Below are 131,598 nucleotides of genomic sequence, written 5' to 3' on the forward strand. Positions count from 1 at the left end.
CTACTGAAATGTGCTTTATAACTATAACTGCCATGAAAACATGTTAGATTTCTTTAAGTAAAAATTCCTGGCTGCTCTTTAATTATTAATCTCTAATTAGGCGTTGACTTTAGATTTCACCTTATATAGGGACAACAGAAATTTACAGCTGTTGTTTGAGAGAGATCAATTTGATGATCCGCTAACCGTTGGTCTATAATTGGGTATTACCTGTTGACCAACCTACACACATAATAATAATATTAATAATAATAATATTAATAATAAAATGTGGCCTGTAACCATGTTCCCCACCTCGTTATAATCGGCTCTGGGGGCAATGCTATGTTTGGAAATTTTTCCTTAAAATGTTGCACTCTTAGTGGGCCTTTAACAAAAATCTTTTTACCATTTGCCACTAATTTATTAACAGTAGGAAATTGCAAACGTATTCCTTCAGCCACTCTGTTTAAACCGTGGGCAATGCAAGTAGAGTGAATTAAATTGGGGTACAATATTTTTAGATTATTCCCTGCTTTCAACATATAACGAGCTGCATCCGAGATCATCAATAAAATTTTATTCGCCGGATCGGCATTTGGCAAAAATAGTGACGTAAGACTGTCATTTACAAATCTGGTAATCGTATTGCCATTTGTTTTATCTAACATTTTCAAACTTACTACATTCCCTCGACTAGGGAAATTTTCATTTAAGATTCCAACAATTAAACTTGCCACGTATCTTCCACAACCATCGGTTGTTTCATCGACAGCGAACCATAAATAATTATTTCCAATGCGATGTTTAATTTCGTTGTAAACTTGCTGAAACCCTGGGCCTACATAATTTTTTCGGAGAGTACTTTCAACCGGAATATGTCGATTGCAGTGTTTTTCAAGGAATTCTTGAAGAGGACCGTTCTCCAATTTTTTTAAAGGTATATTGGACTGGATCATCATTTTACATAAATCGAAATTAAACTGAAACTGCTCATCTTTTGTGGAAGTAACTAGATGCAACAGATTCATGTATGGTCTGCCGTTTAATTTTAGAAACTTCAAACATTATCTTCCTTTCTACATGAAGAATCGTTCTGACATGTTGGGTCACGTTATATGTTTTATCATTTTGAATCCAAAACAACGTACATATACAGGATTAACAAAGGAAAATAGATAAAAAAAAATTAGTGGGCTTACGGTTTTCACACAAGCTCTGCAGAATATTTTGTTGTTTTCTAATTTTAATTCTGGAAAATCCCTTATCCATTCATCCGGCGTCGATTTTACTTTCGGCATTCTTTTAAAATATTATAGTAATATTACCAAAAAGAACTCAACATGTAACAAGGGAGAACCACGCATAACACTGTACTACGACAGATGCGATAGACTGATGGTTGTGAAATAAACGGTTCATTTACTTAAAAGTTTCCATTAGAAAAATTTTAAGGTAGGTAGTTGGGTACAATAATCCTTTTTTCTAGAAAATCTTCAACGGTCTTGCCGCAAAATGCCGAAAGAGAACATCTGGTTAAAAGCTTCTATGGAGTATTTTTCCAATCCTATAATAAAATTTTATTACCCAAACGACCGGAACCTATTCACAGAAAGGGTTTTGAGTAAGTGTACTTCAATGGTCAAGTCCAGGTAAAATGCATACGCTACAATACGGCTAACTAACAAGTATTTGTCATCCCGACAAGGCCAGCATTTGAACAAAATATGTATTAAAAGTCATATTCGTCGAAAAAAGCATTAAATAAGCATATAAGTTTTAATATGTATAAAATTAAAAAAAAAGCAAATAAGCATAAAAAAATGTGTCAAATGACTCCAAATTGTATCATAGTTACAGATATAAAAAAATTTTGAAGTGCTTACATTTTTCACAACAAGCGTTAAACCTAGAAATCCGCTCTCTAGTCATAAAACATTTACTGTTAAATGTATGATCCAGTAATAATATTTTTAAAATTTATATGGTTATAAATATATGGTATATACGTTTTTCTTTTTAAGATGAAACTATTAGAACTGAGCCTTTTCTACCACACTTGATCAAACTAAACCAATCTAAGCAGATTACCCCTGAAGAAATTTTAGAAGAAACGTGTTTTATGATGATAGCAGCAAGCGAAACCACAGCACTCACAGTCAACGCGGTTTTAACGATTTTAGCGGTCTATCCAGACATTCAAGTAAATTATACCACAACTGTAAAACCACGATAAAATTGTTTTTTCAGGAAAAAGTTTACCAGGAACTCGTTTCAGTTCTGCCACACATGGAAAAAGATCCAACTTCAGAAGATTTTAGTCGTCTGGATTATCTAGATCGTGTGATAAAAGAAGCCATGAGATTATCTCCTGCAGTTCCTATTATTTTGCGATATGTTGACGAAGACATTAATTGCGGTAATATAATTTGAAACGTGGATCATAAAAACTAGGTTTCTTGTTTCCAGATCCTTATGTTTTCCCTGCCGGGTCGAACATGTACATTCCTATAGCACTGTTGCACAAGGATCCGGTTGTGTGGCCTGAGCCGGAAAAATTTGATCCAGATCGGTTTCTCCCTGATGAAATTGCAAAAAGGCATCGTTGTTCCTACATTCCTTTTAGTTTTGGTACCAGAAACTGTATAGGTATGGATTTATTGGCATTAGGAGGTTTTTTATCTTTGTCTAATTAGGTTTCAAATATGGGATGATGTCAGTAACAACAATGCTTGCGACGATCCTGAGACGATTCAAGGTAAAAAGTCCTGATATGAAATCGTTGAAGGATATCGAGTGGGAGTATTTCGTCGTCCTGAAGCCAAAATATAGTCGTTTCGTTTTCGAAAAACGGGTATTTTGATTTCATGTAGTTTTAATTCAAGAAATAAGTTCTTGTTTCAATAGTTGGTTAATATAATAAAATTTAGAATTTTCGTCTGAATTTATTTCATTGTACATGGATTCGCATCTAGACTCTATTACCACTGGTTAGCCTTAAAAAAGGTCTAGGTAAAAAATCGATCTACGCATTTTGATTAGAAGTACACGTTTATATTTCCAAAATTTTACTGAGACCTTCCTTCACCTGCTTTTCTCAGCTCTCTTTTTTCCCTATAACTTAGTACTTTCGTATCTAGAACGTCCCTAGTCACCCTTTCTTTGTTTATTCAGAGTATGTATCGCATCCATCTAACTCTGATATTTTACTGGATAATTTAGGCTACCCATGCACAAACGAATGAAGTTTGGTTGTAATAAGTTAAATCAAAAAATAAATTGCAAAAGAAAAAAAAATGGAGAAACTTAATAACAAACGAAATAAACATGATATGAACATGAAACAAGACAACATCCAAATAACCAAAAATTAAAACAAAATTTTAGGTCGTTAAAAATAAATAAAAGGAGACATTTTTAGGTCCCAAAATTGACGAATTGGGTTATAAAAATCTTAGTTTAGGTCAAAAACCTCGAGGAAAAAATATTTGCTCACCGAAAAAGCATACATCAAAAAAATATATATTTAAAAAAAAACTTTAAACAAAACTTTATAGTAACAAATATTTTGTGTAACAAAGAAAAAAATGATTACATAAATAAACGATCTATAGTTACGTCCACTAATTCTAAGTTATCGCAAAAAAATGGTGATCAAATTAAAGCAAGTCGCATTTAACAAAAAATAAAATTGATTGTAAATTTGCACCTTTGATCGCTTAAAACAATTTTAAGTTTTGAAAACGTGCGTTCCACATCACAAGAAACGAGAGAAAATCAATTGTACACGCTAGAGGAAATCAAAGGAAATCACAGGAAATCAAAAAGGCAATCAGAGGAAATCAAAGAAAATCGCAGGAAATCACAGGAAATGAAAGAAAATCAAAGGAAATCAAAAGGAAATCAAGAGGAAATCAACGAGAAATCAAGAGGAAATCAATGAAAAATTAACGAGAAATCAACAAGAAAACAAAGGAAATCCAAAATCATCATAGCAAATCCAGTTAAACTAGATATTTTCTAGAACTAATAAACGTAACATGTACGACATAATATGTCATAGCATTCATCATAAGAAAGAAAATATCAATTTAATCTTAAAAGTGGAGATTAAATAACCTTTTAAGGGCATAATTATAGAAAATTCCAGTATAATATCATCAACTGACAGTATGATATTTCAGCTTGACAAATATTAAAGTTGTAGTTAATGAAGTGCAGTTCCGATGAGAAATGATACATTATATTGCTTTATACCTACAAACCAAATTTATAATTTCACCCCAAATTAGTTTTTAAAAATTGAGTTTGTGATATGAGGTACCAAATTCATTAAGTTCAGGTTGTGCAAAAATCTTACTGATGATGTGTTCTTGCCTTAGAAGTTTAGCTCTCAAACTTGTGAGAGTATGTTTAGAAGCCTTAGATCAATGACCTCAACTTTTAGCACAATTGTTAATTTTAGTATAAGAGATATGTTGCATCGAAGTGACAGATTGCAAACTATAAACAACATTAAAAACGATTTGGACAAAAAATTCTTTTTCCTAGAGAAATCAGGAAAAAAAGTTCAATCATGAAGAGAGATTTTGTGAAAAATGATGACTTAGAAAACATTTCAGATAAAGATATACAAAGCACCATAGAATCAGCTTTACGGGATTGTTTGCGTGACACTGAAGATTTAGGAATGAAAGTGATAGATTTCAACTATGTATTTTTGTCTCCGTGTAAAGGCAATGAATGCAATGACGAAGTTGAAGACGAAATGTTTAGTGAAGAACAGTGCGATCACATTGAAAATTACAACAATTCTCAAATAGCCATGAAACGTAACTGTTTTCAAAGTTTGGAAAACGATCCATTTGACCAAGATGAAGATTTACTGAATGATCTTTGCACAATTTCGTACGAATCGAAGAAATTTGACAGAGACATACACCTTAGAAGTTTTGATAGTGACGATATTTTTGTTGAGAAAGGTGATCTAGTCAGAATACGCTTAGATAATACAACGAAAGTTATAAAAAAGTCTTCACTTTGCTGGCTGTTAGACAATGAAAAGGATCGCGTCAGTGTGGATCGTTTCAAAAGATTTATTCAAAATAAGAAATGTAATAGTAGTAGAGTTAACTCAGAAACAGATACCTGCCTTCAACATAAAGATGCATCTCAAATTCAAAAACCAGTCCAAATTGGAAAACAAAAAAGACGCTATAATATATCAAGTGACTCATCTGATTTAGACAACCCAAGTAGTATCGAATATGATGACAGCACGGACACCGATAGTTTGAATTCTTCCAATGATTCTGATGATTTGAATCCTCGTTTGAATCTCAAGGCTGAAAATAGTAAGACTGATCGTTCTAAACCAGACTTAAATATAGACGATTATATTATAGTACAATTAACAACTCAAAAACAAAACAAAAAATGTTACATTGGTAAAGTGTTATCACTTAACCCTATTTTTTGAGATTTTTTGAAAAGGAATCCAAAAATTCCGGATGCTTTTATGTTTCCGGACATTAAAGATCAGGGGGTGATCCAAGAAAATGAATATATAATGAAACTACCTCCACCTCAGGTACTCAGAAGAGGCAGTTTAGTTGTTCAAAAAAAAAATTATTGAAAAAATATTTGATTTAATTCTAGTTTTTTTTTTTAAGTGATGTAGTTAAAATTTGTGATAATGTAACCTCAACCTGGGTCGAGATTTGTACAAGTATATATCGTAGAGAATACTAAAGTAAGAAACTGTGCAAAATTCTAGGTGTCCATGAACACTTTTAAAGGGGAAAATTACCTCTGAAAATTTATCAAGTGGGGTTATCCACTCCTTTATTGTGCAAAAAAAAATTCTTACGTTATAAATTTCGCATTTCAAAAGTTTTTTTCTAATATGCTTCATTTGAAAGTTGTGAACAAAAAATTAAAAGTGTTATCATCTGTATTTATGGGTAGCTAGAATTTAGCACAGTTTTTTACTTCAACATCATCTACAATAGTTATATACATAAATCTCGACCCAGGTTATGGGGTAAGTATTTTTTAAGAAGTTGTTTTATTTTGTGATATTTTGTTATGATCCAACAGAAATGCTTTACTTTTATGTTTAGAGTTACCGTTTTTTTAACAATTAATAAAATAAATGAAACTACTTGTTTTTTCTGTTTATGCTACCATAATAAATGAATAAACCCAATTTTTAAAAAGTAATGACATAAGTTATTATTATAAGTTTGATTTAGTAGGTCAAACTTTGACATGCACGACACAGAGATGAACCTAATAGAATGATTTTGGACTATTTGGTATTCATTAATTACCTCTGGCCTTATGTATTTTTATTTTCGTAAAGTCAAAAGCAAAATTTCATAATATAATTTATTAAAAAATTAATAATAATATATAATATAAATTATTAAATCTTTGAGTGATTTAAACGAACTAATTTGTACACACCAGACATTTTTAATTTCAAAATTAAAATAGACCATAAGGTTTTCTGACTGAATGTACAAAAAATCTAGAATATTGCATATGTCCACTTTTAGAACAAACATTTGACCCAAGAAAGTATAAAATTCGAACGTATACTTATTCTATTGATTTAGACATCTAAAACCTCGACTTCAGAGTAGCATTCTTTTTGTAAGTAAAATCAGATTTTTTTTCTTAAACATTTCAGTTTGTTGCTTAGCAGCACAATACATTTTATTTATTTAGTTTTTTCGTCTAAAGGGAAAGCACTTCAGCTTACCTAGTCACCGTACGTTAATAAACACTTGGTAAAAAAAGGTTTAAATTCAACATCATTATCGGCAAAACAAAAAAGTTAAGTTAAAAAAAAGTTAACAATCGCCCTGTAGTACATTATGTAAATAAATTTTGAGGAAATCAAAAGGGAATCATAGGAAATCAAGAGGAAATCACAGGAAATCATAGGAAATCAAGAGGAAATCACAGGAAATCAAAGGAAATCACAGGAAATCAAAGTAAATCACAGTAAATCAAAGGAAATCAGAGGAAATCAAAAGGAATCGGGGGAAATCAACAGGAAATCCTTGTCAAAAGGAAATCAATTGTACACTTGATGGTCGGCGGTTTACCCCTCGGTTATTGCCAATAGAATTTCTAATTTGTTTAATTACCTGTAAATTATAAAATTTATGTTAAAAAGTTTTTAAATAAAAATTCTAGTGCTCACCATATCGTAATCTTTTGGTAAATAATTTTTTCTCAGAGTGCGTTCTGAGTGTAAATGCCTTCCTGTATATTTATGCATAAAATTTTTAAACTAACACAACTAACTTTATTCCATGGAATATTTAATACATAAATCGGTGCAACATCATTGTCGCAACTAATATTTTAATAGAGTCTGTTTACTGGATTTATTCTCTTTCTTTTTATGTGTTATTCAAAGTGTGATTTTTTTTCGCACTTAAACTAGGAAACAAAAATGTGAACATAATTCAAGCTTCAGTATTTTAAATGTTTACTTGCAACTTTTCCACACACTTCGCAGAATAACTCATTGTCTTTGGTTGAAGAAGGAAATTGAAAATTAGTGTCCAAATTATTCCCTAACCATAATTTGATTTTATCTTTCATGGATGATTTTATCTTAGGCATTTTGAGGATTCTTTACTGTATGCACAAAAATCAAAACCGGCCCCAGCACACTCACTAACACGCAAAAACACTCACTATCACTAACAATAAACTTCCAAAAAAAATGCTTTTCAGAGATTCACCTCCTTCCGGCTATAATCTAATTGAAATGCAGGCCAGCGTTGTCAGTTGGGATTGGCGTTTTTTTTACGTTTTCACATCCTAGATTAGTTTCCATTTCCACTCCAGAAAAGTGCATATTTGTTTATTTATATAAGTCGGTATATGTATATATGGAGTACAATAAACTTATCATTCAAAAAAAGCGATTTTTCAAGTTCAAGTAAAATTCCACCTGTAACATACAAAAACAATTAACGATAGGGATACCTACTTTAAAATTATTTAAGTTTGAAGACAGTCTTGAAACAGGTTCGCAACAATGATGAAACTAAACACACGAATGCACTTATGTACGCATGTCTTGCAGAAATTGATCAAACTTTGACTTATTGACAAAATCCAGAAATCCTTTAGTACCAAAGTACAATCGTCCACCTTAAACATAAGTCGTGTCTATTCCCGTTTTATAATGGTAGTCTGGTTTTCCATTTCTTGCGTAAGTTTTATCATTATTTTGATTGTTTGGAAGAAACGATGGATGATATATCACTCTTGGAACATTCCTGGACCATTCACAGTACCCTTATTGGGGAGCCCTTCGGCATTATTACTAACAAAAGATAGTGAGTAATAAAATTCCGTGTCCCTTTTTCACTTTGTGAAATATAACTGCAAAATTATTTTTCAGATTGTTTCGAACTGGGTTATAGGTATCTGTATACCTACAGACCTATTTTGAAAACCTGGGCAGGCTCACAATTATACATAACGACCGCGAGACCAGCAGACGCAGAAAAAATATTGACGAATTTTCTGAACAAGTCACCTTTCCTAGAGAATTTTAACGATGCGATGAAAGACACTCTGCTGACATCAAAAGGTAATAATTTTTTTTATATACTTAGAGTCAAATTATTAAATTGGTAGTCAACGTCTGGAAACAACAACGAAAAATGATGAATCCCTGTTTTAATTTGAAGATTTTAAATTCGTTTCATGACACATTTGTCAAGTATTCAAGGGAAATGGTGGACTTCTTGAACGACACAGAGGGGAGCGAACAAACTAATGTCGTTTCAGTGATATGGGAAAAGACATTTGATTCCGCTATAGGTAAAACAATATTGTTAACATTTCAGTTATTAATTTTGTGTCATTGTAATTGTTCCCGACAATTATTTTAACAGAAACCTTAACGAATGTGAGACCACATACGATCAAAGGAAGATACGATGCCATTAGAGCTTTCGAGAAGTAAGTCTCTGTTTCTGGTGAACCGTTTCCATAAATTTTGATTTCAGAATTGAAGAGATACTTGTGTGTAGATTCAATAAGTTTTGGCTTCTCATCGATTTTTTTTGGAAACTATCCAACTTATATAAGGAGCATCAAGCGGCTTGTCAAACTTTTCGCTCGGTTATCGAAACCGTACGTTTAATAGTAATCTCGCAAAAATTAAAAATTCTATCTTTACGTTTGCAGATAATAGCAGAAGATTACCAATCAAATTATACGGAAGAGACAAATGGTATGCGTTTAAACACATAAACTCTATCTCTTTAACTTTTTTAAAATAGATAATACTTTTTCAGACGACGATATGCGAAGTAAACGCTTTCTGCCGCACTTGATGAATTCAAAACAAAGCAAGCAGATCACCGATAGACAAATTCTGGAAGAAATGGGTTTAATGACAATGGCAGCAAGTGAAACGACAGCGGTCACAATCACTACGATTTTAGTGGTTTTAGGGATTTATCCAGACATTCAGGTAATTTACCCAAAAATAATAAAACCGCGATAAATTTGTCCTTTCAGGAAAAAGTTTACCAGGAACTCGTCTCTATTCTGCCAACCACCGAAAATGACCCAACTCTGGAGGAGATCAATCGTCTGGATTATCTCGATCGCGTGATAAAAGAAATAATGCGATTGATTCCAACAGTTCCATCACTTTTCCGACACATTGATGAAGACATTAAATGCGGTAATTAAGGTTAAAATGTGGATCCAAGAAATACATTTTTTTGGTTCCAGATCCTTACGTTTTCCCCGCCGGCTCTAACGTCGTCGTTCCGATTGTGCTTCTACACAGAGATCCGGATGTGTGGCCTGATCCGGAAAAATTTGATCCGGATCGGTTTCTCCCCGATGAAGTTGCAAAAAGACATCGTTGCTCCTACATTCCTTTCAGTTTTGGTACCAGAAACTGCATAGGTCTGTATTTGTCCGTAATGGTGTTTTTTCTTATCTTTGTCATAGGTCTAAAATATGGAATGATGTCAGTAAAAGTAATGGTTGCCATGATTGTGAGAAGCTTCAAAGTACGAGCTATTGGTGTCAAATCGTGGAAGAACATCCAGTGCGAGATGTTGGTCGTACTGAAGCCAAAAAATGCTCGTTTAGTTTTTGAAAAAAGATTTTGATTGTATTTGTTTCTTTCCAAGTAGTGGGTTTATATAATTAGTGGATTGGTGGTTATTTATTCTTATAAAAATATGTAGATAGTAAAAATGATTTATTTAACACAATATAGAAAAATTACTTTCCCAAGATATCTGGAAAAACCTCCTCTAATTAACTCCTAAAAGCTTTCCGGGTTGTTCCATTGTTGTTACTTTCTAGGCTACGATATAGGTCATTTTTGAAATTCTGTTGCGACGTTGTCACGTTATTCTGTTGAATTTTTTTCCAATGGAAATGTACACTTTTACGAAAAAAAAAAAAAGTTTGCCTACTATTGAAACTCACTATTTAACTACTACATATCTTTATTATTCTTCTCTCTTACACCGCTTGGTTGCCTACTCACTTACTGCTTACTTACTAACTTCTTACTCCCTACTTAATACATTTCTTATTAGTCTTATTACATACATTATTGCTTACATCTACATTAATCCCTACTCTAATCATTCACTCTCTCTTTCAGACATTACTTATTGATTACTCCACTACACCTTCCGGGATTTCTTAAAAAAAAATTGTTTGTAAATAGACACTTTTTTTTTATATGTTCGTATTACATGTAATTTTACTACTAGGTTAATAGTTACAAGATTCTGTTTCAACACATGTTATATGCATCAGTAAGAAACAATACACTCGTAAACAATTATCTAGGTTAAGATATCTAATGTCAATGTCATAAAAGAATTACTTATTCTAATTATAATACCGCTTAGTTCTGTTTTTATGTACAACTAACTTCTTATTGTCCTTTAACACTTCAACATTGGGCGATAGGTCTTTTGTCACTTTAAAAGGTCCTTCAAAAATTACACTAAATTTATTACTTGTTTCTTTTTTGATTAAAATTAAATCGTCTTTCTCATATTTTGCAGACCTAACATTCTTATCATACACCTGTTTCCTTTTAATTTTATTTGTAATTAAATTATTCCTAGCATCTAAATGAGCTTGTTGTAACCTAAACTTCAATTCTAATGGATAACTATTAAAATTTACAAAGGATCTACGCATGTAGTTAAATGCGTTGGAAGACTACATATCTTACCAAATACTAATTCAAAAGGCGTGTACTGAGTTTCAGTATGAAAAGTTGTATTATAACTGAAACACCAATAAGGTATCCAAAAACTCCAGTTTGTTGCCTGATTATTACACATGGTTCTTAAATATGCATCTAAAACTTTATGTGAATTTTCCAAAGCGCCTATACTCTCATGATGATATGCTGTTGAATGAATTTTATCAATTTTTAGCAAACTGCAAACTTCATTCATTGTACTTGAAATAAATTCAGTTCCTTGATCAATGGCTATTATTTTAGGAACTCCATATCTTAAAATAAAATTTTCGACAAATGCTTTAGCGATAGTTATAGTTTCTTTGTTTTCTAAGGGATAAGCTTCTACATATTTTGTTAGTTCACATTGTAAGGTTAAAATATATGAAAAATTACTTACGTCTCTTTCGATTGGACCTACAATATCTAGATATATTTTTTCAAATGCAGTGCTTGCTGTTGTCGTTACTACCATAGGTTCCTTTATACTGTTACTATATTTCTGTCTTTGGCAACTATCACAATGTTTAACAAAATTACTAATATCCTCTGTCATGCCTTTCCAAAAGTAATATTTTTTAATATCATTTGTCATGCGCTTTACACCCGCATGTCCGCTAGTTGAAAGTAAATGAAAGTCATTTAAAATAACTTTTTTCATATCATCGTCTGTGATTCTTTTAGGATTATTTACAACACATATTCTTGGAAAATCTTTATTATTATTTAATCCTACGGCTTTCTTATATTCATTAATCATCCTAGCTAGCTTTTTGACTTCATGCATATTACTTTCATTTTTAAGAACGATTAATTCTTGCACATTTATTTCCTTGCATAGAATTTCTAAATCTTTCAACAATTCGTCTCGCGCTATCATTGATAAAGAATTTAGATTCATATACAAAGCTGACAAGGAAGGGTTGTACAGAAAATTTTTATTTTTGGACATTGTATGTTCCAATTTAAGCTTTTTGTTTATCTCTGATTCGTTAGTTATTACAAGTTCTACACTGTCTGCTGGCTTTTTAAGAATCTCTACTACACTCGGATGGCCAGTCCTTATATTATCTAAATTCTCTTGCGCCTTGTTTGATTGTAGTTCATTTTGCATCGTTTTCTGGTTTGCTCTAGTCATAACATTAAGTATCTTTTCATTCATGCTTTTTAACTCATCTGATGTAATATTGTTAATAAAAACACGTGACAACGCATCTGCAGCTACATTATCACATCATTTTACACACTCTACTGTAAAATCATATTCCTCTAAACACAACCTAAATTTTGTGAGTCTACTTGATGGATTTGTCATATTGAATAAATAAATTAATGGTCGGTGATCTGTTAAAATTTTGAAATGTTTACCATATAAGTAAGGTCGGAAATGTTTTACTGCCCATACAATGGCGAGTAATTCTTTTTCAATAGTAGAATATCGTACTTCAGCTTTATTTAAACTTCTGCTTGCATAAGCAACTGGTTTTCTATTTTTATTCGATAACACTGCTCCTACTGCAAACCCACTTGCATCCGTTTGAACAATAAATTCATTATTTTCAGAAAAATTTGGATATTGAAGCACGGGTGGTTGTATTAACGATTCTTTCAAAGTTCGAAATGATTCTTCACATTCTTTTGTCGAGTTAAAGTTAACATTTTTCCTACTTAAAATATTTAACGGTATGGCAATTCCAGCAAAGTTTGGTATATATTTCCTATAGTAATTTGCGAAAGCTACTAATCTTTTGACTTCATCGGAATTTTTCGGAACGGGTTACTCTTTTAGCACTTGAATTTTGTTTGGATCGGTTAAAATACCTTCAGAAGTTATGATGTGTCCCAAATATAATATTTCTTTCTTTAAAAATTCGCATTTGTTAGTTGAGCTTTAAATTTACTTTTCGGAGCCTCTCAAAAACTTTAATTAAATTAGAATTGTGATCGTTCAAATTTCTTCCAAAAACTATTAAATCGTCTAAATATACGAAACAACTTTCATAATTTGGGGCTGGCATTGCAACTGTCATTGTACGTGAAAACGAACTAGGACTTGTTTTTAAGCCCATTGGAAGCCTCTTCATCTGAAATTGTCCTTGACTCGTTGTAAATGCTGTGAAGGGTCTACTATCCTTATCTAGTTTTACTCGATAATATCCTTGACTAAGATCTAAATGAGAAAAATATACTGCACCTGAAAGTGAGTCAAAAATATCTGTTATGTTGGGAAGTGGAAATTTATCATCCTGAATTTTCTGATTTAAAGGACGATAGGCGACCACTAATCTCCATTTCTTTTGATTACTTACGCCTACCTTTTTAGGTACTAGGAGAATAGGTGATGACCATTCGCTTTTCGTAGGTTCAATAATATTATTATCACACATTTGACGTATCTACGTGTCAACTTCGGTTTTTTGCGCATGTGGTATTCTATAAGGCTTAACATAAACTGGTTTTATATTTTCTTTCAAAGTTATTGATTGTTCATAAATATTTGTTGTTGACAATTTATCATTTGGTAAATGGAAAATATCTGCATATTTAGCACAAATGTTCATGATAGAATCTCGCTCTTCTTTGTTTAATTTATCAGCATTGATAGTATCTGAAACTTCTTTAACTCTATCGACTGAATTTTGTGTTAAATCAAATTTGCAATACTTATAATCACTTAATTTGTGAGTTTCAGGAATCCATGTTTTTAATCGAATTTCCTCTTCGTTAGTATTTAAAATTTTTACCGGTATTTCTGAGTTTCGAGGTCTCGGTACAACTCCTGCTAAAATCACAATCTTTATTAGTTGTTATTGGTAAATACTGAATTGTTTCGCAACGTGGTGGAATTACTAAAATATTGTGATTCTGGTCTGATTCCAAAGGTACTGTTACTGTACTCTGGCAATTTGACAATGTCATTGTATTTTCCGCGTAATTAATATTTCCTTTGTGTTTTTTAATAAAATTTCTACCAAGAATTCCATCATTTACACAATTCAAATTTTTAAAAACGTAAAATTTTTGTTGAAAAATGTTTCCCTTTATATCTACAGTTAAATATGCAAATCCTTCTGAAAAAATGTTACCTCCTATTCCTCTAATTTTTATTTTATCTTGTTGAATTATAGTGCCATGAGGTAAACAATGTAACTTTATCGCTGACAAACTATAGCTCCAGTATCTACTAAGAACCTTAATTTGTTTTCTTTGACATTAACTTTTATGCAATCTACTCCTGAATATGCATTGATTTGATTAATTTGCTTGGGCACGAAAAAACTGTTCCCGCATATTTTCTTCTACGGTATGATTCACCTGATTACGGAAATTTGAATGTCGACTGTTTGTAGTGCGATTATTTAAATTTTGATTATTTGTATTTCGCCTATTTGGAATCTGATTGTATGTATTTCGACCTCTATATTGATTGTTTCTGAAATGATTACCGCGATTGTTGTTAAAATATCGAGCATTGTTATAATATCCAAAATTTTGTGTTCGGTTTGGACTATTGACGTTAAAGTTACTGTTTGGAATATTATTATGGAACCCCCTGAAATTCCTTTCAAATTCACCACGACTCCTATCCTGATAAAATTTTGATCCTCTGAACCTGTGAATCATTTTCATGCCTTCGAGTAGCATTTTCATCAATGGCAGATCTAATACAGTCTTTTAAACTGGTAAAATTTCGAGCTGTTTGAAATCTCGTAACCCATCTGAAAATTGTTTGATGGCAATTCTTTCGTTCACGAGCTTTAGTACCTTAAATTTATCAATATTATCATCATCTCCATTAGCTTGGGATATTGTTAAATTTACAAAGAGATCTTCAATTTCCTTACCGAAATCGTCTATTGATTTATTACCTTGAATTGTGCGCATTAATTTTGTTTGTAGGGCCGTATCGGATTTCCTAGTTAGAAGATGTATTTTCATGTCTGTAACTAGCGCTTGTACTGAGTTATAAGTACGATTCAGCCTAATTTTTGCGCTTGGAGACAAACGAGTTTTTAAAACAAAATTGATTAAATTTGTTTTATTATTTGTATCCAACATGGTATCGTATAATTCAATGGCATCTAAAAGTTGCAAAGTGACACCTTCTTTACCATTCATTATTGGCAACAGATTGCAAGCTACTTTGAGATCGAAAGCCATTTTGAGAAAATCGGTGCTTTTTTCTTTCACAAAACTTAAAATTTCGTGGTATACCTTATTAACGGCAGCTACGGATTTTTTAAACTGCTCAACTTCTTCCTCAGTATACAAATTCAAATCTTTATCAAAGTGCGTTATAACTGTTTGTAATTGTAAATATACTATTTTGGCTTCCTCTACTTTTCTAACCAAACATTCACCCTTATTGCGCCGGTCACTCCCAATTTTAACTAAATATGTCCTAATACTTTTCAATTCGTCATAAATTTCCTGTACTGCTTAAAATTACATTAGAAATCAAACTTGAAACAAATAGCTGACTCTTAACATTGATCATCCGGGAAATGACTCCTCATTTCTATTGCAAATATAAAATTCAGCAAAATACAATATACCCACTTCGCTTACGGTGGCTTTTCCTGTATCGTGTACATTAATCCCTACTCTAATCATTCACTCTCTCTTTCACACATTACTTATTAATTACTCCACTACAGGGGCATACTTATCAAAACCCGTCACCAATTTTGAATTTCAAAAATACCCTATTAATTAGATACGATTTGATTAAATGATGAATGAATCTTCAGTAATTAATCATTTTATACCTAAAATTTTTGTTTTTGTGAAGGTTTGCTTGTCATAGTTTTAAGGTATGAAATTGAAGACTTACCATTGAAAATGGCAAATTTTAACTCATAGGGTTCATTATAAAAATATAATTTCTCTAAGTTAAATTTGATGGTTTTTCGAAGCTGTATCTTATCGACTGTAATTTAGGGGAGAGGGAAGTTCCCTGGTAATAACTTTCTACCATTTTTTTTTAAATTTCGTTCAAAGTACCAACTGTCTGTTCAAAATTAACAGATGTCTTTACTAGATTAAGAGCCAACAATCTAAAGCTACAACCCAGCAAGTGTCAGTTTCTGCGAAAAGAAATTACTTATTTAGGTCACGTCATTTCCGAAAATGGAATTGGACCAGATCCATCAAAAATAAAAGTTATTGACGGTTATCCAGTGCCTCAAAATGTTAAACAATTAAAATCCTTTTAGGATTGGCTTCATATTATAGAGGATTTATAGAAAACTTTTCTCTAATTGCAAAACCTTTGAATAATCTATTAAAACAAAACGCTAAATTTGAATGGTCATCACTTTGCGACGAAGCTTTTGAAATTTTGAAGTCAAAATTATCATCTCCACCAGTACTCCAGTATCCGGATTTCAACAAAGAACTTGTCTTAACCACTGATGCTAGTCAACACGCGATCGGATCTATTCTTTCTCAGGAGCATTCGGGCAAAGATCTGCTAGTTTCTTATGCAAGCAGAACACTAAACAGAGCAGAGCAATGATACTCTACTATAGAAAGAGAATTACTGAGTATCGTTTGGTCTGTAAAGCATTTTAGGCCGTATCTGTATGGTCGAAGATTTAAAATCATTACCGATCATAAATCTCTAGTGCACTTGTTTTCTGTCAAAAATCCGTCGTCAAGACTAATGCGATTCAGACTCGATTTGGAAGAATATGATTATGTAGTGTCTTATAAACCCGGTAAACAAAATTCTAACGCTTATTGTCTTTCTAGAATATATAATATTAACAAGCGTGCGTCCAACAGTGAAAATACACCATTCCAAAAATACCTCAAAACAATTGAAACAAATATTATTGACAATCCCAAGGTCACGGATGTTCAAGTCAATGCAGATAAAATCAGTGATTCCCATATTATTTATTGAACAGGCAAAGATCTTTTAGAAGATGATCTAAATTATCATGACAAACAAACCCTATTGGCAAAGAATCCTCATCTCTACGACACTCTTCATCAAAAAGCTGGTAATTCTTATCACTTTTATTTAGTTGTCAAGTCAACTAAATTTCATAAACCGGAATATGAAGATTTATTTTATGCTTTTGAAAATTTGTTATCATTTTGTTTAGAAAATGATATTCATAATTTGTCAATTTCCAGTACTCATCTTAAAGGCCAGCATGTTAAAATTGATGTTCTCAGAATAATGCTAAAATACATATTTTTTGATACTAATACACAAATTAACATCTGTCCTATATAAAATTCTTAAGTCAATGGGTTATAAACACAGGGAAGTAAATGGTCGCAAAATTCTATGTGAACAAAAACATGTCGTTGTAGCCAAAATTGATTACGTAGGAACTGATGATTGAGAACTAAAGATGAGCTGCTAAATGCGGCATGCGACAATAGTCGTATGTAGAACCCCCATTCATATAAAATATGAATTCCTTCATCAAACATGATAATATGTATGTATTTTTTCCTATCGAGACGCTTCAAGGTACAAACTCCTGATATGAAATCGTTGAAGGACATCGAGTGGAAATATCTCATCGTCCTAACGCCAAAATGTAGTCGTTTCTTTTTCGAAAAAAGAACATTTTGTACTCAAGTATTTTTCTGGTAAGAGACTTCACTAATAGGAGGTTCAACATATTGACTTTTTTATTACATAGGTACAATAAACTTATCATTTGAAGGAACCGATTTTTCAGTTTCAAGTAAAATTCCACGTGTAACATACAAAAACAATTAACGATAGGCATACTTTGAAATTACTTAAGTTTAAAGACTTAATCTTTAAACAGATTCGCAACAATGGTGGAACTAAACACACGAATGCACTTAATGTATGCATGTCTTGCAAAAATTTTTCAAACCTTTACTCATTGACAAAATCCAGAGATAGTTTAGTACCAAAGTGCAATCGTCCACCTTAAATATAAGTCGCACTATTTTAAAACTCTCGTGTGTTTTTTCGTTTCACAATGGTAGTCTGGATTTTCATTACTTGCGTGATTTTCATCATTTTCGTCGTTTGGTAGAAACGATGGATGATATATCACTCCTGGAATATTCCCGGACCATTCGTAGTACCCCTATTAGGAAGTCCGTTCGTATTATTACTAACAAAAGATAGTGCGTAATAAAATTCCGTGTTCTTTTTCACTTTGTGAAATATAACTGGAAAATGATTTTTCAGATTGTTTCGAACTGGGTTATAAGTATCTGTATTGCTACAAACCTGTTGCAAAAACTTGGGCAGGCTCGCAATTGTACATAGCGACCGCGAGACCAGCAGACGTAGAAAAAATATTGACCAATTTTCTAAACAAATCACCTTTCCTAGAGAATTTTAACGATGCAATGAAAGACACTCTGCTGACCACAAAAGGTAGTAATTTTTTTTAATACGTAGTGGTAAATTATGAAATTCGCAGTCAGCGCCTGGAAAGAACAACGAAAAATGATGAATCCCTGTTTTAATTTGAAGATTATAAATTCGTTTCATGATACATTTGCCAAATATTCAAGGAAAATGGTGAATTTCTTGGATGCTACAGAAGGCAGCGAACAAACTAATCTCCTTTCAGTGATATGGGAAAGCACATATGATTCCGCCATAGGTAAAAAATATATGTGTGTATGTTTATTATGCACATTTGAATTATTTTTGTATCACTGTAATTGTTCTCGACAATTATTTTAACAGAAAACTTAACGAATGTGAGACCACATATGATCAAAGGAAGATACGACGCCATTAAAGCTCTCGAGAAGTAAGTCTCTGTTTCTGGTGAACAGTTTCCATAAATTTTGATTTCAGAATCAAAGAGATACTTGTGTATAGATTCTATAAACCTTGGCTTCTCATAGGTTTTATATGGAAATTATCCAACTTGTATAAGGAGCATCAAGCGGCTTGTCAAACTTTTCGCTCAGTTGTCGAAACCGTACGTCTAATAGAAATCTCGCAAAAATAAAAATTCTATATTTGTCTTTGCAGATAGTAGCAGAAGAATACCAATTAAGCTATACGGAAAAGACAAATGGTATGCGTTTAAACTGATAAACTCTATCTCTCTAACTTTTTTTTTAAAAAATAATACTTTTTCAGACGACGATATGCGAAGTAAACGTTTTCTACCGCACTTGATTAAATCAAAACAAAACAAACAGATCACCGATGGACAAATTCTGGAAGAAATGGGTTTAATGACATTCGTAGCAAGTGAAACGACAGCGGTCACAATCACTACGATTTTAGTGGTTTTAGGGATTTATCCAGACATTCAGGTAAATTCCCCAAAAATAATAATACCACGATAAATTTGTCCTTTCAGGAAAAAGTTTACCAGGAACTCGTCTCTATTCTGCCAACCACTAACAATGACCCAACTCTGGAGGAGATCAATCGTCTGGAATATCTCGATCGCGTGACAAAAGGAAGTATGCGATTGATTCCAGCCGTTCCAGCACTATTCCGATACATTAATGAAGACATTAAATGCGGTAATTAAGGTTAAAATGTGGATCCAAGAAATCCATTTTTTTGGTTCCAGATCCTTACGTTTTTCCCGCCGGGTCTAACGTCGTCGTTCCGACAGTGCTTCTACACAGAGATCCGGATGTGTGGCCTGACCCGGAAAAATTTGATCCGGATCGGTTTCTCCCCGACGAAGTTGCAAAAAGACATCGTTGCTCCTACATTCCTTTCAGTTTTGGTACCAGAAACTGTATAGGTCTGTATTTGTCCGTAATGGTGTTTTTTCTAATCTTTGTCTTAGGTCTAAAATATGGAATGATGTCAGTGAAATTAATGGTCGCCATGATTGTGAGAAGCTTGAAAGTACGGGCTATTGGTGCCAAATCGTGGAAGGACATCCAGTGCGAGATGTTGGTCATACTGAAGCCAAAAAATGCTCGTTTAGTTTTTGAAAAAAGATTTTGATTGTTTTTGTTTCTTTCGAGGTGGTGGGTTTATATAATTAGTGGATTCGTGGTCATCTTTTTATTCTAATAAAAATATGTAGTTTGTAAAAATGATTTATTTAACACAGTATGGAAAAATTACTTTCCCAAGATATCTGGAAAAACCTCCTCCAATTAACTCCTAAAAGCTTTCCGGATTGTTCCATTGTTGTTACTTTCTAGGTTACGATATAGGTCATTTTTGAAATTATGTTGCAACGTTGTCACGTTATTCTGTTGAATTTTTTTCCAATGGAAATGTACACTTTTACGAAAAAAAAAAATTTTTTTTTTCATTTTTGGGGTGTAGTGCTCTGGCAGGATCGCCATGTAGTGCGCTCTTGGGGTAGGCAGCTTAGCCAGTTTACGCACTATTGAAACTCACTATTTAACTACTACATATCTTTATTATTCTTCTCTCTTACACCGCTTGGTTGCCTACTCACTTACTGCTTACTTAATAACTTCTTACTCCCTACTTAATACATTTCTTATTAGTCTTATTACATACATTATTGCTTACATCTACATTAATCCCCACTCTAATCATTCACTCTCTCTTTCACACATTACTTGTTGATTACTCCACTACACCTTCCGGGATTTCTTAAAAAAAATTGTTTGTAAATATGTTTTTATATGTTCGTATTACATGTAATTTTACTACTAGGTTAATAGTTACAAGATTCTGTTTCAACACATGTTATTTGCATCAGCAAGAAATAATACACTCGTAAACAATTATGTAGGTTAAGATATCATTGTACGTTCCAATTTAAGCTTTTTGTTTATTTCTGATTCGTTAGTTATTACAAGTTCTACACTGTCTGCTGGCTTTTTAAGAATCTCTACAACACTCGGATGGCCAGTCCTTATATTATCTAAATTCTCTTCCGCCTTGTTTGATTGTAGTTCATTTTGCATCGTTTTCTGTTTTGCTCTAGTCATAACATTAAGTATTTTTTCATTCATGCTTTTTAACTCATCTGATGTAATATTGTTAATAAAAAGACGTGACAACGCATCTGCAGCTACATTATCACATCCTTTTACATACTCTACTGTAAAATCATATTCCTCTAAACACAACCTAAATTTTGTGAGTCTACTTGATGGATTTGTCATATTGAATAAATAAATTAATGGTCGGTGATCTGTTAAAATTTTGAAATGTTTACCATATAAGTAAGGTCGGAAATGTTTTACTGCCCATACAATGGCGAGTAATTCTTTTTCAATAGTAGAATATCGTACTTCAGCTTTATTTAAACTTCTTCTTGCATAAGCAACTGGTTTTCTATTTTTATTCGATAACACTGCTCCTACTGCAAACCCACTTGCATCCGTTTGAACAATAAATTCATTATTTTCAGAAAAATTTGGATATTGAAGCACGGGTGGTTGTATTAACGATTCTTTCAAAGTTCGAAATGATTCTTCACATTCTTTTGTCGAGTTAAAGTTAACATTTTTCCTACTTAAAATATTTAACGGTATGGCAATTCCAGCAAAGTTTGGTATATATTTCCTATAGTAATTTGCGAAAGCTACTAATCTTTTGACTTCATCGGAATTTTTCGGAACGGGTTACTCTTTTAGCACTTGAATTTTGTTTGGATCGGTTAAAATACCTTCAGAAGTTATGATGTGTCCCAAATATAATATTTCTTTCTTTAAAAATTCGCATTTGTTAGTTGAGCTTTAAATTTACTTTTCGGAGCCTCTCAAAAACTTTAATTAAATTAGAATTGTGATCGTTCAAATTTCTTCCAAAAACTATTAAATCGTCTAAATATACGAAACAACTTTCATAATTTGGGGCTGGCATTGCAACTGTCATTGTACGTGAAAACGAACTAGGACTTGTTTTTAAGCCCATTGGAAGCCTCTTCATCTGAAATTGTCCTTGACTCGTTGTAAATGCTGTGAAGGGTCTACTATCCTTATCTAGTTTTACTCGATAATATCCTTGACTAAGATCTAAATGAGAAAAATATACTGCACCTGAAAGTGAGTCAAAAATATCTGTTATGTTGGGAAGTGGAAATTTATCATCCTGAATTTTCTGATTTAAAGGACGATAGGCGACCACTAATCTCCATTTCTTTTGATTACTTACGCCTACCTTTTTAGGTACTAGGAGAATAGGTGATGACCATTCGCTTTTCGTAGGTTCAATAATATTATTATCACACATTTGACGTATCTACGTGTCAACTTCGGTTTTTTGCGCATGTGGTATTCTATAAGGCTTAACATAAACTGGTTTTATATTTTCTTTCAAAGTTATTGATTGTTCATAAATATTTGTTGTTGACAATTTATCATTTGGTAAATGGAAAATATCTGCATATTTAGCACAAATGTTCATGATAGAATCTCGCTCTTCTTTGTTTAATTTATCAGCATTGATAGTATCTAAAACTTCTTTAACTCTATCGACTGAATTTTGTGTTAAATCAAATTTGCAATACTTATAATCACTTAATTTGTGAGTTTCAGGAATCCATGTTTTTAATCGAATTTCCTCTTCGTTAGTATTTAAAATTTTTACCGGTATTTCTGAGTTTCGAGGTCTCGGTACAACTCCTGCTAAAATCACAATCTTCATTAGTTGTTATTGGTAAATACTGAATTGTTTCGCAGCGTGGTGGAATTACTAAAATATTGTGATTCTGGTCTGATTCCAAAGGTACTGTTACTGTGCTGTGGCAATTTGGCAATGTCATTGTATTTTCCGCGTAATTAATATTTCCTTTGTGTTTTTTAATAAAATTTCTACCAAGAATTCCATCATTTACACAATTCAAAACCCGTCACCAATTTTGAATTTCAAAAATACCCCATTAATTAGATACGATTTGATTAAATGATGAATGCACCTTCAGTAATTAATCATTTTATACCTAAAATTTTTGTTTTTGTGAAGGTTTGCTTGTCATAGTTTTAAGGTATGAAATTGAAGACTTACCATTGAAAATGGCAAATTTTAACTCATAGGGTTCATCATAAAAATATAATTTCTCTAAGTTAAATTTGATGGTTTTTCGAAGCTGTATTTTATCGACTGTAATTTAGGGGCGAGGGAAGTTCCCTGGTTATAACTTTCTACCATTTTTTTTTAATTTCGTTCAAAGTACCAACTGCCGTATTTTAAGTCGATATTCCTATCCTTTTAATAATAATCCGATTTTATGGTCTTAGAAAAAACCAAAAATCTCTTGTTCTTGTGTGATGTGTGCAAAACCAGCTGTGAAATTGTAGGAAAGTCTCACTTAGGTAATTTATCTACGAATCTTAAATCTATTGATGACAAAGTGGCAGAAGTCAATACAGCGTATGAAAAACAGTTCAGTGATATGCAAGCCCATTTTGAAGATTTTAAAAGGGAACTAACATCATCCTTCCAGTCACAGTTTAATTAGTTAAAAGTTTCACTTGCGGAAAAATCCATAAAAAACTATGAGACCGTTACTTATGCCAGTGTTGCTAAAGATCAGTTGCAAAGTGTAGCCATTTATGATCTTTATATAGTAAAGTAGGCTTTGATATTTTTTTTAAGTTAGATAAACTGATTTGATGATTTAATTTTTTGTCTGTCAGTTTAGTCTGATTGACATTTGCTTTGAGCTGGATAGCCACTTTTCTACTTCATTTATTAGATCAGAATTTTTAGACGCAATTTTTTAATCGAGCAAACAAATGTTTTAATTTTGTCAGCATAGATAATTTGTGACAGATTCACAGATCATTGCGACATTATTTAAAAAGAAAATGCTTAAAATAGTTTTACTGCTACAAAAAGATGTTTTTTGCAGTTTCGAAAAGACTTGTGTAACATTACCTCTATCCATTTCAAGTGCTGGTTCAGCAAAACTTTTAATTAATACAGGTTCGGATATCAGTCTTCTAAAAATAGATCATGTTGACGATGATGCCTTAGTTTGCACTGATAATAAAATTGCGTTAAAAGGAATAATTCCAAAGGTGATTTCTTCTATTGGCGTTTCGATAGGTAAAATTCAAATTCAGAACACATTAATTCAGCATCCATTTCATTTGGTACGTGACGATTTTCCCATTTCAGTTCACGGAATTATAGGTAGAGATTTTTTCCTTCAATATGGTGCTATTGTAGACTATAAACAAAATAACCTCTTTTTTGAAGTAGGTCCAGCTAAAACACAACTCTCCTTATCATGTCCCAATGAAGTTGCTATTCCCGTGCGTTCGGAGTGCACTGTTAATTTTCCTGTTACTTTTAATGTTTCAATGCTATGTCTACAGAAAGAGATCAAACCAGGTCTTTTGGTAAGAAATACCATAGTTCAACCTCAAAATGGAATTTGCAAAATAAGCGTTATAAATTCATCCGAAAATTCTATGACTTTAGCGCCGAATGACGTCTCTTTTGAGAAATTGGAAAATTATCACGTCATCAGTTTTGTTAACATTAACAGTGCAAATAGGTTAAAACTACTTCACAATGAATTAGACACCGAGCACATGAATCAGGAAGAAAAACATTCTATTCTGCAAATTTGTCGTGAATTTAACGATTTTTTTTTAAGGTGATCAGTTAACTCATACCGAAGTGGAAAAACAAATTACGAAAATGTTAAATGACGACATAATAGGGCACAGTAAATCTCCATATAACTCTCCAATTTTGTTAGTCCCTAAAAAACCTGATCAGAATGGTAATAAACGATGGCGATTAGTAGTTGATTTTCGAAAATTAAATGACGTCACCGAGTTTGATGCTTATCCGTTACCAAACATTACGGAAATCTTAGATCAGCTAGGCAACGCCAAATATTTTTCAGTTATAGGTTTGGCGCAAGGATTTTATCAAATTAAAATTTCAGAGGAAAGTAGACCTCTGACAGCATTCTCTTTTCAAGTTAAAAAGGCTACCGATGGGGCTTAAGGGTTCCCCTACAACGTTCCAAAGGTTAATGAATAATGTTCTAGTTGGGCTCCAAGGGCTCAAATGTTTCGTTAACCACGACGATATTGTTATTCATGGGAATTCTCTCAAAGATCACAATTCAAAATTAACAGATGTCTTTACTAGATTAAGGGCCAACAATCTAAAGCTGCAACCCAGCAAGTGTCAGTTTCTGCGAAAAGAAATTACTTATTTAGGTCACGTCATTTCCGAAAATGGAATTGGACCAGATCCATCAAAAATAAAAGTTATTGACGGTTATCCAGTGCCTCAAAATGTTAAACAATTAAAATCCTTTTAGGATTGGCTTCATATTATAGAGGATTTATAGAAAACTTTTCTCTAATTGCAAAACCTTTGAATAATCTATTAAAATAAAACGCTAAATTTGAATGGTCATCACTTTGCGACGAAGCTTTTGAAATTTTGAAGTCAAAATTATCATCTCCACCAGTACTCCAGTATCCGGATTTCAACAAAGAATTTGTCTTAAGCACTGATGCTAGTCAACACGCGATCGGATCTATTCTTTCTCAGGAGCATTCGGGCAAAGATCTGCCAGTTTCTTATGCAAGCAGAACACTAAACAGAGCAGAGCAATGCTATTCTACCATATAAAGAGAATTACTGAGTATCGTTTGGTCTGTAAAGCATTTTAGGCCGTATCTGTAAGGTCGAAGATTTAAAATCATTACCGATCATAAACCTCTAGTGTACTTGTTTTCTGTCAAAAATCCGTCGTCAAGACTAATGCGATTCAGACTCGATTTGGAAGAATATGATTATGTAGTGTCTTATAAACCCGGTAAACAAAACTCTAACGCTGATTGTCTTTCTAGAATATATAATATTAACAAGCGTGCGTCCAACAGTGAAAATACACCATTCCAAAAGTACCTCAAAACAATTGAAACAAATATTATTAACAATTCCAAGGTCACGGATGTTCAAGTCAATGCAGATAAAATCAGTGATTCCCATATTATTTATTGAACAGGCAAAGATCTTTTAGAAGATGATCTAAATTATCATGACAAACAAACCCTATTGGCAAAGAATCCCCATCTCTACGACACTCGTCATCAAAAAGCTGGTAATTCTTATCACTTTTATTTAGTTGTCAAGTCAACTAAATTTCATAAACCGGAATATGAAGATTTATTTTATGCTTTTGAAAATTTGTTATCATTTTGTGTTTAGATAATGATATTCATAATTTGTCAATTTCCAGTACTCATCTTAAAGGCCAGCATGTTAAAATTGATGTTCTCAGGATAATGCTAAAATACATATTTTTTGATCTAATATACAAATTAACATCTGTCCTATATAAAATTCTTAAGTCAATGGGTTATAAACACAGGGAAGTAAATGGTGGCAAAATTCTATGTGAACAAAAACATGTCGTTGTAGCCAAAATTGATTACGTAGGAACTGATGATTGCGAACTAGAGATGAGTTGCTAAATGCGGCATGCGACAATAGTCGTATGTAGAACCCCCATTCATATAAAATATGAATTCCTTCATCAAACATGATAATATGTATGTATTTTTTCCTAACGAGACGCTTCAAGGTACAAACTCCTGATATGAAATCGTTGAAGGACATCGAGTGGAAATATCTCATCGTCCTAACGCCAAAATATAGTCGTTTCTTTTACGAAAAAAGAACATTTTGTACTCAAGTATTTTTCTGGTAAGAAACTTCACTAATAGGAGGTTCAACATACTGACTTTTTTATTACATAGGCACAATAAACTTATCATTTGAAGGAACCGATTTTTCAGTTTCAAGTAAAATTCCACGTGTAACATACAAAAACAATTAACGATAGGCATACTTTGAAATTACTTAAGTTTAAAGACTTAATCTTTAAACAGATTCGCAACAATGGTGGAACTAAACACACGAATGCACTTAATGTATGCATGTCTTGCAGAAATTTTTCAAACCTTTACTTATTGACAAAATCCAGAGATAGTTTAGTACCAAAGTGCAATCGTCCACCTTAAATATAAGTCGCACTATTTTAAAACTCTCGTGTGTTTTCTCCTTTCACAATGGTAGTCTGGATTTTCATTACTTGCTTGATTTTCATCATTTTCGTCGTTTGGAAGAAACGATGGATGATATATCACTCCTGGAATATTCCCGGACCATTCGTAGTACCCCTATTAGCAAGTCCGTTCGTATTATTACTAACAAAAGATAGTGCGTAATAAAATTCCGCGTTCTTTTTCACTTTGTGAAATATAACTGAAAAATGATTTTTCAGATTGTTTCGAACTGGGTTATAAGTATCTGTATTCCTACAAACCTGTTGCAAAAACTTGGGCAGGCTCGCAATTGTACATAGCGACCGCGAGACCAGCAGACGTAGAAAAAATATTGACCAATTTTCTAAACAAATCACCTTTCCTAGAGAATTTTAACGATGCAATGAAAGACACTCTGCTGACATCAAAAGGTAGTAATTTTTTTTTAATACGTAGTGGTAAATTATGAAATTCGCAGTCAGCGCCTGGAAAGAACAACGAAAAATGATGAATCCCTGTTTTAATTTGAAGATTATAAATTCGTTTCATGATACATTTGCCAAATATTCAAGGAAAATGGTGAACTTCTTGGATGCTACAGAAGGCAGCGAACAAACTAATCTCCTTTCAGTGATATGGAAAAGCACATATGATTCCGCTATAGGTAAAAAATATATGTGTGCATGTTTATTATGCACATTTGAGTTATTTTTGTATCACTGTAATTGTTCTCGACAATTATTTTAACAGAAAACTTAACGAATGTGAGACCACATATGATCAAAGGAAGATACGACGCCATTAAAGCTCTCGAGAAGTAAGTCTCTGTTTCTGGTGAACAGTTTCCATAAATTTTGATTTCAGAATCGAAGAGATACTTGTGTATAGATTCTATAAACCTTGGCTTCTCATAGGTTTTATATGGAAATTATCCAACTTGTATAAGGAGCATCAAGCGGCTTGTCAAACTTTTCGCTCAGTTGTCGAAACCGTACGTCTAATAGTAATCTCGCAAAAATAAAAATTCTATATTTGTCTTTGCAGATAGTAGCAGAAGAAAACCAATCAAGCTATACGGAAAAGACAAATGGTATGCATTCAAACTGATAAACTCCATCTCTCTAACTTTTTTTTTAATAAATAATACTTTTTCAGACGACGCTATGCGAAGTAAACGGTTTCTACCGCACTTGATTAAATCAAAACAAAACAAACAGATCACCGATGGACAAATTCTGGAAGAAATGGGTTTAATGACATTCGTAGCTAGTGAAACGACAGCGGTCACAATCACTACGATTTTAGTGGTTTTAGGGATTTATCCAGACATTCAGGTAAATTTCCCAAAAATAATAATACCACGATAAATTTGTTCTTTCAGGAAAAAGTTTACCAGGAACTCGTCTCTATTCTGCCAACCACCGAAAATGACCCAACTCTGGAGGAGATCAATCGTCTGGAATATCTCGAGCGCGTGATAAAAGAAAGTATGCGATTGATTCCAGCCGTTCCAGCACTATTCCGATACATTAATGAAGACATTAAATGCGGTAATTAAGGTTAAAATGTGGATCCAAGAAATCCATTTTTTTGGTTCCAGATCCTTACGTTTTTCCCGCCGGGTCTAACGTCGTCGTTCCGACAGTGCTTCTACACAGAGATCCGGATGTGTGGCCTGACCCGGAAAAATTTGATCCGGATCGGTTTCTCCCCGATGAAGTTGCAAAAAGACATCGTTGCTCCTACATTCCTTTCAGTTTTGGTACCAGAAACTGTATAGGTCTGTATTTGTCCGTAATGGTGTTTTTTCTAATCTTTGTCTTAGGTCTAAAATATGGAATGATGTCAGTGAAATTAATGGTCGCCATGATTGTGAGAAGCTTGAAAGTACGATCTATTGGTGCCAAATCGTGGAAGGACATCCAGTGCGAGATGTTGGTCATACTGAAGCCAAAAAATGCTCGTTTAGTTTTTGAAAAAAGATTTTGATTGTTTTTGTTTCTTTCGAGGTGGTGGGTTTATATAATTAGTGGATTGGTGGTTATCTTTTTATTCTTATAAAAATATGTAGTTAGTAAAAATGATTTATTTAACACAATATAGAAAAATTACTTTCCCAAGATTTCTGGAAAAACGTCCTCCAATTAACTCCTAAAAGCTTTCCGGATTGTTCCATGGTTGTTATTTGAAATTCCGTTGGGACGTTATCACGTTATTCTGTTGCATTTTTTTAGCAATGAAAGTGTACACTTTTACGAAAAAATATGTCTTTGTTTTTTTTTCATTTTTGGAGCATACTTATTAAAACCCGTCACCAATTTGTGGTGGGTTTAATAAATGTGCAGACCAGCACATGAGTGCAGATGAACAGGGCGGTACGGTATCGATCAATTAGTTGGCTGACTGTCTTTTAGTGAGTCCTTGTTTTATAAATCGGCATGAAGGAGCCTTTGCACATGTCAAAATCTCAAGCAGCTACTTATTGTTTATTCAAAGGTACGACCTTGGTCGGTGTTCGAACACGTGTACCTACATGACTCAGATTTAAAACGGTTTCGCCGTTCTTTAGTTAACAAGTCATCATGTTCTTGTGTTATCAAAACAAAACATATTTTTTCACGTATAGTTTCACTGGTATATAAAAACCTAGAAAAATTGAGGGATTAATTGTATTGCTCTAGAACCACCGTGGGTGTCTTCAATTTTTTGTCATGGTAACCTGGATTTTCATTTCCGAAATATAGCCATTTATATTTTGAAAAGAGAAGTTTTAATTAGTGTTTTGGTGGTTATAATTTATAACTTTTTATATAGGGTATTTTTGAAACATAAGTTCATAAAAAAAAACTTGGTGACTGGTCTTGATGAATAAAGAGTGCATTTTAGGCTAAAAAAGGGCCAAAATAGGAAACAAAAACGTTACAATAACAATAATAATAAGGTATTTATTTAGTTAAAACTACAATTTGTACATAGGAGCTTAATGCTATTTAAGCAACTATATTATACATAAAGTGAACACAAGAAGGCAATAATAAGGCATGAATGTATCCTAAATATAAAGTAAAGAAACAAAGAATTGTATTGTAAATTATTACTAAAAATATGAATTAGTTTAAACAAAGTTAATAGCTATTAATTTCCTCGAAGGATTTGTTGTATAGTACCTAATTCCATTACCTGACGCTTGAAATTTTTTAAAGTTGGTTGTCTTTTTATACTTTCTGGTAACGTATTATATAGTCTAATGCCCTTGTAAAACCATGAATTTATTGAAGACTGTTTGATTTTTGACATTAGATACAAATTTCCTTTTTGTCTGGTATTATAACTATGTTTTGAATTCATATTTTGAATTTTTTTGTTCAAATACTCAGTTCCCATATTATTAATTAATTTATGTACTAAAATTAAGGTCTGCAGCTTAATGATATCAGATACATCCAACCACTCCAAGACTCTCCTCAGATCAGATATTCTTGTATATCTACTGCATTTCTCTATTTTGCATTTTCTGCAAGCTTTCCAAGTCCGTTTGGCATAGGAGATACAAAATGGTCGGGCAATACATAAAATGTGGTAATACAAATGTTTTGTGGACTGTTAAGGCATTAAACATCGACAGTTCATGGGCCTGTCTAATTTGCAGACCACAGTTTATCTTGCAGACTGGGGCTTAAAAATACTCCAATCAAGTCAAAATTTGACATTCGCTAGGTTCTCAATACGAGGATTATCGATACAAAATTTCAGCCTATTCGAAAAAACCCTTAAAAATCACCCCCAAAACAACCTTGCAGACTGGGGATTAAAAATGCTCCAATCAAGCCAAAACTCGAAATTTCCTAATTTCTCAATACGAAGATTGTTGATACAAAATTTCAGCCTATTCGAAAAAACCCTTAAAAATCACCCCCAAAGCAACCTTGCAGACTGGGGATTAAAAATGCTCCAATCAAGCCAAAACTCGATATTTCCTAATTTCTCAATACGAAGATTGTTGATACAAAATTTCAGCCTATTCGAAAAAACGCTCAAAAATCACCCCCAAAACAACCTTGCAGACTGGGGATTAAAAATGCTTCAATCAAGTCAAAATTCTATATTCGCTAGTTTATCAATATGGGAATTAACGATACGAAATCTCAGCCTATTTGAAGAAACCCTCAAGAATCACCCCCAAAACAACCTTGCAGACTGGAGATTAAAAATACTCCAATCAAGTCAAAACTCGACATTTGCTTATTTCTCAATACGAAGATTGTTGATGCAAAAATTTCAACCCGTTTGGAGAAACCGTTGAAAGCTACCCCCAAAACAACCTTGAAGACTGAGCCTTAAAAATATTATTACCAAATCGAAACTTGGTGTTGAGTTTTTATCTATACAAGAAGTGATAATGCAAAAAAAAGCAGTCTTTTTTAAGCTGCAAGTACCCCAAAGCAATCTTTCATACGGGAGCTTAAAAATACTTCAATTGAGTCGAAAATTACCACTTGCTGAGTTCTTTACACAAAAAATTATCATGTCAAATTTTAGTCACCTTGAAGCAACTTATAAAAATAATTGATAGTTGACATTCATTTAAAGTACAAGTAGCAGAAAAATTTCAGACACATATAAAGAAACAGTACATTATGTCTAAAGTAGGTGCGCACCATAGAGCTAGAATGAGAGGAGGGCAAATTGATTGAAAAAATGCCTGGTACCGTGCTTTCTACTAGAGCCATAAATGATTCTTCCAGGTCCTCCGAGAAACTGGTTGTTCCAGTGGCGTGCTCGAAAGCGTTTGCGGGATACTAGGCATAAAACAAAAATAATTTCATAAGAAAGCATATAAAAGCAGCAGCAGCAAATTTACTTGAATTTTTGAATTGGTTAAGATTCGTTGCTACGGTCGTTGTGTTATCTCCACCTTTGCGCAAACCGAGCTAATTCCTACAATAATTAATCGCCTAATGATCTTAATATGCATTGTTAATTATGAAAAATATTGTTTTGTTACCTTCTATAACTGTATTTTAATGTATATACACTGACCGGCAAAAAACCTGCCACGCTGTAAAATTTCGCAAAACCAAACTTTAGAAAGTGTTAATTTAACTAGTGGTCGATATTTTATTAAAGAACCATTCACTGTTGACACATGATGTATAAATTAGCAACAAAAAAGAAGACAACGCAGAATTAAATTTAATTTAACAAAATAACAGAAACAGAGCGACAATTTGGGAGACGTCTGTAAGAGTTAACGGCATTATTTTCGCTTGAAAACGTTTATTAACTGCCAAACTTATAATCAAATGATGAAAAACACTGTTTACAACAACAGCCTCCTTTATTATTTTAATTAAGAAAATATCCTAATTGGTCTGTTTCTGTTATTTTATTAAATTAAATAAATTTTGGGTTTATTTGTCTTCTTTTTTTTGTTAATTTGTACATCATGTGTCAACAGTTTATAAATAAGGTATGTAGTGCCATTGGATAGATTAAAATCATGTATATTTTCAAATTCTATATTTTTTTTCTTGAATTTTCATATCTATATCGTTATTTCCATCTAAGAATTTAATTTATCAATACAACTAAAATTTCCCTAAATACATGCACTCAACTAGATTAGTCTTAACTGTAGTCGTCTTTACTTTTTAAGAGTTTTGAGAAAAATTTACATATACTCGTACTCTTATCTTTTTTTTAACTTAAAATGCAATCGAATCAAATTATATTTGCAACAGCGTAACCAAACAAACTTTCTTATTTCCCATTTTATACAATTTATGTCATAGATTTATGTCAATTAACGCTTAAACAATGTCATACAAAATAGAGTTGCAAAGAACCATATACCAGTTAGGTACCCAAGTATCTAAAAATGAAATTGTGAATATATTTTGGACCAAATATATTACACGCGCAACTATATACAGAACAATTAAAGACTGCGAGATAGCAAAATCACAATAAGTTTAGAAAGATTAAGAAGAAAGACAAGAGCCTGGAACATCAACAAGAAGATTGGCTCGATTGTTTAGAGTTCCTATATAACAGTTTCTAGAGAAATAGGCAAAAACAACTTAAAATACAGCAAAAGAGCTAAATGTTCAAAACATACAGCATCGCAGTTAGAGAGAATTCTTAGATGTTGCCGGCTATTGAGAATTCATCATTTTCTGGACAATCGTGTGGTTGTACTGGGCGATGAAAAATATTTTACGTTTGCCCATTCAGAGATGGAAGGTAACGATGGATTTTATACAAACAATTTAGAAGAAATTACAAGTAAAATTTAAGTCGAGGGCAAAGTTTGAAGATAAAATTTTGGTTTGATGGGCTATATCTCCGGCCGCCGTTTCAGCACAATTCAACAATATATGGGAACACCATAATAACGACGATGTAATATTTTGGCCAAATTTAGCAAGTTGCCATTATACTAGAATGTCCAGGGATTGGTTAGAAAGCAATAATATAAGTTTTGTACCTAAGAAAAGGTAATCCCCCCATAGTGCCCCCAGTGCGAACAATCGAAAACAAAATTTGGGGAATACTAAGTAGAAAGGTTTACAACAACGGCTGGGAAGCCAATTTAGAAGAACAATTAAGAAGAACAATTTACCAGACAGTTAGAGAAATTGACGTGGACACCATCCAAAGGCTGTAAGATCTACATATGAAGACAATTTTGCGTCGTATTGAATATAACGAATTTTTATCTGTTTTCCCATTAATAATAATTAATTAAGAAATTAGCATATTTCTGGGTTCTTTTTGAAATTCAAATAAAATTAAGTTTGAGCTTCCTATTATTAATTTAAACTTTCTCTCAAAACGTTTTTTTTTCGTCAGGTTTCTCGGAAATTAAAAATGTCTCTAATTTTCTTTGAAATATCTTTAAGATTTTGTTTCGTCTGAATTTTAAATTTTCTCTTCTGGACACCACTAACTTTGTATTTTTTGACTGATGATGAAAGTTTAATTATATCTCAAAGAACTCAAAACCAGCATATAGTATGTACTGAATGAACCAAGTTAACAGCAAAAATGACGTGTAAAAACGCACAAAAAATGAGAGATTGGACGAAAAAATGCCGAACTTATGCATTCTTACATAGTAGCAACAATTATCTAACAGCGATAAACATGAACTCAAATCATCACAATTCACGTATCTGTAACAAATACTCCTATATGTATTCGTAATTTATATATTTTTTTAATTTATATAAATAAATTAATTAATAATTAGCAATAAAATAATTAAAAAATTTATTAATGTCAAATTTTAACTTGATTAGAGTATTTTTAAGCCCTAGTCTGCAAGGTTGTTTTAGGGGTAGTTTTTAACGGTTTCTCCGAACAGGTTGAAATTTTGTATTAACAATCTTCGTATTGAAAAATAAGCAAATATCGAGTTTTAACTAGATTGGAGCATTTTTAACCCCCAGTCTGGAAGGTTGTTTTAGGGGTGATTTTTGAGGGTTTCTCCGAATGGACTGAAATTTGCATCAATAATCCTCGTATTAAAAAACTAGGGATTGTCAAAATTTAACTTGATCAGAGTATTTTTAAGCCCCAGTCTGCAAGGTTGTTTTGGGGGTAGTTTTTAACGGTTTCTCCGATCGGGTTGAAATTTTGTGTCAATAATCTTCGTATTGAGAAATAAGCAAATATCGAGTTTTGATTTGATTGGAGCATTTTTAACCCCCAGTTTGCAAGATAAACTGTGGTCTGCAAATTAGAAACCCCTACAGTTCATTCCTGATTCGTCCTAAAAACCGAATTTTTTGACAATTGTTTAACAACGTATCTCTGAATTGCAACTCATCGTCTATTTGTATTCCTAAATATTTAATTAACTTAACACGATTTACATTTTGGTTTCCTATTTTTACATGTTGCGGATAATCTGTATAATTTTTGTTGCTTAGGATCATATATTTTGTTTTATCGATATTTAACTTGAGTCTATTATAATTCAACCAATCCATTAACACTAACATTTCCTCATTTATTAATGTATCTAATATTTTATTTAAATCTTCGCCTGACAGGAGGACTAAGGTATCATCTGCAAATAGATGGATAGTGCATTTGTCTACAGCGTTTATGACGTCATTAATGTACAAAACGAATAATATTGGACTTCCTTGTGGGACCCCATATCTTATACCTACTGATTCAGAAAGAATATTATCACATGCCGGTTCTAACATTATCGTTTTTCTAGTAGGACTACACAGAGATCTGGAAAATTTGATCCAGGTCGGTTTCTCTCTGATGAAGTTGCAAAAAGACATCGTTGTTCGTACATTCCTTTCAGCTTAGGTAGCAGAAACTGTATAGGTCTGTAAGTGTCAACGGTCGTATTTTTATAAATTTTTCTCCCAGGTTTTAGATTTGCAATGATGCTGGTAAAAGTAATGGTTGCGACGATTCTGAGGAACTTCAAAGTACGAACTGTCAGAATGAAATCATGGACAGACATCCATTGGGACTATTTGGTTATGCTGAAGGCTAACAATACTCGTTTACGTTTCGAAAAGTGAAAATTTTGACCGTATGCATTATCTCCAAAATGTTTGTAATGTATCAGTAGGTTTGTAAGCATGGTATAATATTAAAATAAAAACACGAACAAGGTTGTTGTCCTTCGATTAGATTAAATATGTGATTAATTTTTTAAACTTTGACGTCAATATGCAATAAAGAATTCATTATCTTCTTTAATTGATTTAGTAAAAGTAACCGGTATAATTAATTGTTGTTAGATGGTTGTTAGAAGAACATAGACCACGATTATGCAACGCCGATTAATGTTTGAGGAGAAGCAAGCAGATTGCGTGACATCAAAATTAGAACATTTTTCTGATTTATCTGGACACAGTTTTACACTGTTCATATAAATGCTTTTTTTTGTTAACTAAGAAAAGAGAGGGTGAGTGAACGGGGCTAGTACCTGCTAAAATAAGAAAAAAATTAGCACAGTTTTCTTAAATATTCGGCATATAGAGTATATGGTACATATTCAGTAAGCAGAGACGGATCTATAGGGATACTTGTGATGCTGGAGCATCGGACCCCCGAAGGTAAGGGGTCCCCTTCGGCTTAAATCTAAAAAAAAATAAATTCTGTTTCTAATTTGGTTCTTACAAAAATACAATTTCGTCTTCGACTGACTGCTTGCAAATCTGGTCACTTCCGTCCTTTCCGTTAATTTATGGCAGCCACCTAGATCTGGGACACCATAAATAGTTCTCGGTGCAGATGGGTGCAGTGTTTTACAAAATGTTTTGTTTTCACTCCCTCATTCTTTTGTGTTAAAAATTAAAAATTCCATAATTCAGTTTGCGTCGAAATATATATTATCATTTTTGGAATCAACAGTGTTTAAGGTATTTAGATAATTATTTTCGTTTTGTTGAATATTAATAATACAACTTATTCATTAGGTATTTGATTAAATAAAATGTCTGAGCGCAAATATCTCAGTGGAAGCCAAAAGAGGAACCTTAAGCTTCAACATGAACAGGAACTAGCAAAATGTCGAAAAGTCACAAGTTTTTTTACACCTCAAATAACTCAACTGGTGAACATGAAGTTACTTTGAAAAGTGAATATTTACTCTGAGTCTATCAGAAATTATAAGGGACAGAACAGACAATCTACACACAAATATTTTCTGAAACGTTTAAAAATTAACGAGATCTTGGTTGTCCTATTCGAAAAGCAAAGGATGTGTTTTCTGTTTAGTGTGCAAATTATTCTCCAGAACACAAACATCTTTAATGAGTGGTTATTCAGATTGGGTAAACATAGTTCGTACTTTGGACAGTCATGAAGAATCTCAGGGTCACAAAAAGGCGCTGTTAACTTGGTTATCGCGCAAAGAAAACAAAAACGTTGTTGACAGGCATCTTCAGGAAAAAATAAAAAATGATTGTGAATATTATTACAATGTCCTAATGCGAGTTGTGGCAGTTATTAAATTTTTAAGTGAAAGAGGATTGTCGTTTAGAAGACCTGATGTAAAATGGGGTTCATCACATAATGGAAATTTTACGGGACTTATGGAACTTATTGCCGAATTTGATCCTTTTTTGAAACAACGGTTTATGAAGAGATAATCGACATAATGGCAACTCAAGTAAGAAAAAAAATTATTGAGGACGTAAACGATGCAGATACAAAATATTTTTCAATTATTGTGGATTATACTCTAGATTTGTCACAGGCCTTGCACTAATAACATCTTTAGAAATATTTATCAAATCTCTTAGAGAAAAATCTAATGAGAAATTAATTAACCATGAATTGCGAGCGAAGGGGTTTAGCAGTAAAGTGGAAAAAAATTATAGTAATGCGAAAAATAGGATGAAAATTTATAAATATTCGGACGGCACAACAGGGACCAGAGAAATTTCTCGTGGAAGTTCTTAATCGATTGTTGGACACTTTAATAACCGAACTCACCTGAAGAAAAGATGTATATAATGAATTAGAGAAGAAATTCAAATTCTTAACGGACCCTACGAACAAACATGTAGCACATATTGACGAAGACAGCGTTGACTGTGTTTTACAGTGTTGCAATGAGGACATCGAATTAGGATTGAAGAATGAATGTTTACAATTTAAGGGATATTTAAAAATTTCTGCTGACTAAGCTCAGAAACGTACTGTAACATGTTCAGAAATACTCGACTGCATTTTTAAAAAAAAACCTCATTGACATTTTCCCGAATCTGTACACAGTAGTTAAGATTTCTTGAGACTGCCAGTGACCAGTTGTGAAGCTGAAAGAGCTTTTTCTAAATTGGATTTTATTAAAAGTAAATATAGAACGACAATGAAAAACGAAAGACTAAGTTCTTTGTCGATTCTTGCAATTGAATATGACACCACAAGGTCAATTAAGTATGACAGCGCCATACGAACGTATGCTGACATCAAGTGCAGAAAGAAAATTGTTATATAATTTGTTTGTTTGTTTATTATATTTTATTTTTGTATTTTTTGTTATTGTTTTTTTATATTAAAGTATTGGAAATATGTAAATTAAATGCTTGTTACAAACTTCTATTCATAAATGGGGCCCCAATTAAATAATGGCATCAGACCCCCAACAGTCTAGATCCGCCTCTGTCAGTAAGAGATACACAACTGTTCCGGTTCGAAGTTTGTTTAAAATTTTGTTTTGATTTTGTTTGTTATCCCGCGGATTGCTGACAAGTGTATTTTGGTCACTTTCCACTAGAGGCGCCATAGTACCGAGCAAAAAGGCCCGGTACTTGGGGTTGGCGCTGTTATCGAACAGAGTTATCGAGAAACCCTCAGAGAGGTAACATCGCTAAGGTGGGCGTTAAGTGAACGCAGTTGCCATCTTGTGTGACGTCAATCGCGAATTGTTGTCGCGAAACTTAGACACGTGGTTCCTTTGTGCATGCGGTCTACAAACCCTCAACCCAGGAGGCTGAACAAAAACAAGGTAGGTGACCTTTTGATGCGTTTGTCAGCTTCGATCCAAATTTTAATATTATTTTTTTTGGAATTGTAAAATCGCCGCGAAAAAAGGTGTTTTCAAAGCCTTTACGTCCAACATATGGTCCTTCGAGCCGGATCCAGGGTAATTACGAGAGATTTGTAGATTCCAGCACAAATTTGTTGTAGTTTTGCTAAGCGTGATTAGCACGCATTTTCATTTGATTTTCAAATTATCGAAATACTTAAATTCGAGCGTACATCATGGCTACCGTCGCCGCACTAAGTAATGGACGCGCTAGTTTGATCAAACGCGTGGAGGCTTTAGTGAATCTATCGCAACAAGCCAGAGTCCATGAAACTGTACGAGGAGAGTTTTTTATTCGAGCCGCGGACTTAAACCACATTGTTGCCCAGTTTGAGCAGCGACAGTTGCAGATTGTCGAATTATGCACCACCCCTGAGCAACTAGACGAACAATACGAGGTACAATCAAGATTTGACGATATGCAGTATTCGATTAAATCGGTTGCAGCGGAATTAAATCGCGAGGCCGCGCAGTCATCCGCACCTAGGGGCAATTTAACATCAAACAACGTCAAATTGCCCAAAATTCAAATTCCGACGTTTGACGGTCAGATCAAAAACTGGCCCACATTTTATGATTTGTTTCGGTCGCTTATCCACAATAACCCAAATCTTAGCGCAATTGAAAAATTTCAATATTTGTCGACGTCATTGTCTCGCGAGGCGTCTACCGTCATCAAGAATTTGCCGATTTCGGCGGCAAATTATGCTATCGCATTCGATGCACTGGTGGCGCGTTATAACAATGAGCGCGTATTATTGACAAATTATTGGCAAGCGATCTATAGTGCACCCAAAGTGAATGGAGATTCGCCGAGTTTGTTGCGAAATTTGTTAAACGTGTTCTCTGAAAATTTGGCCGCGTTGAAGCAGTACGATGAAGTCGATTTGTGGGACTTCACGTTATTAAATTTAATGTTGCAAAAACTGGACACCACGTGGAAACAGAAATTTGAGTTGAGTATTGTAGGAAATTCCGTACCTGCTTACAATGACCTCCAAGAATTTTTGCTTAAACATTGTACCGCGTTGGAAACTTCCGTTATGACAATGGGTCATAATTCCGCATCCGCCCTTCGTAAACCCACAGCTGCATCTTCCGTACTTGCCAAGCGTCCCGTGACGTCATCGTTTGTCACGCGATCACCAATCAGCAAGGAACAATGTCTTAATTGTTCGGATGAGCACCCATTAACGAAATGCGATGCTTTCTTAGAAATGGAACCACGGGATAGACATACTTTCGCGCGTAAGAAAAATCTGTGTTACAATTGTTTGTCGAGGGTGCATTCGGTTAGCAAATGCCCATCTAAATTAAACTGCCGGGTTTGTAATTGTAGGCATCACACATTATTACATTTTGTCCCCAAACCTAGTGCAGAGTCGGGAGAGGCGTCAGGGGTTGTGGAAAACCCATCTACCGACGACGGTGTCAAAGTTATGACTAACGCGATTCCGACCCGTAGTTTCATTCTGCTGGCGACCGCGCGAATAATTGTGGTGGATTCGCGAGGTAAATACCGTGCATTTAGGGCGCTTTTGGACACTGCCAGCGAGGCCACCTTTGTCACAGAGCGCTGTGCAAAGGTTTTAGGGCTTCCTCAAACTAACGCGGTGGTACCTATTCAAGGCTTAAATCAAATGTCGACAAGCAGTACGTCGGGTGTATTAAAATGCGAAGTGAGGTCGCATTTAGTGCGTAATTTCTCGTTGAAGGCCGAGATGGTAGTTGTGCCTCAAATTTGCGGTGACGTCCCCACAATGGCAGTGTCTCAAGATCAGTTGAGACAATTTCGTCACCTACGCAATTTGGAATTGGCTGACCCGGAATTCGGTACACCACAGCAGGTAGACGTTTTGTTAGGTGCTGATGTTTACGGACAAATCGTCACATCCGGTTTCAAGAAAGGTAGGCTCGAGGAACCGTCCGCGTTAAATACTGTTTTCGGTTGGGTACTGATTGGGGGTATTAAACGTGATAAGCAGAAAACCGTGGTCAGGTCGTTTTGTACGTCCATAGATAACTCGTTAGACGCGGCGTTAAAACGCTTTTGGCAGCTTGAGCAAGTGCCACAACGCATTATGGCGGCCCCGCAGGACGTTTTGTGCGAAGAAAAATTCACGTCGACGATTTCACGCGACATCAAGGGGAGATATGTTGTTCAATTGCCTTTCGCAGACACGTCGCCGTCTTTAGGTCGCTCGTTTGATTCGGCGATGCGCCGTTTCCTCGCCCTGGAGGCGCGCCTCTTTCGAGACAAGTTAGCTCGGCAATCATACCACGAATTTATGAAGGATTACATCGATCAGGGTCACATGACGGTTATTCCCCAGATTCAAGTAAACAAAAACGCGGGTTTCTATATACCTCACCATGGTATAGCGCGGACGGATCCGGATAATGCAAAATTTCGCGTCGTGTTCGATGCGTCGGCCAAATCGTCGAACGGAAATTCGTTGAACGACGTCTTACTCGTGGGTCCTAAGTTACAGGCGGACATTGGCGCCCTTTTGATGGTATTTAGAACACACAATATAGTTTTTACGGCCGATATTAGACAAATGTATCGGCAAATTGCAGTGGCGGAATCTCAACGGTTATACCAAAAAATTCTATGGCGTTTTTCGCCGGAACAACCGATCAACGAATATTATTTAAATACCGTAACATACGGGGTGTGCTCCAGCCCCTATCTAGCAATCCGAACTTTGGCCCAACTCGTAAAGGACGAAGGGCACGCGTTTCCACTCGGAGCGCAGGTACTTAAGTCATGTATTTATGTAGATGATGTGGTAGCGGGCGCATCATCTATCGAGGATGCACGCGAGACGCAAGAACAATTAATCAAATTATTGAATAAGGGAGGCTTTGAGCTACGCAAGTGGGCGAGCAATAGTCAAGGTCTTGTGAACTCAGTTCCCACAAGCCACCAACGGCCATACCAATTTCCATTAGAGAGCCCCGGAATGATTAAACTATTAGGGCTTCAGTGGTGCCCACAGGCAGACATATTTTCATATAGCATTAATCCCAATAATCGTCCGTGTACCAAACGCAACATTCTATCCGAAATTGCGCGAATCTATGATCCGCTAGGTTTTCTCGCACCCCTTACGTTAATGGCTAAACAATTAATTCAGACACTGTGGAGTATCGGCATCGGTTGGGACGATGCACCGCCGGCTGAAATTGTCAATTTATGGAATTCCTTTCAGGCTCAAGTTCCGGAATTGGGTAAGGTCTCAATACCGCGTCAATGTGCTGATGATGGGGCCCTTACTTCGGAACTTCATGGTTTCGCGGACGCGTCGGAGCGGGGTTTCGGGGCCGTGGTTTACTTACGCCAATCCCGCCCAACAGGAGAAATTCGGGTCTCTCTAATCGCCGGAAAATCCCGCGTCGCTCCTTTGAAGACGGTTTCACTTCCACGTCTGGAGCTATGCGCTGCGGTACTAGCCGCCGACTTATTATCATTCGTCCGTGAAACTCTCAAGGGTGTTTTAAACATACACAGGGTGTATGCGTGGTCGGATTCTAAAGTTGCGTTAACGTGGATTAGGTCGCCGCCCTATCGTTGGGCCACTTTTGTCGCGAATCGGGTCGCGCACATCCAAGATCAGTTGGAACCGTCGGCATGGAATCATGTGAGCGGGCGTGATAACCCGGCCGACTGCGCATCGAGGGGATTACTCCCCCAGGAGCTTGTTACACATCCGCTATGGTGGGCGGGTCCCACATGGTTGGCAGGTACTGAGTGGCCGCCACAAATAGACTTAGAAGTTCCTACCGGTACGGAACTTGAAGCTCGGCAAAGGGTTCTCATCAGTCGCGTGATCGAAGAATGGCCGATGATCCTATTAAACCGATTCTCGTCACTTCGAAAAATTGAGGGAATCATCGCGTACTGTTTGCGTTTTGTTCAAAATTTAAGAATTCCAAAGGAGGAAAGAGAGTCGGGACCGTTACACAGGAGGGAATTGCATGGTGCCTTGTTAGTACTTGTGCGAATGGTGCAAAGTAAAGTATTTGCCAGTGAAATTCGTTCATTGAAAAAGAATGGCACATGTTCAAAACCATTCCGCAAACTGTCCCCCTTCCTCGACGACGGTTTGATTCGCGTCGGCGGAAGATTGCAACAATCGGAATTGCCCTATGAAGCTAAGCACCCCTTGTTATTGCCGCGATCGCACCGTCTCACCGAACTAATCATAGAGGCCGCTCATCGGGAACACTTACATGTCGGATTCCGGACATTACAGTATTTGTTATTGCGGGAATTTTGGATTCTGTCAAGCCGACGCGCCATCGAACATACCCTTCGACGATGTAACAGATGCTTTCGCGTAAATCCAAAGCCAATAACGCCGTTTATGGGTGAACTACCGAGGCCGCGAGTAACGCAAGCAAAGGTTTTCACACACTGTGGAGTGGACTTTGCTGGCCCTTTCTCCATTACAATGGGACGGCGTCGGGGTGCGGCGCGATTGAAGGCCTACGTCTGCGTTTTTGTCTGTTTTGCGGTAAAGGCCATCCACCTGGAATTGGTGTCTAATTTGACTTCGGAAGGGTTTTTGGGTGCATTACGTCGTTTAGTGGCGCGTAGAGGACAATGTACTGACATATATAGCGATTGCGGTACAAATTTCGTTGGCGCCAATAATCTGCTTCAGAAATATATGCAAGCAGCGGCCGGTAGCTGCGGCATCAAATGGCATTTTAACCCCCCGTCGGCCCCCCATATGGGAGGATTATGGGAGGCGGGCGTTAAATCGTTCAAATCGCATCTTAAGCGCGTTGTAGGCGAGCAACTCCTAACCTTCGAAGAATTTAGTACCGTATTGGCGCAAATTGAAGCCGTGTTGAATTCGCGACCCCTGTGTCCCGTCTCCGCAGATAACCCCGAAGATTTGTCGGTTCTAACACCCGGGCATTTTTTAACCTCAGGACCGTTAGTGGCCGTTCCCGATGAACCGTTGGAGGCAATGCGGTTAAATCGGTTAAGTAGATGGCAGCTCGTGCAACGGTTGCACCAGGATTTTTGGCATAGGTGGCAACAGGGTTATCTCCATACATTGCAGCAACGAAATAAATGGAACACGTCGAATAACCTACCGTCGGTAGATACGCTGGTCGTAATCAAGGGTGATTCGGTGGCCCCGTTGCAGTGGCAACTTGGCCGAATTGTCGCGTTGCACCCGGGAAAAGACGGCATAGTGCGAGTTGCACAAGTACGTACCACTAGCGGCCTGATCACACGTCCTCTAGTGAAGCTGTGCCCGCTTCCTCGTCAATAGTTTGCATTCATATTGTATTTAGTTTTAGTCATTAGTTTTTAGATTGTCAATTAACCTTATATTGTGCTGGAACCTACGTTAAAAAAAAAAAAAAAAAAAAATTGTTTAATTTTCTTTTGGTGGGCGGAATGTTCCGGTTCGAAGTTTGTTTAAAATTTTGTTTTGATTTTGTTTGTTATCCCGCGGATTGCTGACAAGTGTATTTTGGTCACTTTCCACTAGAGGCGCCATAGTACCGAGCAAAAAGGCCCGGTACTTGGGGTTGGCGCTGTTATCGAACAGAGTTATCGAGAAACCCTCAGAGAGGTAACATCGCTAAGGTGGGCGTTAAGTGAACGCAGTTGCCATCTTGTGTGACGTCAATCGCGAATTGTTGTCGCGAAACTTAGACACGTGGTTCCTTTGTGCATGCGGTCTACAAACCCTCAACCCAGGAGGCTGAACAAAAACAAGGTAGGTGACCTTTTGATGCGTTTGTCAGCTTCGATCCAAATTTTAATATTATTTTTTTTGGAATTGTAAAATCGCCGCGAAAAAAGGTGTTTTCAAAGCCTTTACGTCCAACAACAACAAATCTCTTTTTAAAACGATTTCTTTCGTTCAATTATTTTTTTTTTGTTATTGTTTACCATCCCTACAGATAAACTAGTTATTAGAGTGGTATGTTATTAGGGCTAAATTAGACCGTTAAAAGTGCATAATTAAATAGTTAAAAATGAATTGACAGTTCTAGATGTGCATTTTTGATCTGGCGGGCGTAAACTACAATTGAAAATATCAAATTTATTTCGATAATTATTGTAAATTCTGCACATAGTTGTAATGGGCGATAACACATGTACATTCGTTCTAGAAATTTCAGTATAAAAACATAAACGGTTTCTAATGTTTGACCGGGGAACTAGAAAGTGCAACTTTGGAACTAAAGCATTAGAATCTAGGACAAACAAAGTTTCTCTCTTCTTTTCCAAGCTTTGAATGGAAGAGAACCAAAAGTTCATTTTGAAGAAAACCTCTACAAGGGTAATAGCCAAATGATTTGAAATGGAGGAATTTAAAAAATTTCCTTTGAAACTTTTCTAATTTGAGACAATGGATATCATATATGGGAACCAAATAACACAGCCATACCCTAGTTTTGATCTAATAAACGAAGTGTTTAAAGTAAGGAGAGTACTATTAAGTTGAAAGATTTTGCAATTACGAATGATAAACTCTAACGCCCTAATTGATGAAAATATCTCATCAATAGAGAGCGGATTTCTAGGTTTAATGCTTTTTGTGAAAATGTAAGCACTTCAAAACTTTTTTATATCTGCAACTTGATACAATTTGGAGTCATTTGACAATTTTTTTTTAATGCTTATTTGTTTTTTTTTTTCAATTTTATGCATATTAAAACTTATATGCTTATTTAATGCTTTTTTCGACGAATATGAGTTTTAATGCATATTTTGTTCAAATGCCGGCCTTGTCGGAATGACAAATACTTGTTAGTTAGCCGTATCGTATCGTATGCATTTTACCTGGACTTGACCATTGAAGTATACTTACTCAAGACCCTTTCTGTGAATAGGTTCCGGTCGTTTGGGTAATAAATTTTTTTTTATAGGATTGGAAAAATACTCCATAGATTTTTTGACTTTAAATCCTTACTTCCGTTGATAATGGATTATAGCTTTTAACCAGATGTTCTTTTTCGGCATTTTGCGGCAAGACCGTTGAAGACTTTCTAGAAAAAAGGATTATTGTACCCAACTACCTACCTTAAAATTTTTCTAATGGAAACTTTTAAGTAAATGAACCGTTTATTTCACAACCATCAGTCTATCGCATCTGTCGTAGTACAGTGTTATACGTGGTTCTCCCTTGTTACATGTTGAGTTCTTTTTGGTAATATTACTAATATTTTAAAAGAACTCCGAAAGTAAAATCGACGCCGGATGAGTGGATTAGGAATTTTCCAGAATTAAAATTAGAAAACAACAAAATATTCTGCAGAACTTGTGTGAAAACCGTAAGCCCACTAATTTTTTTTATCTATTTTCCTTTGTTAATCCTGTATATGTACGTTGTTTTAAATTCAAAGTGATAAAAAATATAACATGACGCAACATGTCAGAACCACTCTTCATATAGAAAGGAAGAAAATGTTTGAAGTTTCTAAAATTAAACAGCAGACCATACATGAATCTGTTGCATCTACTTCCACAAAAGATCAGCAGTTTCAGTTTAATTTCGATTTATGTAAAATGATGATCGAGTCCAATATACGTTTAAAAAAATTGGAGAAAGGCCCTCTTCAAGAATTCCTTGAAAAACACTGCAATCGACATATTCCGGTTGAAAGTACTCTCCGAAAAAATTATGTAGGCTCAGTGTTTCAGCAAGTTTACAACGAAATTAAACATCGCATTGGAGATAATTATTTATGGTTCGCTGTCGATGAAACAACCGATAGTTGTGGAAGATACGTGGCAAGTTTAATTGTTGGAATCTTAAATGAAAATTTCCCTAGTCGAGGGTATGTAGTAAGTTTGAAAATGTTAGATAAAACAAATGGCAATACGATTACCAGATTTGTAAATGACAGTCTTACGTAACTATTTTTGCCAATAAAATTTTGTTGATGATCTCGGATGCAGCTCGTTATATGTTGAAAGCAGGGAATAATCTAAAAATATTGTACCCCAATTTAATTCACTCTACTTGGATTGCCCACGGTTTAAACAGAGTGGCTGAAGGAATACGTTTGCAGTTTCCTACTGTTAATAAATTAGTGGCAAATGGTAAAAAGATTTTTGTTAAAGCCCCACTAAGAGTGCAACATTTTAAGGAAAAATTTCCAAACATACCATTGCCCCCAGAGCCGATTATAACGAGGTGGGGAACATGGTTACAGGCCACATTTTATTATGACAAATATATCAAAGAATTTGAGGAAGTAGTTACGTAGTTTAGCGAAGATTCCTCTCAATCGATTAAAGATTGCATAAATATTTTGGAAAACAAAGATTTGCGACAAGATCTAGCTTTTCTAAGAAGCAATTATCAATTCGTATGTGAGGTAATAGAAAAGTTAGAAAAACCCAACATGTTGTTGGTAGATGTCATAAACTTAGTGAAAGAATTTAAACAACAAGCAAACGCAGTAAGGGGTGATATTGGTACTAGAGTATCTCAAAAACTTGACGAAGTGTTAAATAAAAATGCAGGTTTCGGTGTTCTTTCCGACGTTGCTCGTGTTTTACAAGACCAGAAGGTGGAAAATTTGGAGTTAGATTCAACATTAGTTGCAAAACTCAAATTTGCGCCAACAACGAGTGTGGATGTTGAACGCACATTCTCCAATTTTAAACACATTTTAAATGTCGATTCATTTATTAAAAAATTTACGGATATTCCAATTAAAAATAAAAGCTCATGAAAGGTACAGACCTTGTTTCGAATAAAAAAACACCTGTATGTTGTGCAAAATTCCTTGAAGAATCAACAGGTTTTTGTTGTCGATATGAGCAAATAATATTGGGTATAATCAAGTTATTATCGTCAAGCAACAATCAATCCTTAACTGTAAAAAATAAACTAGTTAGAATTTAGACTACAAAAGGAAGAAACGATGATTGTTGTATCACGCTTGGAAAATTCCTGGACCATTCTCAGTGCCACTCGTCGGAAGTGCGTTCCTGTTATCTGCAACAAAAGATAGTAAGTAGTAAATATTTATTATTTTATTTTAAAAAAGTGTAACAAAATTATATTGCAGATTTTTTTTGAACTGGCTTGTAAAAATCTGGATTCGTACAGACCGGTTGCCAAAGCATGGGCAGGCTCACAGTTGTACATAGGAATCACAAGACTGACAGATGTAGAAAAAATATTGACAAGTTGTTTAACCAAGTCACCTTTTTTAACGATATAATGAAAGACACACTGCTGACTTCAAAAGCAGGATGTCTTTCATTATATCGTTAAAATTGTCGTAGAAAGGTGACTTGTTTAGACAACTTGTCAATATTTTTTCTACATCTGCCGGTTTTGTGATGGCTATGTACAACTGTGAGCCTGCCCATATTTTTGTAACGGGTCTATAGGAGTCCAGAGTTCGATACAAAAGTTAAAAAAAATCTGCAAAATAATTGTGTTACACTTTGTCAAAAAAATTAATGAATATTTATTACTTACTGTTTTTTGTTGCAGATAACAGTCACGTAGTTCCCACCAAGGGAACTGAGAATAGTCCAGGAATTTTCCAAGCGTGATACGACAACCATCGTTTCCTCCAGAGAACCGAAGTGATGGTAAAAATCACACAAAGAATGAAAATCCAGACTATCATAGCATAAGGTGTGAGCACACGAATTTTAAAACAATGCGCTTTATATTTAAGAGGTAAACTGTTTTCAAAATTGACCTTTTGCACTAAAGTTTATTTGTAAAAGTCAAGGATAGCTTGAAAATAAAAAGTTGATAACTGCATATAATCAACTCTATACTTGCATCATCGACAGAAACCTGTTGCCAAATTAAAGTTTCAAGAATATCCACACAATATCTACATATATCGGTATACCTATAGAAGTTATCTTTTTTATTCGATGTAATCCCTCTAGCTTTCATCAACTGCTGTTTTTAAATGGAACACCCCTGCGTCAATTTTTAATAAATAAACTGTTTATATTTTTTACCACAAAAAATCAGCAGCGTCATTCCATATCTTAGACTTAAAAAATAGTGTTACGAAGGTCGGTGAATAAAATCGACGTGAGTAAATCTCAACAACTCATTTCTTAATAACTCGAATTACACGACTGATTATTACACAGCGATTACGTACAAAGTAATTCCGGCGCAACTTTACTGTACTCTCGTGGACTCGATTGATTGAATAATACTCGTTCCCGAATGTGGCCTCTGTTTAAACTCATACTTAATACACTAGCAGAACGTCTTAAATTAACAATATTTAAACAGTAATAATCCAATGATTTTGTGTGAATTTTTAAATGTTTTTACTGACAATTTTTGGGTTTTTTCGTTACATAGTGCCTTTTATATGTCAACAATTCAACTTCATAAACAGCTTGAAAAATAATATTATTTTTTTTAACCGGGCCATATTTTAACAAAGTACAATTGGATTTCTAGTCAAAGATTGATTCATTTTGTTTTCTCATACACCGTAAGGTTTTCTTGTCTCTGAACATAGGATAATTAATGTTAAGTTGGTTGCATATCTGCTTGTAATGGATTGACTTGGACTTTTAAAAACTGAACATAAATTTTAATCGAGCTTTAGGATATTATGTCATTGACATTTGGCACTACTGTCTTCATGTTAAAGTATAGTAAAAAGTGCAAGTTTAAAGAACAGAAAATTTACGTTATTGACCTTTTTAAAACAATTTCATCAAAAATTTTACTGTAAATGTCATCGTTGACATCGTTGAATCCTCAATTATTACGAATCTTATGTGATCTTATATTCAGTCCAAATCAATCTATTGGAGGATGAACCCAACATACATGAAATATCCTGTATTCAGAGAAAAAAAAACTTCACGGTATAAGACAATGTCTTCTTTTTTTATGTAGTCAGGAATACCTGTAATTCTAATCCTTGGACCAATTGTCTTGACTTCACGAATATCATATTGGTCAGACAAGTTATTCATGGTGATTTGCTTAAAGTTGCTAGAACTGTCAGATTGCAGGAGCACACCAACATCTCTTAGATTTTTTACTTTCACGACATTGATGTCCGTAAGAGGATTAACATTTTTAAAACGTCTGATTTAGTTTTAGCAATGGACTAAAAGAACAAACGATTCATTTATTAAAAAATTTACGGGTATTTCAATTAAAAATAAAAGCCCATGAAAGTTACAGACCTTGTTTCGAGTAAAAAACACCTGTATGTTTGTGGTAAATTCCTTGAAGAAGCAACAGGTTTTTGATGCCAATATGAGCAAATAATATTAGGAATAATCAAGTTATTAACGTGAAGCAAGAATCAATAATTGACTGTAAAAATAAACTAGTTAGAATTTAGACTACAAAAACATTTGCCTCTTAAATGTAAAGCGCATTATTTTAAAACTCTCGTGTGGTCACTCCTTTCGCTATGCTAGTCTGGATTTTCACTCTTTGTGTGATTTTTATCATCACTTCGACTCTTTGGAAGAAACGATGGTTGTTGTATCACGCTTGGAAAATTCCTGGACCATTCTCAGTGCCACTCGTCGGAAGTGCGTTCCTGTTATCTGCAACAAAAGATAGTAAGTAAAAAATATTTATTAATTTATTTTGAGAAAGTGTAACAAAATTATATTGCAGATTTTTTTGAACTAGTTTGTCGATATCTGGATTCATACGGACCAGTTGCCAAAGCATGGGCAGGCTCACAGTTATACATAGGTACCACGAAACCGGAAGATGTAGAAAAAATATTGACAAGTTCTCTAAACAAGTCACCTTTCTACGACAATTTTAACGATGGAATGAAAGACAGTCTGCTGACATCAAAAAGTACCAAGTTTTTTTTTACGCACAGTGACAAATTATAAAATTCGCAGTCAGTATCTGGAAAGAACATCGAAAAATGATCAATCCCTCTTTTAATATGAAGATTTTAAATTCGTTTCATGATATATTTGTCAAGCATTCAAGCGAGATGGTGCAGTTTTTGGTTGACAATGAAGGTAGAGAGCAAACGGATCTCCTTGAAGTCATTTGGAACAAAACCCTGGATGTTGCTTTAGGTAAAAAACTTTCATTTTTAAACGTGACGAAAATATTATTCTGGTTAAAAGTGAATTATTGTCGACTATTATTTTAACAGAAACTTTAACAAGTGTAAAGCCGTCTGCAATTAAGGAACGACGATGTGTTATTGAAGTCACTGTGAAGCAAGTATTCCTTTATATTTAACCGTTTTTATTGTTTTGATTTTAGATTCGAGGAAATACTTATACAGAGATTTCATACATTTTGGCTTCTCATCGATTTCTTTTGGAAATTGTCTAACTTACACAAAGAGCATAAAATGGTTTGTCAAACTGGTCGCGGACTTGCCGAAAACGTACGTTTTATTGCGTCGCAAAATTTTAACTTTCTCTGTCTTTGCAGTTAATGGCAGAAGAATACAAATCATATGAATCCAAAGGTAGAAATGGTATGTCTATAAAAATCAAGTCGTTTACTATTCGATGGGCACTTCACTTAAAATTTCTTCCTATACCTACATATAAAATTTAGTGGTCATAAAAGCAGGTAGATTGCTAATGGTCTTTTTTTCAGATGACGCAATTCAAAGTAACCGATTTCTACCTAATTTGACTAAATTAAGTCAAACGAAGCAGATCACCCGTGAAGAAATTTTGGAAGAAACGATTTTTATGATGATGGCGGCAAGCGAAACGTCAGCAATCACAATAAACACGATTTTAACGATTTTAGGAATCTACACAGACATTCAGGTAAATTACGTAAAAATAATACTATCACAATAAAATTGTTCTTTTAGGAAAGACTTTACGACGAACTCGTCCTAGTTCTGCCAAATAACGAGAACAGTCCAACTCGGGAACAGATCAATAGTCTAGATTATTTAGAACGCGTTGTTAAAGAAGCTTTGAGACTAGTACCCACAGCTCCTTTCATTGTGCGGTATGCTGACGAAGACATTAAATGCGGTAATATAATTTAGAAGATGAATCCAAAAAATCCAGTTATCGTGTTTCCAGATCCTTATGTTTTCCCTGCCGGTTCTAACCTCGCCGTTCCTGTAGTGCTACTACACAGAGATCCGGACGTGTGGCCTGATCCAGAAAAATTTGATCCGGATCGGTTTCTTCCTGATGAAGTTGCAAAAAGACATCGTTGTTCGTACATTCCTTTCAGTTTTGGTGCCAGAAACTGTATAGGTCTGTAGATTTCAACAGTCGTATTTTTTTTCATTTTTGTCTAAGGTTTCAAATTTGGAATGATGCTGGTAAAAATAATGGTTGCGACGATTCTGAGGAACTTCAAAGTACGAACTGTCGGTATGAAATCATGGAAGGACATCCAGTGGAAATATATGGTTATGCTGAAGGCTAAAAACAGTCGCTTACGTTTCGAAAAAAGAAAATTTTGACTATACGCATTTTTCCAAAATGTATGTAATGTATGGGTAGGTTTGTAAGTATATTAGAACATAGACACGAATGGTTGTTGTCCTTTGAAGTTATATGATTAATTTAATATTATATTTAACAATAAAGAATTCATAGTCTTTTTTACTTGTTTTAGTAGTGACCGGTAAAATTTTTTGCCGCTAAATAGTTGTTAGAATAACCTAGACCCCGTTAAATGCTTGAAAAATGCAAACAGATTACGTGACAACATCAAAATTACAATATTTTCTCAATTATCTGGACACAGCTTTACTCTGTTCATATAATGGTTATTTACATACGAGTCAGGAAAATGTTGCATTACTGCGTTATTTTTTTTTATGTCCTTTTACTTCCCGAGCGTAAGCATTTTGTCGACCTATCATGACCCCTAGAGGTCTCCCGTTTCCGCTGTCTGTCTGTCTGTACGTCTGTCCGTCTATCTGTCCGTCTGTCTGCCGTCCTGGATTTTTATTAGACAGATAATCTCCAATAGTACTGGGCCAATTGTTTTAAAATTTTGTGTTTATACGTATTAGGTATTAGGTATATCATGTAGATGGTAAAACGTTAACCAAAATTTGTCTAATTATCGCCACCACTAATGTGATGGCGTCACTTCAAAATTGTACATAGTAAATGAGTTTTAAATTGTATCAAATAACATGGTCTTACACATGTAGTTTATGAGTCCGAATTGACATTTTACCCGAAACGTCCAGATTTTTGGAAAAAAAAAATCAAAATTAGGAAACAACATTTTGATATTTAATTTGAAATCTGCAAAACTGAATGCTTTGTGAACTAGTGGGCTTATTTAATTAGTCGTCTGTATTTGATCGACTTTATTTTCTGGCGACATCGTTACCTCAAAGACAAATATCGTTGCCACATACTTAATTTTAAAAGAAGTTCATAAGAATGATTCAAGTAAATAAATGTTTGCATAACTTTGATTTTTCTTGAGTATTAATGACAACAAAAATCCAAACAGTTTCGTACAAGAATAATTCTTGCACCATAAATACAACCCGCATTATTTTAAAACACTCAGTTTTTCGATTTTTTATTTCGCCTATTTTTCAATTCTTCAAGATTTTGATATTTTAATTTTTTTATTTTTGAAAGTTTCGATTTTTCGACTTCACTTTTTTACTTTTCGATTTCTTAATTTTTTTCAAATTTTTAATGTCTCAGATTTTGGATGTTTCAGTTTCGAGATTTTTCAGTATTTTCACTCTTCAGTTTTTCTTTCATTTTTCAATTTTACGATTTTTAAATATTTCGACAGTTTCGATTTTCCTGTTCTTCAATTCTTCAATTTTTTCAGGTTTTTGATTTCTCAGTTTTTCAATTTTTTTTAAGGTTTTGATTTTTCAACTTCACTTTTTTAATTTTTCCATTATTTAATTTCTCAGTTTCTGGATATTTCAGTTTAGGGATTTTTCAGTTTTTCTTTCATTTTCCAATTTTTCGAAATTTCAGTTTTGGGATTTTTCAGTTTATTTATTGTTCAATTTTTCAATTTTAAAATTTCTCAGTTTTTCAATTTCACGATTTAAAATTTTTCGATTTCTCAATTTTTCGATTTCTCAATTTTTCGATGTTTCAATTTTAAGTTATTCCAACTTTTCTCCTCCTCCATTAAACGATTTTTAAATATTTCGATTTTTCAATTTCTTTAATTTGACTTTTATAAACTCTTGGTGCCTCGAATTTCATTTCTTCAATTCTTCAATTTTTCAATTTTTTGAGTTTTTGATTTTTCCATTTTTTTTTTTTATTTTTGGAAGTTTCTATTTTTCGACTTCACTTTTTTGACTTTTTGATGCCTCAATTATTCAATTGCTGAATTTCTCAGATTTTGGATATTTTGGTTTTGATATATTTTTTTATTTCCATTCTTCTATTTTTCTTCCATTTTTCATTTTTTCTAAATCTCAGTTTTCAAGTTTTCAAAATATTTATTCATCAATTTTTTGATTTTTCAATTTTACGATTTTTTTAAGATTTCAGTTTTTCGTCCCCATTTTTTGATTTTTCTATTTTTCCATTTCTCAGTTCGTTAGATTCTCAGTTTTTAGATATTTTAGTTTTGGGATTATCCAGTTTTTCCAGTCTTGTTTTTCTTACATTTTTCAGTTCTTCGAAATTTCAGTTTTGTGATTTTTCAGATTATTTATTCGATTTCGCGATTGCCCAATTTTACAATTTCTCGATTTTTAATTTTCCGACGTTTCTGTTTTACGTTTTTTCAATTTTTGTCCTTTTCAATTTTACTATTTTCAAATATTTCGATTTTCGATTTTTCAAATTTTGACATCTAAATTATCAATTTTTCGATTTTTCAATTAATTTTTCGCATTCCTTTACTTTCGGCTTTCTTCAATGTTTCGACTTTTTTTTTAAGATTTTGATTTTTCGACTTCATCCTTTTGATTTTTCCATATCTCAGTTTTCAATATTTTTAGATTTTCAGTTTTTGAATGTTTCAATTTTCGGATTTTTCAGTTTTCCTTTCATTGTACAGTTTCTCGATTTATCAGTTCTTCAGTTTATAACTCTTCGACTTTTTATTTTGATCTATTTCGGTTTTTCAGTTTTTCCATTTTCTGTTTTTTTATTTTCTGCTTTCTCGATTTTGGATCTTTCAATTTCTCAGTGTTTCCATTTTTCAATTTTTCCAATTATTCAATTTTTTGATTTCTCGATTTATCGAGATTTGGATGTTTCGATGTTTTGATTGTCAATTTCTGCAGTTACCGATTTTTCAATTTTTAACTTTTTTTGATTTTTCGATTTTGGCCTATTTCGGCTTCTCAATTTTTTGACTTCTCGATTTCTCGAACTTTTGATTTTTCGATTTCTCGGTTTTTCGATTTTTCAATTTTTCAGGTTTTCGACTTTTTAAATTTTCGAGTAATTTACATTTTCATTTTTTTCACAGTATTAATATGTAATGTAACGAAAAAAAAAACGAAAATTGTCAGTAACATTTAAAAATTCACACAAAACCATTGGATTATACGGTTTCAAAATTATTAATTTAAGACGTTTTGCTGGTGTATTCGAGAAAAACCTCGATCGCAGAAGTATGAGTTTAAATGGAGGCCACCTTCGGGATCGAGGATTATTCAATCAATCGAGTCCATGAGAGTACAGTCAAGTTGCGCCGGAATTACTTTGTACGTAATCGCTGTATAATATAATCAGTCGTGGAATTCGAGTTATATATTATGAAATAAGTTGTTGAGTTTTACCCACGTCGATTTTATTCACCGACCAACGTAACACTATTTTTTAAGTCTAAAATATGGAATGATGCTGGTGATTTTTTTTTTGGTAAAAAATTTACACGGTTTATTTATTAAAAATTGACGCAGGGGTGTTCCATTTGAAAATAGAACTTGACGAAAGTTAGAAAGATTACAACCAATAAAAATGATAACCTGTATGTAAAGATATTTATAGATATTGTGTGAATATTCTTGAAATTTTAATTTGGCAACAGGTTTCTGTCGATGATGCAAGTATGGAGATGGTTGTATGCAGTTTTCAAGTTTTTATTTCAAGCTATTATTGACTTTTACAAGTACACTTTAGTGCAAGAGTCCAATTTTAAAAACAGTTTACCTCTTAAATGTAAAGCGAATTGTTTTAAAATTCGTGTCCTCACACCTAATGCTATGGCAATCTGGATTTTCATTCTTTGTGTGATTTTTAGCATCACTTGGGTTCTCTGGAAGAAACGATGGTTGTTGTATCACGCTTGGAAAATTCCTGGACCATTCTCAGTTCCCTTGGTGGGAACTACGTTCCTGTTATCTGCAACAAAAGACATTAAGTAATAAATATTTATTAATTTGTTTTGAGAAAGTGTAACATAATTATTTTGCAGATTTTTTTGAACTAGTTTGTCGAAATCTGGACTCCTATAGACCCGTTACAAAAATCTGGGCAGGCTCACAGTTGTACATAGCCATCACAAAACCGGCAGATGTAGAAAAAATATTGACAAGTCACCTTTCTACGAGAATTTTAATGATGGAATGAAAGACACTCTGTTGACATCAAAAGGTACAAGGTTTTTTTTACGCACAGTGACAAATTATAAAATTCGTAGACAGTATCTGGAAAGAACATCGAAAAATGATCAATCCCTCTTTTAATTTAAAGATTTTAAATTCGTTTTTAAAATTGGACTCTTGCACTAAAGTTTATTTGTAAAAGTCAAGGATAGCTTGAAATAAAAAGTTGATAACTGCATATAATCAACTCTTTACTTACATCATCGACAGAAACCTGTTGCCAAATTAAAATTTCAAGAATATTCACGCAATATCTATATATATCGGTATATACAGGTTATCTTTTTTATTCGATGTAATCGCTCTAACTTTCATGAACTTCTATTTTCAAATGGAACACCCCTGCGTCAATTTTTAATAAATAAACCGTTTATATTGTTTACCACAAAAAATCAGCAGCGTCATTCCAGACTTAAAAAAATAGTGTTACGTTGGTCGGTGAATAAAATCGACGTGAGTAAAACTCAACAACTCATTTCTTAATAACTCGAATTACACGACTGATTATTACACAGCGATTACGTACAAAGTAATTCCGGCGCAACTTTACTGTACCCTCGTGGACTCGATTGATTGAATAATCCTCGTTCCCGAATGTGGCCTCTGTTTAAACCCATACTTATGCGATCGAATTCTTCCTCGAATACACTAGCACAACGTCTTAAATTAACAATATTTAAACAGTAATAATCCAATGATTTTGTGTGAATTTTTAAATGTTTTTACTGACAATTTTTGGGTTTTTTTCGTTACATAGTGCCTTTTATATGTCAACAATTCAACTTCATAAACAGCTTGAAAAATGATATTATTTTTTTTAACCGGGCCATATTTTAACAAAGTACAATTGGATTTCTAGTGAAAGATTGATTCATTTTGTTTTCTCATACACCGTAAGGTTTTCTTGTCTCTGAACATAGGATAATTAATGTTAAGTTGGTTCCATATCTGCTTGTAATGGATTGACTTGGACTTTTAAAAACTGAACATAAATTTTAATCGAGCTTTAGGATATTATGTCATTGACATTTGGCACAACCGTCTTCATGTTAAAGTATAATAAAAAGTGCAAGTTTAAAGAACAGAAAATTTACGTTATTGATCTTTTTAAAACAATTTCATCAAAAATTTTACTATAAATGTCATCGTTGACATCGTTGAATCCTCAATTATTACGAATCTTATGTGATCTTATATTCAGTCCAAATCAATCTATTGGAGGATGAACCCAACATACATGAAATATCCTGTATTCAGAGAAAAAAAACTTCACGGTATAAGACAATGTCTTCTTTTTTTATGTAGTCAGGAATACCTGTAATTCTAATCCTTGGACCAATTGTCTTGACTTCACGAATATCATATTGGTCAGACAAGTTATTCATGGTGATTTGCTTAAAGTTGCTAGAACTGTCAGATTGCAGGAGCACACCACCACCTCTTAGATTTTTTACTTTCGCGATATTGATGTCCGTAAGAGGATTAACATTTTTAAAACGTCTGATTTAGTTTTAGCAATGGAATAAAAGAACAAACGATTCATTTATTAAAAAATTTACGGGTATTTCAATTAAAAATAAAAGCCCATAAAAGTTACAGACCTTGTTTCGAGTAAAAAAGCACCTGTATGTTTGTGGTAAATTCCTTGAAGAAGCAACAGGTTTTTGATGCTAATATGAGCAAACAATATTAGGAATAATCAAGTTATTAACGTGAAGCAAGAATCAATAATTGACTGTAAAAATAAACTAGTTAGAATTTATACTACAAAAACATTTGCCTCTTAAATGTAAAGCGCATTATTTTAAAACTCTCGTGTGGTCACTCCTTTCGCTATGCTAGTCTGGATTTTCACTCTTTGTGTGATTTTTATCATCACTTCGACTCTTTGGAAGAAACGATGGTTGTTGTATCACGCTTGGAAAACTCCTGGACCATTCTCAGTGCCACTCGTCGGAAGTGTGGTCCTGTTATCTGCAACAAAAGATAGTAAGTAATAAAGATTTATTAATTTATTATAAGAAAGTGTAACAAAATTATATTGCAGATTTTTTTGAATTGGTTTGTAGAAATCTGGATTCGTACAGACCGGTTACAAAAGCGTGGGCAGGCTCACAGTTGTACATAGTTACCACGAGACCGGCAGATGTAGAAAAAATTTTGACAAATTGTCTAAACAAGTCACCTTTTTACGATAATTTTAACGATGCAATGAAAGACACTCTGCTGACATCAAAAGGTACCAAGTTTTTTTTTTACGCACAGTAACAAATTATAAAATTCGCAGTCAGTATCTGGAAAGAACATCGAAAAATGATCAATCCCTCTTTTAATATGAAGATTTTAAATTCGTTTCACGATACATTTGTCAAGTATTCAAGCGAAATGGTGCAGTTTTTGTTTGACACGGAAGGTAGAGAACAAACGGATCTCCAAGAAGTCATTTGGGAAAAAACCCTGGATGTTGCTTTAGGTAAAAAACTTTCATTTTTAAACGTGACGAAAATATTGTTATTGTTAAAAGCGAATTATTGTCGACTATTTTTTTAACAGCAACCTTAACAAGTGTCAAGCGGTCTGCAATTAAGGAACGACGACGTGTTATTGAAGTCACTGTGAAGTAAGTATTTCTTTATATTTAACCGTTTTTATTGTTTTGACTTTAGATTCGAAAAAATACTTGTAGAGAGATTTCATACATTGTGGCTTCTCATCGATTTCTTTTGGAAATTGTCTAACTTACATAAGGAGCATAAAATGGTTTGTCAAATTGGTCACGAACATGCCGAGAACGTACGTTTTATTATGTCACAAAATTTTAACTTTTTCTGTCTTTGCAGTTAATAGCAGAAGAATACAAATCTTATGAATCCAAAGGTAGAAATGGTATGTCCATAAAACTCAAGTCGTTTACTATTCCATGGGCACTTCACTTAAAATTTGTTCCTATACATATAAAATTTAGTGGTCATAAAAGCAGCTAGATTGCTAACGTTTTTTTTTTCAGATGACGCAATTCAAAGTAACCGATTTCTACCTAATTTGACTAAATTAAGTCAAACTAAGCAGATCACCCGTGAAGAAATTTTGGAAGAAACGATTTTTATGATGATGGCGGCAAGCGAAACGGCAGCAATCACAATCAACACGATTTTAACGATTTTAGGAATCTACTCAGACATTCAGGTAAATTACGCAAAAATAATACTATCACAATAAAATTGTTCTTTTAGGAAAGACTTTACAACGAACTCGCCCTAGTTCTGCCAAATATCGAGAACAGTCCAATTCAGGAAGAAATCAATCGTCTAGATTATTTAGAACGCGTTATTAAAGAAGTTTTGAGACTAGTTCCCACAATTCCTTTTATTTTGCGATATGCTGATGAAGACATTAAATGCGGTAATATATTTTAAAAGATGGTTCTAAAAAATCCAGTTTTCGTTATTCCAGATCCTTATGTTTTCCCTGCCGGTTCTAACCTCGCCGTTCCTCTAGTGCTACTACACAGAGATCCGGACGTGTGGCCCGACCCGGAAAAATTTGATCCAGATCGGTTTCTTCCTGATGAAGTTGCAAAAAGACATCGTTGTTCGTACATTCCTTTCAGTTTTGGTGCCAGAAACTGTATAGGTCTGTAGATGTCAACAGTCGTATTTTTTTTCATTTTTGTCTAAGGTTTCAAATTTGGAATGATGCTGGTAAAAATAATGGTTGCGACGATCCTGAGGAACTTCAAAGTACGAACTGTCGGTATGAAATCATGGAAGGACATCCAGTGGGAATATATGGTTATGCTGAAGGCTAAAAACAGTCGCTTACGTTTCGAAAAAAGAAAATTTTGAATATACACATTTTTCCAAAATGTATGTAATGTATGGGTGGGTTTGTAAGTATATTAGAACATAGGAACGAATGGTTGTTGTCCTTTGAAGTTATATGATTAATTTAATAATATATTTAACAATAAAGAATTCATCTTTTTTACTTGTTTTAGTAGTAACCTGTAAAATTTTTTGCCGCTAAATAGTTGTTAGAAGAACCTAGAACCCGTTAAATTCTTGAAAGGATGCAAACAGATTACTACGTGACAACATCAAAATTAGAACATTTTCTCAATTATCAGGAGACAGCTTTACTCTGTTCAAATAATGGTTATTCACCTACGAGTCAGGAAAATGTTGCATTACTGCGTTATTTTTTTATGGCCTTTTACTTCCCGAGCTGTTCCGGATTTTTATTAGACAGATAATCTCCGAAAGTACTGGGCCAATTGTTTTAAAATTTTGTATTTATACGTATTAGGTATTAGGTATATCATGTAGATGGTAAAACGTTAACCAAAATTTGTCTAATTATCGCCACCACTAATGTGATGACGTCACTTCAAAATTGTACATAGTAAATGAGTTTGAAATTGTATCAAATAAAATAGTCTTGCACATGATTGTAGTTTAAGACTCCGAATTGAGATTGTACCCGAATCGTCCAGATTTTTGGAAAAAAAATCAAAATTAGGAAACCACATTTTGATATTTAATTTGAAATCTGCAAAACCGAATGCTTTGTGAACTAGTGGGCTTATTTAATTAGTCGTTACCTTTTATAACTCTTTGTACCTGGTGTTTTTGAAACAGATGTACAAAAAAATTGGTAATGGGTCTTGATGGGTGTACCCCAATAATATAAAAGTTCTAATAAAAACAAAAATTTTTGTGCGCCACTGGACTATGGTAATTAAATGATAGTTCTTCAGTAGTTAGTCGTTTTATACGTTAAATTTTTGTTTTTATGAAAGTTTGCTTGTCATAGTTTTTAGAAATAAAATTGAAGACTTACGATCGAAAATGGCAAATTTTAACTCATAGGGTCTTTCGAAGCTGTATTTGTTGCCACATACCTACTTAATTTTGAAACAGATTCACAAGAATGATTCAAGTAAACAAATGTCTGCATAACTTTGATTTTTCTTGAGTATTAATGACACCTTCTGAACAAAAATTCAAACAGTTTTGTACAAGAATAATTCTTGTACCATAATTACAACCCGCATTATTTTAAAACACTCAGTTTTTCGATTTTTCATTTCTCCAATTTTTCAATTTTTTAATTCTTCAAGATTTTGATTTTTCAATTTTTTTGTTTTTGAAAGTTTCGTTTTTTCACATTTTTGACTTTTCGATTTCTCAATTTTGCAATTTTCTAATTTCTCAGTCAGTTTTGAGATTTTTCGGTTTTTTCATTCTTCAGTTTTTCTTTTATATTTCAATTTTTCGACTTTACAATTGCTCACTTTTTCAATTTTACGATTTTTAAATACATATTTCGATTTTTCGATTTTCCAATTTGGACTTCTAAATTTTCAATTTTTCGATTTTTCAGTTAATCGTTTTGATTTTTCCATTTCTTGACTTTCGATTGTTTCGATTTCCTTGTTCTTCAATTTCTCAATTTTTCGACTTTTCGGGTTTTTGATTTTTCAATTTTTCGATTTTTTTTTTTTTCAACTTCACATTTTTGACTTTTCGGTTTCTTAATTTTTCAATTATTTAATTTCTCAGTTTTTGGATATTTCAGTTTAGGGATTTTTCCGTTTATTTATTGTCCAATTTTTCGATTTTACAATTTCTCAGTTTTTCAATTTCACGATTTAAAATTTTTCGATTTCTCAATTTTTCGATGTTTCAATTTTAAGTTTTTCCAACTTTTCTCCTCCTCAATTGAACGATTTTTAAATATTTCGATTTTTCAATTTCTCAAATTTGACTTTTATAAACTCTTAGTGCCTCGATTTTTCATTTCTTCAATTCTTCAATTTTTCAATTTTTTGCGTTTTTGATTTTTCCATTTTTTTGTTTTTGGAAGTTTCTATTTTTCGACTTCACTTTTTTGACTTTTTGATGCCTCAATTATTCAATTGCTGAATTTCTCAGATTTTGGATATTTTGGTTTTGGGATTTTTCAGTTTTTCCATTCTTCTATTTTTCTTCCATTTTTCATTTTTTCTAAATCTCAAGTTCCAAGTTTTCAAAATATTTATTCATCAATTTTTTGATTTTTCAGGTTTTTGATTTTTCAATTTTACGATTTTTTTAAGATTTCAGTTTTTCGTCTTCATTTTTTTGATTTTTCTATTTTTCCATTTCTCAGGTCGTTAGATTTTCAATTTTTAGATATTTTAGTTTTGGGATTATCCAGTTTTTCCAGTCTTGTTTTTCTTACATTTTTCAGTTCTTCGAAATTTCAGTTTTGTGATTTTTCAGATTATTTATTCGATTTCACGATTGCTCAATTTTACATTTTCTCGATTTTTAATTTTCCGACGTTTCTGTTTTACATTTTTTCAAATTTTCTCCTTTTCAATTTTACTATTTTCAAATATTTCGATTTTCGATTTTTCAATTTTTGTCATCTAAATTATCAATTTTTCGATTTTTCAATTAATTTTTCGCATTCCTTGACTTTCGGCTTTCTTCAATGTTTCGACTTTTTTTTAAGATTTTGATTTTTCGACTTCATCCTTTTGATTTTTCCATATCTCAGTTTTCAATATTTTTAGATTTTCAGTTTTTGAATGTTTCAATTTTCGGATTTTTCAGTTTTCCTTTCATTGTACAGTTTCTCGATTTATCAGTTCTTCAGTTTATAACTCTCCGACTTTTTGTTTTGATCTATTTCGGTTTTTCAGTTTTTAAATTTTCTGTTTTTTTATTTTCTGCTTTCTCGATTTTGGATCTTTCAATTTCTCAGTGTTTCCATTTTTCAATTTTTCCAATTATTCAATTTTTTGATTTCTCGATTTATCGAGATTTGGATGTTTCGATGTTTTGATTGTCAATTTCTGCAGTTACCGATTTTTCAATTTTTTACTTTTTTTGATTTTTCGATTTTGGCCTATTTCGGCTTCTCAATTTTTTGACTTCTCGATTTCTCGAACTTTTGATTTTTCGATTTCTCGGTTTTTCGATTTTTCAATTTTTCAGGTTTTCGACTTTTTAAATTTTCGAGTAATTTACATTTTCATTTTTTTCACAGTGTTAATATGTAATGTAACGAAAAAAAAACGAAAATTGTCAGTAACATGTAAAAATTCATACAAAACCATTGGATTATACGGTTTCAAAATTATTAATTTAAGACGTTTTGCTGGTGTATTCGAGAAAAACCTCGATCGCAGAAGTATGAGTTTAAATGGAGGCCACCTTCGGGATCGAGGATTATTCAATCAATCGAGTCCATGAGAGTACAGTCAAGTTGCGCCGGAATTACTTTGTACGTAATCGCTGTATAATATAATCAGTCGTGGAATTCGAGTTATATATTATGAAATAAGTTGTTGAGTTTTACCCACGTCGATTTTATTCACCGACCAACGTAACACTATTTTTTAAGTCTAAAATATGGAATGATGCTGGTGATTTTTTTTTTGGTAAAAAATTTACACGGTTTATTTATTAAAAATTGACGCAGGGGTGTTCCATTTGAAAATAGAACTTGACGAAAGTTAGAAAGATTACAACCAATAAAAATGATAACCTGTATGTAAAGATATTTATAGATATTGTGTGAATATTCTTGAAATTTTAATTTGGCAACAGGTTTCTGTCGATGATGCAAGTATGGAGATGGTTGTATGCAGTTTTCAAGTTTTTATTTCAAGCTATTATTGACTTTTACAAGTACACTTTAGTGCAAGAGTCCAATTTTAAAAACAGTTTACCTCTTAAATGTAAAGCGAATTGTTTTAAAATTCGTGTCCTCACACCTAATGCTATGGCAATCTGGATTTTCATTCTTTGTGTGATTTTTAGCATCACTTGGGTTCTCTGGAAGAAACGATGGTTGTTGTATCACGCTTGGAAAATTCCTGGACCATTCTCAGTTCCCTTGGTGGGAACTACGTTCCTGTTATCTGCAACAAAAGACATTAAGTAATAAATATTTATTAATTTGTTTTGAGAAAGTGTAACATAATTATTTTGCAGATTTTTTTGAACTAGTTTGTCGAAATCTGGACTCCTATAGACCCGTTACAAAAATCTGGGCAGGCTCACAGTTGTACATAGCCATCACAAAACCGGCAGATGTAGAAAAAATATTGACAAGTCACCTTTCTACGAGAATTTTAATGATGGAATGAAAGACACTCTGTTGACATCAAAAGGTACAAGGTTTTTTTTACGCACAGTGACAAATTATAAAATTCGTAGACAGTATCTGGAAAGAACATCGAAAAATGATCAATCCCTCTTTTAATTTAAAGATTTTAAATTCGTTTTTAAAATTGGACTCTTGCACTAAAGTTTATTTGTAAAAGTCAAGGATAGCTTGAAATAAAAAGTTGATAACTGCATATAATCAACTCTTTACTTACATCATCGACAGAAACCTGTTGCCAAATTAAAATTTCAAGAATATTCACGCAATATCTATATATATCGGTATATACAGGTTATCTTTTTTATTCGATGTAATCGCTCTAACTTTCATGAACTTCTATTTTCAAATGGAACACCCCTGCGTCAATTTTTAATAAATAAACCGTTTATATTGTTTACCACAAAAAATCAGCAGCGTCATTCCAGACTTAAAAAAATAGTGTTACGTTGGTCGGTGAATAAAATCGACGTGAGTAAAACTCAACAACTCATTTCTTAATAACTCGAATTACACGACTGATTATTACACAGCGATTACGTACAAAGTAATTCCGGCGCAACTTTACTGTACCCTCGTGGACTCGATTGATTGAATAATCCTCGTTCCCGAATGTGGCCTCTGTTTAAACCCATACTTATGCGATCGAATTCTTCCTCGAATACACTAGCACAACGTCTTAAATTAACAATATTTAAACAGTAATAATCCAATGATTTTGTGTGAATTTTTAAATGTTTTTACTGACAATTTTTGGGTTTTTTTCGTTACATAGTGCCTTTTATATGTCAACAATTCAACTTCATAAACAGCTTGAAAAATGATATTATTTTTTTTAACCGGGCCATATTTTAACAAAGTACAATTGGATTTCTAGTGAAAGATTGATTCATTTTGTTTTCTCATACACCGTAAGGTTTTCTTGTCTCTGAACATAGGATAATTAATGTTAAGTTGGTTCCATATCTGCTTGTAATGGATTGACTTGGACTTTTAAAAACTGAACATAAATTTTAATCGAGCTTTAGGATATTATGCCATTGACATTTGGCACAACCGTCTTCATGTTAAAGTATAATAAAAAGTGCAAGTTTAAAGAACAGAAAATTTACGTTATTGATCTTTTTAAAACAATTTCATCAAAAATTTTACTGTAAATGTCATCGTTGACATCGTTGAATCCTCAATTATTACGAATCTTATGTGATCTTATATTCAGTCCAAATCAATCTATTGGAGGATGAACCCAACATACATGAAATATCCTGTATTCAGAGAAAAAAAACTTCACGGTATAAGACAATGTCTTCTTTTTTTATGTAGTCAGGAATACCTGTAATTCTAATCCTTGGACCAATTGTCTTGACTTCACGAATATCATATTGGTCAGACAAGTTATTCATGGTGATTTGCTTAAAGTTGCTAGAACTGTCAGATTGCAGGAGCACACCACCACCTCTTAGATTTTTTACTTTCGCGATATTGATGTCCGTAAGAGGATTAACATTTTTAAAACGTCTGATTTAGTTTTAGCAATGGAATAAAAGAACAAACGATTCATTTATTAAAAAATTTACGGGTATTTCAATTAAAAATAAAAGCCCATAAAAGTTACAGACCTTGTTTCGAGTAAAAAAGCACCTGTATGTTTGTGGTAAATTCCTTGAAGAAGCAACAGGTTTTTGATGCTAATATGAGCAAACAATATTAGGAATAATCAAGTTATTAACGTGAAGCAAGAATCAATAATTGACTGTAAAAATAAACTAGTTAGAATTTATACTACAAAAACATTTGCCTCTTAAATGTAAAGCGCATTATTTTAAAACTCTCGTGTGGTCACTCCTTTCGCTATGCTAGTCTGGATTTTCACTCTTTGTGTGATTTTTATCATCACTTCGACTCTTTGGAAGAAACGATGGTTGTTGTATCACGCTTGGAAAATTCCTGGACCATTCTCAGTGCCACTCGTCGGAAGTGTGGTCCTGTTATCTGCAACAAAAGATAGTAAGTAATAAAGATTTATTAATTTATTATAAGAAAGTGTAACAAAATTATATTGCAGATTTTTTTGAATTGGTTTGTAGAAATCTGGATTCGTACAGACCGGTTACAAAAGCGTGGGCAGGCTCACAGTTGTACATAGTTACCACGAGACCGGCAGATGTAGAAAAAATTTTGACAAATTGTCTAAACAAGTCACCTTTTTACGATAATTTTAACGATGCAATGAAAGACACTCTGCTGACATCAAAAGGTACCAAGTTTTTTTTTACGCACAGTAACAAATTATAAAATTCGCAGTCAGTATCTGGAAAGAACATCGAAAAATGATCAATCCCTCTTTTAATATGAAGATTTTAAATTCGTTTCACGATACATTTGTCAAGTATTCAAGCGAAATGGTGCAGTTTTTGTTTGACACGGAAGGTAGAGAACAAACGGATCTCCAAGAAGTCATTTGGGAAAAAACCCTGGATGTTGCTTTAGGTAAAAAACTTTCATTTTTAAACGTGACGAAAATATTGTTATTGTTAAAAGCGAATTATTGTCGACTATTTTTTTAACAGCAACCTTAACAAGTGTAAAGCGGTCTGCAATTAAGGAACGACGACGTGTTATTGAAGTCACTGTGAAGTAAGTATTTCTTTATATTTAACCGTTTTTATTGTTTTGACTTTAGATTCGAAAAAATACTTGTAGAGAGATTTCATACATTGTGGCTTCTCATCGATTTCTTTTGGAAATTGTCTAACTTACATAAGGAGCATAAAATGGTTTGTCAAATTGGTCACGAACATGCCGAGAACGTACGTTTTATTATGTCACAAAATTTTAACTTTTTCTGTCTTTGCAGTTAATAGCAGAAGAATACAAATCTTATGAATCCAAAGGTAGAAATGGTATGTCCATAAAACTCAAGTCGTTTACTATTCCATGGGCACTTCACTTAAAATTTGTTCCTATACATATAAAATTTAGTGGTCATAAAAGCAGCTAGATTGCTAACGTTTTTTTTTTCAGATGACGCAATTCAAAGTAACCGATTTCTACCTAATTTGACTAAATTAAGTCAAACTAAGCAGATCACCCGTGAAGAAATTTTGGAAGAAACGATTTTTATGATGATGGCGGCAAGCGAAACGGCAGCAATCACAATCAACACGATTTTAACGATTTTAGGAATCTACTCAGACATTCAGGTAAATTACGCAAAAATAATACTATCACAATAAAATTGTTCTTTTAGGAAAGACTTTACAACGAACTCGCCCTAGTTCTGCCAAATATCGAGAACAGTCCAATTCAGGAAGAAATCAATCGTCTAGATTATTTAGAACGCGTTATTAAAGAAGTTTTGAGACTAGTTCCCACAATTCCTTTTATTTTGCGATATGCTGATGAAGACATTAAATGCGGTAATATATTTTAAAAGATGGTTCTAAAAAATCCAGTTTTCGTTATTCCAGATCCTTATGTTTTCCCTGCCGGTTCTAACCTCGCCGTTCCTCTAGTGCTACTACACAGAGATCCGGACGTGTGGCCCAACCCGGAAAAATTTGATCCAGATCGGTTTCTCCCTGATGAAGTTGGAAAAAGACATCGTTGTTCGTACATTCCTTTCAGCCTTGGAACCAGAAACTGTATAGGTCTGTAGATGTCAACAGTCGTATTTTTTCAAATTTTGTCTAAGGTTTCAAATTTGGAATGATGCTGGTAAAAGTAATGGTTGCGACGATTCTGAGGAAATTCAAAGTGCGAACTGTGGGTATGAAATCATGGAAAGACATCAACTGGGACTATATGGTTATGCTGAAGGCTAAAAACAGTCGTTTACGTTTCGAAAAAAGAAAATTTTGACCATATGCATTATCTCCAAAATGTTTGTAATGTATCAGTACGTTTGTAAGTATGGAATAATATTAAATTAAAAACACGAACGAGGTTGTTGCCTTCGAAATTAAATATGTGATTAATTTTTTAAACTTTTACGTCAATATGCAAAAAAGAATTCAATATAATTTTTAATTGATTTAGTTAAAGTGGATAGTTGGTAGATGAACTTAGACCACGATTATGCAACGCCAATAAATGTTTGAGGAGAAGCAAGCCGATTACGTGACATCAAAATTAGAGCATTTTTCTGATTTACCTGGACACAGTTTTATACTGTTCATATAAATGCTTATTTTTGTATTAACTTAGTCTTTAAAGGTTAAAAAATATGACAGAAATATAAACATTGTTGCCGATACTTTCAGTTTTCAGTAGCAATGACCAAGTTAACGGTATCCATTTCTTAGAAAGCATAAAATTTTACGCTATTGAAAACAGTGATTCGGCTTTTTGTAAATTTCATATTTAAGGAACAAACACTAAAATTTCACTTAAACATTGTTTTTATATGAATGGGGGTTCTACATACGACTATTGTCGCATGCCACATTTAGCGTCTCATCTCAATTATTGAAAAAAATCGATTTCAATTCGATAGATTTTGAGCCGTTAGTTCAGTACCTTGCCGATAGGAGCGCCACTAAATTTTACGGAAGCGACTTTCCAGGTAAAGGTTGTCCAGAATTATGTGAATTTTATGGACTCCCAACGTTAATTTGTTTCACAGCTCAGGCGTTAATTCTATTGTACCGGTAAAGAGCCTGTCAGGGGAAAGCCCATCTTTTCTGTACCTGAGTTTGCCCCGCTCTTCAGCTAAACAATAAAACTGACAACAGGGCTGTAAAACAAATTAACTTTGGGAGTCCATAAAATTCATATAATTCTGGACAATCTTTAACACCCTTATCGCCTGCTCTACCATAAGCTGATTGTTAGCATTCTCGGCTGATTTTTCTAATTTATGGCAAGTTTTATAACAAGCCGCCAGGACCGGCCGTAGTAATCTTTTGTTAAGGAAATTAACTTTTACGCAATGAGGTACTATCATAAAACCGAATTAAAACTGGGGAACTATAATATTTTTACTCCACTCAGGATCCCGAATTCAATACACATGATTACTAAAAATTCATTGTAATATTATTGTTAATATATATTTTGCTTTGTTAATTAATAAAACTAATAAACATATTTATAATAATAATAAAAAATATATAAAATACAGCTTTTGTTTAACACGTATAAGTAGCTAAGTGTATCTACCACTTATCCCAGAAAGGAAGTGTTTTAAAAAACCCTACGCCCAGTAACTTCTCCCTTCATTGTTTACTCGAAAAAAGTGCTTGTATATGTTTTCATTTGCCGAGAGATCATTTTCAAAACATATTTATAATAAAAATATGCAAGTCTTGGTGATGAAAAATGTACTCCTAATAAATTATTACAGTACATAAAAAAATAGAAACAAATTTTATTTATTCTAAAAAAATCTCTCGCAAAGGCAGGTTCCTCTTTCTTCTTGAATCAATTATTTCGGGCAATAATGCGCCAAAGTAAAATCTGCCAAGTTCATCTGCCATCTTTTTACATATTTCTTCCTTTTTTGTTTCTATATTAGTTCCTTTGGGTGTCCACACAACAAAATAAACTTGTGAAATACCCGTAACAAGGATTTGTCCCTGGACTTGAAAGTAGTAATCATGATTTTTTTTAGTTTCAATTCTCTGTCTGTCAATGTACAAAATTTGATTTTTTTTTTCTAACCGTTTATTCGAGAGACAAATCTTGCGATTTTGAAGGGCATTTAATTTCGACTAATGCACTCCTATCCTCTAGAACCCTGTCTGGACTAGCAGCCAAGTAAGGAAATTGTTTTGAAATAAACGATCCACACCGTTCAGTTTTTATATTTTTATTTATTTCAAAACACTTGACAGGTTTTTCCTCACTTTGCTGTCCATAGTATGTATGACTATTACCTCTAAATGTACTGTACAACAGAGACTCCACAGTTTTAGCTATTGCTGTAGTCGGTCTAAGTTTGTAAATACGTCCAAAATTTGAAACCGTAACCCTAATTTCTCTTTCTTTGCCCAAATGTGCCTGTTCCTAGTGTCTATTTCAATTTGGTCAAAATTCAAAGATAATTTTCGCAAAAAAACCTCTTTGGCTGTGACAAATGTTTCTACATCCATGTCAGGATTATCTAAAAAATATTTATACCATAATCGCAGCCGGAACCAGCATACGTACATTTTTTACGACATATTTTTTTTTACGAATACTTTGTCTAAGACGAGCTTGTTTCATAGACGAACAATATTTTTTGTTATTAAACCAAGACCGTTTTAATCAATATATATTTACTTATCCCCTCTAAAAAATTAATGACGTCACCACAAAATTTTGCTGAATAAATCCTATCTAAAATGTACAAAATATGATGAGCCTCTTCTTGTAATTTATCATCCCATTCATATTTTTGGATTCGGATATACAGGCTGACTCAAAAAATTTAAGGTATGCGCAGATTTATTTTATTGATTTAATCAGAAACTACAAAACCGAATGCTTTGAAATCTAATAAAAGGAAAAATAATTTTACATTATGTAATTCAAATGATTCTGTTATAAATCTTTTTCAGCTGAACATTCAAAGCCTTAGCAACAAAATTCTTCAAACGAATACAGTTCTACAGGCTGATCAACCGCTTGATATTATGTGCATCAATGAGCACTGGTTACAAGAGGATCAGTTAGGTGTCTGTTTATTTGAAAACTATACGTTGTTGTCACATTATTGTCGACGCGAACATATACATGGTGGTGTAAGTACATTTGTCCATAACTCTGTTTTACCTTTATGTAAAACTTTAAAGGTCGAAAGATATTGCAAAGAAATTCATGCTGAATTTGCAGCTATTAAATTTAGAAATTTTAACATAATTTCTCTCTACAGATCCACTAAAGGTAGTTTCGACATATTCCTCCTACAATTAGAATTATTATTAACTGAAATGTGTAAAAAAAATGAACTAATTATTATTTCTGGTAACTTTAATACTTACTTTAATTTAAATAATAATCAAGTGCAAACGTTAAGGTATCTCCTAAGGTCGTTTGTTTTAAAAGAACTTATTACTTCCCGAACTAGAGGCAACAACTGCCTGGACAATATCTTCACAAACTTGTCCGCAGATAAATATTTAGCAACCGCTTACAACCCTGGACTATCTGACCATGCTGGTGTTTGTATTAGATTTATGACTTCCAAAATAAATACAGTAAAAAAGGAAATAACACATCGTCCTGTAACACAATTAGGTTTATTTAAATTTTATAATCATATGGAACAAGTAAATTGGGACTTTGTAGATAATAATACTTTAAATTGCCAAAAGAAATTTGACACTTTTTATAAAAAAATTGTAAATGCCGTAGAAATTTGTTTCCCTTTAACAACATTTAGAACCACGAACATAACAAAAATAAAAGGGAGTTGGTTTGCGGAACGACTTAGGGTGACGAGGGAACAGGTAAAATTTTATTGTGAACTTATTGCTAACCAAAATCAAATCAGTGCCGCTTATCTTAAACATAAAAAAAGTATACGCTAGAGAATTGGCTAAAGCAAAAAAATCTTACAATGACAATTATATTAATAATTCTTTGAATAAAAAAGCAATGTGGCAGATTATAGATTCTGAAAGCAAAATAAAGAGTATTGAAAGTACAAACATTATCTCATGTGAAGATTTTAACAATTACTTCATAAGTTTGAGTTCAAATTTGCAGGGAAATATTCCAACACTTGGACAAGATTTCCGATCGTACTTAACTTCAGATTACGATGCAAGTTTCACTTTTAAGGATGTCACTTTTAATGAAGTCCGTGATATAGTTTCAAAAATGAAAAATTCTAAAAGTAAAAATACTGATAATATAATTATGCATATTAATGTTAAAAACAATTTTAAATCTAATTGCTATTCCAATGACAAAGGTAATAAACCATTGCATACAAGAGCATACATTTCCAATACAACTAAAAGTAACTAAAGTTGTACCGATTCTTAAAAAACAAGGGGATATTAATTCCACAAAAAATTACCGTCCCATCTCATTGGTTCCAATATTTGGTAAAATATTTGAAACGATATTGAAAAATCAGTTAAGCGAATTCTTTGAAAGTTTATCACTCTTCAATTATTCACAATTTGGTTTCCGCAATAAGAGATCAACAACTCTAGCTACAAATTCGTTATGCTCGGAGATACTAAGGGCTTTCGAACAAAAACAAAATTCTTTATTAAGTGTATTTGATTTGCAAAAAGCATTTGACACTGTTTGTCATGATATATTATTATACAAGTTAAAATATTATCTTCGTTCTGAAAACAGCTTAAAATTGATCAGATCTTATTTGACTGATAGACAACAATATGTATATTTCAATAATTCAGCATCATCTAAGCAAAAATTAGTTGCAGGAGTGCCGCAGGAGTCAGTCCTTGGGCCATTTCTATTTTTGGTTTACATTAATGATATATCAAATCTAACTTTAGACGGTAAATTGGTTTTATTTGCAGATGATACGTCAGTTTTAATTTCTGGGAAAGATATTAACAGAATAAATGAAATATCAAGTGAAGCCGAAACACAAATAAGTAATTGGTTCTCAGCGAACAAATTGTTAGTAAATAAAGACAAAACGCAACATTTACTTTTTTCACTTTCAAGTGTGATTAATAAAAATGACTACGTAAAATTTCTTGGTTTCCATCTTGATAGGAAATTGACCTGGCATTTGTTACGAAATGATTTCATTAGACTTAAAAGATCTAAAAATAGCATTGCTCACTATTGTGTGGGATTTTACAACGCGGTACCTACTGCAATGAAAAAGGCTAATCTCAATCAATTTAAAGTATGTATTAAGAAAATACTGATCCAAAATGCATTTTTCTCGTTTGAAGAATTTTTTCAATTTATGAAATCAATGCAAAACTAATGTGCTTTTCCTTTGTTAGTTATGATTTAGTATTAAGCTTTTGTTAATTAAATATTTTATGACGTGTGTAAATATTTTGTATGGTAACACAAATATATATTACTATTACTATTACTATTACTAATGTGAAAAAAAAACATAATAGGCATGCAGTCGTCACGTTTCCGATAGCGAGGGAAGTACTGTCTAAACTCTTTAGACCAATTTTTTTGCTTTTCCCACTTCTCCATTTCTCAATTTTTCAATATTTCAGTTTGGGATTTTTTCACTGTTTCGATTCTTTAATTTTCCTTCCATTTTTAGATTTTTCAATATTTCAGCTTTGGAATTTTGCAATATTTCGTTTCTTCAATTTTTCAAATTTTTGATATTGTGTTTTCTCGGTTTTTAAATTTTTCGATATTTTAATTTTTCAGTTTTTAAAGTTTTAGGTTTTTAGATTTCTCACTATCTCGACTTTTCCATTTTTCAGTTCCATGATTTTTCAATTTGTCGAATTTTTAAATTTTAGATTTTTTGTTTTCCTTGATATTTTGAGTTCTCGATCATTCGATATTCTGAGTTTTCAGGCTTAGATTTTTTTTGTTGTTCAATTCTTGGATTGTTAAAATTTTTGTTTTTTAAATTTTCCTATATTTATCAACTTACTGGGATTTCAATGTTTTGATTTTTTAATTGTTCAATTTCTAGATTTTTTGAATTTTTAGTTTTTGATACGATTTTTTTTTTTTTTAATTTTTAGTTTTTCAATTAATCAAACTCGATTTCGATTTTTCAAGTTTTCGACATATTACTGTTGGGATTTTTCAATTTATCGATTCTTCGATTTCTCGATTCTTCATATTTTCGGTTTCTCGAATTTCTTTATTTTTCGATTTCTCAATTTTCCGATGTTTCAGTTTTACGATTTTAAATTTCTTTTATTTTTCAGTTTTCAATTTTCGACGTTTCTAAATTTTTCGATTTCTCAATTTTTCGATTAACTGATTTTTCAATTTTTGGATTTCTGAATTTTTCAATGTTTCAGTTTTGGATTTTTTCACTTTTCCGATTCTTCAATTTTCTTTCCATTTTTCAATTTTTCAAGATTTCAATTTAGAATTTTTTCACTTTTTCGATTTTTCAATTTTCCTTCCATTTTTCAGTTTTTCAGTATTTCAGTTCTGGGATGTTTCGGTTCTCCAATTTTTCCATTTTTTATGTTTCGATTTCTCGGTTTTTCAATTTTTCGAAAGGTATTTTAATTTTAAAATTCTAGTTTAAGTTCTAGACTTTCCGTTAATTTTTTTGTTTCCCTTCATGTTTCGATTTCTCGATTATTCGATTTTTCAAGTTCTCGGTTTAGATTTTTTGGTTTTCCAATTCTTCGATTTTTAAATTGTTTAATTCTTAGATTGTTCAATTTCTCGATTTTTAGATTTTTCAATTTTTCGGTTTACCGATTTTTTTTCATTTAAAATGTTTCAATTTTTCAATTATTAACTTTTCGATTTTTCAATTTTCGTCTAATTTGATCTCTTAATTTTTTGATTTTTTGACTCCTCTACTGTTGATGTTTTGATTTCTCGATGTTTCAGTTTTTGAACATTCCGATGTTTCCATTTTTCGACTTTTTGGCTTTTCGAGTGTTCAATTTTTTGATTTTTGAATTTTAGATTTTTGTTTTTTTGATTTTTTTTTTGGTGTTTCGATTTTCCAATTCTTCAGTTTTTCGATATTTTAATTTTTCAATTTTTCGAATTTTTAAATTTTTGATTTTTCTTTTCTTTTATTTCTCAATTTTTGAATTTTTTAGATTTTACATTTTTCGATGCTTGGATTTCTCAATTTTTCAAGTTTTCAGTACTCAATTTTTCAGGATTTGAATATTGAGAACTTTTCAATTTCTGGATTTTCAATTTTCAGGTATTTTAATTTTTTGATTTTTTAATGTTTCGATTTTTGGGTGTTTTGATTTTTCGATTTTTAAAGTTTTTGATTTTTCGATTTTAAGTAGGAGTATATTTCATTTTTCAATTTTCGAAAATTCGAAAAAACGAAAATTTTAAAATCATATAATCCAAAATTTAAAAAATTGGAAAAATTAAAAAAATAAAACATGAGAAATTGATGAAGTAAAATATAGAAAAATTACAAAACAGAAATATAGAAAAACTGCTAAATCGATAAATCGAAAAATTGTAAATTCAAAGCAAAATTTGAAGACTCGAAAAATTGAAAAATCCCAAAACTGAAATATCGAAAAATTGAAAAATCGAGAACTCGAAAAATCAAGAAATGGGAAAATCAGAAGATCAAAAAGTAGAGAAACTGAAAACCGAATAATTAAGAACTTTTGAAAAAATGAAAAATTAAAAAATCGGAAAATAGAAAATTTGAAGGATCGAAATATTGAAAAACCCCAAAACGGAAAATTCGAAAAATTGCAAAATCTAGAAATGGAAAAGTTGAAAAATCGTCGAGTGGAAAAATCCAAAAACCGAGAAATCAAACAATCGAAACATCGAAAAATTCAAAAACGAACACATGAAGAAGTCGAAAAATTACGAAATCGAAATTGGCCAAAATTGAAAAATTAAAAATTGAAAATTTTGAAATTAACAAAAAACCGATAAATCGAAAAATTGAAAAATCGAGAAATTGAACAATAAAAAAATTAATACATCGAAATCTCCATAAATGGAGAAATCGAAAAATTTAAAAACTGAAACACTGAAAAATCAAAATCCGAGAAATCCAAAAATCGAAAAATCGAGAAACCGAAACGTCAAAAAACGGAAAAATCTAAACTTTAAAAATTCAAAATGTGGAACTATCGAAGAACTGAAAAATCGAAAAATGGAAAAATCTAAATATCTAAAAATCCCAAAACTGAGATTTCGAAAAACTGAAAAATTGATGAAAAATTGAAAAATCCAAAAAACTAAACAATTCCAAAACTGAAACATCTAAAAATTGATAAATCAAAACATTGAAAGAACGGGGAATCGAAAAACCCAAAACTCGTCAAGTCGAAAAATCGGAAAACCCAAAAACTAAAAAAAAAAAATAAAAATTAAAAACAAAAATCGAAAATTAAAGAAATCGAAAAATAACAAATCCAGACATCGAAAATTTGAAAAATTGAGTAATTGATTAAGCAAAGTATAGAAAAATCCCAATACAGAAATATCGAAAAATTGAAAAAACAAATCAAAATTTGAAGATTTGAAAAATTTAAAAATTCCAAAGCTGAAATATCGAAAAATTGAAAAATCGAGAAGACGAAAAATCGAGAAAATCGAAAAATCTCAAAGTTGAAAAATCGAGAAATTGAAAAGTTAAAAAATCGAAAAATTGAAATATCGGAAAATTAAGAAATTAATAAAAAATCGAAAAATGGAAAAATCGAAAAACTGGAACACCGAAAAATCAAAATCCGTCAAAAAATGTAAAAATCTAAAATTTAAAAATTCAAAAAATTGAAATATCGAAAAACTGAAAAATCGAAAAAATTAAAAGACGAAAAATTTAAAAATCTAAATATCGGAAAATCCTAAAACTGACAGTTCGAAAAATTGAAAAATCAAAAAAAAATGAAAAAACCGGAAATCGAAAAGTCCAAAAATCGTCACATCGAAAAATCGAAAAACCCAAAAATTTTAAAAAATATATACAAAAAAACAAAAATTGATAATTAAGGTTCGGTTGACGACAAAAAGTGGAAAATTGCTTACAGTCATCTCTGTACCTGCGTCATCGATAGAAACCTGTTGCCAAGAACTCGCACACAATATCTATTTATACGTACTTTTAGTCTTTTGTAAGTTAAATTTTAATTAATTAACTTCCACTCTCACTAGCATCCGAATTATGAACATTTATAATAATTTCATTCTGTTCTATTTATTTTTTTTTTCATTTTCTTAAGCGTAATTTATTATTTTGTCAGTATGTTAAACGAAATGGTGTCTTTTTGCATATGCTACCCTACTAAATACCCATGTTTCATCAAGAAAAAGAGGTTCATATAATTTTTTCCTTTGTGTTGGTGGTATTCATGTAAAAATGTTGCTTTTTTTAATCAAAAATAATCTGTTACTATTTTTAAATTTGAAACCACCGAACAGTTATTAATTTAACTAAGCAGTTATTATTTCACCAAGCATATATTATTTTTACTGAGAATTTATTTTTTAACTGAGCATTTATTATATAACTTTGCATTTATCATTTTTACCGCGCAAAAATACAGAGCGTTTAAAAATAGAACTGTGCATTTTATTTGTTCCCTTATCTAAATAACAAGAAAACGGTATTAATAATACGATGAAAAACGAAAGACTAAGTTCTTTGTCGATTCTTGCAATTGAGAATGACATCACAAAGTCAATTACGTATGACAGCGCCATACGAACGTATCCTGACATCAAGTGCAGAAAGAAAATTGTTACATAATTTGTTTCTGTTTGTTTATTATATTTTATTTTTGTATTTTTTGTTATTGTTCATTTTGCGATATGCTGACGAAGACACTAGATGCGGTATTATGTATATTTTAACTTTGTCTTATAGGTCTAAAATTTGGAATGATGCTGGTAAAAGTAATGGTTGCGACGATTTTGACGAACTTCAAAGTACGAACTGTCGAAATAAAATCATGGAAGGACATCCATTGGGACTATTTGGTTATGCTAAAGGCGAAAAGTGGTCGTTTACGTTTCTAAAAAAGAAAATTTTTACTAAAATGTATGTAATGTTTCGGTAGGTTTGCAAGTATGATATACTATTAGAATACAAATACGAACGAAGTGGTTGTCCTTAGAAATTATGTGATTGAGTTTTTAAACTTTTACGTCAATATGCAATAAATAATTCATTATCTTTTTTAAATGATTCAGAAAAACTGATCGGTTGCTAGAAGAACCTAGATCCCGATTAGATAACGCCGATAAATGTTTAAGGAGCAGCAAACAGATTGCGTGCAACATCAAAATTAGAACATTTTCTCAATTATTTGGACGCAGTTTTACAGAGATCGTGTTCTGAAACATATTCGAAAAACAACCAGTTTTTTCTACAAAGTCAGAATAATAAATAAAAATTCTACAAAAAACTTGTCGAAGCCACTTTAGACAAGTTTAAGAATGACAGAATAAAATAATTGCTAAAAAGGTTTGTGCGTAGTTTGGATTCTTCTCCAAGTATCGGAATCCAAACGGCTGCAAATCTTCTTCTGGAAAGAAATGTATGAGAAGTCGTACACATATATAGAGGACAAGTCTATGAAGACAAAACCACCAACTTTGTGGACAACGCTTTTAAAAAAGCCATAATAAAATGTCAAGGATTATATTGGCGTCAACAAATTTCTGAAAGAGAGAAAACTGACTTGGGGCCAAAAAATTCCTAAAGTACACCGGCCATTGCTATGGGAGAAGTTCGGCATAAAAGGGTGCATAAAAGATTTGCATCAAACAATTTATTTGTTTTTATATAAATGTATGTACAACTTGAGTAAGGAAGCAGTTTTTTTTTTTAAATTAAAAAAACATCAAGCGATCCGCCCTTTGTGACGCACCCTCTATATATGTTTATGCTTTAGTACATTTATGTGCATGTAAATATACCGATGACGATACTATAAAAAAACCTTTTTGAAATAGCAGTGAAAATATGAAATTCCTTGAAGATTTAATTTTGAAACAGGTTTGCAACAGTGATGCAGGTGTGCAGTTTTTGCACGAATTAATTAACGTTTGACTTTAGAGTATTAGACAGTGTAGTGTAGTGGAGGCGTAGAATGTTACTAACAATATTTTAAAACTGTCGTGTCGCTACAGTAGTCTGATCGTAGTGCCTCTAGTGGGACGACAATAGACAGTAAGTTATAAAATTTCGTTTTTTTATTACTTTCGAAAAAGTGTCACAGACAGATATATTTTAAATTTTTATGAAGTGAGTTTTCGTGTTCCATTTTCTCATAAACGAGTTCCGAAATGCACTAGACAGGCTCCCAATTGTACATAGCGACCTCGATATTGGTCATAATTCACCGTTCTATGACAATTTTAACGATGCAACGAGAAATACCTTGCTCACATCAAACTGATTGGTTTATTTAACCATTAATTGTTTAAAAATTATGAAAATACTGATACGTGAGATATGATTAAGAAAAAATATGATGATCTCTATTTCTGGTGAACTGTTTCCATAAATTTTGATTTCAAAATCGAAAAAATACTTGTATATAGATTCCATAAGATTTGGCTTTGCATCGATTTTTTTTGGAAACTATCCAACTTGCAGACTACTCATAAATTATCACTTCCTATCCTATGTTAGTCGCTGATCAAATTAAACAATCTAAACTAATTAAATCTAAATTAAATAATCCATAATTAGAAACTAAATTTATACAAATAATAATAATAATAATAAAAAAATGTTAACCAAGTACCTTTTAATTTTTTTGATAATATTATACGTGATAGATCTCTGAAAGATATATGTATAATGTTTCGGCAACATACTTTTTCTTGTCAATTTTCATCCAACCGAGTTCGCAGATTTTCTGAAACACACGATCAAATTTCCTCAAACCAAAAATGAAACGACAGCAATTATTTTGGATTTTTTGAAGACGCATAATTTCTTCCTTAATTTAAAATTTAGTAAAAAGTAATTTGAATAAAGAAGTTTCAATGCTACATATGATTTTTTAAAAATGTTAGAAATATGGGTCTTAAAACGAATATCGTCATCAATCACCAATCCCAAATTTCTTACAGTACGTAGAACTGGTAGTTTTATATTAGCAAATTTAATATTAATATTGTCAAAAAGAGCAAGCAACTTTGAAACTTTGCATTTATTTGTATTCAATTGGAGGTTAATATCAGATGAAAGTTTAAGCTAGGGCTGTCGTTGTGCTATGTTTGATTATACATACATTTTTCTAAGACTTTAGATAACGTTGGAAAGTGTGTGATTTGCCAAAATCAGTTTTATCTTGACAGGAACTAGCCCCACCCACCCACCCTCTCTTTTCTTAAAGGGTATTTCATTTGCCAAAATCAGCCTTATCTTAGCAGGTACTAGCTCCACCCGTCCGCTCGTACCTGCTTAGATAAGAGTGATTTTGGCAGATGAGATATACCCAATAAGAAAAGAGGGTGGGTGGGCGGGGTTAATACCTGCCAAGATAAGAGCAATTTTGGAAAAATAAGATCCCTCTCTTTTCTTGGAGGATATCTCATTTGCCAAAATCATTCTTATCTTAGCAGGTATTAGCCCCGCCCACACACCCTCTCTTTTCTTAGAAAGTGTGTGATTTGCCAAAATCAGTTTTATCTTGAGAGGTACTAGCCCCACCCACCCACCCTCTCTTTTCTTAAAGGGTATTTCATTTGCCAAAATCAGCCTTATCTTAGCAGGTACTAGCTCCACAGGCAATGTTTTGAGCCTATGGGCGGATCGTTCTTGCCTGCCCTCACCGAAGAAGGCGGTCCAAATCTTTCAAGGGCAGAATTTGTAGGTAGGCTCAAACTACAACGAAATTCACATTTTAGCCTATAAATTGTATTATTGACAATAACGGGACGGACAGTAGTTATATATACATTTGGTAAGAAATATTTATGGCTCACACCAGTTCTCTCGAATTTGTCGGAGAAGATTTAGCAGGTAGTTGTTCCCATAAAATAATGGTCACTTTCGTTCGTGAGTAACGATGGTCCGGACATGAATTATTTTGCTTTCTAACATCTTTCGACCAATTGTTCCGTATAAAAAATTTCATCACTTTTTCAAATAAAATACTCTTAAAAAAAACGATATTGTCGTTGAGTGACATGTAACTGGCATAATAATAAAAACGTGCCATTTTTGTTAACTGATATTTTTTTCATAAATGTCGCAAAATTATTAAATTTGTCTAATCATCCCCACCAATAATGTGATGACGTCACTTCAAATTTATGCATAGTAAATGGGTTTTAAATTGTGTACAGTAACCAGTAACACATGTAGTTTATGACTCCGTGTTGAGTTTTTATCCGAAACGTCCAGATTTTTGGAAAAAAAATCAAAATTGTAAAACAATATTTTGCAATTTAATTTTGAATTTGCAAAATGGAATACTTTGAAATCTTGCAGATGTTTTAAAATCATGATAAACATGATACATTTTTAATTAAAATATATTTGCTTATCCCCTCTAAAAAATTTATGACGTCACATCTTAAATGTATAAAATATGATGAGTTTTATACTTGTGATTTATCACTGCATTAATATTTTTTAGATTTGGTTATACAGGGTGTCTCAAAAAAGTTAATGACTGAGTCAATTTATTTTATTGAAGAAACCAAGAATTGCAAAACTGAATACTTTGAAATATTGTAGATGTTTTGAAGTTTTTGTAAGCATGGTAACTTTTTCGATAATTTGATTAATCAAATATGCGCAAAATCAAAAATCGGAAAAACTGAAATTCACCAATGCAAAAAACAGAAAATCGAAAAATACAAATCGTAAAAATCGAAAATCTAAAAATGGCTAATCAAAAAATCGAAAACTCAATGACTCAAATACCTAGGTCGATCGAAAAGTGGAAATTCGCAAACCTCTGAAATCGAAAAATCGAAAATTGAAAAACGGAAAAACCAAAAAATCGAAAAGTCGAACATTTGTAATATTGAAAATTAAAAAAATCAAAAACAAAAATAAAAAAAATCGGAAATTAAAATAATCAAAATATATAAAGTAAAAAAAAATTGCAAAGCCTAAAAACTGAAACGAACAGAAAAATCGAAAAAGCAAAAAATTGGAAAAACAAAAACTCGAAAAAGTGGAAAATGGAAAATCTGAATAAAGAAACTTGAAAATTCTGAAAATTGGAAAATCGAAAACCAAAAAATCGGAAAGTAGCAAAATTGAAGTCTAACAGTTGAGAATGGAAAAATTGAAAAACCGAAAATTCTAAAAATCGACAATGGACAAATTGAAAATCGCAAAATTTAAATTGAAAAATTTAACATAGAAAAATCGATGAATTGAAAAATCGAAAATTCGACTAGTCAAATTTTCTAAAAATCGAAAAAGCATAAAACTGAAAAATCCAAAATTTTAATCATCGAAAGTCTGAAAACTGAAAATCGAAAATTCTGAAAAGCGGAAAATAGAATATCGAAAAATTTAAAAGAAAGAAAATTGAAGTCTAAAAACCGAAGAATGGAAAAATTAAAAATCAAAAATTCGAAAAATCAAAACCGAAAAATTCAAAGATTTAAAAAGAAAATCGAAAAATCAAAAATCTGAAAATTGAAACTCGAAAATTTGGAAAATCGAAAAGTAAAAAAATTGAAGTCTAAAAGCTGAAAACTAGAAAACTGAACAATCGAAAATTCGAAAATCAAATATCGAAAAATCGAAAAGCCGAAAAATCAAAAATTTGAAAAATCAGATATGCGAAAAACAGAAAATCTGAAAATGCAAAACTGGAAAATCAAAAATCTAAAAATGGAAAAACCGAAATTCGAAAATTCAATGAATCTAATACGTAGGTCGGTCGAAAAACTGGAAATTCACAAATCTGAAAAATCGAAAATTTGCCAGATTGAAAAACCGAGAATTGAAAAATCAAAAACCGAAAAATGGAAAAAACAAAAATCGAAAAATAGGAAAACCGAAAATTCGAAAATTCATAATATTGAAAACTCTAAAAGTCGACAATTCAAAAATCAAAAAACTGGAAAGAAAAATAATCGAAGATTGGAAAATCGAAAAATGAAAAAAAAAACGAAAATTCAGAAATCGAATAATCCGAAACTAAAATAAAAGAAAAGTGGAAAAGTAAAAATTGCAAAGTCTCAAAACTGACGAACAGAACAATCGAAAAATAAAAAAAATCGAAAAATATCTAAACATGGAAAATCGAAAAATCGAAAATCGGAAAATGGAAAAACGAAGACTCGAAAAATCGAAAATTCGATGAAACAAATACCTGAAAAAGCGAAAAGTAAAAAAATTGCAAGGCCTAAAAATTGAAAAATCAAAAAATCGAAAAGTGGAAAATCGGAAAGTAACAAAATTGAAATCTAAAAGCTGCAAATTGCAGAACCATAAAAACTGAAACAAACAGAAAAATCGAAAAACCACAAAAGCGGAAAAACGAAAATCGAAAAATCGCAAATCGAAAAATCGTCAAATCAGAAAATGGAAAATCGAATAATCGAAAGTTGAAAAATCGAAGGTCGAAAAATAAAACAACCGAAAAATCGAAAAATTTTATGATTAATGGAAAATCGAAAAATCGAGAATAGGAGAATTAAAAAACCGGAAAATTGAAAAATCGGAAATCGAAGAATTAAAAAATTAAAATCGAGAATTCAAAAATCAAAAAAATCGGAAAGTAAAATGCAATCGAAAAATGTAAAAAAAATGCAAAGTTTGTCAGGGCTTGCTTCGAGTACCTCTTGATCTTTTGCAACCGATTAATCACGAGAAAATTGTGACGTGTAAAACAGCTCTTAGATTTAAATATATATATATATATATATATATATATATTTAATTTTTTAAACTATCAAACGTAATGAACTCGTAGTTGTTGCTTTTGGAAAATCACACTCGTCTCCTTCGTTTGTAGATTTACTTATTCAAAAGAATTAATGAATGAGTCCATTTATTTTATTGAATAAATCAGGAACTGCAAAACCGAATTGTTTGAAACCTTGCAATACGTTGTAAAGTTATCGTAATCTTGGTAAAGCGTTAATCAAAATGTATTAATTTATTCCCTACCAAAAAAATCATGACAAAAATATTATATTCATTATCATTGCGTTTATATTTTTCGTATTTACTGAATTAATTAACGAATCAATTGATTTTATTGGCTCATGCGAACTTCTCCCATAGAAATGGCCGATGTACTTTCGGAAATTTGTTGGCTTCAATATTCTCTTTGACATTTAATGTTGCTTTTTATAAAAGCGTTCTCCACAGAGTCGATGGTTTTATCTTTATAGATTTCTCCTCGAAATATGTGTACGTCTTCTCATACATTTCTTTCTAGAAGAAGATTCGAAATTGCTGCAGTCGTTTGGACTTAGAGAAAAATCGAAACAACGGATAAACCTTTTTAACGATTATTTTATTCTCTTATTCTTAAATTTGTAGTATTTTTATTCATTATTTTCACTTTACTAAGCGTTGTAGAAAAATGTTGGTTGTTTTTCGCATGTGTTTCATGCGATTGAGAAAACACGATCACGCGACTTAGTTAATACAAAAATAAGCTTTTATATGAACAGTGTAAAAGAGTGTTCATATAAATCAGAAAAATCTTCTAATTTTGATGTCACGTTACATTATCGTGGTCTAGGTTCTTCTAACAACTATCTATAAACAATGGTAAAGAAAAATGCTACCACGCAAAATGGAAACAAAGACGAACAGGACAACCAGAACGCCACCACCCTCAATAACAACTGGAAAAAGGTAGAACACAAAAAATTGAAGAAACGGGAAACCATTGTAGGAAATGCTAACTCAACCGACATCAAAACTGTCCCAAGAAATGCGTATGTGCATGTTAGTCGATTGTCAAGTGAAACGACTGGAAAACTTCTTACGCAAAGATTTTCCGGAAAATAAATGCGAGTTACTAAAGAGCAACTTTCCAACTACTCATGCCCGGTTTAAAGTGACAATAGATTTTACAAATCTTGACAAAAGTAGAAACCCTGACGTATGGCCAAAAGGAGCTCAGATATCCCGGTTTTTTCATCCGAGAAAAATCATAAACCAGACAGGATAAAAGATCGTACTCTAAACCATCGAGAAGACAATGACGACTCGAGCCAGCCCTTGAGAATATTGAACTTTAATGTAAGGAGTTTACGCAACAAAGTTGACGAACTAAATATATATGTGTACGAGTTGGATTTTCCTGAAGTGTTGTGCTTCACTGAGTCATGGCTGTCAACAGAAGAAGTAAACGAACTTCGATTTGACGGATATAAGGTCGGAGCTCATTTCTGCCGTTCTGGACAACGGGGGGGAGGTGTTATTATTTTAGTACGTAAGGATTTATTCTTTGAGGAGATTGACGTAAAAAAATTTGCACGTGAGAAATTGTTTGAAGTTTGTTGCATCAAACTAAATTTAAGCAAATGTGCAATTACTATAATAAGTATTTACAGGTCTGGAGGAGATTGTAGGGCTTCTATGGTGCAACTTGAGGACCTGTTGAAAAAGCTTCATAAACCGGCTACGAAAACAGTCCTGTGTGGGGACTTTAACACTGATTTCCGGATAAACAGTGAGGACAAAAATTTGGTTCTTGATACTTTATCACCATATGGTCTAGAACAATATGTCTTTGAACCGACCAGAGTCTGCGGTAAGTCAAAAACAACCATTAATAATCTTCATATCCAACAATTTCAACAAAGCCAGTACTCATATCATCGAAAACGATATCACGATATCACAGATCATTACGGGCAGTTGCTCCAAATCAATGGTTTAATTAATAAATTAAACGACAATAAAAAATGCATAGTTTATAAAAGAAATTTGTCAAAAAAAAATATAGAAAAATTTCAGAATCTGTTACAATCGGAATCATGGAGTGACGTTTATAACAATTCGGGACCAAAGAAATTCCAAAAATTTTTTCAACTATTTAACTACTATTTTGATTTGGCGTTCCCAAACTAAGAAAAAGAAATCAACATAAAAAAACCATCCACCCAAAACCTTGGTTTAATAATGAAATTATTGCCAGTAGGCGAAGATTACAAGATATGCATAAAATCACAAAAATTTACCCTGAGGTTCTAAAACACTACAAGATCCTTCAAAATCAACATAAAATTCTAGTCAAAAAAACAAAAAAAGATTACTATGACAACATTCTAAAAACATCGATGAATATAGGTAAGGATGCTTGGAAAATAATAAATTCGCATCGTCCTAATAACAAAATAAATAATTTACGAGACACATTACAAACTCTGAAAATGAAAATATAACAGGTTGTTTAAATGTAGCAAATAGTTTCAATTCCTTTTTTATTAATTCAATACAGAATATAACAAAAACTTTAAAAAATACCCGTAATGATAGCACAAATAGACTACAAAGTATTCCATTTAATAGATACTCAATGTTTTTAGATCCTGTAGTAATACCAGAGGTATATTACATTATTTCATCTGTGGCTAATAAAAAATCGAAAGGACTAGACGGGATACCGTATTTTTTATTAAAATATGCTCCTGAAACCACAATAGCTGTGTTAACAAATTTAATAAATACTTCATTTAGTACGGGAATTTTCCCAGATAAGCTCAAAACAGCAATAATTGTACCTATACATAAAAACGGTAATACATCAAAAATGAATAATTACAGACCTGTTGCATTGTTGTCAATTTTTTCAAAAATTTTTGAAAAGGCCTTTTATCGTAGATTATATTCCTTCATAGAAAGACACAATATTCAAAGTGACAAACAATTTGGTTTTAAAAAAGGAGGAAGAACACAAGATGCTATTGTGTCAAAGTTAATGGAGATATTTGATTCTTTAGATGATAAAAAGAAAGTAGTAGGGATATATTTTGACCTAAGCCGTGCATTTGATACTTTGAATCATAACCTCATACGTGATAAACTGGAAGCATACGGAATCAGAGGTGTAGCTTTACAATGGGCAAAAAATTATTTAACAGGACGACAACAGGTGGTAAAAGTTACTTACAATCAGAGACCCTATTTATCAGATAAAAAAGCCATTAACACCGGCGTACCTCAGGGCAGCATATTGGGCCCGAAAGGAAGATAAAAATCACACAGAGAGTGAAAATCCAGCTTAGCATAGCAAAAGGAGTGACCACACGAGAGGTTAAAAATAACGTACTTTACATTGAAGAAGCAAAATCTACCTAGTTTATTTTTTAAAGTAAAGGATTGAACAAAACAGCTTGATTTTAGCACTTTGTGCTCACATCATTGAAAATAATCTGTTGCAACACTTAATTTTTCAACGAATTTCGGACAATATTTACATATACCTATCGTTAAGTGCACGTGTCTATTTTATTCCATACAAACTCTGTAACTTTACTCAACTTCAATTTTTAAATGGAATATCCATAATTTTTTAAAGAAATTGATCATTCTAATAAAAAAATTGGTCGAAAGTTATTTCGACAGAAATTCCCTCGCTATGCAACATTTTCCAAAAATTATAAAAATTTTTTACGCGTATACTTGACATGAATTTTTACTTTACAAGATTTTGTTCATCCACATTTTTAAAGGGCACGTATATCAACTTGGATTCGTATAGTATATATATATATATAATCAAAAACCTACAATACCCGAAGGTGTTAGGTATATTACATCATATTATTCATGGACATGTCCTTCGTACACCACGTTTCTCCACTTACTCTTATCTTTTGCGAGCATCCTGGCTTCCGCCCACCCTACTCCTTTCTGCTGCAGAATTTTCCCCATATTTTCATTCCACGTTGCGGTCGGTCTTCCTCTTGGTCTTTTGTGCTGAACTCTAGATTCCCATACACTTTTTACTGGAGTCTCTCTGTCCATTCTGATTAGGTGTCCATACCACCGTAGTTGGTTCCTTTCTATTTTATTCACGATCGGTTCTATATCTAGTTCTTTCCTCACTTCTACATTTCTGATTCTATCCATTTTTGTTATACCCATTACTCGTCGCAGAAATTTCATTTCCATACTTTGTATTTGGCTTTTTATTTTCTTTGTTACGGTCCAACTTTCACTTCCAAATATAAGTATTGGTGTAAAAACAGCTCGGTACACGCTCATCTTCACTTTCCTTGATATTTCCCTCTTTCCTATGAATGTATTTTTAATACTGTGGTACAATCTTGCTGCACTTTCGATTCTCGCCTTGATTTCCACCTCCTGATTGCCATTGCTGCTCAGCAGTACTCCTAAATACTTAAAGGTTTCCTCTTGTTTTATAGCTTTTCCATCTATTTGTACGCTAATGTCATGACTAGCTTTTCCCATTACCATGACCCTAGTCTTTTCTACATTTATTTTCAATTTTCTGTCCATTAATGCTCTGTTCCAGATCTCAACGTTCTTCTGTAGATCCTGTTCCGTTTCCGCGAAGATCGCCAGATCATCTGCGAAAGCACATTGCTTGATCCATACAGGTTTTAAACATCTATGCCCTACGTACAGCTTGCTCGTCTTATTACCTGTTTCTTTTATGATGTCGTCCATAACTAAGTTAAATAACAAGGGGCTTAGAACCCCTCCTTGTCTTAGTCCTTCTTTCACTACAAACTCTCTTGATTCCATGTTATCGGTCCTCACATAGTTTCTAGTTGTTCTATATAGGCTCATAATTGCTTGTCTCAATTTTGTACTTATATTTCTCTTTACCATACTTTCGTTGATTGCGGACCTTGGCACCCTGTCAAAAGCCTTTTCTATATCGATAAATGCTGCATATATATTTTTACTTGTTATTTTCGCCCTTTCCGTAAGTTGTTTAATTGTAAAGATATGGTCCTGGATGCTTCTTCCTTTCCGGAATCCACTCTGCGATTGATCAAGTTGTGGTTCAATTATCCTTCTTGTCCGCTGTTCCAAAATTCGCTCATATAATTTACACGCCACGCTGAGTAATGTAATACCTCGATAGTTTGTGCACTGAGTCTTGTCTCCTTTCTTGAAGAATGGTATTATCACTCCAACTTCCCAATCTTTCGGGATTGTGTTTTCATTCATTGCTTTGTTGAATACATCTGTGAGCAATTTCAACCCATTTCTGCCCAGATTTTTCAGCATTTCTCCCGTAATCTGGTCATATCCTGCAGCTTTACCTTTTTTCAACATTTTTATTGCCATCTCCGTCTCATTAATCTCTATTTTTGCTTCTTGTCCCCATTCTTTATCGTCTCCCACCACGTCGACGGACCTGTCAGTTTCGTCGCTGCTCAGTAGTTTCTCGAAATACTTTTTCCAAGTTTCCATAATCTCTTCTTCCTTTTTCAGCAAAATACCCTCTGCGTTTCTTATCTGTTTAATTGTTTCTTCTTTCTTGTTTGTTCGTAAACTCTTCAGAATTCTGTAGAAGAGCTTTTGGTTAGTATGATAATCCTGTTCCATTTTATTTCCAAAGTCTACCCAAGACTTTTCTTTTGCCTTCTTTATTACTTCTTTTACTTTGTTCCTTTGTTCTTTATATTTATTATAATTTCCATTTGTTTTCCATTGCAGGTATTCTCTCCACATCCTCTTCTTGATTTTCACTTCGTTCTTAATTTCTTCGTTCCACCAATGAGTTTGTTTCCTTTTTGGGTTTTCCTTTGTTGTTCCGCATGATCGTACCACACCCTTACACATCGCCTCCTTCAATACTGTCCATGTTTGTTGACAATTCAACCTTTCAGTATCGGTTTCTTCTATCATTTCTTCTATTATATTTCTATAGTCTCGTGCTACTTTAGGATTATTCAATTTGTATGTTCTTAATTTTACTTTTGGTGCTTTCTTTGGTGGGTTAGGTTTTTCTCCAGCTCTGTCTTTAGTATAACCAATGCTCGTGTTCGCTTGGACTAGAAAGTGATCACTATTAATTTCAGGCCCTCTTTTCACTCTTACATCCTGTATTACGTGTCTAAAGTTTCTATTAATTAAAACATAATCTATGATAGATTTTTCATTTCTACTTTCAAGTACTCTAGTATATTTATGAATTTCCTTATGCTGGAAGAACGTGTTCATTACAAGCAGGTTATTTTGGGTGCAAAATTCGATTATCCTTCTTCCATTTTTATTTTTTATATTTTCTCCGTGTTTTCCTATTACATTTTCCGCATCATTAAGCCTTCGTCCTACTCTACCATTAAGGTCCCCTAGTATAATCGTTCTGTCTTTTGCATTATCTACTATTTCCGTTACTTCTGCCCAGAATTCATCCTTTACTGCAGCTCTATCATCTTCGTTAGGTCCATAAATAATTATTATATTAATCCCTTGCTTCTTATCCGTCTCAATCTCCAACTTAAGAATTCTTTCCGAATAAAACTCCCATTTTTTTACAAATTCCACTATGTTTCTTTCTATTAGGCATCCCACTCCCGCTTGTGCCCGTTCTTCTACTTTAACTCCGCTTAGAATCAGGAGATGCCCATCTCTTTGTTCCATACTTGTACGACCTTTTTTCTTGGTTTCCGTTATTGCCAGAATATTCAAACCCAATTTTTCAAATTCATCCAAAAGTTCTTCTTCTTTCCCGTTCAAACCTCTAATGTTCCAAGTTCCCATTTTCCAGCCTTTTCTATGTATTTTTCCGTTAGCCAATCTCGTGTCCTTTATCCTTGCCGGGTTCGTTACCTTATGCCATTTTGTCCTATTTTGCGCTAGTTTTTTGAGACCTCTTCTAATGTTTCTGAGTGTTTATTCCATTTATAAGTCTTGCCTTCAATAGTTACTTTACTATAACCTAACTTGACTTGCTTCCCCTTATTTCTTTCCTCTTTAGCAATTTCTCTTATTTTCTTATTTATATCTCTTTCTTCCGGTGTCCAATCATCATTTATATATATTCTATCGCCTCCTTCATTCTTCAATTTTTTCTTGTTTTGCATAACCTTTAGCTTATCTTCTTTTTTACCCAGTTCAACTAAACAAATTTTAGGGCCTAATTGGTAAGCATTTTTAACTGCAACTTCCCCCTCTACAATTCTTCCTAAAAATTTTTCCATATTTTCTGCTAGTGGCTTGTCAGTTCCTATTTCTCCTTTCCACCCACTAACAACAATATTGTTTTTTCTATTATCTCTGTCGAGCTTTTCTACCCTTTCTTTAACTTTCTCTAGCTCTTGTCTTAATTTGAGATTATCCTCTTTAATTTTCTCGTTTTCGACTTTCAACCCTCTCAACTCTAGCTTGTACTCATGATTTCCTTTCCTTATTTCTTTTATATCAGTAGTTAGTTGCATCATCATTTCCATTATCTTTTCCAGTTTATCACCATCTGCTGGTTTTTCTTTTTTGCCTGGTGTTCTGGCAGTTTTCGAACTCCTACTAAAGATGTTATTCTCTTGATCAGCCATTCTTTTCCTTCCCTTTTCGTCGGTGCTATTCTCGTCGGTATCGGTCATTTTATGCGCCGCCACTGACTTACGGTTTCTATCTTATCAGTTCGCTTTTTCGCTATTTCGCTATCACTGCCTACTCCCCGCTCCGCACTGTTCCCCGGGTCGACCCCTCGTAGGTTACAGCTCGGTTTTCCTAACCTAGACAGTGTTTGTTTACGTACCAATTTATCCGAATTTTGTTATGTACATGCACTCCGGTCTTTGTATTATCACTTTTTAATTACACTTTCGCACTTGAAAACTCAATATTTCCCACTAAATTGGGTTTAATATTGGAGAATGTTTCTCTCTGCTTGCGGAGTGTTAATGAAATTAAATTATAGCAAATGTCAAGTAATATGTTTGCTAAGTACTTTAAGTCTGTATATGATTCAAACGTGAACAACCAAAACCCTGAATTAAATCCCTCTTTGTTTCCGAATAACGTTAATTTACATGATATTGACTTAAATCCTGACTTGATTCGAAACAAACTATTAATTCTAAAACCTAGTTTAAATCCAGGACCAGATGGAATTCCTCCTTATTTCCTAAATCAGTGTGCTAGTAGCTTAGCCTGGCCTGTCTTTTTACTCTACAGAAAATCTATCGACACTGGTATTTGTCCCAGTATTTGGAAACAATCTCATGTGATTCCCCTGCGTAAAACTGGAGACAAATCTGAAGTTACTAACTATCGACCTATATCGATTATTTCTGCTTTATGTAAGGGTTTAGAATCAATTATTAATGAACAACTTATTCGAATGTACAGAAACATCTTTTCACCGTATCAACATGGATTCCTTCCTAGTAGAAGTACAGTGACTAATCTTGCTATATACAATGAATTTATTATCGATGCTTTTGAAGATGGATGCCAGGTTGACTCGGTCTATTTAGATTTTAGTAAGGCGTTTGATCGTATTAACCATACTCTTCTAATGAAAAAACTTTGGTATCTCGGTATTTGTGGTCAACTTCACAAATGGATTTTCTCTTATATTACCAATCGTATTCAAATAATTTCGTTAAAAGGATTTCTATCCGATCCTCCTTAATACCTTCCGGAGTTCCCCAGGGCAGTCAACTTGGTCCAATACTCTTCCTACTATTTATTAATGATCTTGTAGTATCCCTCTCTACTTCGAATCTACTGCTTTTTGCTGATGATTTAAGAATTTTTTCCAAGATAAGTTCCTTTGAAGATTGTTATCGGCTCCAAGCAGCCCTGGATGTTACTACCAAGTGGTGTATTAATAATAATATGATGCTCAACAATGACAAGTGCAAGATTATAACATTCTCTACAAAATTATGTAACTATGTATTCGCCTACGCTATAAATAATAAGCTTTTGGAAAGAGTGAATGAAATTAAAGATCTAGGAATAGTTTTTGATTCTGAACTACGCTTTAATAGCCACATAGATTATAATATTGATAAGTCATATCGTGTAAGTGGCTTCATAAAAAGGATGACTAGTGATTTTCACTGCGTTGCTGCTGTTCGTAAGCTTTTTATTACACTAGTTAGACTTATCTTAGAGTACGGCATAATTATTTGGTTTCCTTTTTACGAAGTCCACGTAACAAGACTAGAAAGAGTGCAGAGAAAAATGTGTAACTTTTTAATTTTCAAGATGGGGCTTAATAAATCGCAATATAATTATGATCAGAGACTTAATCTAACGGAATTGGAAGCACTGTCGAAACGCGTTTTGAAATTTAAGCTACGATTTGGGTTCAAACTCTTGCATAATCAAATAGATTGTCCACAGCTTTTGTTGCTTTTAAATTTCAAAGCTCCTTTAGTTAATACCAGAAACAGCGATATATTTGTTTGTCCCTTTAGAACAACTAATTTTGGTTTAAATAGCTCTGTTGTTAATAAAATTGTGGCTGCTATAAACAATCTACCAGTTAATTTAGATATTTTTAATTGTAAGGAGAGTACATTTAATTTTTATTTAAGGCAAATGTAGCCATCAATTCTCTTATTTATATTTTATTGTCTCTATTGTAACAGTTCTGTTTGACAATAAATTAAGACCCACCACTGACCCGGAAATGACAGGCATTCAGGCAAGACTTCTATCATTACGGGTACTAAGACCAAGTAATGATATGCATTGATTAGATTAACAGAACAACTTTCTAATTATTATTATTATTATTATTATTATACGACTGCCCTCGACAATTTTTCATTGAAAGACTATTTTCTTCTAAAAATAAATGTATTGTATTAAATAAATTCTTTCCTGTGTGACTGTCAATTGGTATAAGTGATAAAAATCTTTCAAAAACATTTCCTTGGGAAGTGTATTTCAAAGTAATTGCCAGTTGGTCCGTATGTGACAAATCTGGAGTAGAATCCACAATAATTGAATAATATTTTGTATCTGCATCGTTTATGTCCTCAATAATTTTTTTTATTACTTGAGTTGCCATTATGTCGATTATCTCTTCATAAACCGTTTTAGACAAGTAACTTGCAACTAGTTGTTCGGTTTGGCATTTCACTATATGTTGTTTCAAAAAAGGATCAAATTCCGCAATAAGTTCCATAAGTCCCATAAAATTTCCATTATGTGATGAACCCCATTTTTCATCATGTCATAATAACTGCCACAACTCGCCTCGGGACATTGTAATAAGATCCACAGTCATTTTTTATTTTTTCCTGAAGATGCCTGTCAACAACGTTTTTGTTTTCTTTGCGGGATGACCAGGTTAGCAGCGCCTTTTTGTGATCCTGAGATTCTTCATGACTGTCCAAAGTACGAACTATGTTTGCCCAATCTGAATAACCACTCATTAAAGATGTTTGTGTTCTGGAGAATAATTTGACACTAAACCGAAAACACATCCTTTGCTTTTCGAATAGGATAACCAAGATCTCGTTAATTGTTGCCCATTTTTTAAATGTTTCAGAAAATATTTGTTTGTAAATTGTCTGCTCTGTCCCTTATAATTCCTGATAGACTCAGAGTTAATATTGTCTTCCCTTTTATTTTGGAAAAACGAGCTTTCTTTTGATAGGCAACTTCCGATAAAATTTTCATTGTTAATGCTATATCTTTAAATTTATCGTTAAATATATCACTTACGATTTGTTTAGCCTCATCTTTAATCATGTTTTCGTCGACTGTATCGGTGACGGTGGTAGCGTAGTTGTTGCATGAAGTTCCAGCAGCATTTTTCACACTTTTCAAAATAACTTCATTTTCACCAGTTGAGTTATTTGAAGTGGAAGTAGAAGGTTGAGGTGTAAAAAAACTTGTGACTTTTCGACATTTTGCTAGTTCCTGTTCATGTTGAAGCTTAAGTTTCCTCTTTTGGATTCCACTGAGATATTTGCGCTCAGACATTTTATTTAATCAAATACTTAATGAATAAGTTGTAGTATTAGTATTTAACAAAACGAAAATAATTATCTAAATACCTTAAACACTGTTGATTCCAAAAATGATAATATATAATTCGACGCAAACTGAATTATGGAATTTTTAATTTTTAACACACTGTAATATTCGCAGAGCAGTACACTTTTAAACTTACTGAACGAACAGAAAAGAATGAGGGAGTGAAAACAAAACGTTTTGTAAAATACTGCACCCATCTGCACCGGGAACTCTTTATGGTATCCCAGATGTAGATGGCTGCCATAAATTAAAGGAAAGGGCAGAAGTGACCAGATTTGCAAACGGTCAGCCGAAGACGAAATTGTATTTTTGTAAGAACCAAATTAGAAACAAATTAGTAATAGCTATATAGATAAATCCTTCAATTTAAGGCCGGAAAAATGTTTGAGAAGAGCTAAACCAATCAAAGCACTAGAGCAAGCCAACCCTTTTAGTAATCTTAGAAAAGTGATAAAAGAAGCTGGAAGACATGGAAATGGGCTGTTCAATTTCCATTTCTAAGAAGAGTGGACGAACAGAACGAACTGATGATTGAGAATTAAAGATGAGATGCTTAATATGGCATGCGACAATAGTCGTATGTAGAACCCCCACTCATATAAAAACAATGTTTAAAATGTTTTAAATAGCGTAAAGTTTTATTCTTTCTAAGAAATTGATATCGTTAACTTGGTCATTGCTACTGAAAACTGAAAGTATCGGCAACAATGTTTACATTTCTGGCAAATTTTTTAACTCTTAATTTACCTACTATATAAAGATCGTGAACGGATAATATGTAACACGGTGATCCACCCAAGTCTGCTTTGTACTAAATTCTTAAATCCAGTGACACTTCTCCAAGAATTCATAGCTATTTTATCACTAGAGAGCGGATTTCTAGGTTTAATGCTTTTTGTGAAAAATGTAAGCACTTCAAAACTTTTTTATATCTGTAACTATGATACAATTTGGAGTCATTTGACACATTTTTTTTATGCTCATTTGCTTTTTTTTCAATTTTATGCATATTAAAACTTATATGCTTATTTAATGCTTTTTTCGACGAATATGAGTTTTAATGCATATTTTGTTCAAATGCCGGCCTTGTCGGGATGACAAATACTTGTTAGTTAGGCGTATCGTATAGTATGCATTTTACCTGGACTTGACCATTGAAGTACACTTACTCAAGACCCTTTCTGTGAATAGGTTCCGGTCGTTTGGGTAATAAAATTTTATTATAGGATTGGAAAAATACTCCATAGATTTTATGACTTTAAATCCTTACTTCCGTTGATAATATAATGAATTAAAGCTTTTAACCAGATGTTCTTTTTGGGCATTTTGCGGCAAGACCGTTGAATATTTCCTAGAAAAAAGGATTATTGTACCCAACCACCTACCTTAAAATTTTTCTAATGGAAACTTTTAAGTAAATGAACCGTTTATTTCACAACCATCAGTCTATCGCATCTGTCGTAGTACAGTGTTATACGTGGTTCTCCCTTGTTACATGTTGAGTTCTTTTTGGTAATATTACTAATATTTTAAAAGAATGCCGAAAGTAAAATCGACGCCGGATGAGTGAATAAGAGATTTTCCAGAATTAAAATTAGAAAACAACAAAATATTCTGCAGAGCTTGTGTGAAGTCCGTAAGCCCACTAATTTTTTTTATCTATTTTCCTATCTTAATCCTGTATATGTACGTTGTTTTAGATTCAAAGTGATAAAAAATATAACGTGACGCAACATGTCAGAACGACTCTTCATGTAGAAAGGAAGAAAATGTTTGAAGTTTCTAAAATTAAACAGCAGACCATACATGAATCTCTTGCATCTACTTCCACAAAAGATAGCAGTTTCAATTTAATTTCGATTTATGTAAAATAATGATCCAGTCCAATATACCTTTAAAAAAATTGGAGAAAGGCCCTCTTCAAGAATTCCTTGAAAAACACTGCAATCGACATATTCCGGTTGAAAGTACTCTCCGAAAAAATTATGTAGGCCCAGTGTTTCAGCAAGTTTAAAACGAAATTAAACATCGCATTGGAGATAATTATTTATGGTTCGCTGTCGATGAAACAACCGATAGTTGTGGAAGATACGTGGCAAGTTTAATTGTTGGAATCTTCAATGAAAATTTTCCTAGTCGAGGGTATGTAGTAAGTTTGAAAATGTTAGATAAACAAATGGCAATACGATTACCAGATTTGTAAATGACAGTCTTACGTCACTGTTTTTGCCAAATAAAATTTTATTGATGATCTCGGATGCAGCTCGTTATATGTTGAAAGCAGGGAATAATCTAAAAATATTGTACCTCAATTTAATTCACTCTACTTGCATTGCCCACGGTTTAAACAGAGTGGCTGAAGGAATACGTTTGCAGTTTCCTACTGTTAATAAATTAGTGGCAAATGGTAAAAAGATTTTTGTTAAAACCCCACTAAGAGTGCAACATTTTAAGGAAAAATTTCCAAACACACCATTGCCCTCAGAGCCGATTATAACGAGGTGGGGAACATGGTTACAGGCCACATTTTATTATGACAAATATATCAAAGAATTTGAGGAAGTAGTTACGGAGTTTAGCGAAGATTCTTCTCAATCGGTTAAAGATTGCATACATATTTTAGAAAACAAAGATTTGCGACAAGATCTAGCTTTTCTAAGAAGCAATTATCAATTCGTATGTGAGGTAATAGAAAAGTTAAACCCAACATGTTGTTGGTAGATGCCATAAACTTAGTGAAAGAATTTAAACAACAAGCAAATGCAGTAAGGGGTGATATTGGTACTAGAGTATCTCAAAAATTTGACGAAGTGTTAAATAAAAATGTAGGTTTTGGTGTTCTTTCCGACGTTGCTCGTGTTTTACAAGGCCAGAAGGTGGAAAATTTGGAGTTAGATTCAACATTAGTTGCAAAATTCAAATTTGCGCCAACAACGAGTGTGGATGTTGAACGCACATTCTCCAATTTTAAACACATTTTAAATGATCGGCGAAAAAATTTTACAGTGGACAACTTGGAACATATTACAATCATAAATTGTTTTAAAGAAAACTGAAATACGTGTGTAAAATATAAAGTCTAGGATTATTGTAATAATATTTTATCCAAAGTTCTAAGAAGCGTTCTTTGATTCGTAATATGATTATGTTTTTAATGCTTTTTTGCTTAAAATAAAACTTTTTTATTGAAAATGTTGTACTTATTTAAGCGCTTATTCTTAATTTTTTTGTGCTTATAAATCCGTTCTCTAAATCATCATCATGTAGTGCTAATGATAAGGCTTGGTCTGTTATCGCAGCTAAATATCTTTAATTTTAGGCCCTCTAACGTTTAAGTTATCATTTTTCCCTTAATTTTATAATATGTTTGGTTGAAAATACAGAGAAACGTGGAAGGATATTCACGCCTAACAATATTCTTACAGTAAGTACCCGGTACGTACTGAAATACTAATATTTGTAGACAATTAAGACTTAGTACACCAATAAATATCATTATATTAAAGGAAACGATTTCGTGATTCCAAAACATTTATTTTTTTTTGTCGAATAAATTCTGTCGCAAATGTGCAAAATTGAACAGATTTTAATCATTGCATTCGTATTTTTTAGATTTGCTTAAACAGGTGACTCAAAACAATTAATGAATCAGTCAATTTATTGTTGATCAAATTAAGAACGAGCAACCATATTTTCTGGAAAATGTGAGAATACACTCGTCTTTATAACAATAAAATAATGATAAGATAGAAATTATAATAATAACATTCAGAGTATTTTGTTCAATGGAGGCTTATGACTGATTTCAGTCGTCTGTTTTGGGGCGATAAACTCATTCAAATCAAACAAATGTCTATGTGACATTCTTCCGATGTAATGTATACCCGTTGATAATGTGCTGTAAATAATTGTTTTGCACTCATAACCTTTTTTAAAATATCATTAATATTATGTCGTGGATATGGATTTTAAAATCATCAACTGACGTTCAGTTAACGTTTAGCCCTATTTTTTTTTTTCAGTATTACACTGATATACGTGTTACCACTGTTTTACGCAGTCGAAATGTAAATAATTTTTTGTAGAAATGATTAAACTTTCATGTATTCTGTTTTGCTCAAAACTGATGACAGTGAAACCGGAAAAGATTAGATATTCCAATAAAATTGAAGGATTTTGGTATAGAAAACGTAACCGATGAAGTGCAAGGTTATCGAGTTTTGTCACCAAATATAAAAAAATTGTGTTTTTTTGTCATTTAGAACTAGTAAATATACCAACCAGCCAGTTTCTTTTTTCATATTCATGAAAAAAGTTTTGCTGCTTATCCCTCTACGTACCAACATACAGATATTGTGCGAAATTCTTGAAGAATTTTTTTTCATCGATGATGTCAATACACAAATGTGTGCAATTGTTTCCTATGGTATCGCAAAAAAAACTAGTCCTTGACTTTTAAACTAGTGTGATAACCTGCTGGGTCTTACCCTTTGCACTTTGGGCCCAGGAATTAAAGTACCACGAGAACCTTCAAACTTTCAATTTGTCTTTTACTATTATACCAAGCAACACCGTACTTGCTGTTAGGAATTTTACAGTGACATTTTCACACTACCGCATTCCTAAAAAAAAATGTTGCCTCTGTCAAATGTATTCTGGATTTTCATAACTTCTGTCATTTTTAACATCGAAACTAAAAAATATAAATTAATGAAAAAAATATCAAGATTCAAAATTTAGATTCGATTTAGAACGCTTTGAAAATCAAAGCAGTTGAAGCTTGTTTGACCTCTCACCTTTCCTAGTTTTAACAAAAAAAAAGTTGCCAGAAGGCCCCTATAATTAACTTACCGAACTCGTTATCACAAGAATTTAATTAGGCAGCATGAAACGAAGTTTCCAAAATATGTAATTTATTGCATTTTTATAAAATCGATGAAATATTAAATAGTTTTTTTGTTTGCCAAGGCCAGAAAGTGAGCATTTAGGAACAGGAGTGAATTGCGAACTACCGAGTATTGACAAAAAAGTATGTGGGCGGGTAATACACAAGATTTTTTTCTGCCGATTCTTAAGCATATAATAAACACAATTAATTGTGATTGATTATTGTAATTGTTTCTGACAGAATATACTTATAGAAATAAAGTACTATGAACAACTTCGCCCGAATATGTAGATATATCATAAACATTTTTTTTAGTGCACTTAACCAGTCAATGAACTGAATAAACTGAACTAGTAGAAAAAAACAAATAATCATCCATATATTACGCGGAATTCCTCGAGGGCGTAATTTTATAACCGGTTCATATCGATGTTGTAAGCAAAAGCACGCACTTTCCATAGACTTACTACAATTAATCCTTGACATTCGAATATAAACAAGAGACAGTTTAATAGGAAAGTACAAGGTTGCTTCCTCAATATAACTCAAAATAGTTTAAAACTGTCGTGCGTTGACTCCTTGTGTTTTGGTGATCTGTGATTTTTATCAATATTTTAATGATTTGGTCAAAGCGATGATGGTTGTATCACGCTTGGAAAATCCTTGGACCAACCCCATTGCCCCTGGTTAAATCTGGGTTTCTGTTATGCGTAACAAAAGATAGTAAGTACTGATTTATTTTGTACAAATTTAACAGCCAGCCAAAAATATTTTTCATATTTTTTGTCTAGTCAGTCTGTCGAAATCTGGATTCTTATAGATCTGTTGGAAAAAGTGAGCAGGCCCACCATTATACACAGTGATCTAAAGAGCCGCAGATGAACACATTTTCACACATTTTCCAATCAAATTACCACTCTACACGAATTTTAACCCTATTAACAACAAAGGTACGAAAAAATTTTAATGAACAAAGAACAATAAATTTTCATGATAGCTATGTAATTTTTACAATCTCTGCATTGTCTTTTTATGAATCCATACATTTGATTTAATGGTTGAAGAAGTCTATTAGCAAACTTTCAGGTTCATTGTAATTTTTCGCCGTTCTTAAATCTAAATACAAAATTTCGGCAAGTAAAAAGTCACTGAAGTGGAGTCCTAGTTTTATAAGCAAAGCAGTAACCCCGCCCACCCACCCCTTCTTCATTCCAGTGACTACTCTTAATATTGTTCAGTTCTGTCATACTAAGTTTTAGCCCCGCCCACCCACCCTTTATTTTCTTAGAAGCTATGTCATCTGTCAAAATCAGACTTATCTTAGCAGGTACTAGCCCCGCCCACCCACGCTGCTCTAATTCTAAAGATTTTATCTCTGTTCAGTTGAGATCCTTCTTTCATTCGGGCTAACTAAAATAAATTACTTATACTTATTACTTATATTTTGCCCTTTCTTCTTAATATAAGTAGTCTTCTTTTCACAACAAGAAACTTAAAACATGTTCAAAATTTTTGTAGGGGAATATATATTTTGCAGTTACGCTTCGCCCATCGGTCTGACAACGAATAAAAAAGATCACTACAACCGAGATTGGGTGGGTGGGCGGGGCTTATATTTTGCCCTTCCTTCTTACACTATAGTTAAATATGTTTTCAGTTTCTTGTTGGGACAAGAAGATGCCGTAGAGTAAAAAAAAAACTACGAAATATCAGCCCCGCCCACCCACCCCGTCTCAATTGTGATGGTTTTTTATGCATTGTGAGCCAAGGGCGGAATTTATGTCCAAAATCCTCATGTCTCTAGAAGAAATTACCGTGTGAAATATGTTTTTAAAAGAGTACATTTTTATAGAAAAATATGGATTTTGCAATTAAACTTCGCCGCTCGGTCTGACAACGAATAAAAAATTCATTGCAATTGAGACAGGGTGGGTGGGCGGGGCTTATATTTTGCCCTTCCTTCTTACACTATGGTTAAACATGTTTTCAGTTTCTTGTTGGGAAAAGAAGATGCCGTATATTAAAAGAAAAGTACGAAACATATATATTATACCATATTATGGTATAACGGGAATGGAAATTAAGAGAACGTAGGCTGTTAAAAAAAACAGTAGTCGTTTTTTTTTTGTTATACTATTTTCTGTTTCTTATTTTAGAAGGAACAAGATGTGGTGGGTGGGCGGGGCTAAGTTTAACTTTTTCTTTCAGAGTCTTTTATAAGCAAGGAATAGACCCGCCCACCCACTCCCTCTTTATTATATTATTATTATTATTATTATTATTATTATTATTCCACAGATTACCCTTAATATTGTTCACAAATTTACCAAAATCAGTCATATCTTAACGAATACTAACCGCGCTCTATTTTCTTAGAAGGTATGTAATTTTCCACAGTCACTCTTATCTTAGCAAATACTAGCCCCGCCCACCCGCCCTCTATTTTCTTAGAGAGTATATTATTTGCCACAATCAGTCTTTTCTTGGCAAGTACTTGCTAAACTAAGTCTTACTTTGGCACATGACATATCCTCTGAAAAAACACGGGCGGGTGGGCGGGGCTAGTACTTGGTAAGATAAGACTGATTTTGGCAAATGACATATTTTCTGGGAAAATAGAGGGCGGATGGGGGTGCCTCGTATTTCTTAAGATAAAACTAATTTTGCTCCTATTAATCTTTCAGAGGCAAGCAGTACGCCCGCCCACCCACCCCCTCTTCCTTCTGGTGACCACTCTTAATACCGTTAATTATTGACAAAGTTATTATATTATTAGAATCTTCGGAAAATCTGTTAAACTGTTGATGAGAAAACATAATTTTGTTATTTTTCTTCAATTTATAAATTATTCGATCTACACTTTATATTTCAAGGGTTTTTTTCTTCTTTTATAGTGATAGCGATGTTTTATTCCCCATTTTACATATAGGTACAACCTACGTAAATGGCATGTCACATAAAAATTCAAAAAACAGAATGTGTAATACAACCCAAATTTTGGACTGTGTCATCAATGTTTCTTTTGAGCAATAAATTTCGTCTTCTTGCTGCTGCAATAAATTTTAGTAGTACTTTTTTTGATAAAATTAATCACCGAAATGGAGGCGGGTGCGTGGGCAGGGTTTATAATATGTTCTTCTGCAAACTTTTCAGTTTACTCCTACTTATTTTTCAATTTTTGGATTTTACAATTTTTTAATTTCTCGGTTTTCAGTTTTTCTCTTCAATTTTACGATTTTTAAATATTTCGATTTTTCAATTTTTGACTCTTATAAACTCTTTATTTGTCGATTTTTCAATTAATTGATTTTTCAGGTTTTTTGGTTTTTCAATTTTTCTATTTTTTCAGGTTTCGATGTTTCAACTTCACTTTTATGATTTTTCGATTTCTCAATTTTTAGACATTTCAGTTTTGGGATTTTTCAGTTTACTTGGTATTCAATTTTTCGATGTTACGATTTTTCAGTTTTTCTTTCATTTTTCAGTTTTTCGATCTGAAATATCAATTTTGGAATTTTTCAATTTTTCTGTTCTTCGACTTTTTCATTTTTGACTTCTGGATATTTCGATGTGTCGACTTTTTACTTTTTCGATTTTTTGAATTTAAAAATCGAAAAAGTAAAAAGTCTTTTTTTTGGTATTTTAATTATTGAATATTTAAAATTTTAGATTTCTCGATTTTTCATTTCAGTTCTTCGATATTTCAGATTTTCAAGTTTTCGAATTTTTAAATGTTTTTAATCTATCGATTTTTCGACTTCCCGGTTTTGGATTGTCTGTTTTTCAACTGTCGTTTTTCCAAATTTTCGATTTTTCAATTTTTCAATTTTTCAATTAATCGATGTTTTGATTTTCCCATTTCTTGATTTTCGAGAGTTTCGATATTCTTGTTCTTCAATTCTTTAATTTTTTGATTTTTCAGATTTTTTATTTTTCATTTTTTAGTTTTTTCAACGTTTCGATTTTTCGACGTTACTTTTTGGATTTTTCGATTGCTCAGTTTTTCGACTTTTTAGGTTTTCAGTTTGTGAATATTTCAGTTTTGGGATTTTTCAATATTTCGATTCTTTGACTTTTCGATTTTTGGCTTCTGGAGTTTTCAATTTTCCGATTGCTTAATCTTTGGATTTTTCGACTTTCCGGTTTTAGATTATCTGTTTTCAATTGTCGTTTTAAATTTTTCGATTTTTCAATGTTTTGATTTCCCGATTTAGTTCCCCATTTTTAGTTTTTCTTTCAATTTTCAGTTTTTCGATTTTTCAGTTTTGGGATTTTTCAATATTTCGATTCTTCGACTTTTCGAATTTTGACTCCTGGATTTTTCGGTATGTCGATTTTTTTACATTTTCGATTTTTCAATTTTTGCGATTTTTAAATTTTAGATTTTTTTAATTTTTAAAATTACAGATTTTTCGATTTCTTGATTTTTCATTTCAGTTCTTCGATATTTCAATTTTTCCAAGTTTTCGAATTTTTCAATTCAAATGTTTCGATTTCTTAATCTATCGATTTTTCGACTTCTCGGTTTTGGATTTTCTGTTTTTCAACTGTCGTTTTTTCAAATTTTCGATTTTTCAATTTTTCAAATTTGACATTTATAAACTGTCATTTTTTCGATTTTTCAATTAATCGATGTTTTGATTTTCCCATTTCTTGACTTTCGAGGGTTTCGATATTCTTGTTCTTCAATTCTTTAATTTTTCGATTTTTCAACTTTTTGATTTTTCATTTTTTAGTTTTTTCAAGGTTTTGATTTTTCGACGTTACTTTTTGGATTTTTCGAATGCTCAATTTTTCGACCTTTTAGGTTCTCAGTTGTTGGATATTTCAGTTTTGGGATTTTTCGATATTTCGATTCTTGGACTTTTCGACTTTTGGCTTCTGGAGTTTTCGATGTGTCGATTTTTTTACTTTTTCGATTTTTCGATTTTCCGATTGCTCAATCTTTGGATTTTTCGACTTTCCGGTTTTAGATTTTCTGTTTTCAATTGTCGTTTTAAATTTTTCGATTTTCCAATGTTTTGATTTCCCGATTTAGTTCCCCATTTTTAGTTTTTCTTTCAATTTTCAGTTTTTCGATTTTTCAGTTTTGGGATTTTTCAATATTTCGATTCGTCGATTCTTCGACTTTTCGAATTTTGACTCCTGGATTTTTCGGTGTGTCCATTTTTTTACTTTTTCAATTTTTCAATTTTTCGATTTTTCGATTTTGAAATTTTACATTTTTTAATTTTTAAAATTTTAGATTTTTCGATTTCTTGATTTTTCATTTCAGTTCTTCGATATTTCAATTTTTCCAAGTTTTCGAATTTTTCAAATGTTTCGATTTCTTAATCTATCGATTTTTCGTCTTCTCGGTTTTGGATTTTCTGTTTTTCAACTGTTGTTTTTTCAATTATCGATTTTTCAATTTTTCAAATTTGACATTTATAAACTGTCAATTTTTCGATTACTCAATTAATCAATGTTTTGATTTTCCCATTTCTTGACTTTCGAGGGTTTCGATATTCTTGTTCTTCAATTCTTTAATTTTTCGATTTTTCAGGTTTCTGATTTTTCATTTTTTAGTTTTTTCAAGGTTTTGACTTTTCGACGTTACTTTTTGGATTTTTCGATTGCTCAATTTCTCGACTTTTTAGGTTCTCAGTTATTGGATATTTCAGTTTTGGGATTTTTCGATATTTCGATTCTTCGACTTTTCGATTTTTGGCTTCTGGAGTTTTCGATGTGTCGACTTTTTTACTTTTTCGATTTTTCAATTTTCCGATTGCTTAATCTTTGGATTTTTGGACTTTCCAGTTTTAGATTTTCTGTTTTCAATTGTTTTAAATTTTTCGATTTTTCAATGTTTTGATTTCCCGATTTAGTTCCCCATTTTTAGTTTTTCTTTCAATTTTCAGTGTTTCGATATTTCAGTTTTGGGATTTATCAATATTTCGATTCTTCGACTTTTCGAATTTTGACTCCTGAATTTTTCGGTGTGTAGATTTTTTTACTTTTTTGATTTTTGAACTTTTCGATTTTTAAATTTTAGATTTTTTAATTTTTAAAATTTCAGATTTTTCGATTTCTTGATTAGATTTAAAATATGAAATTTTAGATAATGTTTTGACTTCTTAACCTATCGATTCTTCGAGTTCCTGGTTTTGGATTTTCTGTTTTTCAACTGTCGTTTTTTCAAATTTTAGATTTTTCAATTTTTCAAATTTGACATTTACAATCTGTCAATTTTTCGATTTTTCAATTAATCGATGTTTTGATTTTCCCATTTCTTGACTTTCGAGGGTTCCGATATTCTGGTTTTTTCAACTCTTTAATTTTTGGATTTTTCAGGTCTTTGATTTTTCATTTTTTAGTTTTTTCAAGGTTTCGATATTTCAATTTTTCCAAGTTTTCGAATTTTTCAAATGTTTCGATTTCTTAATCTTTTGATTTTTCGACTTCCCGGTTTTAGATTTTCTGTTTTTCAATTGTCATTTTGTCAAATTTTCGATTTTCTAATTTTTCAAATTTGACTTTTATAAACTCTCAATTTTTCGATTTTTCAATTAATTGATGTTTTGATTTTCCCATTTCTTGACCTTCGAGGGTTTCGATTTTCCTGTTCTTCAATTCTTTAATTTTTTGATTTTTCAGGTTTTTGATTTTCAATTTTTCGATTCTTAAGGTTTCAATTTTTCGACTTCACTTTTTTGATTTTTCGATTTTTCAGTTTTTAGATATTTCAGTTTTAGGATTTTTCAATATATCAATTCTTCGGCTTTTCTATTTTTGACTTCTGGATTTGTCGATGTGTCTACCTGTCTACTTTTTCGATTTTTCAATTTTTGGATTTTTAAATTTTAGATTTTTCAATCTTTTGATATTTTAATTTTTTTTCCCGATTTATCGAGATTTGATTGTCCAGGTTTTCGATTTATCAGTTTTTCAATGTTTTATTTTGGCCTATTTCGGTTTCTCAGTTTTTCCAGTTTTCCATTTTTTCGTTTTTTGATTTTTCCGCTTTTCCAGTTTCAACTTTTCACTTTTTGTTTGTCGATTTCTCTATTTTTCGATTTTTCGACTTCACCACTTTTCGATTTCTCGTTCTTTTGATTTTTCAATCTCTCAATTTTTCAATTTTTCGAATTTTTAAGTTTTTGAATTTCTCGATTTATCGAGATTCGGATTTTTCGATATTTTGATTTTGGCCTATTTCGGTTTCTCAATTGTTCGACTTTTCGACTCCACGATTTCTTGATTTTTTGATTTTTCGATTTTCCAGTTTTTCGATGTTTCGATTTTTCAGTTATCCGATTGTTTAAATTTGGGAGTTTTAATTTCTGGTCGTTCTGCTGTTTATACTAGAAATTGGAAAAATTTATTTTGAGAGAAGGTAAAGATCCCAAAGATTTCATCTCTCATCGACTCAAACAGAAGTCGCAAATATAATTATGAAATATTAATTGGTATCAAGGTTGTTGCCTCGGAGTTATCACATTATTATTCAGAAAGCGACGAGGCTGTTGAATGCATAGGCGTGAAAATGTCGCATATTTCTATTACAAATTTCCCTGTGACGTGTAGCAAGATCCGAATTTGTTGCCAAAATTGTTCTCATTTTTTTAATATCACCTTCAAAGACTGTTGTATATTTTTTCAAAGTTACAATATCACAGTTTCAGAAAATTGATGCCACTGAATTGCGTTGCAACTAATAACCAATCAACAAATTCCATACTTACACAACCGATGAACTTTGAATATTAATTATAAAGAATTAAACTAAGGATAAGTAGATGTTTCCTGACTACGACAGTTGTCGTTGCGTTATCGCAATAGATTGGTTTCAAATAGTAAACAAAAAACTCTTGAATCTGTGATTAGTTGTGGCCAATGGGCTCGCTTTTAGTGCTTAGAATGATCCTCTGGTTTTTCTTTTGTGTCGCAGTTTTCGCCGTTTTTCAGTTTCTTTGGAAAAAAAGATGGCTGCTTTATCACTCTTGGAAAATACCCGGACCATTTGCGGTTCCCCTAGTGGGAACTATCTTTTTGTTATCTGCAACCAAAAGCAGTAAGTTCAATTTATTTTAGTAATTCAAGAAAAATCATTGTTTTTTCCAGATTTTTTCGAACTGACCTGTCAAGTACTAAATTTCTATCGACCAGTTACGAAATTCTGGGTAGGTTCACAGTTGTACATCATTAGCACGAGACCAACGGATGTGGAAAAAATTTTGACAAACTGTTTAAATAAGTCGCCTTTTTACAACACCATCCACGATGAAGCCAAAAACACTCTACTAACATCACCAGGTAGTAGAAAATTTTGTAATACTAGTGACGGAGCTCAAAATTCACAGTCAGTGTCTGGAAAGAACACAGAAAAATGATCAACCCCTCCTTTAACCCAAAAGTTTTAAATTCGTTCCACGACATATTCGTCGACTATTCCAGAAAAATGGTAGAGTTTTTGGAATCCACCCATGGCAAGGAAACCACGGACCTCACGCCAATTATATGGCAAAACACTCTGGATAGTACAATCGGTGAATAACACTTTTATACTCTGGAGACATGTAAAATTTTCAATTTCACAGAAACTCTAACAAACATAAAACCGCACCTGATCAAGGAAAGATATAACGCCATTTCGGCCACCATGAAGTGAGTAGTCGTTTTGGTTTCGTATTTTTGTAAACCTGGATTTCAGAATCGAAGAAATACTTATACAAAGATTGCGAAAATTTTGGCTTCTTACTGATTTCTTCTGGAAACTATCCAGTTTGCGTAAAGAGTACCAACAGGCTTGGCAAAAAGGTCACAAAATTATCGAAAATGTACTGTATTGTGTCGCTAATAGATATTAAATGTGCTGTATTGTGCCGTTGCAGATTTTAGCTGAACAAAGCAGATCAATTGAATTCGAAAGCGTCAATCCTATTCGAAGTCAACGCTTTCTGCCTCATTTGAATAAATTAAACCGAAACAAGCAGATCACCCATGAGGATATTTTGGAAGAAGCTTCTTTAATGTCTATAGCAGGAAGTGAAACGACGGCAATCACAATCAATATCATTCTAACATTTTTAGGAATCTACTCAGACGTTCAAGTAAATTAAGCAATTATAATGACCCTTTCAAAGTTGTTTTTTTAGGAGAAAGCTTATCAAGAAGTGGTTTCAGTTACGTCGTGCCACGAAGACCCGACTTTAGAAGAAATCAATCGTCTGGAGTACGTGGAACGAGTCATTAAAGAAACACTGAGGTTGATCCCTTTAGTGCCTTTTCTTATGCGAAGTAATGAGGCAGACATTACATCCGGTAATTTAAATAGTTCACAAAACCTATCCCCAAAAACTGGATTTTTTCCAGACCCGTTTGTTTTCCCTGCGGGGTGCAATTTTCTCATTCCTGTGGTGACACTACACAGAGATCCGGAAGTGTGGCCTGACCCGGAAAAGTTTGATCCGGATCGGTTTCTTCCTGACGAAGTTGCAAAAAGACATCGTTGTTCGTTCATCCCTTTCAGTTTTGGTAGCAGGAATTGTATAGGTTTGTAGCTCTTGACAACGAAACTAGTTTTCAACGTATGTCTTAGGTTTGAAATATGGAATGATGTCCATGAAGGTGATGATTGCAATGATTGTGAAAACGTTCAAAATACGCTCTGTTGGTATGAAATCCTGGAAGGACATGGAGTGCGATTTCTTGATTATGCTGAAGCCGAAAAATAGTCATTTAATGTTTGAAAAAAGAACAAACTGAAATAAAATTAATCAAAATTATCGCAGTTGTTTTTCCTAGACTAGGCAACACACTTTACACCAAGTCATAGCGGGTCACCTGAAAGCACACACTTTCGTGGCGGTTTTGTGTCTACTTAAGTACTATTTACAAAAACTTAAGGGTAGGTCTTAAGTGGGGAATGTGTTACAGTGCTCCTCTAGCAACAGGTGGTAGTAATTAAAGGTAGGAACCTGCAAAAATGTTGATAATAGAGATCACTTTACAAAATTCTGTAGTTATTTTTAGCAATTTTATAGTCAGCGTTTAACAAACGTGGTTCGACGTTAATTTGTAAGGTTATATAAAAGTATTCAAAGCATGCTCCAAACGTTACCGGTACATTTTTTTGGCAAGACCAAGGATTTCGAAGGTAATTTTTATCAAACTATGATACTTCTTCCTTTTCATGCTTAATCCGTTAAGTAAGACCATATAAATTATCGAACATTGGCTGAAAAATGAACTCTGGGTGACTAAAACTGTTGATTAGTCAAAATAAAACCCGATCTGAAGAATCTATACAGTACTTCCCTCAGACTTTGAGCGGTAACAATTTTTATTAAAAATTATAGTGCACTTATTCATTAATATTTTTAAACACATCAAAAAAATTCGACATATTAAATAATTTAAAAAAGATTTTTCCGAAATCTTCCGAAAAATTTGGCTTAGACTTAATTAAAGCCATTAATGATTCATTGTAAAAGTTTATAAATTTTTTCCAAGAATTTGGATGTCTGGGATGAAAACTCAGCACGGATTCATAAACCACAAGTGCAGGAGTATTTTATTCTATAATATTTACACAGTAGTCAACTGTGAATTTTGATTCGAAGGTTATCTTGATGGTATGTAACAAGGATAAGGTTGCACGTTGCACAATTATCCCAATGTTTTCCAAGTGTATCATGGTGTTTGTAAACAAATATATTTAACCGATAAAAGTGTAATCCGCATCAAGTGAATAAACTCAGTTGCTTTGGAGATGTAGACTTGGTTCTACTAAATTTTGGTTGGCAATTTTAAAAAAGCTCTAGTTTTCTCCGTTTCTCGTTTAGATGTACCTATATAACGATAATAAATAGATGTTATACCGGACGTGTGGTTAGCAAATTGATAAATTTTATTAGAAGACAGATAAACCGGAAGTTCACTGACGTTTACAGTAAACAACTGCGGTCCCAGTAGCAACTCTTGCCGAATTACATTTGTACCCAAGAAATTTTTAAATTTTTAAATTATTTTTTCTTTGCTCAATAAGCAGTGCTTAACGACGTGGAATTTTTAAACAGTATGAATTCTTTGGATTCTTTTGATTTTTAGAATTTCTTTATTTTCTGGTTTTTTCGAATTGTTTGAATTTTTTGAATCTTTTGGATTCTTTGGATTCTAGGGACTCTTTCGATTCTTTGGACGCTTAGGATTTTCTGGACTTTTTGGATTTTTTGGATTATTTGGATTTTTTTAATTTTTTGTATTTTCTCGATTCTTTGAATTCTTTTGATTCTTTGGATCCTTTGGACTCTTTGGATTTTTTGGAGTGTTTGGATCCTTTGGGTTTTTTGGATTCTTTGGATTCTTGGGACCCTTCAGATTCTTTCGATTCTTTGGACTCCTTAGATTCTTCGGATTATTTGGATTTTCTAAATTTTTTGGATGTATGTATTTTCTGGATTCCTTGAATTCTTTGGATCCTTTGGATATTTTCGAGCCTTTCGATTCTTTGAATTTTTTCGATATTTTTCGAATTTAACGAATTTCTGGATTTTCTAGATATTTTGATTATTTGGATCCTTTGGATCCTTTGGATTTTTTGGTTTCTTTGGAGTGTTTGGATCCTTTGGGTTTTTTGGATTCTTGGGATTCTTTTCCTCCTTTTTTAGGTTTTTTCATTTTTTTTTTTAATCTTGTGGAGTTTTTGGATTTTCTAGACTTTCTTTTTTGGACTGTATGGATTTTTTGGATTCTTTGGCTTTTTTAAATTTTTGTATTTTCTGATTCCTTTGAATTCTGTATTCTTTGGATCTTTTGGATGTTCTGCATCTTTTGAATTCTATCGACTCTGGATTCTTTGGAATGTTTGGATTTTTAAATTTTTTAGAATTTTTCGGATTATTTGGATTTTCTGAATTTTTTTGATTTTCTGGCTTCTTTCAATTCTTTGAATTTTTTTGAATCCTTTGGATTCTTTGGACTCTTTGGATTTTTGAGATTCTTTGGATTCCTTAGACTCTTTAGATTCTTCGATTTCTCCGTTTTTTTTCGAATCTGTTGGAATTTTTTTATTTTATGCACTTTTTGGATTTTTTGGATTCCTTAAATTTTTTTGTATTCACTGGATTCTTTGATTCCTTTTGATTCTTTGCATCCTTTGGATCTTTTTGATCCTTTGGATTCTTTGGATTCCTTGGACTCCTTAGATTCTGCGGATTCTTTGGATTTTTTATTTTATTTTTTAATTTTTTAGAATTTTTCGGATTATTTGGATTTTCTGGATTTTTTGGATATTTTGGATTTGCTAAATTTTTTGGATGTATGTATTTTCTGGATTCCTTGAATTCTTGGGATCCTTTGGATCTTTTTGAGCCTTTCGATTCTTTGGATCTTTTAGAGCCTTTCGATTCTTTGGATTCTTCGAACTCTTTGAATTCTTTGGATTTTTTTCGATATTTTTCGAATTTAACGAGCTTCTGGATTTTCTAGATTTTTTGATCATTTGGATCCTTTGGATTTTTTGGATTCTTTGGATTCTTGGAACTCTTTGGATTCTCTGAATTTTTTAGATTCTTTTGAAATTTTTTGGATTCTTTTGATTTTTAGAATTTTTGAATTGTTTGGATGCTTTGAATCTTTTGGAGTTTTTGGATTCTATTGACTCTTTAGATTCTTTGGATGCTTAGGATTTTCTGGACTTTTTGGATTTTTTGGATTCTTTGGATTTTTTTTAATTTTTTGTATTTTCTCAATTCTTTGAATCTTTTGATTCTTTGGATCCTTTGGATTCTTTGGAGTGTTTGGAACCTTTGGATTCTTGTGATCCTTTGGATTCTTTGGAGTCCTTAGATTCTTTGGATTCTTTGGATTCTTTGGATTTTTTAAATTTTTAGAATTTTTTGGATTTTCTGGGTTCTTTCAATTCTTTGGATTTTTTGGATTCCTTGAACTCTTTGGATTTTTTCGAATCTTGGGGTTTCTGGATTTTCTAGATTTTTTGGATTTTCTGGATTCTTTGGATCCTTTGGATTCTTTGGACTCTTCAGATTCTTCAGATTCTTCGATTTCTCCGATTTTTTTTATCTTTTGGAATTTTTTGATTTTCTGCACTTCTTGGATTTTTTGGATTTTTTGATTTTTTTTGTATTTCCTGGATTCTTTGATATATTTTGATTCTTTGCATCCTTTGGCTCTTTTTGATCCTTTTGATTCTTTGGACTCTTTGGACTCCTTAGATTCTTCGGATTCTTTGGATGTTCTATTTTTTTTTATTTTTTGGAGTTTTTCGGATTATTTGGATTTTCTAAATTTTTTGGATGTATGTATTTTCTGAATTCCTTGAATTCTTTGGATCATTTGGATATTTTAGAACCTTTCGATTCTTTGGATTCTTTAGATTCTTTGGATTTTTTTCGATATTTTTGAATTTAACGAATTTCTGGATTTTCTAGATATTTTTGATTATTTGGATCATTTGGATTTTTTGGATTCTTTGGAGTGTTTGGATCTTTTCGGTTTTTTTTTATTCTTTGGATTCTTGGGATTCTTTGGATTCCTTGGACTCTTTGGGATTCTTTGAATTTTTTAGATTTTTTCAATTTTTTTGGAATTTTTGGATATTCTAAACTTTTTGGAATTTTTTGGATTCTTTGGATTCTTTTGATTCTTTGGATTGTTTGGATCCTTTGGATTTTTTGCATTCTCTGCATCGTTTGGTTTCTTTGGATGTGTTGGATTCTTTGGATTCTTGGGATTTTTTGGGTTCTTTGATTTCTTTTTATTTTTTAGAATTTTGGGATTATTTGGATTTTCTGAAGGTTTTGGGTTTTCTGGATTCTTTGAATTCTTTGAATTCTTTGGATTCCTTGGGCTCTATGGATTCTTTGGATTTTTTGAATTATTTGAATTCTTTAGATCCTTTGGATTCTTTGGATTCTTGGGATTTTCTGGACTTTTTGACTTTTTTGGATCCTTTGGATCCTTTGGACTCTATGAATTCTTTGGATTCCTTGAATTCTTTGAAGTGTTTGGATCCTTGGATCCTTTGGGTTTTTGGTTTCTTTGGATTCTTTGGACTTTTCGGATTATTTCGATTTTCTGAATTTTTGTGGATTTTCTGGATTCTTTGAATTCTTTGGATTCTTTGGATTCCATGGATTCTTTGGATTCTTTGAATTATTTGTATTCTTTAGATCCTTTGGATTCTTTGGATTTCTGGAATTTTTTGGATTCCTTTTCGATTTTTTTTATTTTTTCAAATTTTGGAATTTCTAAATTTTCTAGATATTTTGGATTTTCTGGATTCTTTGGATTTTTTGGATTCTTTGGATTCTTGGGATTCTTTGGATTCCTTGGACTCTGGATTCTTTGAATTTTTTAGATTTTTTTAATTTTTTTTTCAAATCTTGTGGAGTTTTTGGGTTTTCTAGACTTTCTTTTTTGGACTGTATGGATTTTTTGGATTCTTTGGCTTTTTTAGACTTTTGTATTTTTTGATTTCTTTGAATTCTATATTCTTTGGATCCTTTGAATTCTATCGACTCTTTGGATTCTTTGGAGTGTTTGGATCCTTTGGATATTTTAGTTCTTTGGATTCTTTGGATCGTTTGGATTCTTTGGATTCCTTAGATTCTTTGGAGTGTTTGGATCCTTTGGATCTTTTGGATTCTTTCGATTCTTGGGATTCTTTGGATTCGTTAGAATCTTGAGAATCTGTGAATTCTTTGGATTTTTTTTATTTTTTAGAATTTTTCTGATTTTTTGGATTTTCTGGATTCATTGAATTCTTTGGATTCCTCGGAGTCTATGGCTTCGTTGGATTCTTGGGATTTTTTTATTGTTTTTTATTTTTTAGAATTTTTCCGATAATTCGGATTGTCTGGATTTGTTGGATACTCTGGATTTTCTAGATTTTTTAGATTTTTTTTATTGTCTGGATTCCTTGAATTCTTTGGATTTTTTCGGATTTTTGGATTTTTCGTAATTTTCGGATTTTTCAGATTTTTTAAATTTTCCTCGTTACCGGAGATCGTGGTTTTAATAAGTAATAGTTGCTTTCTAGTCCATTGTGTTTTCTTTTGATATTTAGAGTGGCAGCTATTCTTAATGCGCTAGGGTATTATTTGATCAATACAATAATGTACCAGTCGTACCACAAATCCACACCATTATAAACCAATGATAAACCGATGAGACATAAAAATATATAGAAAAACTAAATTGACTATATTGCGCAAAAACATACTAAGCACTCTGTAGAGTTGAAAATTACCTTAGCAAAGAACCGTACAACTTTCTAACTCACTTTGTATATAATATATGATATCCAACATAGATGATCTGCAACAGAAAATTTCTCTTGCTTACCTCAAATTCTCCCATTTTTTAGATTCCGATTACAAGAGCAGCAGCACAAGAACTCAAACAATCCAAAACAGCGCAAAAACCACGTAATGTCAGTTTACACAAAATCTACACAGAAAAATGTCAGCTAGTACCGCCAATAATCCACAAGAGGTATAACCACCAAAAATCCCACCAACTATTTAAATGTCAAACGATCAAATAAACTTGCAGGCACCCAACGAACCTCGTCCTCCAGATCCGCGTAACCTCCTGGACATAGACGACGACTCTCTGGTAAGCCAAACCAAAAACAAACCAAACCAACTGACAAACTTTCGCAGGTGTTCGAAAAACGCAGAGGCACCACCGACGAAGGAAAAGATTTCGAGGACCTGTACGTCGCCAATCTAGTCCTAGACCTGATCACCCGTCCAAGAATAACAAATTTCAAAGTAGCCGCAAACCACTCACGTTTTGGGGCTTACGACGACGTGGTCTGCGACCTGGACTCCCCAAACCCGCAACTTGCCGGAAAAGCCGCCCTTCAACTCAAATACTCAAACACAGGCGGGCAAATTACGCCCACCAAGTTGAACAGCTGGGACAAAAACTGCGGCTTGCTGAGGTACTTCGACGAATACGTAAAAGTATGCGACGATCTCGGGACCTGTCAGTATTTTCTCGTCACCAACAGGAAATTCGCCCCCACGGATTTCAGTCTCGTTGATAGCAAAAGCGGGGTGGATTTTGACATGACTGTGACGACCGCGGATACGGAAAACAGACGTTTTAGGTTTACCATCCGTGGGAGTAAAAACACAAACGTCGACGTTCCACTTTTGCAAAAATACCAGCGATTTTTTGACAATTTTACTTTGATAGCGAACTACGACTCGGTCTCGGTACTCAGAGAAAAAATCGACCAGAAATTTCGTTCGCTGTTTGCTTGCCAAGACGACAGTGTTTGTAAAAGGTACGTCGACTTTGTACAGTCGTGGAGCTTGAAACCGGGCAAGAAAACCGTCTTGCATTCGTCGCTTATGAAGCACGTCATAGGTTTGATGGTGTTGTCACCTTCAGCTGAATTTTTTTCTCCACAGAGGGGACAAATTGACGAGAAATATGACTACTTACGGGATGCTGTATCAAAATTTGGTATCACGCTTCTAGCGGAAGATAAGTCTGACAAAATAAAGAAGCTGTGGAACGGAATTAGAGACGATGTAGACCGTGACTACTTGCATAAGGCCAAGATTTTTGGGATAATGCGACTTGGTGTCAGTTCGTTCGACGATTTGAATGACGAAGAATACACCAAGTTGTTGTGGTTGATGGATGAGTGTCCGTTGATTGTCAAGGACGGCGAGGGGGTGCAGAAAGCCATCAGACTTTGTAAAAACAGAAAATTTATTGTTTTGACGAAGAAACGATCCGCTTCGGAGTTTCGTACCTTCCATAGATTGTCGGACTTGAAGAAAGTAGACCAAGTTCTGTATGGTCAGATAGTGTCAACATTTACTTGTTCGTTACAAGGAAAAGAAGAAATTAGTTTAGTCGAACTAATGGACCAGAAAGAAAAAATCGCTGAAGTTTTCCGTGTAGACGAACTTGTAGAAATGTTAGACGAACCGTTGCTGATTGGCGAACCCCAAGAAGCGCTTCCGGTTTCTTACATCCCTAGATCGTTGTCACGAATTGTCGTTGACGATAGTTTCTTACGGAGAGTTGATTTTCGTCAAACCGTGGTGATACTAGTGGAAGTCGACGACGATAGAGCTATAACCGAACGATACAACTTCTCGGGGAGTGTTCACACGGTAGAAGAGTACTTGGATTTGAAAGAGCAAACCATCGACAGAGAAGAATGTATGGTTATAGACGAAGACGACATAGATGTGGAGGATTTCAAAGCCATTTGTGAGAAAACGACGAAAACTTGTCACCAATTTCGTCTCGTGTACATTGACGACGACGAAAGTTGGGAGTGGGTGCGAAGCTCGAATAATTCGCATCACCTGACCCCATTTTTGCGAAACGATGTAGTCACGACGGAGTCAGAATTGCTGAACAACGAAGACAATAGAGTTAATCTCGTGTGTGGCGACCCTGGAATGGGGAAGACCACTCTGATGAAAGATTTGAAGAACCTGAGCTGTGCGTCGGTTTGGAGCATCCTTATTTATGCCAGGGACCATTCCAAACACTTTCGGGAAGCAGGAGACGACAGTGACAAATTCAAAAAATACATTTTAGATGTAACCCGAAAACGAAGTCAGGACTTTGAGGTAAAGTTAATCGACATTTTGGTGAGGGAAGGTCGCGTTTGGTACTTCTGGGACGGCTTGGATGAAATATCGCGTTCGAACTTCGAAACGGTGAAGACCATCGTCGAAAAACTAGCCAAATCCAAGTCGAAGCACTGGATTACGTCTAGGTGCAACCTGCAGCGGGATCTCGAAAGACGGTTCAACGTGGTTTCGCGAAGTATCAAGGAGTTCGACGAAGCGGAACAGCGCAGGTATATCAAAACCCGACTAGAGTGCTCTGGCGATAAACTAGACGACATTTACACAAAAATGAAGACGAGCATTCAGTTGTTTCCGTACAACGATATTTTGGGGATCCCGTTACAGATTTACATTCTCACTGAACTGTTCCGTGGTGACGAAGACAAGTATTCCGCTTTGTTGACAGACATTTTGTCGATTGCCGACTTGTACGAACACTTCGTGGATAAAATTTTCACTAGGTACTTCACAGAGAAGGAAAACGCGGACGTGAGTAACGACTACACCCGCAGACGAATCAAAAACGAAAAGCAACAACAAAGCGAATACTATGGAAGAGTGTCTCTGAAACTGTATTTCGAAGACGACGTTCTACAATCACTTGGTGCTGGTGTCACCACGTCCAAAGACAAAGATCAAGTGGGTTTTATAACGAAGATCAGTGAAGACGATCGTCCGGAGTTTTTTCACAACTCGTTTGGTGAATACTTCGCGGCTTTGTATCTTGCCAATCACCATGACAAAGTTTCCTCCATCAAGGATTTCGTGTTTGACAAAAAATACAACAACTTGAGGTTCTTCTTTGACTTGATTTTGGCAAAAAAGTGTCCGCTGCACGTAGCAGTGTTGTATAAGAATTTGTCTCTTTTGGAAAAGTGTACACAGGAGGAGTTTAGCAAAAGAGACAACATGAACAGAAGTGGTTTAGAAGTGGCTTGTAGTTGGAGTGAAAGTTATCAGATTTTGGACGTAACAGAAAAAGATTGTCAGTTTTTTGTGGACAACACAGCTGTGCGATCGTCAGACCGTCCTACCACTCGCGACATTGTTGTATTTTTGCTCAAAAAATGCGACCAAGACGAAATCGTCGCAGTTCTACATAACGACTGGGTGTTTTTTAACGGAGCGTCGATTAAACTAGTTCCGTTTGTTTTGCTAACAGCTAGAACTAGTACAAGAACGCGACTATTCGACGACCACGTTTTGACGATCTTGGAATATTGTTTGGCGTTTGACTATACTGACCTACTCGATTTGTGTGACGAACTGTGGCTGATGAAGGATCTCTATGGTAACAGTATCGTCTACCAATCTGTGGAATACGGATCAAAAGATATTATAACGACAATTGCAGCCGATCCTCAAACCAGACGATACCTCACAGATTGTCAAGAAAATCTGATTCATAGAGCCTGCGCTAACTACGATTACGAAATGGTCGAGGTTTTGTTAACCAGCGGGGCGAAATTTTCTCGCAATACCAATTTGGTTTCCTGTTATTGTCGAACGTTACTGCACAAAGCGTGCCTAGAGTGCGATTACGACCAAGCAAAATTGTTAATCCAAGCTAAAACACCCATCAATGCTCTGGAATTTATCAATTCTCCCTATTGCACGTTCAAGACCCCTCTACATTGCGCGTGTTTCGCAGGCGATATCAACTTCATCAGACTTTTGCTTGACCACGAACCCGATTTTTACACTCCAGATCGACAAGGAATAACACCCATATACGAAGCTTGTCAATCAGCTCGCTTCGACATTGTGGAACTGTTCCTGGAAAAAGGTGCCTCATTGGACTTTAGTCGCCGGAACGGGAAAAAGCTAATCCACTTAGCTTGTGATTTTGGCGAACTTAACATAGTCAAGTTTTTGTTCGTCAAGCAATCTCAAGCGATTTTGGACAGTCCCGACTTCTTCGGGAGAACTCCAGTGCATTATTGTTGCCGGAAACGATCCTTCCCTATTTTGCAATTCCTGGTGGAAAAAGGGGCGAAGTTGGATGTTCCAGACAAAGAACACGGAACCCCGATGCACTACGCTTGCGCAAAATTGAACTACCAAGCCGTGGAGCTTTTTCTAGAAAAAGGGGTGTCTTTGGAGTGCGTTGATAAAAAAGGGGACACTCCCTTGCATCGAGCCTGTACCAAATACAACCCTTCAGTTGTTAATTTGTTACTCAGAAGGGTCAGCTATGTTAACACTCGTAACAAACGCGGGGAAAGACCTATACACAAAGCGTGCAAAGTTGGCAACCCTTACTTCGTCCAACTCTTGTTGGCTCATGGTGCAGTGGGAATCACCCAAGACAACGAATCCCCCTCACTTTTAAAATGTCTAGAACAACGTCTCGATCCAAACAGATTCGAACCACAGTATTATCCGAAAAAAGTCAAACCTCGAGGAGTTCTAGACAAAAAAGGTGCCAAAATTTTGCGTTTGTTGAAAGTGGGTGATACGCCGCTGTGTTCGTTGATGAGTTTGATGCACACAAATCGTCATTTTTGGATTCTGGAGTGGACAATCGAACTGAACAAAGCTGTCGCTCTTGCAAATGAACTCTTTCACGTGCTTTTGCGTTTGGTTAGTGAAGACAGGAACGACGATGTGCTGAAGTTGTTGATTACAACCTGGAAGTGTGTGAAGTTTAAATGTAAGTATAATCAGATCGACTTGTGGATGAGTTACGAAGACAAAGACAACGAGCGAGTTGTGTTGTGGTTGATCGTGGAAAAAAGGAGACAACGGAATATCGCAGATTTGTGTAAGAGATGGTTGGGGGAGTATAAAATGAATTCGTACAAAAGTAATGTTGCAGTGTTGGTAGAAATAGTGAAGTGTTTGTGCACTTCATCTAAATAGTTCTGAGGTAGTTGGGTTAAATATCTAAGAACGTTTTTCTGGTGTATGCCAAGATTCGAATTGAGACCTTTGTTATTCTTCTTGTATGTAAACGATGTTATCAATTGTGTAAAGTCCTTTTGTTTGTAAGTATATAGTGATATATTTAGTTATAGTAATAATAATAAGTGATATATTGGTCTGTGATATCGAGGCTCTTATTTGATGTGATAAAAATAAATTCAAATAAACCTTAGTAAATGTCACATGCCATACATTAAGAAAAAATTTGGATGCCATAGTGTTACTGTTTTTTGTGCCTTATTATGTTTAAATTTGTAATAAAGCGATACAAACATTACAGGTTGTTATTTTTATTATTTCATGGACAAAAAATGCAACTAAACATAACAAACATACAAAAAAAGCGAAAAAATGTGACTGAAAAAACAGTCAAAAAAAGAAAAACACAAAGGAATGGGATAAACAATCAAAAACGACAATTAAAGATACCAAAATGAGGTTAAAATGGCAAATTATTATCAAAAGAAGGGACAAAAATAAACCGAGAACAACGAAAAAAAAACTAAAAAATTCTACAGAAAAAAGACATGAAATGCAACAAAGGTGAAAAATAAACGCAACAAAAAAAGCTAAGAAATAAGCTATAAAAAACGCAACAAGGTGTTAAATATAACTACAAACAGGCGAACAAAAAATGTGGCCAACAAAAAGAAAAATAATACAAAAAATGTAACAAAAGAATGACAAAATATGCAGCTTAAAATATCTACAAAAAAGATCACAAAAATCCTGAGGCGACTTAAAAAAAAACCGCGACAAAAAAAGTAAGCTAGAAAAAAAGGCGAGAAGAAAAGTGACAAAATGCGGCTAACAGGTTACAAAAAACACGAACAAAAGAATGCTACAAAGAAATATGCCAAAAAAAAAACGGAACAAAAACGCCGATGAAAAAAAAACGGCAAAAAAAGTCGATAAAAATAGCGACAAACAGGTTCACAAAATAATACGAACAAAAAACACGGAACATAAGAAATACAGCAAAAAATCATCAGAAGAAGTCGATTAAAAAAAAACAACAATCCCGACGAAAAAAGGCGATAAAAAAACAATGAACGAAGAACGCAAAGAATGCAACAAAAAATCACGACACACAAATGCTACAAGAAACACAATTTGAAATGACTAAAAAAATTAAAAAAAAAGATGGAAAAAGGTCAAAAAGAAACAAGAAAGCGAGAAAAAAGACACTAAAAACTCCCCAAAAAATCTACAAAAATGGACAAAAGAGGGGCAACTTAAAACAACACAAAAAAATTGGTCTAAAGAGTTTAGACAGTACTTCCCTCGCTGTCGGAAACGTGACGACTGCATGCCTATTATGTTTTTTTTTCGCAGTGGATTTCAAAAAATTCGGTTTTGTAGTTCCTGAGTAAATCAATAAAATAAATTTACGCATTCATTAACTTTTTTGAGTCACCCTGTATATGCAAATTAAAGAAAAAATCAATGGAGTGATAAATCACAAGTACAGACTCATCATATTTTGTACAGTTTAGATAGCATTTATTCGGCAAACTTTCGAGCTGACGTCATCAATTTTTTGGAGGGGATAAGCAAATGTATTTTGACTAAACATTTATTATGCTCTTTATAACCTTAAAACATCTGCAAGATTTCAAAGCATTCGGTTTTGCAGTTCATGATTAAATCAAAAAAATAAATTTACGCATTTATTAATTTTTTTGAGTCACCCTGTATATGCAAATCCAAAAAATATGAATGGAGTGATAAATTACAAGTACAGACTTATCATATTTTGTACAGTTTAGATAGGATTTATTCGGCAAACTTTTGAGCTGACGTCATCAATTTTTTGGAGGGGATAAGCAAATGTATTTTGACTAAACATTTATTATGCTCTTTATAACTTTAAAACATCTTCAAGATTTCAAAGCATTCGGTTTTGTAGTTCCTGAGTAAATCAGTAAAATAAATTTACGCTTTCATTAATTTTTTTGAATCACCCTGTATATGCAAATCCAAAAAATATGAATGGAGTGATAAATCACAAGTACAGACTGATCATATTTTGTACATTTTTGATATGATTTATTCGGCAAACTTTCGAGCTGACGTCATCAAGTTTTTGGAGGGGATAAGCAAATATATTTTGACTAAACATTTATTATGCTCTTTATGACCTTAAAACATCTGCAAGATTTCAGAGCATTCGGTTTTGTAGTTCCTGATTAAATCAATAAAATATATTTACGCATTCATTAATTTTTTTGAGTCGCCCTGTATATGCAAATCCAAAAAATATGAATGGAGTGATAAATTACAAGTACAGACTCATCATATTTTGTACAGTTTAGATAGGATTTATTCGGCAAACTTTCGAGCTGACGTCATCAATTTTTTGGAGGGGATAAGCAAATATATTTTGACTAAACATTTATTATGCTCTTTATGACCTTAAAACATCTGCAAGATTTCAGAGCATTCGGTTTTGTAGTTCCTGAGTAAATCAGTAAAATAAATTTACGCATTCATTAATTTCTTTGAGTCACCCTGTATATGCAAATCCAAAAAATATGAATGGAGTGATAGATCACAAGTACAGACTCATCATATTTTGTACATTTTAGATATGATTTATTCCACAAACTTTTGAGCTGACGTCATCAAGTTTTTGGAGGGGATAAGCAAATATTTTTTGACTAAAGATTTATGATGCTCTTTATAGCCTTAAAACATCTGCAACATTTCAAAGCATTCTGGTTAGCAGATTAAAAATTAAATTTCAAAATATTGTTTTATAATTTTGATTTTTTTTCCAAAAATCTGGACGTTTCGGGTGAAAAGTCGATTCAGAGTTGTAAACTACATGTGTAGGACTATGTTATTTTATACAATTGAAAACCCATTTACTATGTACAATTTTGAAGTGACGTCATCGCATTAGTGGTGGGGATGATTAGACAAATTTTGGTTAGCGTTTTACCATCTACATGATATTCTTAATATAAGTACAAAATTTCACAACAATCGGTCGAGTACTTTCGGAGATTATCTGTCTAATAAAAATCCGGGACGGCAGACGGACAGACGGACGGACAGACGGACGGACAGACGGACAGACGGACAGACAGACGGAAATGGGAGACCTATTTCTTCGTCTTCTAGGGGTCATGAAAGATCGAGAAAACGTAAAAGTAGAGAGTCGGCCGACGGACTCGATTACAATACTTCCTTTGCTTACGCTCGGGAAGTAAAAATTGACCGAACACGACACAAAATGCGACAAGAAATATGAGTTATAATGCACTAAAAAAAACATGAAAAAGGCCACTAAAAAAACTCTTAAAAAAAATCTACAGAAAAACGCAAAAAAAGGGCTGCTTAAAAAACATCACAAAAAAGAGGCGAGGAAAAAAGGCGACAAGAAGAGTGACAAAAAAAGCATCAGGAAAAGCTCCCAAAGAACACTGTAAAATACTACATAAATAACCGATAAAAAAGGGAAGTAAAAAAGATCAAAAAAAGGGCGCAAAAAGGCCACTAAAAAGTGACAAAACCTAGAAAGATTCTAAAAAAAAAACGAAAAAAACTAAATCGGTTACAAAAATACAAAAAATGTGATGAAAGAAAGGCCACAATGAAATGAATGGGAAGCGATAAAAAACACAAAAAAATATATAGAAAGGGCGATAAAAATAGCAACGAAACGGTGGTTGAAAAAAATAAAAGCAAGAAAAAGAATCACAAAATACTAAAAGAAAGCAACAAAATTACGGCTTAAAACGGACTCAAAAAAAGAAGCGAAAACAGACATTAAAAATAAAAACGGCAAAAGAAAAACGAGAAAAAAGCGAAGGAATAAGCTCCCCAAAATATCTACAAAAAATGCAAGAAAAACTACAAAAAGGAGACTTAAAAAACAAAAGACGAGATTAAAAAAAGAGGTGAAAAGAAAAATAACAAAAAAAAAACGAAAAAAGTGATTAAAAACGCGAAAAAAATACGACCAAAGAAAAGGAGAGAACAACAAAAAAAAAACAAGAAGCAGCAATAAGGCAAAAAGAGAAAAAGACACAATGAAATTCAACAAAAAAAGCAATAAAAAAAAAGGTGAGTAAGTAAATAAGCAAGTAGGTAAGTAAGTTTATTATATGTATATAAAATGCCAGGGACGTATTACATATTAAAATAAGTTCATTGTACGATGTACGTAAACATAGGAAAATTACAGCTACGTATATAACCCCAAAGTACAAATACTACTGTTGATAATTATAAACATATTAAAATGAACATACATAATTAATTGGAAAGTGAAAAATAAATGCAACTAAAAAAATAAAAAAATAGATTAAACTACTTAAAAAACAATTGAATAAAGGGAAGAAATAGGCGATAAAAAAGCAACGAGGCATTAAAAATATTGACAAAAATGTGTACAAAAATGTAGCCAATAAAAAAAAGATACAAAAAAAAGATACAAAAAAAAATAACAAAAAAAAAGTGTAACAAAAGAGCGACAAAATATGCAGCTTAAAAATAGAGTCAAAAAATCACGACAAAACAACTACCGAAAAAATTATACAAAAAGTGGCTAAAAATACTCAAACGCCACTAAAAAACGAACTAAAAACTATCAGAAAAATCCACCAAAAAATCACAAAAAATGCCAAAGAAACGAGGCAAAAAAGGGACTAATAGAGGTTACAAAACAAAAAGAAGAAACACTAAAACGTCAAAAATTGAACGAATAAGGCAAAGCAATGCAACACAAAAATTACCAAACACGGCACAAAATGCGACAAGAAACATGAGTTAAAATGGGCTAAAAAATACCCAAAAAAAGATGAAAAATGGTCACTAAAAAAGCGACAATTAGGTAAGCGAGAAAAAAGCATCTAAAAAGTCTCTCAAATAAGAGCGGCTTAAAAAACATCACAAGAGTAACAAAAAAAAAAAAAATAACAGAATAAAAAGGGATGTAAAGAAGATCAAAAAAAGGGCGAAAAAAAGGCCACTAAAATGTGACAAAACCTAAAACAATCCTGAATAAAACGACAACAATCCGAGAAAAAGCTAAAAGAAGAAGAAAGGCCACAATGAAAGGCGATAAAAAACGAAACACAAAAAACGAAACACAAAAAATGAAACACAAAAAACGATAAAAATAGCAACAAAACGGTGGGCAAAAGAAATAAAAACAAGAAAAAGAATCACAAAAAGTGCAAAAAAATCATCAAAAGAAGTCGACCAAATGATTACAAATCCAGATGAAAATGACGCGTTTAAAAAACTTCAAACAACTGAACAATAAAAAAAATCACTAAAAAATTGCAAATTGGTGACAATGTGGCCAGCAAAAACCTTCTCAAAAAAAAGCGAAAACAGACACTCAACAAGCATTAAAAAAATAAAAACGCCAAAAGGAGAACGAGAAAAAAGCGAAGGAAGCTCCCGAAAAAATCTACAAAAAATGCAAGAAAAAACAACTAAAAGGAGACTTAAAAAGACAAAAGACGAGATTAAAAAAAGCGGTGAAGAGAAAAATACCAAAAAAACGTTAAAAACTAAACGACCGTACTAGGATTAAAAGGCAAAAACACGCGAAAAAAGTCATAAAAAAGCGAAAAAATACGACCAAAATAAAGGCGAGAGACAGAAGCGTCAAAAAGGTAGAGAAAAAAATGCAAGAAAAAAGTTCACAAAAATATAACAAAAAAAAAAGAGGAAAGAGACGTCGACCCAACAAAACTAAGAAACACAACAAAAAAAATCAGAATGATATTTAGGAAAAATGGGACTTAAAATGGGAGTCAAAAAAACGACAAAAAAAGACGAAAAACTACTCTGTAATGTTATATATTATATTATTATTATTATTATTATTAAAAGAGGCGACGAAAAAACGACATAAATAAAGAGAGGAGAACAACAAAAAAACAAGAAGCAGCAATAAGACAAAAAAAATGCTGCAGAAAAAGGACACAATGAAATACAACAAAAAACACAACCAAAAAAACGACAAAAAAAATTTAAACGGCACTACTTAAAAACAGGTTAAAAAAACTAAGAAATAGGCGATAAAAAATGCAACAGGGTGACAAACAGGCGAACAAAAAATGTGGTTAATGAAAAGAAAAATAACACAAAAAATGTGACAAAAGAACGACAAAATATGCAGCTTAAAATAAAAATGGAGTCAAGGGACTAAAAACTCAAAAATATCTACAAAAAGATCACAAAAAAATGCTGCAGAAACGAGCCGACTTAAAAAAAAACGATAAAAAAAAGAAACTAGAACGAAAGTGACAAAATCGGACATAAATAACCGGTTAAAAAAGGGAAATAAAAAAGCGACTAACAAGTTACAAAAATTGCGACAAAAGAAAGGCCACAATGAAATATGAAAACAGAGCAAAAAAAGATGCCAAAAAACGGATCAAAAACGCCGATGAAAAAAACGGCAAAAAGGCTATAAAAATAGTGACAAAGAACGTTCACAAAATAATACAGCAAAAAAATCATCAACATCAAGACCAACAATCCCGACGAAAAAAGCGATTAAAAAACTTAAAAAAAAATGAACAAAGAAATGCAACAAATAAATCACCAAACACACGACACAAAATGCGACAAAAAGACGACTTTAAAATAGACGAAAAAAATGGATGAAAAAAGGACAAGAAAGCGAGAAAAAAGCGACTAAAAACTTCCCAAAAATCTAAACAAAAAACACAAAAAATGGCGACTTAAAAAAATAACACAAAAAGCGGAACAGAAAAGAGGCGAGAAAAAAGGCGACAAGAAGAGTAAGAAAAACGGGTAAAGCTCCAAAAGAACATTAAAAAATGCCACATAAATAACCGAATAAAAAAGGGCGAAAAAATTCCACTAAAAAGTGAAGCAAAAAAACCCCAAATAAAACGACAAAAATCCGAAAAAAAGCGGCTAAATAGATAAAAAAAACCGCAAGAAACAAAAAATGCGACAAAAGAAAGACCACACGAAATCTAACAAAAAAAGCAATAAAGAGACGCCAAAAAAGTGAAAAATAATTATGAAAAAAGAGCGACTAAAATGGGATTAAACGGCACAACTAAAAATCGAAGAAAAAAGACGATAAAAAACAGAACACAAAAGGCGATAACAATAGCGACGCAACGGTGGACAAAAGAAATACAAGCAAGAAAAAAAATCGCAAAAAATGCAATAAAAAAAATCATTAAAAGAAGTCGACTAAAAAATTACAAATAACTGAACAACAAAAAATCAAACACGCGGCAAAGTATACAACTTAAAATCGTTGAAAAAACAAAAAAAAAAGTGGAAAAAAGGCCGCTAAAATGACAAATACGGTTGAAAACAGGCTCTAAAAACCAAAAAAAAAGAAACGAAAATAGATATTAAAAAAAAAAACAAAAAAAAACATCAAAGAAAAACGAGAAAAAAGCAAAGAAAGCTTCTCAAAGAATCTACAAAAATATACAAAAAATCGCAAGAGAAACCCACAAAAAGGCGACTTAAAAACACAAAACACGAAATAAAAAAAAAGGGGTAAAAAAAGAAAAATAACAAAAAAAAGTGACAAAAAAACGCCAAAAAACTAAACAACCGTACTAGAATAGAGGCAAAAAAAAATCACAAAAAAAGTGATAAAAAGGCGAAACATAGAAGCGACAAAAAGGTAGAGAAAAAAGTTTACAAAAAAAATAGAACCAAAAAACCCAAGAAAAAAAACAGAATGACATTTAGGAAAAATGCAACTTAAAATGGGGGTCAAAAAACCGCTAAAAAGACGAAAACTACTCTGTAATAAGTTATATATTATTACTATTAAAAGAGGCGACAACAACGACAAAAATAAGGAGAAAAGAACAACAAAAAAAAAACAAGAAGCAGCAATAAGTCAAAAAAATATTACAGAAAAAGACACAATGAAATGCAACAAAAAACGCGATAAAAAAAAGGTGAGTATGTAAATAAGTAAGTAGGTAAGTAAGTTTATTATACACAAAATGCCAGGGACGTATTACATATTAAAATATGTTCATTGTACGATGTACGTAAACATAGGAAAATTACAGCTAGGTATATATCACCAAAGTACAAATACTATTGTTGATAATTATAAATATGAACGTACATAATTAATTCGAAAGTGAAAAATAAACGCAACTAAAAAAACGAAAAAAAAAGATTAAACTACCTAAAAAACAATTGAAAAAAGGGAACAAAAATGTTAACCAACAAAAAGAAGATACAAAAAATGACAGAAAAAAAGTGTAACAAAACAACGACAAAATATGGAGCTTAAAAATGGAGTCAAAAAAACAACAAAAGGCGCCTTAAAAAACAAAAATCACGACAAAACAACTACCGAAAAAACGATACAACCTGTGGCAAAAAATACGACTTAAAATGGGCTAAAAATATACAAAAAAGGATGAAAAAACGCCACTAAAAAAAGCACAAAAACTATCAAAAAAGATTACAAAAAATACCAAAGAAACAAGGCAATTTTAAAGAAAACACAACAAAAATAAAAGCAAGAAAAAATGCGAAAAGAAAAGCAACAAAATGCAACTAAAATAACCGGATAAAAAAGGGAAGTAAAAACGGGCAAAAAAGCGACTAATAAGGTTCACAAAATAATACCTGTGAGCAAAAAAGAAGAAACACTAAAAATGCAACAAAAAAATCATCAAAAGAAGTCGACTTAAAGAAAGACTAAAATTCCCGAAAAGGCGATTCAAAAACTACAAAAATTGAACGAATAAGGCAAAGAAATGCGACAAAAAAAATCACCAAACACGACACAAAATGCAACAAGACACATGAGTTAAATGGACTAAAAAATACTCAAAAAAAGATGAAAAATGGTCACTAAAAAAGCGACAATTAAGCGAGAAAAAAGCTACTAAAAACTCTCAAAAAAATCTACAAAAAAGGGGGGCTTAAAAAAACATCACAAAAAAAGAGGCGAGAAAAAAAGGCGACAAGAAGAGTAACACAAAAAAATAACCGAATAAAAAGGAAAGTAAAGAAAATCAACAAAAGGGCGAAAAAAGGACTAAAAGTGACAAAACCTAAAACGATACTAAATAAAACGACAAAAATCCGAGAAAAAGCTAAAAGAATAAGAAAGGCCACGATAAAATGAATGAAAGACGATAAAAAACGGAACGCAAAAAACGATAAAAATAGCAACAAAACGGTTGACAAAAGAAATAAAAACAAGAACAAGAATCACAAAAAGTGCAAAAAAATCATCAAAAGAAGTCGACTAAAAAAACCTAAAGATCCCGAGGAAAAAAAGGCTATTAAAAACTCTTAAAAAAATGTACAAAAAAACCGCCAAAAAAAGGGCGGCTTAAAAAAACATTACAAAAAAGAGGTGAGACAAAACGACATAAAGAGAGTAACACAAAAAGCGTCAGGAAAAGCTCCCAAAGAACGCTGTAAAATGCCACATAAATAACCGATAAAAAAGGGAAGTAAAGAAGATCAAAAAAAGGGCGAAAAACGCCACTAAAAAGTGACAAAACCTAGAAAGATCCTAAATAAAACGAAGAAAAGCTAAATCGGTTACAAAATGCAAAAAATGTGATAAAAGAAAGGCCACAATGAAATGAATGGGAAGCGATAAAAAACGGAACACAAAAAAACGATACAAAGGGCGATAAAAATAGCAACGAAACGGTGGACAAAAAAAAAATAAAAGCAAGGAAAAGAATCACAAAATACTGCAAGAAAGCAACAAAATTACGGCTTAAAACGGACTCAAAAGAAGCTAAAACAGACACTAAAAAAATAACATAAAAAAATAAAAAAGGCAAAAGAAAAACGAGAAAAAAAGCGAAGGAAGCTCCCCAAATATCTACAAAAAATGCAAGAAAAAACAACAAAAAGGAGACTTAAAAATCAAAAGACGAAATTAAAAAAAAGGTGAAAAGAAAAATAACAAAAAAACGCTAAAAAACTAAACAACCGTACTAGAGTAAAGAGGCAAAAAACACGAAAAAAGTGATTACAAAAAGGGAAAAAAATACGACCAAAAAAAAGGTAGAGAAAAAAATGCAAGGAAAAAGGTCACAAAAATCTAACAAAAAAAAAAAAACGGAAACAGAAGTCGAGTCGAGAAGAGTCAAAAAAACGACAAAAAAAATGAAAAGTACTTTGTAAAAAAAAAGGCGACGAAAAAACGACAAAAATAAGGAGAGGAGAAGAACAACAAAAAAAAAATTGGTCTAAAGAGTTTAGACAGTACTTCCCTCGCTGTCGGAAACGTGACGACTGCATGCCTATTATGTTTTTTTTTCGCAGTGGATTTCAAAGAATTCGGTTTTGTAGTTCCTGAGTAAATCAATAAAATAAATTTACGCATTCATTAATTTTTTTGAGTCACCCTGTATATGCAAATCCAAAAAAACATCAATGGAGTGATAAATCACAAGTACAGACTCATCATATTTTGTACAGTTTAGATAGGATTTATTCGGCAAACTTTCGAGCTGACGTCATCAATTTTTTGGAGGGGATAAGCAAATGTATTTTGACTAAACATTTATTATGCTCTTTATAACCTTAAAACATCTTCAAGATTTCAAAGCATTCGCTTTAGTAGTTCCTGAGTAAATCAGTAAAATAAATTTACGCTTTCATTAATTTTTTTGAATCACCCTGTATATGCAAATCCAAAAAATATGAATGGAGTGATAGATCACAAATACAGACTGATCATATTTTGTACATTTTAGATATGATTTATTCGGCAAACTTTCGAGCTGACGTCATCAAGTTTTTGGAGGGGATAAGCAAATATATTTTGACTAAACATTTATTATGCTCTTTATGACCTTAAAACATCTGCAAGATTTCAGAGCATTCGGTTTTGTAGTTCCTGATTAAATCAATAAAATATATTTACGCATTCATTAATTTTTTTGAGTCACCCTGTATATGCAAATCCAAAAAATATGAATGGAGTGATAAATTACAAGTACAGACTCATCATATTTTTACAGTTTAGATAGGATTTATTCGGCAAACTTTCGAGCTGACGTCATCAATTTTTTGGAGGGGATAAGCAAATATATTTTGACTAAACATTTATTATGCTCTTTATAACCTTAAAACATCTGCAAGATTTCAAAGCATTCGGTTTTGCAGTTTCTGAGTAAATCAGTAAAATAAATTTACGCATTCATTAATTTTTTTGAGTCACCCTGTATATGCAAATCCAAAAAATATGAATGGAGTGAT

General features: G+C 32.9%; 6 protein-coding genes across 14 annotated transcripts; all 6 read left to right on the forward strand.

Moving 5' to 3' along the window:
• The first annotated feature begins 15,986 nt into the window (after positions 1-15,986).
• LOC135130789 (cytochrome P450 4C1-like) lies at positions 15,987-20,192 on the forward strand. The gene is made up of 12 exons (XM_064058211.1): positions 15,987-16,001; positions 16,599-16,727; positions 18,286-18,379; positions 18,444-18,635; positions 18,682-18,867; positions 18,954-19,020; positions 19,068-19,194; positions 19,248-19,293; positions 19,359-19,537; positions 19,585-19,753; positions 19,804-19,965; positions 20,029-20,192. The coding sequence occupies exons 1-12, from the start codon at positions 15,987-15,989 to the stop codon at positions 20,190-20,192; spliced, it is 1,530 nt and encodes a 509-aa protein (XP_063914281.1).
• A 7,401-nt stretch (positions 20,193-27,593) lies between these two features.
• LOC135130901 (cytochrome P450 4C1-like) lies at positions 27,594-52,309 on the forward strand. Of its 2 annotated transcripts, XM_064058354.1 has the most exons (10): positions 49,526-50,346; positions 50,405-50,596; positions 50,644-50,829; positions 50,910-50,976; positions 51,023-51,149; positions 51,197-51,242; positions 51,368-51,546; positions 51,594-51,762; positions 51,814-51,993; positions 52,039-52,309. In XM_064058354.1, the coding sequence occupies exons 1-10, from the start codon at positions 50,193-50,195 to the stop codon at positions 52,203-52,205; spliced, it is 1,467 nt and encodes a 488-aa protein (XP_063914424.1). In that variant the 5' UTR covers positions 49,526-50,192; the 3' UTR covers positions 52,206-52,309. The 2 variants fall into 2 exon arrangements, with proteins under 2 accessions (XP_063914425.1, XP_063914424.1); XM_064058355.1 differs by lacking the exons at positions 49,526-50,346; positions 50,405-50,596 and adding an exon at positions 27,594-27,633 and having other exon boundaries at positions 52,039-52,308.
• A 5,745-nt stretch (positions 52,310-58,054) lies between these two features.
• LOC135130903 (cytochrome P450 4C1-like) lies at positions 58,055-60,295 on the forward strand. Its single transcript, XM_064058360.1, has 10 exons — positions 58,055-58,301; positions 58,360-58,551; positions 58,600-58,785; positions 58,866-58,932; positions 58,979-59,105; positions 59,153-59,198; positions 59,320-59,498; positions 59,546-59,714; positions 59,766-59,945; positions 59,991-60,295. Exons 1-10 carry the CDS (start codon positions 58,148-58,150, stop codon positions 60,155-60,157), a joined length of 1,467 nt encoding a protein of 488 aa, XP_063914430.1. The 5' UTR covers positions 58,055-58,147; the 3' UTR covers positions 60,158-60,295.
• Positions 60,296-64,142: 3,847 nt separating this feature from the next.
• On the forward strand, positions 64,143-78,146 carry LOC135130902 (cytochrome P450 4C1-like). Of its 4 annotated transcripts, XR_010280855.1 has the most exons (12): positions 66,229-66,476; positions 66,535-66,726; positions 66,774-66,959; positions 67,040-67,106; positions 67,153-67,279; positions 67,327-67,372; positions 67,494-67,672; positions 67,720-67,888; positions 67,940-68,119; positions 68,164-68,375; positions 71,012-71,194; positions 77,932-78,146. XR_010280855.1 is itself a non-coding variant. In XM_064058357.1 (11 exons), exons 1-10 carry the CDS (start codon positions 66,323-66,325, stop codon positions 68,328-68,330), a joined length of 1,467 nt encoding a protein of 488 aa, XP_063914427.1. In that variant the 5' UTR covers positions 66,229-66,322; the 3' UTR covers positions 68,331-68,375; positions 71,012-71,329. The 4 variants fall into 4 exon arrangements, 3 of the variants coding, with proteins under 3 accessions (XP_063914429.1, XP_063914427.1, XP_063914426.1); XM_064058357.1 differs by lacking the exon at positions 77,932-78,146 and having other exon boundaries at positions 71,012-71,329; XM_064058359.1 differs by lacking the exons at positions 66,229-66,476; positions 66,535-66,726; positions 71,012-71,194; positions 77,932-78,146 and adding exons at positions 64,143-64,243; positions 64,298-64,476 and having other exon boundaries at positions 68,164-68,435.
• An 875-nt stretch (positions 78,147-79,021) lies between these two features.
• On the forward strand, positions 79,022-109,602 carry LOC135130899 (cytochrome P450 4C1-like). Of its 3 annotated transcripts, XM_064058351.1 has the most exons (11): positions 79,022-79,239; positions 85,569-85,768; positions 107,766-107,888; positions 107,939-108,130; positions 108,178-108,363; positions 108,415-108,481; positions 108,528-108,654; positions 108,709-108,927; positions 108,973-109,138; positions 109,190-109,369; positions 109,416-109,602. In XM_064058351.1, the coding sequence occupies exons 2-11, from the start codon at positions 85,594-85,596 to the stop codon at positions 109,580-109,582; spliced, it is 1,602 nt and encodes a 533-aa protein (XP_063914421.1). In that variant the 5' UTR covers positions 79,022-79,239; positions 85,569-85,593; the 3' UTR covers positions 109,583-109,602. The 3 variants fall into 3 exon arrangements, with proteins under 3 accessions (XP_063914421.1, XP_063914420.1, XP_063914422.1); XM_064058350.1 differs by lacking the exon at positions 79,022-79,239 and having other exon boundaries at positions 84,749-85,768; XM_064058352.1 differs by lacking the exon at positions 79,022-79,239 and having other exon boundaries at positions 85,649-85,768; positions 107,783-107,888.
• A 66-nt stretch (positions 109,603-109,668) lies between these two features.
• Positions 109,669-120,630, forward strand: LOC135130892 (uncharacterized). 3 transcript variants are annotated; one of them, XM_064058341.1, is made up of 5 exons: positions 109,669-109,786; positions 109,840-109,973; positions 115,206-115,333; positions 115,394-115,456; positions 115,504-120,630. In XM_064058341.1, exons 3-5 carry the CDS (start codon positions 115,301-115,303, stop codon positions 120,310-120,312), a joined length of 4,905 nt encoding a protein of 1,634 aa, XP_063914411.1. In that variant the 5' UTR covers positions 109,669-109,786; positions 109,840-109,973; positions 115,206-115,300; the 3' UTR covers positions 120,313-120,630. The 3 variants fall into 3 exon arrangements, with proteins under 3 accessions (XP_063914411.1, XP_063914410.1, XP_063914412.1); XM_064058340.1 differs by having other exon boundaries at positions 109,850-109,973; XM_064058342.1 differs by lacking the exon at positions 109,840-109,973.
• The last annotated feature ends 10,968 nt before the right edge of the window (positions 120,631-131,598 follow it).

This window comes from Zophobas morio, unplaced genomic scaffold (assembly GCF_036711695.1).
Source record: "Zophobas morio isolate AGI-343-1 ecotype UQ-CSIRO unplaced genomic scaffold, CSIRO_AGI_Zmor_V1 ptg000018l, whole genome shotgun sequence".
In the NCBI taxonomy this organism is placed as follows: domain Eukaryota; kingdom Metazoa; phylum Arthropoda; class Insecta; order Coleoptera; family Tenebrionidae; genus Zophobas; species Zophobas morio.

Coding starts and splice junctions, on each gene's coding strand:
- LOC135130902 (XM_064058357.1), top strand. CDS start 66,323: ATGCTAGTCTGGATTTTCACTCTTTGTGTGATTTTTATCATCACTTCG. Junction 66,727..66,773: donor CACTCTGCTGACATCAAAAG/GTACCAAGTTTT, acceptor TAAAATTCGCAG/TCAGTATCTGGAAAGAACAT. Junction 67,107..67,152: donor GTTATTGAAGTCACTGTGAA/GTAAGTATTTCT, acceptor TTTTGACTTTAG/ATTCGAAAAAATACTTGTAG.
- LOC135130899 (XM_064058350.1), top strand. CDS start 85,117: ATGGCCAAAAGGAGCTCAGATATCCCGGTTTTTTCATCCGAGAAAAAT. Junction 108,364..108,414: donor CACTCTGGATAGTACAATCG/GTGAATAACACT, acceptor TCAATTTCACAG/AAACTCTAACAAACATAAAA. Junction 108,655..108,708: donor GTCACAAAATTATCGAAAAT/GTACTGTATTGT, acceptor GTGCCGTTGCAG/ATTTTAGCTGAACAAAGCAG.
- LOC135130901 (XM_064058354.1), top strand. CDS start 50,193: ATGCTAGTCTGGATTTTCACTCTTTGTGTGATTTTTATCATCACTTCG. Junction 50,830..50,909: donor AACCCTGGATGTTGCTTTAG/GTAAAAAACTTT, acceptor TTATTTTAACAG/AAACTTTAACAAGTGTAAAG. Junction 51,547..51,593: donor GAATCTACACAGACATTCAG/GTAAATTACGTA, acceptor TTGTTCTTTTAG/GAAAGACTTTACGACGAACT.
- LOC135130789 (XM_064058211.1), top strand. Junction 19,294..19,358: donor CTATACGGAAAAGACAAATG/GTATGCGTTTAA, acceptor ATACTTTTTCAG/ACGACGATATGCGAAGTAAA. Junction 19,538..19,584: donor GGATTTATCCAGACATTCAG/GTAAATTCCCCA, acceptor TTGTCCTTTCAG/GAAAAAGTTTACCAGGAACT.
- LOC135130892 (XM_064058341.1), top strand. CDS start 115,301: ATGTCAGCTAGTACCGCCAATAATCCACAAGAG. Junction 115,334..115,393: donor CCGCCAATAATCCACAAGAG/GTATAACCACCA, acceptor ATAAACTTGCAG/GCACCCAACGAACCTCGTCC. Junction 115,457..115,503: donor ACATAGACGACGACTCTCTG/GTAAGCCAAACC, acceptor AAACTTTCGCAG/GTGTTCGAAAAACGCAGAGG.
- LOC135130903 (XM_064058360.1), top strand. CDS start 58,148: ATGCTAGTCTGGATTTTCACTCTTTGTGTGATTTTTATCATCACTTCG. Junction 59,106..59,152: donor GTCACGAACATGCCGAGAAC/GTACGTTTTATT, acceptor CTGTCTTTGCAG/TTAATAGCAGAAGAATACAA. Junction 59,715..59,765: donor TGATGAAGACATTAAATGCG/GTAATATATTTT, acceptor TCGTTATTCCAG/ATCCTTATGTTTTCCCTGCC.